Source organism: Bidens hawaiensis, unplaced genomic scaffold (assembly GCF_021521415.1).
Source record: "Bidens hawaiensis isolate Kalapana, Puna unplaced genomic scaffold, B.hawaiensis_p1.1 tig00024652_1, whole genome shotgun sequence".
NCBI classification, from domain to species: Eukaryota; Viridiplantae; Streptophyta; class Magnoliopsida; order Asterales; family Asteraceae; genus Bidens; species Bidens hawaiensis.
Window position 1 is genome coordinate 10,538 of NW_027493902.1, and position 117,444 is coordinate 127,981.

The 117,444-nt window shown below is 36.1% G+C and overlaps 13 protein-coding genes, 1 non-coding gene and 5 pseudogenes across 15 annotated transcripts; 8 read left to right on the plus strand and 11 right to left on the minus strand.

Annotated features, from left to right (window-relative positions):
• The first annotated feature begins 3,738 nt into the window (after positions 1-3,738).
• Positions 3,739-14,670, plus strand: LOC143569799 (uncharacterized). Its single transcript, XM_077055623.1, has 18 exons — positions 3,739-4,062; positions 5,923-6,028; positions 6,605-6,655; positions 6,873-7,385; positions 7,709-7,966; positions 8,075-8,140; positions 8,507-8,683; positions 8,799-8,850; positions 8,926-9,186; positions 9,285-9,395; positions 9,597-9,779; positions 9,877-10,152; positions 10,898-11,509; positions 12,457-12,589; positions 12,873-13,197; positions 14,231-14,291; positions 14,376-14,444; positions 14,546-14,670. The coding sequence occupies exons 1-18, from the start codon at positions 3,840-3,842 to the stop codon at positions 14,627-14,629; spliced, it is 3,561 nt and encodes a 1,186-aa protein (XP_076911738.1). The 5' UTR covers positions 3,739-3,839; the 3' UTR covers positions 14,630-14,670.
• A 1,908-nt stretch (positions 14,671-16,578) lies between these two features.
• Positions 16,579-16,650, plus strand: TRNAC-GCA (transfer RNA cysteine (anticodon GCA)). The gene has a single exon. It is a non-coding gene; the product is annotated as a tRNA-Cys (tRNA).
• Positions 16,651-23,497: 6,847 nt separating this feature from the next.
• Positions 23,498-24,067, minus strand: LOC143569779 (zinc finger protein ZAT11 pseudogene; annotated as a pseudogene).
• Positions 24,068-27,786: 3,719 nt separating this feature from the next.
• LOC143569808 (pentatricopeptide repeat-containing protein At4g20740 pseudogene) lies at positions 27,787-30,002 on the plus strand (annotated as a pseudogene).
• A 2,164-nt stretch (positions 30,003-32,166) lies between these two features.
• Positions 32,167-34,836, minus strand: LOC143569780 (receptor-like protein EIX1). Its single transcript, XM_077055608.1, has one exon. It carries the CDS (start codon positions 34,807-34,809, stop codon positions 32,167-32,169), a length of 2,643 nt encoding a protein of 880 aa, XP_076911723.1. The 5' UTR covers positions 34,810-34,836.
• Positions 34,837-38,317: 3,481 nt separating this feature from the next.
• On the minus strand, positions 38,318-40,993 carry LOC143569781 (receptor-like protein EIX2; annotated as a pseudogene).
• A 1,645-nt stretch (positions 40,994-42,638) lies between these two features.
• LOC143569782 (receptor-like protein EIX2) lies at positions 42,639-45,146 on the minus strand. The gene has a single exon (XM_077055609.1). It carries the CDS (start codon positions 45,144-45,146, stop codon positions 42,639-42,641), a length of 2,508 nt encoding a protein of 835 aa, XP_076911724.1.
• An 8,390-nt stretch (positions 45,147-53,536) lies between these two features.
• On the plus strand, positions 53,537-55,671 carry LOC143569783 (uncharacterized). The gene is made up of 2 exons (XM_077055610.1): positions 53,537-53,592; positions 55,132-55,671. Exon 2 carries the CDS (start codon positions 55,132-55,134, stop codon positions 55,669-55,671), a length of 540 nt encoding a protein of 179 aa, XP_076911725.1. The 5' UTR covers positions 53,537-53,592.
• A 956-nt stretch (positions 55,672-56,627) lies between these two features.
• Positions 56,628-60,480, minus strand: LOC143569784 (ACT domain-containing protein ACR9-like). Its single transcript, XM_077055611.1, has 6 exons — positions 60,325-60,480; positions 58,950-59,168; positions 58,758-58,863; positions 58,176-58,497; positions 57,413-57,697; positions 56,628-56,908 (listed from the first exon to the last, which is right to left on the minus strand). The coding sequence occupies exons 1-6, from the start codon at positions 60,476-60,478 to the stop codon at positions 56,762-56,764; spliced, it is 1,233 nt and encodes a 410-aa protein (XP_076911726.1). The 5' UTR covers positions 60,479-60,480; the 3' UTR covers positions 56,628-56,761.
• Positions 60,481-64,656: 4,176 nt separating this feature from the next.
• On the plus strand, positions 64,657-67,458 carry LOC143569785 (uncharacterized). Its single transcript, XM_077055612.1, has 8 exons — positions 64,657-64,872; positions 65,724-65,826; positions 66,080-66,187; positions 66,272-66,381; positions 66,476-66,583; positions 66,660-66,705; positions 66,786-66,917; positions 67,234-67,458. Exons 1-8 carry the CDS (start codon positions 64,664-64,666, stop codon positions 67,315-67,317), a joined length of 900 nt encoding a protein of 299 aa, XP_076911727.1. The 5' UTR covers positions 64,657-64,663; the 3' UTR covers positions 67,318-67,458.
• A 345-nt stretch (positions 67,459-67,803) lies between these two features.
• LOC143569809 (histidinol dehydrogenase, chloroplastic-like) lies at positions 67,804-74,830 on the minus strand. The gene is made up of 14 exons (XM_077055629.1): positions 74,717-74,830; positions 72,409-72,446; positions 72,168-72,289; positions 71,575-71,627; positions 71,385-71,457; positions 71,185-71,286; positions 70,996-71,097; positions 70,094-70,165; positions 69,950-70,012; positions 69,818-69,859; positions 69,671-69,730; positions 69,469-69,579; positions 68,950-69,120; positions 67,804-68,342 (listed from the first exon to the last, which is right to left on the minus strand). The coding sequence occupies exons 1-14, from the start codon at positions 74,824-74,826 to the stop codon at positions 67,977-67,979; spliced, it is 1,485 nt and encodes a 494-aa protein (XP_076911744.1). The 5' UTR covers positions 74,827-74,830; the 3' UTR covers positions 67,804-67,976.
• Positions 74,831-76,986: 2,156 nt separating this feature from the next.
• On the plus strand, positions 76,987-78,205 carry LOC143569786 (dolichyl-diphosphooligosaccharide--protein glycosyltransferase subunit 4A pseudogene; annotated as a pseudogene). Its single transcript, XR_013141797.1, has 2 exons — positions 76,987-77,028; positions 77,965-78,205. The product of XR_013141797.1 is annotated as a dolichyl-diphosphooligosaccharide--protein glycosyltransferase subunit 4A pseudogene (transcript).
• A 2,000-nt stretch (positions 78,206-80,205) lies between these two features.
• Positions 80,206-82,709, plus strand: LOC143569787 (heat shock cognate 70 kDa protein 2-like). The gene is made up of 2 exons (XM_077055613.1): positions 80,206-80,444; positions 80,977-82,709. The coding sequence occupies exons 1-2, from the start codon at positions 80,231-80,233 to the stop codon at positions 82,707-82,709; spliced, it is 1,947 nt and encodes a 648-aa protein (XP_076911728.1). The 5' UTR covers positions 80,206-80,230.
• Positions 82,710-84,208: 1,499 nt separating this feature from the next.
• LOC143569800 (receptor-like protein EIX2) lies at positions 84,209-86,800 on the minus strand. Its single transcript, XM_077055624.1, has one exon. It carries the CDS (start codon positions 86,744-86,746, stop codon positions 84,209-84,211), a length of 2,538 nt encoding a protein of 845 aa, XP_076911739.1. The 5' UTR covers positions 86,747-86,800.
• A 344-nt stretch (positions 86,801-87,144) lies between these two features.
• On the minus strand, positions 87,145-93,563 carry LOC143569801 (receptor-like protein EIX1; annotated as a pseudogene).
• Positions 93,564-98,680: 5,117 nt separating this feature from the next.
• LOC143569811 (photosynthetic NDH subunit of lumenal location 1, chloroplastic-like) lies at positions 98,681-100,818 on the plus strand. The gene is made up of 7 exons (XM_077055631.1): positions 98,681-98,802; positions 98,928-99,015; positions 99,709-99,792; positions 99,948-100,021; positions 100,106-100,300; positions 100,378-100,474; positions 100,579-100,818. Exons 1-7 carry the CDS (start codon positions 98,755-98,757, stop codon positions 100,680-100,682), a joined length of 690 nt encoding a protein of 229 aa, XP_076911746.1. The 5' UTR covers positions 98,681-98,754; the 3' UTR covers positions 100,683-100,818.
• A 9-nt stretch (positions 100,819-100,827) lies between these two features.
• LOC143569810 (ABC transporter B family member 6-like) lies at positions 100,828-108,979 on the minus strand. Its single transcript, XM_077055630.1, has 11 exons — positions 108,527-108,979; positions 107,440-107,494; positions 107,159-107,334; positions 106,857-107,057; positions 106,517-106,776; positions 106,136-106,446; positions 105,824-106,044; positions 104,856-105,196; positions 103,970-104,769; positions 102,924-103,165; positions 100,828-102,260 (listed from the first exon to the last, which is right to left on the minus strand). The coding sequence occupies exons 1-11, from the start codon at positions 108,896-108,898 to the stop codon at positions 101,031-101,033; spliced, it is 4,209 nt and encodes a 1,402-aa protein (XP_076911745.1). The 5' UTR covers positions 108,899-108,979; the 3' UTR covers positions 100,828-101,030.
• A 2,038-nt stretch (positions 108,980-111,017) lies between these two features.
• Positions 111,018-112,896, minus strand: LOC143569788 (large ribosomal subunit protein uL23-like). The gene is made up of 3 exons (XM_077055614.1): positions 112,801-112,896; positions 111,287-111,650; positions 111,018-111,186 (listed from the first exon to the last, which is right to left on the minus strand). The coding sequence occupies exons 1-3, from the start codon at positions 112,811-112,813 to the stop codon at positions 111,102-111,104; spliced, it is 462 nt and encodes a 153-aa protein (XP_076911729.1). The 5' UTR covers positions 112,814-112,896; the 3' UTR covers positions 111,018-111,101.
• A 1,568-nt stretch (positions 112,897-114,464) lies between these two features.
• LOC143569789 (uncharacterized) lies at positions 114,465-116,049 on the minus strand. The gene is made up of 4 exons (XM_077055615.1): positions 115,848-116,049; positions 115,158-115,246; positions 114,950-115,054; positions 114,465-114,867 (listed from the first exon to the last, which is right to left on the minus strand). The coding sequence occupies exons 1-4, from the start codon at positions 116,029-116,031 to the stop codon at positions 114,670-114,672; spliced, it is 576 nt and encodes a 191-aa protein (XP_076911730.1). The 5' UTR covers positions 116,032-116,049; the 3' UTR covers positions 114,465-114,669.
• Positions 116,050-117,444: the final 1,395 nt, after the last annotated feature.

Consider the following 117,444-nt stretch of genomic DNA (forward strand, 5'->3'; position numbering starts at 1 on the left):
ATCTCCTACCTACTCACAAAACACCACTCCCATTCTCTCTTCAGCCCACTCGCCACCCAACACACCCCTCCCCTCTCTAGCCCACTCGACCCAATCATCAGAAGCCCAATTCCATCAATCACCACCCCACGAATCCTCACCTGCTTCTCCACAATCATCAAGTATTCACACTTTGCCATCCTCGCCGACTCCTCCCCTACCACCTCCCACCCGTACAATGCGCACCCGCGCCATGGACGGGATAACCAAACCCAAAAATATATTTAATCTTTCTGCTACATCTCCTATACCTATACCAAAAAATCCCGCCCTTGCCTTGTCCATTCCGGAGTGGCACAACGCCATGACTAACGAGTACACTGCTCTTATTAAAAATGACACTTGGGAGCTTGTACCTCGCTATCTGCAAATGAATGTCATTCGTAGCATGTGGTTGTTTAAACATAAATTTAGTGCGGATGACACACTTGAGCGATATAAGGCCCGCTTGGTTTGTGACGGGCGCTCACAACAAGTTGGCATTGATTGTGGTGAAACCTTTAGTCCGGTTGTCAAACCGGCTACGATTCAAACTGTACTTTCAATCGCTTTGTCGCGGTCTTGGCCTGTGCAGCAATTGGATGTTACCAATGCTTTCCTACACGGCACCTTAAATGAAACAGTTTATATGTACCAACCAATGGGATTTTGTAATAGAACCTACCCAAATCATGTATGTCGTTTGAAACGATCATTATACGGGCTGAAACAAGCACCTCGGGCGTGGTATCAACGGTTTACAGATTATGTCTTGAAGTTGGGTTTTCAACAAAGCAGATGTGATACCTCATTATTTATTCCTCACAAAGGCAACAATTCTGCATATCTTCTTTTATATGTTGTTGATATCCTTCTCACCACCTCGTCAGATACTCTTTGACGCGAGTTACTATCTCACTTGGCTACCAAGTTAGCAATGAAAGATCTTGGCCAACTTAATTATTTTCTTGGTATTTCAGTTACACGAACAGGTGACACAATGTTCTTGAATCAAAGTTCATATGCTCAAGACATTATTAGACGGGCCGACATGCAAACATGTAAACCAATTGCTACTCCAGTTGACACCAACGGGAAATTAAGCTCCAATTCTGGCACACCTTTTGATGATCTTACTCTTTACCGGAGCATGGCCGGAGCTCTATAATATCTCACATTTACACGTCCGGACATCAGTTATGCGGTACAGCAGATTTGCATGCACATGCATGCCCCCATGACTACGCATTGGGATGCTCTTAAACGCATCATCCGTTATATTAAAGGTACCGTTTATCTTGGTCTCACCCTCGGGAAAGCTTTGAACCCGTCTCTTCTTGCATACACTGATGCCGACTGGGCTGGTTGTCTAGATACTCACCGTTCCACATCAGGGTATTGTGTCTACTATGGCTCTAACCTCATTTCTTGGTATTCCAAACGGCAACCAACAATTTCTAGATCGAGTGTAGAAGCAGAATACCGGGGAGTAGCCAACGTGGTAGCATAAATATGTTGGCTTCGTAATCTACTTTCGGAGCTTCACCGACCGTTATCTCAAGCCACCATTGTATATTGTGATAATGTTAGTGCTATTTATCTCTCCGGTAATCCAGTGCAACATCAGCGGACGAAACACATTGAACTTGACATTCGCGAGCAGGTTCAACGAGGTCAGGTTCGTATACTTCATGTCCCCTCTCCATATCAGATTGCAGATATTTTTATTAAAGGTCTTCCACGAGTATTATTCGAAGATTTTCGCTTCAGTCTCAGCATCCGTTCACCTCCCGCTTCGACTGCGAGGGTGTAATACACTTATAGTTGGCATGGATATTTACTTGTAATTATATTTATTATATTGATCTCTATCCTAATATAGAGAATTGTAAATTGCTATTTATTGGAGAGATTAATGAGAAGGAAGGCAAGGAAAACCAATTACAAAATCATTGTATTATAACACTTTGAAACCCGAAGAACCCGACCCGAAAAACCCGAAATCCGAAAAACGTACCCGAAGAACACCCTTGGTTACAAGTCTGTTCATGGTTTAATTGGGAATTAGGGCTATATCAGGGCTTGTATCCAATTGTATTGATTACTAACTTTCATTTCAATTCATTATGTAAACACTTTTCACTTTCAGTCGTTAATAATAATCTTTTGTGTAATCGTTCAATTTCGTGTTGTTGTTCGTTAATTCATAACTTAAAAAGAAGAAACAGTTGAAAGTGCAATTTAATGTCTCGAGACAAGTGAACTTTATCCTAAAAACAATATTGCTTTCGAGGTTCATTGTAACAATGTGTTTTTGGGTTTATGGTAAGCAGCTTACCAATATAGATGATACATACATTATCAAAGTTGCATGAGTGGCGACAAGCTTGTAGCTATCTTTTTTCTAATAAGGATTGGTAATTTTTCTAAATTGTGTATTAATTCATTACCATAATATAGTATTTAGAAGGTTCTACGAAAACGAGAAATTATTTTATCTGAAAATTAAGTTCTTATGTAATGTATTAAACACATACCATATATTTAATATTTCCTTTAAGCAAATAGGGAACCATCACAAAGATCAAGTTTAAACATTGCAGCTCTTCACAAAATTGTATAATAGCTGGCGATTGTAAATGTGGTAGTTTGATAGCCACATCAATGGAAGCCTTACATGAAAATCCTAAGTGGGAGCTATGTTACCTCATGATCACTATTGTTAACAATCACTACCACCTGGAGTCAATGCTGCTTGAATTCGCTGTCGCTCGTAGTTATTACTGTCGAAGTTTACTATTTCTCAATTGTGACTTATTACTAATTATCATGTTACCACTAAGTAGTAGTAACTTACTATCGATACTACCTGCCACTTTTGGACCCAACTTCCACTTATATCAGTTGCATCAAAAGCAACTTACTACTAATAATAATTCCCACTGAACATCAGTTACGCTCAACATTTATATTAGTAAGGAAAATATGAAAAAACCTTCACTGTTATTTAAATAAGGCAAAATATATATATTTTCCATTGTAATCAAGCGATGTGACCATTAGGGGGTTGAGCCCTGAAGTCTAGACGTTATTTTGGATATGCCAAGGCAAAAGAGTATCACCCCCTTGGAATCTCATGGTCATGAGGTTTCAGTCCATAAATCACTATTAAAAATTAGAAATCTTGAACGAACGTGCATTTCACGCAATTTAACTCATATCAATGTTATTATGAATTTTCCTTATCTTTTAATTAAATTCAACTACTATACTAAAATCGCATTGATTACGCTAAAGTCGCGAACAAAACCAATTGAACCTAATCATATTACCATAATTGCAGTAATCTGTAACAACTATTAAACATAACCCACGTGCAGATAGTGACAAATTCGTTTATGAAAAGTCACTATGGTTTATCGGAAACCATCAACCAGAATGTCATAATCCATTAATCGTCAACAACCACAATCAGTTATAACTAACTTGACTACGTGTACTATACGAAACCAACCGACACGCACGCCAAAACCAACGCAACTCTTGAATCAGACCACACGTTCCAACCCTTTAAACCAACCACACCATTACCATTGTATACTTAATAATAAATATAATCCACGTGTCAACAACTCACATTATAATCTCTCTCTCTTAATCATAGACAAAATAATAAGAAGAAAGCAAGCAAATTAGTTTCCCATTGGTGAAAGAAAATGCAAGTGAGAAACAACTGTTTTCTCTTCTTCACATCGTTAGATACATTCACACACACACTGACGCTATATCTATACACCCACACACACTGACGCACGCACACGATGTCGTCGAGCTTCAACAGTGGCCCACGGAGCCCTGCCACCAGCTCCCGGCTACAACTCGGTGGCGTCGGTGGTGTCTCACGCGCCATGAGATCTTCCTTCTCCAAAAAACCGCCGGAGCCACTCCGCCGTGCAATCACCGATTGTTTGTCTTCGTCTCTTCTTTCCGTACACGCCAGCTCATCCTTCGAAGCTTCCAGGACTCTTAGGGTAAGGACGTCACGTTAATTGATGATTTGTGTATCCAGATCCCGTGGATTTTTAAGTTGTTGAATCTAGGGTTAGATATTGACTGTGTGTGGTTTGGTGTTAATTTGATTATTATAGAGGATTTGTATATCAATTTGTGCATTATTATGCATAAACAAGGATTGCATCTTCAGTTAGGTTTTTATGGTTAGGGTTGGGGATTTGTGTTAGTTGAGCTGGTAGAGTAAATTGTAGTTGTTATATTGCACATACGACACTTAATTGTGGAAATCGGCTGGCTTAGATAGTGACTGCGTGTGATTTGGTATTAATTTGATTATAGAGGGCTTATACATTCGTTTGTGCATTGTTGTGCATTATTGTGTTTAAGCAGGGATTGCAACTTCAGTTAGGTTTTTAGGGTTATGGCTGGGGATTTTTGTTGTTTGAGTAGGCAGAGTAAATTGTAGCTGTTATATTACACATGTGACGCTTAATTGGCTGGTTAAGGTAGTGCCTCTGTGTGAGTTGGTATTAATTTGATTATCGAGGATTTGTACGATCGTTTGTGCATTATTGTGTATTATTGTGCGTAAACAAGGATTGCAAGTTTAGTTAGGTTTTTATTGTTAGGGTTGGGGATTTTGTTTGTTTGAGTAGGTAGAGTAAATTGTAGTTGCTATATTACACATACGAAGCAAAATTGTGGAAATCGCCTGGTTTAGATAGTGACTGTGTGTGATTTGGTGTTAATTTGGATTGTAGAGGATTTATACATTCATTTGTGTATCGTTGTGTATTATTGTGTATAAGCAGGGATTGGAACTTGAGTTAGGTTTATATGGTTAGGTTTAGCAAATTGTAGTTGTTATGTTACGCGTATGTTGCTTAATTGTGGAAATCAAATGGTTTAGTTATGGAATTGGGATGAATTTGCTTGATTGGGGATAATGTTTGGGTTTAAAGTTAAGAGAAGTTTACTTGCTGGTTTGATTATAAATGTATGTAATTAGTGTTTTAGGTTATGTGATGTTGAGTAGACGGAGTTTCTGTGTCAGATCATTCGATGCACTAATCTCGATTATCTGATGGTTTTGAGATGAACGTATGAATACATTGTTTTGAATGCTCAGCAAGCTATGGATTCAGGGATGCACTTCCGTGCCAGTGTTGTACTTTGCTTTTTAGGGTTTCATTATAAGTCTTTACTCTTATTTTTTTTCCTCACTATTGCAAAACTAGTGCCTTGAAGGAAAGTGTGACCTTTAGGTTTTAAATGTCTACGGGCTTGATTGTAAACACATATTCAGTCCCCAACACACATTTAAACATGTTTTCACTGCTTAGTTCACATCCTTGTGCCCAGGCTTTTTCTGGCTGCATTGATGATATGTTGCCCATTGTTACATGAACCTTATATCCTTAGCTGAGATCCTTAAAGACAGTTTATAATGATATACATTTGTAGCCAAATTTATATATGGAGAAAAGGCAGTGCGGTATGGTGTAAGATTTGAAGTTTAGACTTTAGACCTAATTAAATGAAAGATTTCAGTTTCTTTTTTTTATCTAGATTAAAATCTTGAATCTTTAGAACTGTAGAAGTGAAGATTCTAGTTCTTGTATCGGGTAGTTAAGTTCAGTACATGGTGATGAAATCTGACAGAATTGTAGAAGTGAAAATTTAAGTTTGCTTGATTCAGTTCAGTGATGGAAGTTTCATAACTGTTAGTTGGCAGTTGTTGGAAAGTGAAAACTATTCATAGCATTACTTCTGTTTGTAAGAAATGATATTGAACACTTACCAGGGTTATAACTATAACATTAGCTGGTTTCCTGGTCCATATAAAGAGTAATTCATCTGTTAACATTATGAACACCTATTCTGACAAGTGATCCAATTTGCTTTCTTCTTGGCAGGATTATTTAGCGTCGAATGGAACTACTGACCTGGCCTATGGTGTGATAATAGAGCACACACTTGCGGAGAGAGAGCGCAGGTTTTCAGCACATATTTGCTAATCACCATATACATTCCCTCATGCTTCCATTAATCCTTGGCATACACATATTTTATATATTATTATTTCTATACTGGCAGCTTTGCATGAATTGCTATCAACCTTTTGGCTTCTAAAGTCTTACCTCTAATACAATGATAATGTACAGGGTACAATAGTTTATAATAACTTATCAAGGGCTTAACCTTCATTATGTTAAGAACAATGGGGGTCTGTGAGTCGTGATCAATAAATTTATGATAGATATAACCTCAATTCATATGGTTTTAATTTTGAAGACTGCTAAATACGTCTATAAGCATATGCTATTGTCTTATTAATGTGAGTAGGGTTTTTTATTTTGGCTTGATTTGTCTTATACTCGGCCTGAAGCAGCTATCATTGTTAGCTTTATCGTATCATAAGCAATAAGAAAGATGAACCAGTGTTTATAATCATAGTCATTGTTCAGCCAGATGCAATGTAAACAATAAATCTTGCATTTGTCAAAAGCATGCCGAGAGGAACTTATACGCTCATTTTGTTTTCTGATACATATTTATATATTTTTAACAGCCCCGCGGTGATTGCAAGGTGTGTGGCGCTTCTGAAACATTATCTTCTGCGGTTAGTGTTTCTTTTGGCAGCTTATATCTGTTTTATTAAGAATGACTGTATTCTTCAAAGGAGATAAGATCATAAGATTAGTTTGGTTTTTCTGTATCATATTGATGTTTTTGGGATGAAAACATCCACATGGGCTATTATTGTATATAATATTATTTTAGTTGTATGTGCAAGGCATCATGAAGAAAACTGATGTAATATCTTCTATATGTTACAGATATAAACCAAGTGAAGAGACCCTGCTAGAAATTGATCGGTTTTGTTTAAGTATAATTATGGAGTGTGACGTTAGCCCAAGCAGAAGACTAACATCTCAATCTTTGACCCCACACACTGGTGGTTCATCAACTACTTTAAATGGATCACCTTTGCCTGTTGCAAGTTTTGCTTCAGGAGGACTAGTGAAATCCTTAAACTATATTCGTTCTTTAGTGGCTCAGCATGTTCCAAGGAGGTCATTCCAACCTGCAGCTTTTGCTGGAGCTACTTCTGCTTCAAGACAATCACTTCCATCATTGTCTTCACTAATGAGCAAATCTTTTAATTCCCAAATTAGTCCTGGAATCGTTAAAGAAGCTTCTGAGATTAAAGAAGGCTCTGCTGTATCTGTTTTGGATTCACCAATTGCTGAAGATGTTAATAGAGCCGAGGGCGATGAATTCATCGCCAGTGATGTGTTTAAATGGAGATGGCATGGGGACCCACAATCATCTTTACTTTCATCCGATAGGTATTCCCATCTTTCTGCTATAGCATGCAATTTTTTTTATTTTGCTTTTATAGTTTATCCAGGTGTCAAAATTGTGGGTCTGGGGAGTTAGGTAACGGGGTAATTGATTTATAAATAACTAATACAAGTTGTGTGACTTTTAACTCGTTTGATCCATTTTTTACAATAAACTTATTTCCTTGCCCCATTTGGACCTGTTAGAGATAGAATAACCTAAGTGATCTTATTTTCAAGTAAATGAGTTATAATAGGCACCTCTAATAAATTTAATGGTCTTCCATCTGTTATGGCTTTTTGTAATCCTTGGAAATCCAACTGTGCAGCGATCGTCCTTTGAGTCATAAAGATATGAGTAAGCATAATTTCCTTGAAGTAGGTGCTGCGGCACTTCTTTTAGGGGATATGGAAGCTAAAACAAAAGGTGAATTTTGGAAAAATTTTGGTAGCATTGATATGCCTTACCTTGATCAACTGTTACAGCCTTCATTACTCACTACTGTAACCAATTCCACCTCTGCTCGTGCTCACTTGAGAGCAATAACTGCTTCCAAGCGCTCCAAGACAGACCCTCATCAGATTTGGTATGCTTGTATATTGAACTTGATTGTATTGTTCTATGACGCTTTACCATCATCGATGCTGTGAATTTGTTTTTGGAATTAGTTTTACATTTACACTTGTTTTTTCAGGGAAGATTCTCCTATGACAACCTTTCGTCCTCGTTCTAGACCACTTTTTCAATATCGACATTACAGGTACAACTGCATGATAGACCTTTTTCTGTAAATTCATTTTTCAGTATCCCTGTTTGTAACATTAGAGGTGGACGGGTTGACCCATTGACTTATGACTAACGGGTCAAAGGGTCAATCTAAAAGTCAGCTAGAAAGGAAATGAAACTAAAGTATATTTTTAATGCAAAAACACAGTCTATCTGTAGTGTTTAGGAGTACTTTGAAAAAGTTTTGTTGGTAATAACATTTTACAATGGATGACCAAAAAGGAAAATCTGAGTCAGTGGCTTCTAATGTGACACATTTATGTTTGTATACGCTAATATGACATTTTGTGAATGCGATTTAATAATCTTGCTCTCAGTCTCAGTGTGTTTGTTTTTTCAGTGAACAACAACCCTTGAAACTAAATCCTGTTGAGGTGGGAGAAGTTATAGCTGCAGTATGCTCAGAAAAACCTCCAATTCCTAATGTGATGACAGTCTCATCTAAACTAAGTAGCAGCAGTGGGAAGCCATCAATGGATGTGGCTGTGAGCGTTCTAATCAAACTTGTAATTGACATGTATGCCCCCTATTTGAATATTAGTCACTCTAATGATTTTAGCAATTATGTCGTGACTCATGACATAAAATTAATGTTGTTATACTAAGTAAATAATTGAACTTTTATTTTGTAGGTATGTGTTGGACTCTGGGGTAGCTGCTCCTCTTATGATATCAATGCTTGAGGTTCTGCTTCTTTACATGTTTGTTTGATATTTTTTATTATTAGATACATCGTCTAATTACTTTTTCAATTTTCAGGAAATGCTTAGTTCTTCACAGTTAACTTCAAAAGTTCGCGTGTTTGATGTGATTCTTAACCTTGGGGTTCATGGTCATTTATTGGAGCCGATTCTAGCTGACGATGCTTCCACCATTGAGGAAGAATACACTCAAGAACCACTGTCAATCCACAGTACAAGAAAGCCAGATTATCTCAAGGCCCAAAGTTTATCAGCAATAAATAACTTTGAATCCTGGATATTGTGCATTTTGTATGAAGTTCTGCTTCTTCTTGTGCAGGTAATGTTTTATATCTTTTACTTTCTTGAGTTTCTTCTGTTCTTTTAGTATTTTATATTTATACAGAGTGTTTATTTAAGAGGATGTGTAACTTGCAGCGAGAGGAAAAGGAAGAGTTTGTGTGGGCTTCTGCCCTCAGCTGTCTACTGTATTTTGTTTGTGATAGAGGCAAAATTCGGAGAAGCAGATTAAAAGGTCTTGACATAAGAGTGAGTTATTTTGTCCCAACTTTTTTGCATTATTATATATTTGAATGAAAGCGTATTAACAAGAGTATAAGATTGGGAAGAATTATAAATGTTTGGTCTCATAAACAATTGTAGATATAATCTTATATCTTTGCATCTTGTAAAAAGCACAGCTATTGTATCATTTGACTTGAGGGGGATATAAATTATTACTATTTGCAGGTTATTAAAGTGCTTATACAAATTAGCAGGAGAAACTCATGGGCCGAGTTGGTTCACTGCAAGTTAATTAACATGTTAACAAACATGTTTTATGAAGTCCCTGAAGGCTCTACAACATCTACCCTAACTTTCCTTGTGGACCAGGTTGATCTGATTGGTGGAATTGAGTTTGTGTTCATTGAGGTATTTTACAATATATATTTAGGAATGTCGTTTAATCTTGTGTAGTGTTATTTTTACAGAATATTTAGAGCTGGTGTGTTTTTCTTTGCATATACAGCTAGTGATATCAAACTCTAGAGAAGGAAGGAGAAATCTATACCTGGTACTATTCGATTATGTTGTGCATGAAATAAATGAAAGTTGCGTAGCTAGTGGAATTTCTGAGTATAGCAATGATGAGATTCAACCAATAGCTTCTTTACTAACCCTTGCCGATGCACCTGAAGCTTTACATATTTCTGTCAAACTTGGCATAGAAGGCATTGGTGATATTTTAAAGAGGTCCATTTCGGTTGCATTACCCCGATACTCCAACAGTGATAGACTCAACACGGTAGTCACAAAGCTTTCTGTTGTGATTTATTAATTCTCAATGTTTATTATAAAATTAGGGCAAATACCAAAATCAACCAACATGCTTTCTGTTTTTTCTCGTTAAAGTCCCTTAACGATCTTTTGCACATTAAAAATCAACATACTTTTTGTTTCTTATTATAAAAATCCCTTAAACATGTTAAATTTGAAAAGAAAATCTCTCTCAGTTATGGTTGGATGAAGGCAAGTCATGAAAACATTATTTGACAAATTACATTATAATAGCGATAGAATTCATTTGTTTATAACTTTAACGATTTTAAATTTATACAAACCATTTATGTTTTTGGCTTTCATTTTATTTTGATTTACATCATTGACGCCATGTATATTTAATATATTGTTTTACAAAGATTATATGTTATTATCAACTTATTGAATCAAAAAATAAAAAAGAAATGACGAACATTAAACGGGCTTTCCCTTGCCACATGCCCAATTCAAAAACATTAATTCATCTTAATTCTTTTCTCACATGGTATAATAAGTCAAAAATTCACAACTTTGTTCAACTTTAACATGTGAAGGGACTTCAATGTGTAAAAAAATGTTTAGGGTTTTCTATGAGAAGAAATTGAATGCACGTTGGTTTTTTATGTGAAAAAAGTTAAAAGAGACATATATAAGAAAATATAGAAAGTATATTACCGATTCACATGCTTGTTTTTTTGATTCATTGTGCATGTCTATGTTCTTTTTTGCAGCTATTGGAGAAGATAATGGAGAAATTTGATGCACTTTTAAGATCACTGACTCACTTGGACAAAGAATTTAGTCATATGACAGAACTAACAAAATCCTACAAGTATTTAGAGAGCTTTGAAGATGGAGTTTTGAGAAACAGTTATGGTTTGAAGGTGAAACTTGCTTGGGCCACTTTGCATTCTCTTCTTCATTCGGAACGAGCCGCGATTCGTGAAAACGGGTATGTGTGGTTGGGTGATCTGCTTATAGCAGAAATAAATGATGATGGGGATTCCATATGGTCAAACATAAAAAATTTACAGAAAAGAATTACACAAGCTTCAGTTAAAGATTACTCTCCTGAGTTAGATATTCCACTTCCCATTTGGCTTATGTGCGGGCTTCTCAAATCTAAAAATAATCTTATACGATGGGGCTTTCTTTTTGTTCTCGAGAGGCTTCTCATGCGCTGCAAATTTTTGTTGGACGAGAATGAATTACAGCATTCAGTTAGCAGTGAAACTCACGGGAAGACCCGTCTTGATAAGGCAAATGCTGTTATAGACATTATGAGCAGTGCTTTATCCTTGGTGGCTCAGATAAACGTGACAGATCGCATGAATATTTTGAAGGTAGTTTTTTTTGGTGGTGGCATGTTTCTTTTTTATTTGATGGTTTTGCCAAAAGCATGCATTTTTTTTTAATTATCTGATGGTTTTATCTAGTGGCATATTTCCATTTAAGACAGCTGCAAATGGGACGGTTAGTTTTGGACGACTAAGCAACACTTTTTTGTTGATTTCATTTTGAAATTTGCAAATAATTAATGTAGTAAATACGGTTATTAACGATAGGGGTGTACATGGGTTGGTTTTTGGCTCAAACCGAATCAAAAACCGAAAAACCAGTTTTTGAGTTTTAGAAAGTCGTTTGGGTTGGGTTCGGTTTTTCCGGTTTTACTATTTGGGCATGAAATTTTTGAGGCCAAAAAAAGTTGGTCACCGTAATGAATCTGGGCCTGAAACTTTGGGACTAATCCTTTTTGTTAATTAATAATTAATTTATTATTAAACATTTGGGCTAAATTATTTTATTAACACTATTTATTAAATTTTGATAAATTGCTTGAAATTCAAAATGATAAGAAAAACCGTAAATTCGGTTTGGTTAGGTTTTTTTTGGTTTTTATTACATGCAAAACTGAAACTGAACCGAAAGTTCGCTTCTTACGAAATCATAAAACCAAACTGCTGTTTTTCTTTGAGCTTGGTCATTTCGGTTTCATGCACATCCCTATATAATTTTTAGCTGTTTGACCCATACAAGTGTTTCATTTTATAATATGATTTAATAACATGATTTATGAAACTTTAAGCATTCGAAATTTGAAAACGAAGTGTTTTTTAGCTGTTTGACCCATACAAGTGTTTTGTTTTACTTACTAGCTAAGTTTTGAACCGTTTGACTTGCTGGATACAAAACACTAGCCAACTCCATCCAAACGATTGTCAATTTCCACCTCAATGACTAGTTTCTCTTCCTATGTCTTACTGTATCTTTATACTTGTGTTTTAAACAGATGTGCGACATATTATTTTCTCAATTATGTCTAAAAGTTATACCTGGAAACAAGTCATCATCAACAGACACGCTACGCAATTCTAAGAGTTTTAATTATTCAGTTTGGAATAAAAAGACAAGTGTGATGGAAGATATCCCTGTAAAAGACAACTTAAGCTGGGACCCTGGAGTGGAAACTTCTAAGGCCGGATTTGGAATTAACACAAACTTCTAAGACGAGGGTACATGCACCAATCAGCCGGTATCCCGATGATTGAGTGCTATGTGCTTTATGTCCAAGGCTTGATGCAAAACTACTATCGAGCCGGGGGTCTCACCGGAAGCAGCCTCTCTATCCCTATGGGGTAGAGGTAAGGCTGTCTACATCTTACCCTCCTCAGACCCTAACATAGCTTTGCTATTGGTGGGATATACTGAGTACGATGATGATGATGATGATGACAAATAATCCTACCAGTGAGACAGCGTCAATGGCAGCTTTACTTCTTCAAGGGCAAGCTATTGTTCCTATGCAATTGGTTGCACGTGTGCCTGCAATTTTGTTTTACTGGCCTTTGATTCAACTAGCAGCTGCAGCTACTGACAACATCGCACTTGGTGTTTCTGTTGGTAGTAAAGGGGGAGGGAATCTACCTGGCGCCACATCAGATATTAGATCCACACTTCTTTTATTGCTGATTGGTAAATGCACTGCTGATCCTGCTGCTTTCAAAGAAGTTGGTGGAGAAGATTTCTTCAGGTAAATTGATAGATATGATAAAACAAAGTTATATTTTTGTTTTAAGCAAAATGATTTACAAATTAGAACTGTTTATATTTAAGTTACACTTTTTGGTGATTTTCGGTTCATTTGAGGATTTTCGTTTAAGCATTTTTTCTTTATTTCACCCTTTTTTAATCTAGAGGACACTTTGTTGTTAAAAGTTCTAATTTTTTAAAAATACAATTCTAAGATAGCCAAAAACTTCATTTTTAAAATCATAGTGTATTTATTATATTAAAGTTTATTACAGAAATGGTCCACGTGATTTGTTACAAGTAACACATTTTGGGTACTAAGAGCATTCACAATGGGCTCTCCATATTATGTGAGTGTGTTCTCCATTTTTTAGGGTGTGGTTGGAGTGGTTGTGAGTGGAGTGAGAAAATGTTCATGGTTAAATTTGGAGAAACACTGTTCACCCTCCAGATTTTTCTAATATTTTTTGAAAATGGTTGTGAGTGAAGGAGAGAGAAAATGTAATGATAAAGATATATTAAAAAGTAGTGATTTTTAGTGTATATGGAGAACCGATTGGGAATGCTCTAAGTTCTACAAGATACAAATCTGATTCCTTTGGTTTAATTTTCTAACAATATTGGATTTTAAGGCTAACTTCCGTTAACTTTGTTGTTACAATTAGTTAATTGGGGTTTTGTTTTCTCCTTTTTGTTTTATTTATTATATGTTTTGCTAAATGGCATAAATAGTCCTTTTGAAATAGTCTTTTGAGTTTATTACACAAATAGTTAATCCAAACCACAGGATTCTTTATGTAATTAAATCATTATTTTATTTACATAAAATGATTTAGAAATTAGAACTTTTAATGCTTTAAGACACACTTTGGCCAACTTTCAACCCATTTAATCAGTTTTCTTTTAAGCTACTTTTATGTTTTACCCATTTGACATGTTGGATAAACTATAACCGAAATCAACCCATTTAAGTAAACGGGTTGAAATAGCAGTCTTCTTCTGCACAGATTAATTTGCATTATGGTGTTTGGCAGGGAGCTACTAGATGATACCGACTCCAGGGTGGCTTATTTCTCATCAACATTTCTTTTAAAGGTTAATTTATTTTTATCTTGATCAATAAATAAAGTAAACAAGCATCATTAGCATTCTTGTTAATGCAAAATGTAATTTTTACAGAGGATGATGACTGAAGAAGCAGATAATTACCAGCGTGGACTTTCATCTCTTGTTTCCAGAGCTCAGCAGGTCGCATCCTTATATGAGCTAAGCTGACAATTATATATTTACCATTATGCTTGCATAAAAATAATATATATAAAATATACATTTTGTTGTGTGATGTGCAGAGTAACAATGAGAAGTTACTGGAAAATCCTTATCTTCAAATGCGTGGCCTACTTCAATTATCAAGTGAAGGATTATGGAATTAACTTGCACTAATTTTTTGTCCTTTTAAGAGTCCTTTTTAGTGGCACAAAGCTGCGTAAACCGGTTATTGCAAAGTCAAAGATGCTTATTAATTCGGTCAAATATTCGGGCCGGGAACACATGGACTACATGCCAACTTGCTTGAATTCAATCCTTATTCTTGTTGCTTTTTGGGATGAAATTTTGAAAGAGCTGTTGTGGAAATAAATAAGCAGTTTACATATGTCAACTTGTACACATTCATTTCAAGTATCAAGTAATACATTCTCTTCACGTAAGCTTCTCTCTCTCTCTTAATACTTTATATTCATCAAAGAATCTTGCTAACACGCCCTGCTTGCGGTGCGCACATATAATGTATATATGTGTGAACCCTTGGGTGGGCAAAAGTAAAATTGCACTAATTTTGACGTTATTTTACTAATCACGTGAAAATAACGTTAAAAGTGGCGGAAGGTTAATCAGGCATCATGTGGTGGCGTTGATAGCCGAAAGACAAGGGCACATGCACCAATCAGCCGGTGTCCCGATGATTGAGTGTTATGTGTCTTATGTCCAAGGCTTGATTCAAAACTACTATCGAGCCGGGGGTCTCACCGGAAGCAGCCTCTCTATCCCTATGGGATAGAGGTAAGGCTGTCTACATCTTACCCTCCTCAGACCCTACCATAGCATTGCTATTGGTGGGATATACTGAGTACGATGATGATGATATATGATGATGAAAGAATCTTGCTAACACATTGATTGCCCTTTGCAAACAGTTGGACTTGTGCTCTGTTGATCAGCGGAGGATTTGTGTTTATTCCTGTAGAAGGCGAGTTGAGAGTTGACTTTTTGTATTTAGGTTTGACTTGTTCAGAGGTTGTAAATTCAAGCATAATCACCGTGAAAAGATTGATTTGTGGATGCTGCAGTCAGAGTATATAGACATTGGAGCTAAATTTTGTGTGTTGGTAATGGCATGGTACATATCTAGTTATTTATGGAACTTTAGATGTGTAAAATGTATGCCTTTTTGCAGTTCATTTTGTTTTGGGAAGTTATTTATTCCCCTCCTCATTTTTGTAACATAGTTTTTACTCATCAAATGTATATACAGGCAGTCCTTTATTTGTGCTTGGTTTAGTTGCATATTTTTACCATTATGACTTGTTAAATAAATGATTCAGTTTCTATGCATCGCTTGAATATGACATGACCCCTTCGAGTCGACATCCAGGTCGTCAGCTGATATTTTCTGTGGACGATTTCAACATCTACCTTGAAACCCTTCAAATTGGTAAAAGTTGTCATTAATCCGTCTGTGAGTAGCCATGACGATCCAGCGATTGCCTCTGCTGGTAATCATTGTGATCTCTCGACATAGTTGTTGGCAGTTGGTAATCATTATGATCTCTCGACATAGTTGTTTGCAATCCGTGAGTGAAGTCTATACTCTTGCCCCTTTTTCTAACTGATCTTTAAACACAAGCACATAAGAAAAGATAATAACAATCAAACTTAGCAAGCATCTCACATGATATTTTAAAGGATACCCTCTCTGGCTCTGTTTCTCGTCCTAGCTCTCACATATTCACAATGGGACGTCTTTTGACAAGGGCATTTATCGCTCTCTCCTACGTGTAGGAATCAATGAATCATTGGGATCAAGAATGCTTCCCCTTTGAGAAAACTACAACCACCTAGGACAATGAGTAAATGTTTTACTTAAATACTGACTATCGTTGTAGTCATACATTATTTTAACCAAATTAATTACATTAAGGATTTATAAAACTTAGGTGATGTATATTATATAAGAAAACGAGTTATTAAAATCATGCAGTTATAATAACGTCACTGTAAAATCGAGAAAACTTGCAAATAATTAACAAAACTAAAATTTAGGTTGAGATGGTGACTTCTTGATCAAATATCAGACGCTAAACTTACGATATCGATCAGATAAGGGTCCATAGCTCAGTGGTAGAGCATTTGACTGCAGATCAAGAGGTCACCGGTTCGAACCCGGTTGGGCCCTTTTCATTTTTTATTTGTGATAATTTCGAACCCGGTTTGCTACCATTTTTTAAAATTTAATGCATTTCTTTTGTAACAAAGTTTCATTCTACTCGACGTAAAATATAAAAAATTTAGTTAACACGAATATATGTATTTTGTTTACAAATTAGTATTGTAATCTTTTTAAATAAATCCAAATTAGAAACATTTATTTACTAACTTTTATGCCAAAAATAATATTGTCCATTCAAATAATAGATTGAAACACATGATTTTGCAGTTATATACCGGTTCCCAGCTCAAATCATCTTCAACCTCAAGCTTCTTGCATTGGCCAGATCGTGCATATATATACTGGATAAAATTACATAATTAGCTCGATCTTTTGCCTCTGAATTAACAAGATTAACTAATGCTAACTCTTCTAACTTCACGTTACAATGCATTTGACATCTCCCAACAAATCGGTAACTCTATTGGTTATTTTAATATTATCATTGTCATTTTAGTATAAATGAATTTTATTACAAAGTGAAATTATAATATACATCGATAGTTCTATACAAATTAAGAGGTGTAGAGAGTATGTCAAATATTTTCAAGAATCTTTATTAAAACGCTATCGATGTATTTTATAGATATGTATTCAAAATATTTGATATATCTATAAAACATTAAAGCCATTCTGTATTATGTTTAAAGCTTAGAGATCATAATTTATCAATTTTGGCTATTAATTATTAATGGATCTTGACGTGTTGGGAACAATAATAAAAAAAGACCCAGCATGACACGGCTCTTTGCCCATGCAATGGTTGGGGTACGAAAGTGTCTTTGTACACGAGATATAATATCATAAAACCATATTTGCATATGACATGAAGAACGTTGATGCCTTGATAGACAAGTTTCTAGTATTCTTTAAAAGAGCCTCTAAAAATAGTCATTCACTATTCATATACATTATATATTATTACACTGGCCTCTTATAAACCCCCTTTCTAGAGTACAGCCAAATTATTATATTCACATATATATATATTATATATACACAATGTTCGTGGCAAGACAAGATGATCGACGGAGAAAGAAAAAGAAAAAACGAGCGTCACACAAGGGGACGAGGAGTGGGGAAGAGGCTGACGACCAATCAATATTCGGTGGAAACGGGAGGTGCAAAGCGAGAGATATAAGAGAAGAAAGCAAGAAGTTTAAGACTTTGATATATAATAAGAGAGAAACATTATTGATAGAGTTATATTTCCTATACATAGAATAACTAATTAATGAATTTTTTTTATATAGAGAGATTACATGACCAATATATATATGATAAAAGTAAATATATAAAATAATAAAGAAATCATATCCAATTATCCAAATATGTATTCAATATGTTTACTGCTTTGATTATTACATGGAACTACTATGACGCAACAAATGTTAATAGCTATTTATAGATACAAACAAAGGTTACATCACATAGCAAACAGAAGCTTTATTTAAACAAAACGATATAAACATATATATCCCCACATATTAAACAAGTGACAGTGAGGAAAACATAATAAGCAAGATATATATAATAAGAGAGATTTAACACATTTCTTCTACAAATGTTGCATGATCTTATATGGAAATCTCTTTATTAATCAGGTATTTAATTAGTATTAACACACTTTGCCAAAGGTCTTAGTTGCCCTAATGGTGTCTACTCACCATTAATGACCATCATTAGCATGAACTAAATCATCTCATCTTCACTCTTTTCTTCATCATTACCGCCACCTCCTTCCGCTCCACCGCCTTCTTCTGCCACTTTCATGCCCATTTTAGACAGAGAGGGAGGATGGAAAGTGTAAAGATGGATTTTAATTAGGTTTAATTTGTTGATGGCTTTTGAAATGAGGTGGTAGTGGGTAAAGGTAATAATTAAGAGGATCTTCCCAAGCATATACCTTTGAACTTTACACTTTTTGAATAATTGTTTTTATTAGGACACACCAATTGGTGGAGTCTACCTGTTCGTGCCCTTATTTGCATGCTTGTCTCCTTAGCTTATATCAAATAGACATGGAAGAAATTAATGAAGATGCTCAACCAACCACTAAACCATGCTAACGAGCCGAGTTACTCACGAGCTATATGAGATGAGATCGATAAAGAGCTTGAAATGAGCAGAGCCCTAACTCAAGCTTTGTACGGGAATTAAGATCATTTATATCCACGAGCCTAGTGTATTTTTAAGATCCAACTATTTTTGGACTTCTACGTATTAATTTCACAGTGCATAGCCTCCGGCAGCTGGTCATAAAGTACGCAAACCAAATGTAAATGACTTTTATTACTGCTTTTAGCAACTTATTTAGTTTCGACCGTTTTTGAAGGGTGCTTTGCCTTTTAATTAGCAACACAAATTTAATACACACTTAAATAAGTCATGACAAGATCAAGTGCCATAGGATATATATAGCTTCACTCAATAGCCATTAGTCATTAGTCAATACGCATGATAATGTGTGGCTCTACATAACTATCACGTGATGTAAGAATATATGGCACGTGTCTTAACTACAGTTACTCTCTCTAGTTTAATAAAACTATGAAAGTTTTGATAACTTCATTTTCATAAGAACCACTTCTTATAATAGGTTACTACTTTTGTTATTTGAATCAAGCTTGCTTTTTTTTTTTTGTGTGTGTAAACCTTAAAAAAAAGCAAATAAAAATAACTTTTATGGCATGTGAAAATGCAATAAACCTAACCGTTTATTGCGTACGCATATATGATTTTGTTTAAGAAATAATCGTATTAAACTGTTGATGTGAAACATATTGAGAAGAAGAAGACACTTAGATGACAACATCCCGAAAGGCTTCTGATAGCTTATTTAGCTATGCATGTTTTTAACCATCTAACGTCTAATTAATGTTTCAGTGAAGACCATTCCGAAATCTCTATGCTGCACGTCTCAACATTTTCCCACTCAATCATCTATAACCACAGATTGTTCCTATCATCTACAGACAATACGCTTAAAACGTTTTGATTGTTTAAAACGTTTTGATTGTTTAAAACGTTTTTCGTATCTAATCTAATATGTATATTTATATTTAAATAGATTGAAAGAGAAAGAGGTACGGAAAATGAGCAGAAAAAGAAATTATCTAAAGAAAAAGAATTACTAGGCATATGGGCTTGGGCCATGCTTAATGGGCCAGAAAAAGAAAGTGGGCGGGGTCCGGGGGGTGGACCAGGCTTCTGTTTCTTGCTGGGCGGGTCAGGGTCCTAAACCGCGTTTGTTGCAATCACGGTATTATTTATTTACTAGTATAGAGCCCGTGTGATACACGGGTGATAAAATAAAATGCAAGGTTGTGAAACTATAACAATTAAAAAAAAGAGAAGGCTAACATCAATTTATTTTAATTGAGTTGGTAAACCACAAACATTTTAAATGCAAGGTAGTGAGTTTGATTCCCACCAACATATTTTTTATTTTGTGGAGGGTCTAATTAAATGACATGTGGAAAGTTGTGTTGCTTTAATATATAGGTAGATTTATTATTATTATTATTATTATTATTATTATTGTAAAATTACAGTTTGGCTATGCTGCGTATGCATATTGGATACACACTTCTATTTGTAATAGATAACGTATGCTTGATTATTATTGATGTGAATTATGAAATATCTTCTTCGTCCCCATAAAAATAGTGTAGAATTTTTTCAAACCAAAAAAACAATTTTCAGTGGTATGGTGTCGGCTCTCACAAATGTAAGGTTGTGAATTCAAATCCTTACAAATATAACGTAAATGTGGCATTCGGGTGTTAAAAAAATCGTGGTTGAAAAAAGAAATAATAATAGACTCTAAAGACAGTATAAAATATATGCGTGGCCGTGTGGGACCTAAAACTAAAAGATAAGGCTACGTGATGTGGTTAAAATCACCATCAAGATTCATCATATCATATTACATCATATGGACGCTGGCTGGATAATGGGTAAAGTCCCTACTGGATCACTTGACCCTGTTGTAATGGGTGAGCCAATAGCGCCTGCCAAAGCATTTCCTCCATTCCCACAATTAGGGGTGCAAACGAGCAGAGCCGAGCCCGAGCTCGACTAGGCACGAGCTCGGCTCGTTTACGTTACACAGAGCTCGAGCTCGGCTCGTTTTGATTTTTATTTCTAAAGCTCGAGCTCGGCTCGGCTCGATTTATTAATTAATTTTTATATATTTTAATTATTTTTTATATTTTTTTCAATTAAAACTTAATATATAACATAATATATATTATTTTGTTATTTTGTTAATTTATTAATTATTATACCCGGCTCGTTTTGATCTTTATTTCTAAAGCTTGAGCTTGGCTCGTTTACTATCTATTAATAAATTTTTATATATTTTAATTATTTTTATATTTTTTTCAATTAAAATTTAATATATGTTATTTAGTTTTTTGTTTAATTTATTAATTATTATATACATACATATACATGTAAATATATATATATATATATTAAAAATTATATAAAAGACAAGCTCGTTTAGGCTCGCGAGCCAGCTCGAGCTCGATAAGTGAAGCTCGGGCTCGGGCTCGGGCTCGTTTATTAAACGAGCTTGCTTTTAGGCTCGAGCTCGGGCTCGAGCTTGCTTAAGATCAATTTGATCGAGCTTTTCACGAGCCGATCTTGAGCAGCTCGTCTCGATTGCACCCCTACCACAATTGTCCATTAGTGCCCGTGAGCCGGCTGAAGCGTCATCAATAGTGCCCCCGCTAGCTTGAACATGTTGTGATGTGTGTGAGTGGCATGACAACGAGCATGGGAGCTGGCGCCCCTAATAACCTACCACAGCACACAGCCTATTAATACATATCAAGAATATATTTAACGTTTAAGTTTTCTTCTTTGCGTCGGTCTCCATCTAGAGCAAGAAACAGACTGGATTCAGTTGGCCATAGTTGTCAAATCACCCCTAATCTCGTCACAAAACGTTCACACTCTTTTTTGCTTTTCTTAAAGATTTTATTTTCCCAAATTTGTTAAGTTTTTAAGACTCATTCTTTACATAAAAATATTTATTTTATATTGTTGACATTATTATTTACTAATACAGACATATTGTATTTGTATGCTTTTAACACATCTTAGTTAAATTAGTCTCCATCTTAATTTTAATCCAATTCTCTTTATTATTTTAATCATTTTTATATAATTTAATACGCAAACGCTATTTTCATCACAATTCATTTAGGCACAAATTTAAACACGATATGAAAATAATAAGGATTTAGGTTGTCATTTATAATCATCATCATAATCGTACTCAGTATATCCCACCAATAGCAAAGTTATGGTAGGGTCTGAGGAGGGTAAGATGTATGATTAACAAATAAGTTGTGTTCAAATTGACATGTTTAACCATTTTAGTTAAACTGGACGTGTTTGAATCAAGTTGCTTAACCCTTTTAACTTAACAAGTCGACCAATTAACTTGTCTAGAACAAAAATAAAATAGAAAGTATTTGTATATAGCCAAGTCAACCTGTTTTTGAGGTTTCATCCAATTAATTCAAATTACCAATTCATTTATGTCCATTTACAACTTGAATACAACTCATTAGTCATTTATAGCTTTTAATATGTCAACCACGGGCCATTTTAAAGTTACATAATTTTAACTTGTTCCGGTTAAAGTTGATATTTTTAACACGCGTTGATATATAGCTTGTTTTTAGGTTTATTAAGGTAGCATGTCAACCTATCAACCCGATACTAAATTTCAAGTGAAGAAAATAGAAATATTTCGGTCATTTTTCAAAACTGATTACGTGTATGCCATTCTTTTTTTATTTTCAAATCCCAAATCTCCTACTTTTGTTTGATCTTTGTTTATTTGTTTTTTTTTTCGGTTTTGTTTTTACTATTATTCAAAAAAAAGGGTTATAATACCCTTAATTAAAAGTTTGGGATTATTAGTGATAGGGTCTGGATCAAATACAAATGAAATTAACGTGCTAAACGTGAGAATCAAGTAGAGTAATATATATACATGTAGAGTAATTACATAATTACTCTATGTTGTAATTACATAATTACTCTACTTGTATATATAATTACTCTACTTGATTTTCATGTTTAACACGTTAATTTCATTTGTACGTTAACCCTTCCCATTAGTGATAATCGTTGAGTCAATAAAGATGTTGTCAATTTTGTATTAACTTAGGGATATCAACTGTCCAAAGAGTTTAAAGTTGAATGCAAACAAAAGTTGACCCTAATAAGTTATGTTTATATTTGGCTACTTGGTAAAGCAATATATACGAGGTTATTTATAATTTATATTTCTTTTAAAGCTTTTTCGTAAACCATAATATTATTACCATGAATTCGTCCAATACAATGAACGTGTAACACCCTGATTTAGTGTAGAAGAAAACGAAGGTTACTTTTATGACTTATGAGTATATTCAAACATAGAAAAACCAATTCATTAAAAGTTTCTGATTAAGACATAATAAATCATGCTTGACCCAAATTAAGTCCACCACGAAATTTTACTTGAACATATTTAATATATATATTTTTTAAAATATTCAATATTTTAAATAAAAAATATACATACTTCCATCATACGTTCAACCATCTTTTTTTTTAAAACCAGTGAATTTTTTAATACAGCCATTAAACAATGACAGTTGTTTAAGATTTATGCAATAAAAAAATATAAAGAATGGACTATAAGTCTTGTATAAAATAATATTATTAATACTTACAATCAAAACATACACTCTTAACTCACAAAGTTTTGATCTACTCTAAAATCCCAAATGAATTAAAAAAAAAAATCTCAACGGTAATGCATCCAACTCCAATCATAAGAAAAAGTCAACCGTGACTGGTGTCACCTTCTCATCATCAACTCTAAATCCGAAATCATTCTCTATCGGTGTTAAGTTCAAATCCAAACTGAAAACCTGTCTACTATTCACCTTCTTCACCACCGGTGATGACAAATCAATCAACGGATGGCCGCGGTCCTCATTGGTTATAACCATCCTATGCCGCCTCATATGGCCACCCAACGCCTGCCCTATGGCAAACTCAAGCCCACAAATAGAGCACTTGTGTGGTTTGGGCTTAGACGGTAACGTCTCATCATGATGACCTTCCATGTCACCAGTCCTCGTCTTTTTATGACTCGCCCTATGGCCCCCGAGTGCTTGAAAAGACGTGAACTGACGGTTACATGTCTTGCACTCGAAAACTCTGTGACCTGAATCATGACATGAATCAACCAGATAAGATTCAGGGCTTGTCGTGCCTCTCAGAAAGAAGCATTAGAAAATTTGCCGTGCTAGTAATGGTCGTGTCAAGTTCATATTCTCGTGATCGCTTCATCGGTAAACACACCATGTTTAACAATGTATTTGATACAATCACAATTCACAAACCCTTAAATAATAAAGGAAGTGGGACTAGAATTTAGAAAGTGGTTTTTAAGCAAATGAAACTTGGAATGAATATTTGAATGTGGAGTGAAGAGTTGATTGAGGTGGTGGTATTTATAGGTTGCAAATTATTTTAGTTTGACCAAAGTGTGTGAATGACGAAAGTGACCTTGGACACGGCACTGGTGAGTTGAAGTTTGGACTTTGGAGACAAGTGGGTGGGAAAATGTCAAAAGAATACAAATCAAGGGGGTGAAAGTGAAAATATAAAGCAACATGTCATTAACAACGTAAGGCTGACCGAGTGAGTGAGTGAGTCGTGTGTGGCGAGCAGCGAGTGAGACGTTTCGACACTTCCGAGAATGTTCAAGTTCAAATGTTTCTGGAAAAATTCAACTTAAAATGACATCCACTCTAGGTATGAAACATATGACTTGTCCCAAAAAGGTAACACACACTACTTTGAATTTTTATTTTCTTTACACACTTCAAAATTGAATTTTTAAAATAACCAAAATTTAATGTTGCTTCTTTAAAATTGAATACATAAATAATATGATTGATAATATAATCTATTGAACTACTTTAAAATGAAAGAAAATTAAATTTTAATAATCCTAAATGTGATTTATTGACAGATAATAATTCATATATATAAATTTAAATTGTGTGTAAAATATATGATAATTTTACTATCGATATTGCTCTAGGTTACAAAAATGAGAGTCTGAATAATCATTGGTTAAACTCTAATTAAAGGATATTATTGATTAATAGTTTATAATTTGAATTGTTAAAATCCAATATTTCTAAAATTAAAAGGAAATGAACGAATTTTCTTTGAACGGCGCATAGATATTTTGTATATTTAAAAACTTATAGAAAATAGATAGAATACATTACAATCATACACGTTACATGATGAAACTCCTGATATTAAATATACATAAAATATACCAATCTAAACATAATAATCTAGTATTATGTTACCCCACTAGTAAAAAGATAATTTGTTATAAAACATACATGTAAAAAAAATAATGATGTGAAATGTAAAGGTGTTTAATGGAAAGATGTAGCATTGATGTTAACATGTGTTAAATATGATATGCATATGCCAATATATACATTTTAGTGTATATATTTTAACAGCTAGCTAACTGATTGTATAGAGGGAGGGTAGCAAAGCTACCCACGGATCTCTTATCCGAGCCACGAATCGTCAAAAGACATCCGTCACTCACGGATCCATTACCCAACCCGCGGATCGTCAAAAGGCATCCACGCAAGAAACACGTGGACTGGTAAAGCCATTCACAATCCAAGATACGCTTTGTGGATCTCCATTATAACCCGCGGACGAGCATCCGCGGAAGGAATCCACAAAACAACTCAAGGGATTCATCACACATATGATCCCCACGTGATATGGAAGAGCAGTTGTAACAAACTATTTCTAGAAGATTCCCTCAAAACCTCCTGATGGCGACATCGGCCAGTGGAAAGAGGACACCTGGACACGTAATGGCCATCCCACGACGTGCACAGATAATGGATATACCATAAACGGGTTCAGGTTGTCACATCCAATAAAGGCTCGACACGTGTCCATCCAGGCAGAAAGGGAATAACTTGACAATGACAACTCCACCAATCACCTTCCCTCCACCTTCGACTATAAATACGAAGATCATCTCTTCAAGGTATTCATTCACACTCTCAAGCCTTACGCAATATACCGGTACTCGTATTATTTCCGATTAAGATACAGTACTGATTCTCACGCCGGAGGGTGGTTACGGGAAGACCCCTCACTCTGTCCTTCCCGTAACGAGACTCAACGGTGTTCTGTTTTGCAGGCATCAGTTTGGATCTGTTCCCATAATACTTCAGAATACTCACATCTGGGGAACCCGATCGGACTATCCAGTTCGATTTAGTGTTTCTTCAGATCGTATATGCTGAATTGGATTATTAATTATTATTATTTTGAAAAATAGCAAATGCATTTTAGATAACTTTTATCCTTCAACCAACTCAAATAGCATTAACACATCATTTTGATGTTCAGTTTAACCGTAGCATACCATTATTATTATTATTATTATTATTATTATTATTATTATTATTATTATTATTATTATTATTATTATTATTATATAAATTTCTGACGTTAATTACTAGAACGGTTTTCAAAAGATTAATCCAATCAATCACTCTCTTATCCATTGCATTCTATCATTGAAATTGAAAACAACGACACTTGAATTTAAACCCCTTCTTTTATTATTAAGCCGACACTAATTGCGGCAGATATAGGTAAATTAAAAAATCACACATATTGCGGCAGATATAGGTAAATTTCAATTATTTAAGAAAATTAAAAAATCACATATAACAGGTTTAACAGGTATGCAGCGGCGCGCTGAACACAAGTATCAAACATGAATATGACTCGTTTAACGACTTTATATGTCATGACTATAAGACAGTTTTAAGTTTCATGTACCAATAAAGGAATACATTGGAGTCTACCCTACTAATTTCAATTATTTAAGAAAATTAAAAAATCACATATAACAGGCTTAACAGGTATGCAGCGGCGCGCTGAACACAAGTATCAAACATGAATATGGCTCGTTTAACGACTTTATATGTCATGACTATAAGACAGTTTTAAGTTTCATGTACCAATAAAGGAATACATTGGAGTCTAGCCTACTAATTTCAATTATTTAAGAAAATTAAAATATCACATACCGCACTTTTTTGCTTAACAGGTCTTATCGTGTATTTAACAGGTACCCAATTGCCAGCCCTACATGTAATAATTCAATAGGGGTGAGTAGAAAACCGAACCGAAACTGAATTAATCGGAAAAACCAAACAGAAGCATTAACCAACGGTTAATTTAATGTATTTTTGAAAAATCGAATTTTCGGTTCGGTTTTCCATTTTTATAAAACCGAAAAAAACCAAACCGAACCGATTGATGGTGATGAAGATTATGAAGATGATGAAGTTTGAGAGTAAACTTTGAAGATGAACACGATGATGAATGAAGATTATGACTAAATTTTTAGTATTTTTTTTATTAAGAACTTTGTTTAATTGTAAACTTTACTACTCTAACTACTTTTTATTTGTATGATTCCACGTAACATGTGTATTTTTGTTTTTCATACTAAATATATTTGTGGTCTCAAATACATTCTTACCGGCTTAAAGTCATAATCTTTATTTTTAAAATTTTTTGTAATGTCTACACATAATTGAAAAAAAAACCCTGATTATAACCGAACCGAACCGAACCCGAAAAACTAAAACCGAACGATTTGTATATTAAAAAAACCGAGGACTTCAGTTTCGGTTTTACTTAAAAATCGAACCAAACCGAACCATGCTCGGCCCAATAATTTAATAACACGAATAACACAATTTAAGTAAACACCATTGACAAATAATAAAACACAATCAATACTGATAATATAAAGCTACAGTATTAAACTATAGCTTTGTTTAACGGCGTTCATCTCTGCGTGCGTCTTCTTCATCTTCGTTTAGGGCTCAGGTACTTTCCCCAATCACAAAAAAACCCTAATTTTGTTTTAATTTCATCCCCAAATGCTATTATAATACATTTATCTGAAATTGTATATACAGATTTGTGAATTTGCATTGCCATGATACAAACTTCAAATTAATCAATGCCTCCACAACCACCACCGGCCACCCTACCTAAAAACTTCAACTTTATCTCCGGCCACCGTAAACCCACCCACAACCGCCCCATCGTCCGCGGCGGTTTGTTCTCCAATCGCCAAACCCTAAACCCTAATCAAAATCATCAAATACCCACCACCAATTTCAACCTCCAAAACTGGATTCCACAAGATTCTGTCTCTGCCACGTCACCATCAAGAAAACCCTCTTCATCACAGCATTTCTTTACTGTCGGTCAAACCGTATCGCCCATTGCCCGTTACATCATCGACTCCTTCCGTAAACACAAGCACTGGGGCCTGCTGGTGGTGGCTGACCTCAACAAGCTTCGTCGGGTCACCCCGAAGCTCGTTGCGGAAGTGCTTAAAGTCCAGTCTGATCCGGTTATCTGTTCCAAGTTTTTTCATTGGGCGGGTAAGCAGAAAGGGTATAGACATGATTTTGGTAGTTATAATGCGTTTGCGTATTGCTTGAACCGGAACAATCAGTTTCGGGCGGCTGATCAGGTGCCTGAGCTGATGAGTATGCAGGGTAAGCCACCGACCGAGAAGCAGTTTGAAATTTTGATTAGGATGCACGCGGATTCGAATAGAGGGCTTAGGGTTTATTATGTGTATGAGAAGATGTTGAAGTTTGGGGTGAAGCCTCGGGTTTTTTTGTATAATAGAATCATGGACGCTCTTGTGAAAACGGGTCATGTTGATTTGTGTATGTCGGTTTATAATAATTTCAAGAAAGATGGATTGGTGGAGGAGGGTGTCACTTTTATGATTTTGATAAAGGGGTTATGTAAGGCGGGTCGGGTCGATGAGGCTATCGGGCTTTTGGGCCAAATGAGGAAGTTGTGTAAACCGGATGTGTTTGCATATACTGCACTGGTAAGAATCTTGGTTTCAGAGGGAGATTTAGATGGTTGTTTGAAGGTATGGAAGGAAATGGAGAGTGATAAAGTTCAGCCCGATGTTATGGCGTATGCAACTCTGGTTACGGGTCTGTGTCAAGGAAACCGAGCTGATGAAGGTTTCAAGTTCTTTAAAGAGATGAAAGAGAAACGTTATTTGATAGACCGGGCTATATATGGATCTTTGATTGAAGGGTTTGTAAATAATGGCAAAGTTGGAATGGCGTTTGAATTGCTAAAAGATTTAATAAATTCGGGTTACAGGGCGGATTTGGGGATATATAACGATCTTATAAAAGGGTTATGCAATGTGAAACATGTCAGTAAGGCGCATAAACTTTTCAAGGTTACAGTCGAAGAAGATCTCAAACCGGATTTTGAGACGGTTAATCCGATGTTGGTTTGTTATGCTGAGTTGAGAAAGTTTGATGAATTTTTTAAATTGCTTGCACAGATGGAGAATTTGGGGTTCAATTTGATTGATGATCTCGTGAAGTTTTTCTCATTAATGGTAGGAGAGAAAGATCGGGTTGTTATAGCTTTAGAAGTGTTTGATAACTTAAAACCAAAAGGTTATTGCAGTGTTTCTATTTATAATATTTTTATTAGGGCACTTTATGAAAGTGGAGAGGTGAAAAAGGCGTTAACCCTCTTCCAAGAATTGGAGGAGTCGAAAATGGAACCTGATTTATATACTTATAGCAATGCGGTTTTATGTTTTGTTAAAGTTGGAGACATTCACGAGGCGTGTTCGTGCTACAATAAAATAAAAGAGATGTCGTTGATTATGTCTGTTGACGCGTACGTGTCTCTAGTGAAAGGTCTTTGTAAAATTGGAGAAATTGATTCCGCTTTCGTGCTTGTTCGTGAATGTTTAGCTAATGTGGCAAGTGGGCCCAGGGAGTTTAAGTATTTTCTTAGAATTGTGCATACGTGTAGATCTAATGATGCCGATAAGGTTATGGTTGTTATAAATGAGATGGTGGAAGATGGGTGTCAGCCTGATGATGTTATATATTGTGCGGTTATCTCTGGTATGTGCCAGCATGGAACCATTGAGGGTAGAAAAGTCTTTTCAAGTTTGAGAGAGTGCAAGATGCTTACTGAGTCAGATTTGGTTGTTTATGATGACTTGTTGATTGACCACATGAAGAAGAAAACAGCTGACCTGGTGCTATCTGGCTTGAAGTTTTTTAGACTTGAGTCAAAGTTGAAAGCCAAGGGCTCTAATCTCTTGCCAAGTTAAGAACATGAAATGGGGCATGTTAACATATATGTTTTATTTATAGATAGCCACCCAAGTACAGGTAATATAGTTGTAATACTAACAGCATATAGATTGCTAGCTTTCGTTATTGAAAGGCTTTTTTATGTCAAGTTAGATCTTATTTATGAGCAATCCCCTCCCCTGCTAGAGAATGAGTCTCTAGAATTTTTTTTCTTTGGGAGTTTTCTAACTTTCTATGCGTGATCTGTTTGTTTTATATAGTCCACATGTATTCTGTATCCATGGATTTTCTTTTGTTTTTCGGTTTACTGTCTTTGTTCAGATCTGCTACTGTTTTGGCCATATTTAGAGAGATCTAGCAATCAAGCCTTCATTCTGCTTCGTTTGCTCTGTGAGTCGTGTGGTGCAGATTTTCAGTGTAGATCTTGAGGACCCATCAACGGGTGTTCTCTTGTATTATGTTGTTAACAGCTAGTATGGTTGTAACGAGTAATCAAACCTTCATTTTGCTTGTATGGTTATTGCTTGTATCTTTCCTTATCTCTAATATATTTTACAATGATACTAGCTGTTGCTCAGTTACCTCATGTAGCATAGAAATAGTAACTATTCAACTTGTATTTTATCTTTTCTCTATATGTAATATATCTCTCCCCTCAGGCTCGAGCATAGATGTTAGTCATCCCCAGCTTGTTTGTTGTTACAAATATTATTAATTCTGACTTCCTGGTAGTGCTTTAGTGAATTCATCAGATAGCTGATCACAAACAATAATGCATCCAGCAGCAGGTAAGGTAAAGAATACCGAGCGAAAATAATTCTCTCTCCACAGTATTAAATTGTCCAAACAAAGCATGAGGAGATTGCTTGAGACTTGCACACTTTGCCCAACTCCCTCTAAGCAACAAACCAGACGCTTGCACAACCCAAAATTGCTAACTGAACTTGCTAAACACAAAAAGCCAAGGTGCAGTTGATACCAAAACAAAAGGTTCACCAAAATAATACTTAATCGATCTCACAAAGATCGAACCAGATGGCTGTCAAAGACCGCAAATCAAAAACAATCTCATGAAGATTGAACCAGATGGTAGTCGAAGCCACAATTCAAACTCGATCTTCATGAGGATTGAACCAAAATCGATCTCACAATAAATTTGTTTTTTTGTTTTTTTTTTCTGTTTTTTGTTTTTTGTTTCTTTCACTTGGAATTTGTTGAACAATCAGTCAACTTATCTTATCTTTAATATATATATTATTTTTGAAAATTATCTTATATATCTAACATATTCCATGCTTCATTTTGTTAGACTAACTTTAGCATAGAATACATACTTTTCGACGAGGTTTTTGGCTATTAGTTAACTACTTTTATCTGGTCTAGTAATTTTGAGATGACAAATTTTCCTATTTTGATAAACTGCACTTTGATTTGAAAATTTTTGTTCATACACACATCAACACTTAGATACACGATTTTGGATTTATATATGATTGACCAAATTATTTGAGCAAGGCAGTGATTACATCGAAAGAGAAGGCAAGCGGGCAACAATACTGTCGAAGCACGAAATGAATCTGACCTGATCCATGACGATGTTTCCACGGATTTTCGAGATGAACGAACCACGTCTTGATCCTCTTCTGCGGCTGTGCTTGAGACCTGCGATGTTGAGACCTGCGATGGCTTTTTGGGGGTGTGGAGGTGACTGCTAAGATATCCTGAGGATTTCTTGTTTACAGACACAAAAAAGTGGTGGTGGCTCTTATTGAGCATGACCCCTAATAAGGAGGTGGAGACCTCCTTATATAGAGAGTCTCATGGCCACCATCATGGTACCCTAATGGGCCTAGCCCAATTAGGGTTACCTCCACAAAACCCCCTCAGCCCAATAACATTGTATTAGTCCATGTAATAAAATAAGCCAAACATAATAGATTTAGGGTCGTAGAACCGGGTTTTAGTACCATACCCCTACAAATACTAACCCCTAGACTTTATACAAATACATATATGATGAAAACTATACTTTCTAAAATAACGTACGCTTGATATCATGCAAACCTGATGTTTAGGCTAATTAACTAACAATTGTAAACTTTTTTTTACAACAGAAAAAACTACTTATTGGCCACGGATAAGAGTTTTACAAACACAATGACAACGCCTATGGCCATATGCGATTTCCACATATACCTAAAGATACATTTAAGATTTACCTTCTAAATTTCCTATGAAGGCTCCGAAAGTGCACAACTGTAGTTACGCATATCCAATCCTTCATGTTATTTAGGGAGGCAAAAAACAAATATCTACACCGGCGGCTGAGAAATAAGACACCACAAATTCCCAAAAATCCAACACCCATACCTGTATAATATGATGTCCAAAACTCATCTCCATCTTCTTTGACATTCTTCTTTCCATCAACAGTAGCAAGTGCAGGCGGAGGACCACATCTTTGTTTAAGTGGAGGTCCACAAAGTTGAGGGTTACCGGCGTATGAAGAACTGAAGAGTTGAAGTTGTGGTCCAAGTGGTATTCTTCCTAACAAGTTATTGTAAGAGAGGTCAAGATAACTTAAAGGTGTTATCTGTGACAAACTCAATGGAATATTCCCAGAAAACTTGTTTCTTGACAAGTCAAGAGATTCAAGAGATCTCAACCGACCTATATGCTTTGGAACCTCCCTGTGCAGCTTGTTGTTGGAAAAGTTTAAGGAGACTAACTCTCGAAGATTGGTGATCTCATTGGGAAGTTTCCCATATAACTTGTTGCTTGAAAGGTCAATGCTCTTCAGTAGGTAAAGACCTCTTCCAAATTCACGCCGTGTTCCCTTCCATGCAACCCGTGCGTTGTCAATGAAAAGGGCATTTCCATTAGAGCAATAACTTAAATAATGTGAAGCTCGTTTCCAACAAGGCATGAGAACACCATAATATATAAGCCTATGTGTACTTTGTTTGGACCCTGGGTGAGTTGATACATAAGTGGAATAAGAATGGCTCATAATATCATCTTGAAATCCTCTACTAGCCATAGAAGTGAAGTTACCAAAACACCGAGGAATGTTTCCTGATAATGCATTATTAGACAGGTCAAGGAACTGAAGATTATTTAGAAAACATATTTGTGACAGTAAACTGCCATAGAATCTATTAGACCGTAAAGCAAGAACACGCAAATCTGAAAGTGTTTCTCCTATCCATGGTAGTATCTTACCAGACAACTTGTTTTCACCTAGATCCACAAATCTAAGTCTTGTGCAGTTGCTCAAGGACATTGGTACTTCACCAACAAAAAAGTTCCTTCGTAAATTTAATGCCTGAAGTTGAGACAAGAATCCCAATGAAGAAGGAACGTCTCCGGATAGTCTGTTATTCGACAAATTAAGAACCACAAGCATTTTTTCAAACTTTTTCAAACAATCAGGTAGACCCCCCGATAAAAAGTTGTTGGAGAGGTCAAGGAAAGTCAAACCCATGTCAATATGACACAAGAAAGAAAGTGTCCCTAAGAACCTGTTTCCAGAGAGGTTTAATGCTGCCAGTTTAGAAGGTAATACCGGTATCGTACCTTCCAGTTGATTGTTACTCAAATCCATGCCAGGAAAGTTTCCAAAGACTAATGTGATATTTGGCAGTGTACCTTTTATCTCGTTTAAAGAAAGGTTAAGAAATCTCAAGCCACGTGGTAGGTCCCAAAACCACCCAGGAACGCGATCTGATATTCCGGCATTGGAAATATCAAGATATGCAAAATCTATTTGAGTTTGAATCCACATGGGGAATCTAGGCCCCAACTTGCATGATTGCATCTTTATCATGTATGACCGGAAACTCACTTGGGAGCTTAAGTTTAGTGTAAAAGAATTGAAAGACAGGTCTAGATAGGTTAGTTGGGTGAGGTTTAGAAAATGAACATCACATATTACACCTTCGAGGGAGTTGGATGAAACATCAAGATATTCTAGATTTGAGAGTTTGCCCACACTGCTGGGTAAATTTCCGCTTAACCTATTTCTAGAGAGGTCTAACATATGTAGGGATGCACACTTGGTGAATTTAGGAACATACATGGAATTGCTGTTTGAGATTACCTTTTTCATGGATGAACAACTAGCAAAGTTGGGTACCGACCCGTTAAGGAGGTTTTTTGACAAATCCAATTGAACTAGAGAAGATCGATTTTCAAAAGATTTTGGAATTACACCTTCTAATCGATTTCCTGAGAGTTCTAAATGTATAAGAGAAGTCAAATCTCCAAAGGAAACATGAATCGACCCGCTCAAAAAGTTATTACTAAGATCAAGATACATCAAGTTGGCAAGTTGATGAGGAATCGACCCGCTCAAAAGGTTATTACCAAGATCAAGAACATCCAAGTTGGAAAGATTAGCAAGTTCATGAGGTATAGACCCACTGAGATTTGCGGCATAAATTGCCAAATGACGTAAGTTGGAAAGGGAACTCAAAGAATTTGGTATGGGATTGTACTGGAAATCTATTGCACTTAAATCAAGGTAATCTAATTGAGGTAACATTGCTAGTAAAGGACTAATATTACCTGACAAGCCATAACTAGATGAAGAAGGGAGATAAAGTAGATTCACATGACCAGTGTGTTCGTCACAGCTAACACCCACCCATCGACAACAATCCTTCTTTTCTTTGTCCCCCCAATCACTTAGAGTGTCATTGATGTCCACCTGGTTTGCTTTCAAACCCAATAGTGCCTGCCTCTCCTTATCATGACAGGACCTCGTGACCGTCATGTTACCATCTTCTTTGAACCCTGATGTAAGACCGCCATTGATAAACGTTCCCATGCAAAGCATCAACAACACAAAGACGAACATTATGTGATGTTTGCTTGTGTGTAATTAAAACCAATTAAAATTAATCAAGTTTAATAACACTAGCTTGTTTGATTCCAATCCAACACAAAAGGCGCTCTATATATATTTATCTGCTAAGTGTTTGGTATTGACTTTGAATATGGAAGATAACAAGTGTCTTAGTCACTCCAATCCAATAATTGGTATTGACTTCTAAATGAAGGAAGTATTTTCAAGGTGTTTAATTAGTTGACTTGGAAATTAGAGGCAACAAAACTTATTGAGTTATTGGGTACAGAAACCTCGGTTTTCTTTTCTTGTGAAACAGACTTAAAAATATATATATAGTACATACTAGCGCCATCATGAACATACCAACCTTTGAAAATCCGACAACACCTGATTAAGGCTCGGGAAGAAATATAATCACTTCATATACCATTTATGATTAAAACATTTAGTTAAATATATTTAGACATAACCTATCTGACGTGATATCTAATTTTGAATCTAGAAAGCAGATTTAATCACAAAAACCAAACTTCTTGTGATAAGTGATAAGCTGATACAGAAACCGAAACAGAATTTATGTATGGCATAGTAGAAAACCTTAAATATACGGTTCCAGGTCCTGAACATGAAAAACTATTTGGAACCCTGATTGCTAGCTTTACTAGCCAACGATTCAATTAAATCAATTTCAGGAAACTGAAAAGGTCAGCAAACAACTAACCACTCTTTTGAAAATAACAGGTTCATTTAATTGGGTTACCATAGATTGATAGATGTAGATGGATATCTTGTCATTCGTCAAATAAAATGTTAAGTTTGGTAAAAATAAATTCGATATGATTCATTCAGATCACTTTAAATAGTTGGCGGGTAATTTTGTTTTCTAAACAACTCACTATAACTGATTTCATTTTGGCCAACCCGTTTTGACCACAACCAAATTTATACTTTTTTAAGTGGCCCGTATTGACATTGACCCGAACTCAATTTACTTGGAATCTATTCTGGCCCATAACCTGAACCCACCCAATTTGCCCAGTTTGCCAAGTCTACATGTATGCAATATGCTAGATGATTCATTTATGTTTAAACATAAGTTTATTCGTAGAGATTGGTATCGTACCAGTATCAAACCAGTACCATACTGAAAAATACCGAAACCAAAAACAAAAGTATACATCAGATACCGTACCAATTTGTCGATTTGGTACCGGTGGGAACTGGTACCCGGAAAAAAAAGTAGATGGTATGAACATGATTTTGGTGGTTAACTGGTTATAATTTCTTTGCGTGGCAAATGGGCCCAGAGAGTTTTAAGTATTTTATTAGAATTGTGCATACGTGTAGGTCTAATGATGCTGATAAGGTTATGGTTGTTATAAATGAGATGGTGGAAGATGGGTGCCAGCCCGATGATGTTATATATTGTGCGGTTATCTCTGGTATGTGCCAGTATGGAACCATTGAGGAGGGTAGAAAAGTCTTTTCAAGTTTGAGAGAGTGCAAGATGCTTACTGAGTCGGATTTGGTTGTTTATGATGACTTGTTGATTGACCACATGAAGAAGAAGACGGCTGACCTGGTGCTATCTGGCTTGAAGTTTTTTAGACTTGAGTCAAAGTTGAAAGCCAAGGGCTCTAATCTCTTGCCGAGTTAAGAACGTGAAATCAGGTATGTAACTACTAATAGTCTAATATGTTATAGGTAGCTGAGTAACAGCTAATATGGTTGAAATCTTAACATCATATACAGGAAATAAAGTTGTTTATGATTACATCGTTCTCCCAATTTCGATTTTTAGATTTTGTTATTGATAGGTTTTTATTTTAAAATTACATCTTAGTGAGTTCATCTTCAGGTGAAGAAAATATTAGATGGTAAAAAACATATTCAGACGAAGATGATCATGCTGATCGAGAGCCATTACTGTATTGTATGAGATCTAGTTATGTCTATGCTTTTTTTTTGGCTATTGGTGTATTGATACTCCACAACTTGGTAGCATGTGTTCCTGTTGGTATCTAATTGTATTTTCTATTGACTCGTTTATTTGCTTTTAAGATATGCATGATAAAAATTTTGTGGTCCTTGCAAAGATCATTTTTAATTGTAACATGCTTTTTTTATAATCAGGTGAAACGAGCACACAAGCAGTTAATAGGCGAGACAATACTTCATGTGTATGGCAAGGTGCACGCGTCTTCCTTTTTCTCTGATCACAAACTCCCCAGATGTGTATGGAAGCATATTTGATGGGAAATGCCATACTACCCCACATGTATCAAAATGCCATAGGATTGATATTGTGTTTTTTTTTTACGTCAAACGAGTACAGTTCTTTAATAATCTTTCTTTTATCATTTCTAAGCCCTAACGCTACATGTCTTATACTACAGTAGAATACTTAAGGACCTGCCACCCTAAACAATGATCATAATCCTTATATTCACTTCATAACCATGGCATCATACAACAAGTGGGACATGTATATTGGACAATATTTCAAAAGTTATAACTACCGTTTGGTCTTTGAGAATCTTTTAAGCCTTGTTTGCCTCCTACACATCATAAAATTCTTCTAAAACAGTTCAAAGTGTACTAGCATCTATAAACATTGAGCTGAGTGTTTCATAGTTGTTAAATGCAATTGCCTCTTGCGCCTAGGCGAGGCAAGGCAAGGCAAGGCAATTGTGCTATAATTGCGATGATTCAGGGCGCAGATTCCGGTGAGTTTCCCAAATTGTGAAGAGTTTTCGGCCAAATTCTCTAAATACCCTCAATATTTCAGCCAGAGTTCTACTTTTATCTAAGGAAAGCTACTTTTCTACCTAATACACTAATATTTTAGAACTCTTGGTACATTAGATGAAATTATATTTTATATAGTAGCTTTTGTTTATTTTATTTGAAAAATATTATATTTTACAAATACATAATATATATTTTCAACTTTTTTTCTTTGTGCACTTTTTTTTCTTTTTCCTCATGCCCGCTTATTTTGCGCCTAGGTTCCAGGTGGGGCCTATGCGACATTGAGTGCACCTAGCATCTTTGATAACTATGAAGTGTTTAGTACATTATAATTATAATATACTTTAAACACAGAACTTACAAAAGCTAAACTCATCTCTGCAAATGAAGGCACACCATTATGGTAACATGCTAGAGCATGGCACACCATCACAGGGTATGGGTAGGCCTTCTATGTAAACAGACTCCGTAATTTGGTCAATTCGTTTTCTTTTTATCATTGGACCATGCATGTTGATAAAGACATTGGCATGAATAGATGAAAAGGTTTTGATTTCATGCAAACCCAACATTTAAGTTCACGAATAGACAATAAATGTCATGAATAGACAATTGCAAACTTAAAAAACAGCAAATAACCTACTATAATGGACTACCGACCAGAAGTTCTACAAACACAATGACAATAATCATCCATGGCCACATGGGACTAGAATTATCTGCTAAACCAATTAGGAAACAATTTTGCAATGAATAAAACATACATTTACCGTCTAAATTTGGTATGAAGCTTTCGAAAATGCACCACTGTTGTTACATATATCCAATCATTCATGCTATTTAAGGATGCAAAAAAGAAGTATCTGAACCTATGGCTGAGAAATAAAGCACCGCAAAGTCCCAAAAATCCAACAGCAAATCCAACACCCATACCAGCATAATACGATTTCCACAACTCGTCTCCCTCATCTTGAACATCTTCCTTTCCATCATCAGTAGCAGTTGGAGGTGGAGGCCCACATCTTTGTGTAAGTGGAAGTCCACAAAGTTGAGGGTTACCAGCCTAGGAGGCATTATCGAAGCCTAGGAGTTGAGTCCCTGCTGGTATTCTTCCTGACAAGTTGTTGTAAGAGAGATTAAGATAACTTAAACGGTTTTTATTTGACAAGCTCAACGGAATATTCCCAGAGAACTCATTTCTTGACAAGTCAAGAGCATCAAGAGAATTCAGTTGACCGATATCTCTCGGGATTTCCCCATGCAATTTGTTGAAGGAAAATTTTAAGGAGACTAACTCTCGAAGATTAGTGATTTCAGAGGGAAGTTCTCCATATAACTCATTGCTTGAAATATCGATGCTTTTAAATAGGTGAAGAACCCCTCTTCCAAATTCACGCTGTGTTCCCTTCCATGCTGCCCGTGCATTGTCAATGAAAATAGCTTCTTCATTCGGACCACAAATGGAATATAGTCCATCCAGTAATCCCGGACACATAAATACAGTGCTTCCATTCAGTTGATCATAGATAACAATGCCGAGCTGTCCAGGGAGAAGTGATACATAAGAGGAGTAAGAATGGCTGGTAATATTGTCTTGAAACTGTCTGGTAGCCATAGCCGTGAAGTTACCAAAACACCTAGGAATGTTTCCTAATAACATGTTCTTGGACATATCAAGGAATTGAAGATTATTTAACCAACATATTTGGGTTGGTAAACTGCCAGTGAATCTATTGGACCGTAAAACAAGAACATACAACTCTGAAAGTTTTTCTCCTATCCATGCTAGTATTCTACCAGACAACTTATTTTCCCCAATATCGAGAAACCTTAGTTTTGTGCAGTTGCTCAAGGACATTGATATTTCACCAAAAAAATCGTTCCCTCGCAAATACAATGCCTGCAGTTGAGAGAAGTCTCCCAAAGAAGAAATTGCTCCAGACAGACTGTTATTTGATAAATTAAGAACCACAAGCATTTCTTGGAATTTCTTCAAACAATTAGGCAGACTCCCAGATAATAAATTGTTGGAGAGGTCAAGGAAAGTCAAAACCACGCCAATACGACACAAGAAAGAAAGTGTTCCTGAGAACCTGTTTCCAGAGAGGTTTAATGCTGCAAGTTTGGAAGGTAATATCGATATCTTACCTTCCAGTTGGTTGTTACTCAAATCCATTCCAGGATACTGCTCAAAGACTAGTTTCATATCTGGTAGCGTACCTTTTATTTCATTTGAAGAAAGGTTTAGGAATCTCAACCCACGTGGTAGGTCCCAGAACCACCCAGGGACGCGATCCGATATTCCAGCATTTGAAATATCAAGATTATCAAAATGTCTTTGAGTTTGAATCCACATGGGGAAGCTAGGCCCAAGCTTGCAAGACCGCATCTTTATAGACTTTAACTGGAGACTCCCTAGGGCCAGGGAACTTAAGTTTATTGCAAAAGAATTGGAAGACAAGTCGAGATAGGTTAGTTGGGTGAGGTTAAGAAAATGAACATCAGAGATTAAACCTACAAGGGAGTTGGATGAAACATCAAGAAATTCAAGATTTAACAGTTTACCCACGCTGTTGGGTAAATTTCCAGTTAACCTATTTGTTGATAGGTCTAACGTATGCAAGGATAGACATCCGGAAAAATTTGTATCTCGTGGCCTGTAACTGCTATTTGAGATTAACTTTTTCGTGGATGAACATCCAGCAAAGTTGGGAACCATCCCGTTAAGGAGGTTTCTTGACAAATCCAGTTGAACTAGAGATGACCAGTTCCCAAAAGAATTTGGAATGACGCCTACTAACAAATTTCCTGAGAGGTCTAAATGTGTAAGAGAAGTCAAATCTCCCAAGGATACAGGGATCGGTCCGCTCAAATTGTTATTACTAAGATGAAGGCCACCTAAGTTTGAAAGATTAGCAAGTTGATGAGGAAGCGGTCCACTCAAAGAGTTATCGCTAAGATCAAGATATTCCAAGTTGGAAAGATTAGCAAGTTGATGAGGAATGGACCCACTGAGATTAGCGCCAGAAATTCTCAAATTTTGTAGGTTAGTAAGGGAACTCAAAGAATTTGGTATATGATTGAGCTGAAAATCAATTCCGCTTAAATCAAGATATTGTAAGTGAGATAATAATGATAATAATGGACTAATGTTACCAGACAAGCCATTGGCAATGTAAGAAAAATAAACCTCAGTCACATGACCATTGTTGTCACAACCTACACCCGCCCATTGACAATAATCCTTGTTTTCTTTATTCCCCCAGTCACTTAGATTGTTGTTGATGTCTACTAGGTTTGATTTAAAATCTAGTAGTGCCTCCCTCTCTATATCATTAAAGGACTTTGCATTTTTCGTGTTGGCATCTTCTTTGAAACTCGATGAAAAACCACCATTGATAAATGACCCCATGCAAAGCAGTAACGACATGAAAACAAACATTATGTGATGTTCGTTGGTGTGCAATTAATACCAAAATTAATAAAGGTTTTTAAACTACTTGTAAACTTTAGAAGGAGAACAGCTTGTTTCTAATCCAACACGAAGGGATCTATATATATTGTTAAATGTTTGGAGTTCACTTTGAACACGTATCGAAGATAGCAAGTCTCCAAATCACTCCCGTCCATTAATTGGTATCGTATAAAAATCTAATACAAAGATTTCTAAATGAAGTATTTTCTAGGTATTTTACGTTGACTTGGAAAATAAAAGTGGACAAGTCTTCATTGAGTTCACTTTGAACACGGAAAATAGAAGTGAACAAGTCCAGTAATTATTGGAATTGCAAATATATTATATGGATTAAAACGCATTATGTTATGAACGGGAACCAATCCCAAATTAGCCCAATAAATGTGGCTCAACAAATTAAAAGGTCAAGTGATAAAAAGAATCGCACAAGAGCGAAAAGGGAATTAACGAATATGATATGAGCATGTGGTCGTCTTCTTCTTCCCATCAACCTGTTCTATATTATTTGATTTGCTTTAGTGCGCAATCGTTCCATTAAATCAATAGAATCACAGTTTCTTACTTCTCAATTTCATTATCACCATTGTGTCAAAATGAGGTCACAACACATTAACGTACTGGCCGGATATGCAAACGGTGAAAATCCTACAGCTTGAATAAAAGTTGGATGAAGTGGTAAGAATCACAAAAATACATTTGACTAGAAAAATATTACTCACTTTATCTCCACAACTTGGTTGATCCACCGACCCTAGGTGGCTCCATATATAGTTTTTGACACTGGTATAATGTCATAGGCTGTTGATTTAATTTTCTACTTAAACAATTAATTTCTTATAAAATATGATTTTTTATTTAATAACTTATATTATTTAACTTTTTAATAAAATCTAAAATCACAGCCTTGTCTATTTTATTATTTTGAACATTTCGATATAAATGTTAGTAAAAAAAGAATTATTTAAAAAAATGTATATTTTAATATGGATATGATATAATATCTTTGGTTCGTAAACTTAACTAGTATCATATAAAAAATCTAACTCTAGTTAGTGGAAAGGACGTAAAGGATGATTCATATGATGAATCATCCTTTACGTCCTTTCCACTAACTAGAGTTAGATTTTCATTTAATCTTTTTTAAAATAACCAAATTACCCTTATTATATTTTACAAAATCAAACCCCCTTTTAAATACCATCATCATTCCTCTTGATTCATTTCTTTGATTTAATCATGCATCTCCACTTGATTCAAGCACCAATAACGCATGAATTCAAAGGGTTTGATCTCAGAGTTTTTCAATTATCAAGCCCTAAAAAAAGAAAAGAAACTTGTGCTGCTGGCCTTTATGATTTGCTGATAAGCAGAAACATTGTGAGAAAATGAAACCTCATTTTTGTAATTTAACATCTAGGTTTCCATACAATAAGCATAAAATAGTGCCTAATAGATGTGCTAAACAAAAGAAATTCAAGAAAAAAATAAGAAACAGATTGTGAATTCATGTTTAGCAAACTAAAAGGATAAAATCAAATCAATCCAAAATTACTCAACAAAAAACTTTTCAGATATATTAGAAGAAAGTTCGACAACATTTGCAGATGATGCATTACCGTCTAAATTTCATGCGAAGGCTTTGAAAGTGCACAACTGTTACATGTATCCAATCCTTCATGTTATTTGAGGAAGCAAAAACGAAATATCTAAACCGGCAGTTGAGAAATAAAGCACCACAGATTCCACAAAACCCAAAAACAAATCCGGAGCTCATACCTATGTAATATGATTTCCATAACTCGTCTTCCTCATCTTGAACATCTTCCTCTCCAACAACAGTAGCAGGTGGGGGTGAAGGCTCACATATTTGTATAAGTGGAGGTCCACAAAGTTGAGGGTTACCGCTGTAGGAGGTATAACTGAAGCTTTGGAGTTGAGTCCCTGTTGGTATTCTTCCCGACAAGTTATTGTAAGAGAGGTTAAGATAACTTAAGCGGTCTATATTTGACAAGCTCAACGGAATATTCCCAGAGAACTCATTTCTTGACAAGTCAAAAGTATCAAGATATCTCAACTGGCCAACATGCTTGGGGATTTCCCCATAGAGTTTGTTGTTGGAAATATTGAAGGATACTAACTCTCGAAGATTAGTGATCTCAGAGGGAAGTTTTCCGTATAACTTGTTGCTTGAAATATCAATGCTCTTTAGTAGGTAAAGACCTCTTTCAAACTGACGCTGTGTTCCTTTCCACGCAACCAGTGCATTGTCAATGAAAAGGGCATCTTCATTCGTAAAACAACTTAAAAAACCTCCATCTAGTCCTGGACAATATTCGGTGGCACCAACTGACGTAGCATTAGGGAGAGTAGCCACATAAGAGGAGTAAGAATGGCTCGTAATATCATCTTGAAACCGTCTAGTAGCCATAGCTGTGAAGTTACCAAAGCATCGAGGAATGTTTCCTACTAGCAAATTATTAGACAGGTCAAGCAACTGAAGGTTGTTTAGAAAGCATATTTGGGATGGTAAACTACCATTGAATCTATTTGACCGTAAAACAAGAACATACAACTCCGAAAGTGTTTCCCCTATCCATGCTGGTATGTTGCCCGAAAAATTATTTTCCCCTAGATCCACAAACCTTAGTTTTGTGCAGTTGTTCAAAGACGTTGGTACTTCACCAACAAAGGCATTCCTCCGCAAATACAATGCCTGAAGCTCAGACAAAAATCCTAAAGAAGAAGGAATTTCTCCAGATAGACTATTATTTGATAGATTAAGAACCACAAGCTTTTCATAGAATTTCTTCAAGCAATCAGGCAAAGTCCCTGATAACAAATTGGAGGAGAGGTCACGAAAAGTCAAAGCCGCGTCAATTCGACACAAGAAAGAAAGTGTTCCTGAGAATCTGTTTCTAGAGAGATTCAATGCTGCCAGTTTAGAAGGTAACAATGGTATCATACCTTCCAGTTGGTTGTTACTGAAATCCATTCCAGGATAATCTTCAAAGACTAATGCCATATCAGGAAGCGTACCTTTTATATCATTTGAAGAAATGTTAAGAAACCTCAATCTTGGCGGAAGGTCCCAGAACCAGGCAGGGACAAAATCTGATATTCCAGCATTGGAAATATCAAGATATGCAAAATATCTTTGAGTTTGAATCCACATGGGAAAACTAGGCCCTAGCTTGCAAGACTGCAACTTTATAGTTAGTAATTCGAAACCGATATTGGAACTTAAGTTTAGTTCAAAAGAATTGAAAGACAAGTCCAGATAGATTAGTACGTCGAGGGTTTGAAAATGAACATCGTAGATTACACCTGTAAGTGAGTTGGATGAAACATCAAGATATCTAAGATTTGAGAGTTTGCCCATGCTGTTGGGTAAATTTCCAGTTAACCTATTTCTAGAGAGGTCTAACTGCCGCAGGAATGTACTTCTAACAAAGTCAGGCACCGAACCGTTAAGGAGGTTTCTTGACAAATCCAGTTCAATCAGGCGCGGCAAATTGCCAATAGATGTTGGAATGACACCTTCTAGTCGATTTCTAGAGAGATGTATTTCCGTAAGAGAAGTCAAATCTCCCAACGAATCGGGAATCGGTCCGCTTAAAAAGTTATTACTAAGATCAAGAAAATCCAATTTGGAAAGATTAGCAATGTGATGATGAATAGGCCCACTGAGATTTGCACCAGAAATGGTCAAACCCTTTAGGCTGGTAAGGGAAGTCAAAGAATTTGGTATAGGATTGAACTGAAAATCAATTCCACTTAAATCAAGGTACTCTAATTGAGGTAATAATGATAAAAAAGGACTAATATTACCAGACAATACATAACTGTAAGAGGAAGAAAGATCAAGTTCAGTCACATGACCGGTGTGTTTGTCACAACTGACACCCGCCCATTGACAACAATCGTTCTTTTCTTTGCTCCGCCAATTGTTTAGAGTGTTGTTGATGTCCACTAGGTTTGCTTTCAAACCGAGTAGTGCATGCCTCTCCTTATCATGACAGGACCTCATAACCATCATGCTGGCATCTTCTTTGTACCTCGATGTAAGACCGCCATTGATAAACGATCCCATGCATAGCAGCAACGACACAAAAACAAGCATTACATAAGGTTCGTTCATGTGTATGAAAACAAAATCAATCTAAGAATACTTGTTTGTTTCCAATCCAACACAAAGGCAGGCTCCATGTTTACTTGCTAAATGTTCTAAACTTGTAAGTACCTTGGCGTCCTTTGGTGTTTGTATTTTGTGGTCTCTACGTGTACTTCCTATGTTCTCTTTTATTAGTTGCTAGATTCTCTTTTTTTTATATATATTTGTAATGAATTTATGTGATATAACAATAAAATTTTATTTATTTCTACTGATGAAACATAGATATTACATCAATATAGCAGGTAGGCGGGCAACAAGCTGCGCCGCCACCCCTTTCTGAATTGCAAACCCTAACCTGCTAAAGACATACCCCTGCCCCTTTGGAGTCGACACATTGCTATGCACAACCTGTTGGACCCTGGTTAGAAAACGGATAGCTTCCGGTGCCAAGGAGCCAAATGTATCAAAAGCCAGAGGGACAAAAACATGTTGGTTCTCTTCGCAGGCTTTATATATATGCATTTTTATTTTTGCCGTTCAAATTTGGTTTATTTGCTATATGTTTCTCGTTGAGTTAGAATATGTAAGAGGACAAGTCTTCTAATCATTCCAATCCATAGGGATTATATAATTTAAGTGTGAAGGGTATAGGAGCTACGAAAGGAGGTTGAAGCGGGTGACATGGAGGGGTTAGCATGGAAGAAGATTAGAGGTTTGCTGGTGTTTGCAGTAGCGGATCAAAGAGTTTTTTACAGTGGGTTTACTGTTTAGGTTGATTTGACAGTTTGGATCAATTCAAAGGTTCTTGTCATTCAACGGTTTAGGTCAGTTAACGTATCACATAATAAAAATACGATTCAATAACATAAAATAAACATTGTCGTTATAAATTATAAAACACATAGTCTATCTTAATATTCATAGTGCTTACAAATAAAATCTAAACATTACAAATTGTCTAACTCAGTTAAAAATTTTCAACATAACCATTCATTCTAATTCTAATTTCAACAAATAACAAAAATGATTGAATCAAAACATGAAATATAAGCTGTAATTTAACTAGTTAAATAAATAAATAAATAAGTTAACAAGTTAAAAAATAAAAACTAAATTAAAAAATACGAGAGAAAAACCCGTTGAGAGTGAGGATTGAATAAACCCATGTTCTTACCCTAGGAGGAAGTATGTTTACCGCTAAACCAAAGTTCCACTTTATGTATGGAGTCACTCACAAAATATATGTGGCGTCAGTCTCATATTTTATATAGGCGTTCTTTATAAAATACGAAACTCAGTGGGTTCCCGTGAACCTAGTCTCGTATACATAGATCCACCCCTGAGGGTTTGCCAATTAAGGGAGGATCCATAGACAAAAAAGGGGAGATTGAGAGTGAATAGCAACAAGGGTTAAGGCCGGAGCACTGGAATACCGTCACTTTTGCGATCCTAGTTTAATGGATGAATATTTCTTTTGCCCCTTCACTTTAATTTATTCAGTTTCAGAAAAACTTAAAACATTGTGACTGAGATTAAAATCAGTAAATTGTTTATTAGTGGCGAATAGAGTTATTATTTTCATAAGAGTGAGATTGTTCTTAATTACGAAAATAAAAGTTAAAAGTGACATTGATGGCATTATTGCCAATGGATCATATTTAATCCAGTTTGTCGCTATTAGTTATCCCATGTGCCGTCTGATTTCTAATAATATATAGTAACTAGTTTTAGATTTCGTGTCACACACAGGATAATTCAAATATAAAATTATAAGTAAAACAAATAATTACATAGCGTATAAAAAAATGTATTGCATACAATGTGCACATAAATTGATTTTATTATATCATAAAACGATTTTTTTAAATAAACTTAATAAAAAAAAATGTTCATGCAAAATCGTACCCGAGAATGCTTCTTTCTATTGAAAAATTCATTCTCGGTGTCATATATGTATAATTGAAAGAATTTTAGTTATGAACCAATTTCGAAAATAAGACTTCTCATACGATAGTAGTTCTAACCACTCAGCCTAAATACAAAAGATGTGTTACCTTTATTGATATATTTATCAATTTACCACCCACCAAAGGAAAGTAGGATATTAAATTGTAGCAATGGATGCTCTTCAAGAACTATGTTTTTTTGAGCTACACCATAAAAAAAATTTTGATAAGTTTTAGAGGGCTTCTCGACTTTATCATAATGACAACATAAAAAATAACATGTTAACCCATTCAATTTTGTGAATATTTTGTTTCATTTGAGCATAGTTTTGCATGGCATACTTCCCATATAACGTTCTGATCACCATTGAAAGAAAAATTAATGTTGACATAAATTTTTCAAATTTGATAAAAGTTATAAGCATTGATAGGCATGGGGTGGCATGTCGAAAGTGTTCGCAATCTTTTCTTAAATTTTAATAGTTGAGGGAAAAATAGTCAATTTGCCAAATCCCGAACCTTTTGATTATTTCAAAAACGCCCTTAAAAATAAACTTGAAACCCGAATCATGTTTAAAATTCTAGCTTTCATACTTTTGACATTTTAAAGTCAACATTTTGAATCCATATCAAATTTGACGATAAATCTATTTTGCATTCTCAAACTTTTAAAAATACTCAAAATTTTCATTTTTGATCCGTAACAAATTTTGACATAAATGTAGTTAACTTGTACCAAACAATCTATTTACCAACTTTTGACCCATAAAATCAAATTTAACTTCCACAAAAAACCCGAAATAATTTTCATTTGAGAAACACGATTTGTTGTTGATTTTTGGAATTCACCAAATATTTTGAAATATATAGTAAAATAATATGTTAATATTTATATTTATAAAAATATATAGATATTATATAAATATAGTGTAAAAGGAAAGTGAATAATTATTGATTTATTACTTATATTAAGATATATTAGTTTTGGAGGGAAAAAATTGTAAGAATTAACCAAAACATGACAAGTGTTCTCATTTATTTTACTTTATTAGAATAGGTAGATAGATAGATATAGTTTATTTAGAATACCCAAACATATTAAAATGGTAACCTTAGTAATAGAAATATATATTAAAGTAAATTTGTCACGCGTATCTTGAAGTATCTTTAGTTATCACTGAAATGTTTGTATTGTGGTTAAGGTTATTTGTGTGTTGTACTCCGTAGACACTTGTTTTTGAGATATGAAGTTAAAGTGTAACTCATTAAAGATGATGAAAATAAGATTTACTTGTAAAATACATAAAACAAAATGTAGTTATACGTGATTTTGTAAATTCATACAACATTTTCGTTAATTAAGAAAAATAAAAGAACCTAAATGTGTGGTTGCGATTATTTTTTTTAAATAATTGTTTTTATAAAATTTTTATTAAAAATGGAGTTGTATTCGAAATCATGCAGTTTTTTAGTATCGTAAACCATACGTTACCGTACCGGTACCTTGACGAATCGAACCGATACCAACTGAACATCATAGGTACCGATGTTAGTATTATCGGGACCGGTATCGATATTCATCTATATGGTTTTCGATCAATGTAGTAATGTATAACACATGCCGATGCCCTTTGCAATGTAAATGCATGTGCTGGTGTTATTAGGATCAGTATTCGTTTTTGTTATTTACGATAATTGTAATACTCCGCTACAATACGCCGAAACATTTACAAGTTAATCACAATTCACAACTCTTAAAAGTGTGGCATAGATTTTGAATAAAAGCTTTGAAAACAATACATTCAACTAACCAAAAGAAAATCCCATTAATCTCATATCATCTAAAGTATTTATTTATAATAAATAAATTTTAATGTTCTACACGGATTGCGTTAAACTCTAGGCACACTCGTTACATGTAATAGTTTATGGGAAGAAACTGTACTTCATATAAGTAAAAAGGGATAAAATGGAAAGTAGAGATCCACTAGAAAAAGAAGACGTGTCCAAAAACTTAAGCAACAAACAAGAATCGTCGAGAAGGAGCGAGAAGGATATAAAATAAAATCTTCGTCAAAGTGGTCAAGATCTTGATCAGCCGTTGGATTCCAAATTTAACCGATAATCGGACGGTCAGGAATCAAAGTAATGAAAATTCTGGAATATCTTCCACGCCATATAACCTCCTCCTCACATCAAATCACTTAACAAAAAGCGTTACAATAATATTTTCTTACACATAACAAACACACACGCTCATTTTCTTCTTCTTCAAGAAATATGGCGGGAAAAGGTGAAGGACCTGCAATCGGAATAGATCTAGGGACGACGTACTCGTGCGTGGGAGTCTGAAGACTCAAGATGTTTTAATGTAATTGACGTTTATTTTGAAAGACAAGAATGTTTAATTAAGGCAAGTTTTGGATTGCTGTAACGTTTCATGAAAGTTTTTATATTCCGCGAAAGTTTTAATGAACTCTGATTTGTAAGAACTGTGTTTATGAGTAAATCTGACGTTAAAGTAGGGCTACCGGGTTCGGGGCCCTACAAGTTGGTATCAGAGCATAAGTTCGAGAGATTTAAGCATCCTACATGCTTAAACTCGAACAGAGAATGAGATTTAAAAAGAGAAAGAAAGAAGATGCCAGTTCAAGATAGCCATGTGTCACTCAAGCAAGCTCAGTAAAGGTAAAGTGTATGGTAAATGGTGTATGTTAATGTTGGCTTATTCGCTAAATGAAGAATGAGTGCAGGTTAGGGATAGGATTAAATGATCTTAATTGATTAACTGTTTAAGAGTATAAACAAGCACAAGTGAAATCATGAAGAGAAGTATGTAGAACCTGAGGAGTAACGCAAATAGTTAATTACACTTGATCAACGTCATTAACTACTTACTTTACAAATCATGTGCTAAATAATTCCTAGAGTGATGACGTTTGTGTTTTCCCTTTTAGAATACTAATGGCTGGAGCTGGAGAAATTGTTGGAACTGGAGGTCGCACTGGACGTCGTGGCAGGCTTCGTCTTGTCCGGCAACCCTCGGTAGAAGAAGCTTCCAACACCGGAGATGAAGGAGGCGCAGCTGGAGGAAACTCGAGCAACAACGAAGGACATCAACTTGACCCTGCTGTTCTAGCTGCCATTGCCCAAGCTGTGGCAACTGCCATGAAGACTGGGAATCCCGAAGGATCTGCTGGAAGAATTGCTGAAGGATCAGGAGAGAATGGTAGGAAGGATGGTGAGGGAGGGAAGGGTGACTCGAGTGAAGCTGGATCTGTCGAGGTTGGTGATGGAAAGAGAGGTCGAGGTGGGTGTAACTACAAGTCCTTCAAAGGATGCGACCCGCCGAAGCTGACTGGTTTGGGAGACGCAATCGCTACTCTCCAATGGATAACCACTATGGACAAGATTATCCGCATTAGCGAATGCCGTCCCGACCAAGCTGTGGGTTATGCTACTCAGTCATTTGAGGAAGAAGCTATGTATTGGTGGGAAAGTGTGGAGCAGAGAAAGACTAGTGATGAGATCAAGGCGTTGAGATGGGACAATCTGAAAGAGTTGGTGATGAAGAAGTTCTGTGCAGATGCCGAGGTTGAAAGGACGGAGATGAAGTTCCTGAATTTAAAGGCCGGTATGATGACGCATCGTGAGTATACTACCGAATTCAACCGACTATCTAGGTTGGTGCCTGATATGGTTGACACTGAGGTCAAGAGAATCAAATGTTATGTGAGGGGATTGCCACAAAAAGTCCGCATGTTAGTCAGGACAAATAAACCTGCTACTTTTGACTCTGCTGTTGAACTTGCAGAAGTGGTTTATGTTGACCTGGCTGAGGACGATGTGGTGGTGGAGGAAAAGAAGGAGAAGAAATGGGCTACCTCTGCTAAGCGGTCTGGCGAGATGGTGACAACAACTGATGAGAGGAAGGCCAAGGTTGGGAACAAGGATGCATGTAAGACGTGTGGGCAAGTGCACCGGGGAGAATGCAGGACTGGAACAGACAGGTGCTATCGGTGTGGAAAGAGTGGGCATTACTCTCGAGAATGCCCTGATCGTCCAAAGTGCTTCAAATGCGGAAAAGCTGACCACATGGCTAGGGATTGCAAGGAATCAGGGGGCGGGAGGTGCGAAAGGATAAAGACTTGGGGGAAACTGCAGAGAGGAACACTTGATGAAGGAATAATTGCTCATGCAATGGTTTATTTAAATTACATTTGCCTAAGAACTTGTTTTGTGTTAAGGTTTAAAACTTATGTTTATCAGTGACGTGTAATATATTGAGTTTGGTTATGAATGATTATTATGTTATGATGAAATGTTGTTTTAGACAATAGTGTTAAAAGTACTAATCGAAGCCCTTGGAAGGATGAGATGAGTCTTGGTACATCGAGGGTCTCATGGACAAGCTACCTTAAATAGCTAAAACACATGACCACCATTCGATGGCTGCAAAGTCGGGAGTAAGAAGGATAACTCAGAAAGCAAAGTTGATTCAATAAAGTGTGCGATTATAAAGAAAAAGGTATTCCTTTTACAAGAAATAAGCTAGGTTTCGGGGACGAAACCTCTTTAAGGAGGGAAGACTTGTAACATCCCGAAATTTCTAAAGTAATATTTAATATATTATTTTGTCGGGTGAAATAAACGAGTTAGTGGAACGATAATAATAATAGCAAAATATGAAAACTTAGTAGGATAATTAGATGGGATTAGATATGGACTAAAAGGAAATATGGGCTTTCGGTCCATGGGCTTAAGGGAGTATAAATACCCCCTTAAACCCCAATCCTTTCCATTCCATCCATTTATCCATCCTAATCTCTACACACTCCAAAACACACACACAACCCGAACCAAGATCCAAAGGCGAGGACCCGAGCTTGTTGGTGCTAGATCGTCGTGACGAACCAAAGCAACATCAAATACCAGCTCGTGTTCGTAGTTCGACTCGTTTACGGTACGTTTATATCGATAACTTGTTCGTTTAGGTGTGGATTAGTATAGAAATGATAGATCGGTGTTTGTATGGTAAAAACGAATCCAACAAAACTAAACTTACTGAAAATGGTTAAGATTTGATGGGTTAATCGATTGATAAAAGAACCCGTAACCTATATGCCTAAATCGCACCCCTTAAACATCGATGTTAGGCCGATCTGATGGTTGGGGTTTGAAGGCGCTGGTCAGACGATTCCGTTGATACCTAAATTGAGTTATTTGGTTAAGAAACGAAGATGATCACGGGGGTTAAGGACGAACATGCCGATGATGGGCAACTTCGCCTGCGAATTGGGCAACTTCGCCTGCAAAAGCTTAACTTCGCCTTCAAAGCTTAACTTCGCCTTCAAAGCATAACTTCGCCTACGGCCAAGTTCGCCTAACTGGTAACTTCGCCTACGGCCAAGTTCGCCTAACTGGTAACTTCGCCTAAGGCCAAGTTCGCCTAACTGTTAACTTCGCCTAAGGCCAAGTTCGCCTAACTGATAACTTCGCCTAAGGCCAAGTTCGCCTAACTGATAACTTCGCCTAAAGCTAAGTTCGCATAAGGTTTAACTTCGCCTAAAGCTAAGTTCGCCTAAGGTTTGACTTCGCCTAAAGTCAAGTTCGATTAGTGTGCCATCCGTCACAAACCAAGCGGGCCTTATATCGCTCAAGTGTGCCATCCGCACTAAATTTATGTTTAAACAACCACATGCTACGAATGACATTCATTTGCAGATGGCGAGGTACAAGCTCCCAAGTGTCATTTTTAATAAGAGCAGTGTACTCGTTAGTCATGGCGTTGTGCCACTCCGGAATGGACAAGGCAAGGGCGGGATTTTTTGGTATAGGTATAGGAGATGTAGCAGAAAGATTAAATATATTTTTGGGTTTGGTTATCCCGTCCATGGCGCGGGTGCGCATTGTACGGGTGGGAGGTGGTAGGGGAGGAGTCGGCGAGGATGGCAAAGTTTGAATGCTTGATGATTGTGGAGAAGCAGGTGAGGATTCGTGGGGTGGTGATTGATGGAATTGGGCTTCTAATGATTGGGTCGAGTGGGCTAGAGAGGGGAGGGGTGTGTTGGGTGGCGAGTGGGCTGAAGAGATAATGGGAGTGGTGTTTTGTGAGTAGGTAGGAGATGTGTTTTGGGTCGGTTGAGCTGGAGCCGAAGATGTGGAAGTTTCAGTAGTGGACTCAAAATTTATATGGTACCAAAGGTGTGGGTGAGGTGGTCGGATAAGAAATCATATGAGGTAGGGGCGGAAGTGGATGCAAATGATGGATAAGAAAACGGAAAAAATTTTATAATTATTCACTTTCCTTGTATACTCTATTTATATTATATCTATACATTTTTATAAAAATAAATACTAACATACTATTTACTATGCATTTCAGAATACTTGGTATTTTGAAGGGAGTCAGATTAATCGAACTAGAATAGATCTCGACCTCTTCGTCCTCGTCTTCTAAACCGATCGTATATCTTTCTCTCTCTCTCTCTCTCCAATTATTGAAGGTACGCCTCTTTGTCTCTCGATTAATCTCAATCTCGCTTTATAATACATCTGATTAACTGTAATTCAGAACTGATTTGGATTCCATTGGTTTTAATCGTCAATTGAAATCAGTTTATTGCTGTATTGAGTACTGAATTGCCGATCTTATACGCAGTAGAGGATCGTATTGTTTTATCCGATTTACGGTTTAGATTTCTAGATCTAATTCTCTGAATTGAGACGAGTATGTTTGTTTATTGAGAATTATGGATTTATTTAAGTGTGATTTAGAGTGTTTGAATTGAATTAGATAGATTTGTGAAGCACTTGATTGACAGTTTAAGATATGATATCTGCTACGGGAATTGGGATCGGAATCGAAATTTAATTAGTTCAGTTTCAAGATGGTACTCAAATTGATTGGAACATAACCTTATTTAGGGCACCAATTTGGCTTCACTTTTGAAGAAGCATGATTCTGTTGTTAGTTGATGTGTGTCTATGTAAGTTAGTAAATCAGTTTATTTTAGTTATTTCAATTAAGTCAAATTTTGAGGTATAGATAGAAGATTGGTGTGCTGAGTGTATGTGATTAGCAAGCCATAAGAACCATTCTCTGGTTCCTTGCTTTTCAAGCCGCTTAATCAGGTGATTGATTACTGATTCTACAGTTAGAGCACCGATTTTATCTTTACTGTTAACCTCAAGAATTGCAGGCCGCATCAGTTGACTTATAGTAGTGCCATGTTCTATTTTATTTATTCTGCTACCATCTGAAATTTAATTGCTAATAGCATGAATGGAGTATTTTACAAGCTAAGTGTTCAGCCTGTTTTTCCGTGTTCTGTTATCGTATTTAGAGAGAGTTTATGGCTGGGATGGGACTTGGGAGGTCGGGTCAAAATGGGTTGGTTCAGGTTGTGTCAATCCCTAATCACTATTATGTCCATTTCTTGCGTTTTATAAATAATTTATATGTTAAATGTTGTTACAGAAAGTCTAAAACTAGATTATTACAGTAAGGATAATTTGATGTATGTTTAAATAATGCAATGTTGGGCATATTGGATACACTTCAGATGAGTTGCTGTCCATTCAACCCTTTTGGTCAGTATTTTTTTAGTTAGAGCATCGCCAACGGCTTGGTTTTAGTCCCAAATACACCACTTAATATGTTTTTATTATTGTGGTGGTTGGTTTTGATGGCCGGTTTTAGCATCTAGGTCTTCGCCAAGAACTACCAGAAGCGAGTTGGTGGTGGACTCTATTTCCTATTAGTATAAAGGTGGTGATGATGCGGCAATGCTTTTAGGTTTTCTTATTGGGTGGGCTTTCGGTGTTTTTAGAATTGAGTGTTTTTATAATGGGGCAGATAACTAGGCATGGTTTTGGCCTTTTGGGTACTTTTAGAATTTTAGACCTACTTATTGTGGATGGTCAGTCTGCATAAGCCTTTTGACCTGCTATACATAAAATATAACCTGCATCTTTATATGTGTGTTGTAATGGAGGTGATAAAACAATGACTCACATGCTAGTCTCATTTCAACTTTCTATAGATGGACAAGGGGAAAGGAGTAATGGGTAGCCGAAAATGGGCCGTTGATTTCACTGACAACTCAACCGCCCCGTCTACCCGTGACATTCCCGACCCACCCGGCTTCACTCGTGCATCACTTGATCAAGATGACTCCTCTCTAGCCCGCCAAAAGAAAGACGCAGAGGCAAACTGGAAGTCTCAGAAAGCATGGGAAGTAGCACAAGCCCCATTCAAGAATCTAATGATGATGGGGTTCATGATGTGGATGGCTGGCAGCACTGTCCATTTGTTCAGCATTGGCATTACATTTTCAGCTCTTTGGCAGCCATTAAGTGCCCTTCAAGGTGTTGGTAAGGTTTTTGAGCCTTACAAAGACAATAAAGTGGACCTTCTTGCACCTAAATTATTATATATTGCTCTAAATTTGGGGGGTATGTTGCTTGGCGTTTGGAAGTTGAACACACTTGGTCTTCTTCCAACTCATGCATCTGATTGGGTCTCGTCTTTATCTCCTGCACCCGAGGTTGAGTTTTCGGGTGGATGCGCTCCTCTTTACTGAAACCTTTGCTGGTTTTTAGCTTATGATCTGAACTGTTTAGCATTTCTATTATGGAAACCAGAACTCATTCGTGTACTACTTTGTCAAATTATTTAATATTTAGCATTTGAAACACCTGAATTTTGAGAGATGCTTGAATTTATCGAACCGTTAGTTTTCTTTTTTGAGGTTTTTTATTGAAGTAGATTGTATTCCTCAGTTTATGGGCACATGCTTTCGGCCAAAACTGTGGTTGTGGTGGTTGTGCTAAAAAGTAAAAACCACCATCATCTCTTCTTTCATCTTAAATTTTAAGGTTTGATTAACGGCTGATTTTCTAGTTTTAGCAACTTTTAATTTATTAAAGAGTACTTAATTTTGTTATAAACAGTTAACAACCTAGTTGCAATCAACAAAAATTCAGTTGTATCCTGTGTCAAATCAAATTAGCAATTCTTCAAATTTATAAGAGAATAAAGGACTATAAGTAAAGAAACATTTTTCTTTTGGGTAGAGTTCAGCTAATTTAATTAATTATATACATCTATAACCAATTGATCTAACCAAAATTTAAAAGTCAGCAATAAAACCCAGTTTTTCAATCACTTCAGGTATTTTCGGCTATTTGATTTTAGGGGGTGTTTGGGATTGCTTGTTTTCACCAACTTATAACTAACTTTTTGAAAAGTAATAAGGTGTTTGGGATTGCTTATATTGTGAGAGAAAAAGTTTCATAAGTTACACTTTTGTAACTTATTAACTTAATGAAAAGTTATAAGGAGGTAAAAATAAAGAATCCCAAACACCCCCTTAATGTCCCATTTTAACACTTGCATAACTTATTTCAGTTTGGCTCCTCAAAACTTAAACTTGTGCTCTTTCAGTGGAGGTTAATCCGTCGGTTGTCGTTCCTAATCAGAATATACACTACTTTTACAAAACATAACATGTACCAGAATTGCAATCACACAACTTACAAGTACATTTCAACAACTATTTTTTCATTTTTACACCATAAATCCGCACTGGTCTTGACAGCTTCTTCAGAATCTCATTCATGTGTTTGATGACCTTTATGGACAATGGATGTGATGATGTATGAAACCTTTGCTCACCAGCCCATCAGTGTTCGACTCACTTCGTAAACAATATCGCGTTTAGCTGTATTGCTGGTTGCTAGGAGTCCTCCAGTTTCATCCAAAAGGAACCTGTACACCTCCCATTCGTGATTTGATGCCGAGTGTCTTCCTATCTCCGCCTACAAAATTCAAACGACTCGTTTTCAGTTTCTGTATGAGCGTTCAATATTTGGTTTCAAACCAATTAGAACAAAAAGTAAACTGAAAGTGTATTAAACCAAACTGGATTTTATATTTGGTTTAGACCGAACCGAATTAGATAACCGGTTTTCAGTTCTAGAAAACTCAATTTGGTTAAACTAATAATGTACCCACCCAAATTACATATCTAGAGCCGCCCACTATAGATTTTCCTTTCTGTAAAGCCCATTAAACATTTAATCAATTACAAAACCAAACCAAGAAACCTGAAATCCAAACAGATGAGCGCCTGATGCTAATTTTTTTTTTGTTTTTTTTTTTTGGGTTTGAAATTGAAGACCAAGGCTGGGTTTGAAAACTTTGAACTCAGTTATGTTTAGACCGAAAAAAATATTCAGACTGAGAAAACCAAATCTATGAGCAAGTGTAACTTTTCGTTTATGAAATATTGAAGGGTTCACTTTATTGTTGAAACTACTCACCGAAAAGACACATATCCTGAGCTTCTTTAACGCAAGTGTGATGTCATAAAAAACACGAGGCCTTCCCTTCCCAGATAGCTCAACACGATTAGCAACCAGGAGTTCTGTATCGGGGCCTCGATTGGTAATAATGACTCTCAATGGATGCAACATCTCTTCCTTTAGTCGGGAGCATAAGGCAGCTTGTGCATGCTTGTCTGCAATCCCTTTTCCATCTTCCTTTTGGATAAACAGGTCCAAATTGCGGTATCCATTAACACTAACATAAAATCTTCCATGCAGAACCTGAAAGTAAGCAGACAATTCTATGACAATGACCATCAGCAGACCTTAAAAATGGGGTGATGCCATACATACACCACCCCAACATACAAAAGCATGTTTGCCACATCATACGAACCATATGAGGTTATGCAACTCATATGACTTTTGCAGACAACAGAGCTGTTACATTTGTCACATTGTACAAGCCACACATAAAACAAACTTGGGCCCGCACGAACATTTTCGCGACATCATACATGCATACAGGGTCACAACGACACAATCTGTATGATTTGGCAACAAAAATGAATATGACCCATATGAATGCCCCAAAAAAAAATTGTTTTTCTTTTTAAATTTATTTCATTTTATCCCTAAAAAGTTTGTTATAAATGATAATAATGTTTGGCCATGGTTTTATTATAACATAAAAAGTAAGGCCACAACTTTTAGAACTATAAATGTATAATATACAAAATAAGATGGTCATATAATATACCCGAATATCACAGTCCTTGAAAATCTTTAAAGCGTCATAAATGAGACCCTTTTGATCAAGACATTTTATCTGAAGCAAGGTATGCGTTGGACTCAGTTGATTATCAACTGTTATACTAGCCTCGTTCGACTGATCGTCCTTGCCGACAATTACACTGCTGAACAATTCTTCTGCAACTTCTTCAGAAATACATGAATGCCCTTGTTGAGTGTCGTATTCGGGGCCCGCTAACTGAAGTTCACAGCTGATACAACACTCTCCTAACATGACCCTAAGGTGCTTACATGTTTCCTCACATCTAATCTTTGTGTGAAGCTGGTCCCTGTTATTAAACGAGCAACGTTTCACATTAGTCAGTAGTTCATATCATGGAGTCAAAAAAAATATTGCAAAACTTTAGTGAAAATTATTTTTCACTAACTTTAGACTCGAATAATTATATTCATTTATGTTTTTATAAGTAACAATTTCTGGGTCTGCTTCTACCGTGTGATAGTTCTGCAGCGACCTAAATTGCGTCCAAAACAAAGCTAAGATCAATAAGATATCGATGCTTGAAGTTGTGTGGTTAGAAAGACTTACATGGCATCTGCAATAAAGAACAAGTCCAAAACCTTTCCATCTGGAGTTGTTGTCACTTTAACTCTTTGAATTGATAGATCTCGCTCACAAAGAACTTCGGTCACATCTATAAAATGAGTTATTGTCATGCATCAGAACATAATAACACTTTAAATATATATAATCCAAAACCAAAAGGTGGTTATTATATACCATGTAACAACCCTTTTCGATCCAGGGATAAGACTGTCAGTAGGTACAGTGAAGGTGGTTTAGAACCATTGGTAAGCTGATTAAAATAAAACGTAGGCAAAAATGAAGGACAACAAGATAAAAGTCGCTTGTTCAAGTTCTCCCAATCAACCCTGAGTGAAATTGGACACGGGACTACCCACAACACTATGTAACACCATTTTCCATCGGTTGAGAAGTCTGATGACAACGACGACACTAATCAATAATCATCGAACGAGTACTTGTTTATAGATGTGGATATATTAAGGGAAAATTATCAAATATTTTGACAAATCATGACTAACTAAGAACCATTCTACTTAGAAATATGTGGCACCATGTTAAAATAATCTGATCTGTTGCACCAGATTGAAATCTTGCGCAATGCTTGGCTGCTTGGTTGATCGGTAATTTTGAAAGTTAGAAGGATGTATGTAACATTGACTGGTTACACAAATAAATATATTGATTTAGTCTTGTTCTTTTAAATTGGTTGGTCTGTTGTGTCAGATTAAAATCTTACGCGTTGAATAACATGCAGCGCTGCATGGTTGATCAGTAATTTAAAACGTTACAAGATATTTTTAAATTATTAACCGAGTATATATGGATGATTTTCCATGAATAAATTTGAAATTTGGTTTGATTCTCCTTTAAAACTGTTGGTCTGTTGCGCCAAATTAAAATCTACATCAAATGGCATGCATCGCATGGGTGATTGGTAATTTAAAAATTAAAGGATATTTTAAAATTCTGTATATGGATGATTTTTCATATATAATTTTGAATTTTAGTCTTGTTCGTCGTTTAAACTGGTAGATCGAAATCTAACGCACCAAATGACATGAACCGTTAGTAATTTTAACTTTTTTAAAAAGTTAAAAAGGATGTTTTAAACATTGACATATCAAAATCTGGCGCACCAAATGACATGCACAAAATGACTGATAAGTAATTTTAACTTTTTAAAAAAATTAAAAGGATGCTTTAAATATTGACAGGCTATATGGATGTAAATGGATGTTTTCCCATAAATATATTTGAAATTTAGCCTAATCGGTCTGCTGCGCCAAATAGAAATCTGCTGCACCAAATGACATGCAACGCATGGTCAATTCGTTGCATGGTCAATTCTTAATCTTAAAAAGTAAAAAGAAAATTTTAAATATTAATAACTACTTATATGCATGCTTTCCCATAAATAAAGTTAAAATTTAGTCATGGTTCTTCCGTTCGACTCGTTCTGATTATGAAAACATTGTTAACAAAACTAACTTTCAATAAAACAAGTTAAAAAATCCAATTACATTACAGAGACAGATATTTTAAATGGCAAAACCGAGAAAAACCTGACCTCCACGGGTAACATAGAGTCCGAATTCGAGTACAATCCTTAACAAGTCACAACCAAGCCCGGCCTTATCGGGGCAGTTGACCGTCACCACGGTCGGGTCACCGGAAGTCTTACCTTCCTCAATCAACACCACGTCTTCCCACGACATCCTCATCCTCCTCCTCCGGCGAATATGACCGGAAACAATACAACTCCGGTGAGGTTAATGAATATATTTGTTAGTTTATGCAAATGAATTATTCACTTCATTGGGTCTCATTTATCGGTGAGAATCGAGAAAAAAACGAATGGGTTCCGTGTACATTTGTAGTGTGGCGTCAGCTCTCCGACATGTGACACGTGTCGGGGCTCTGTAAACGATAAGTGGTGTAGAGCTGAAAAGCTGTGTGTAGCTGTGTCGTTAAGGAAGCCTACGTTGGATTCTTTTGCAATTACGTTAAAATTAAATTAAAATATGTTAAGTTACAATTTACGATATGGGATATTATATAATATTGTTTTTATAGATTCTATGAATAATTTAAACTTTAAAGTATGTTATTATTCGTTATTCCGTGCAATTATCAGTTTAACTGAATTGTCATAAATAGTCAAACATTAGTTTAGTATAAAATTCATTTTATTAGTGTACTATAGGATGAACTGGTATTAACACCCTTGTGTTGCGACGGGGTGTAAAACTGTGTATATGCACATTCACTTTCCTCAAAAGTATGAAGTTATCGTCACTAGCTTCTGTCATCATCCCTTCACCCACGGCCAGTAACTTTCATTAACCATTAAGAAAACCGAACAAAAGTAGTCGTAAAATAATTGAGCCACACACGCTTGTACTGTTGTGTTAACATATAAAAATTAGACGAAACATAAAATATAGAAAAAATAATCAAGTCAACTTAACTTCTATGGGTTGCAGCCGGACCGTTAAACGGAAAAAATTAGACATAAAAGCGTTGAACCACACACAGTTGCAATGTGTTAACTCGTTAAATTTAGACCGAAACGTTAAATAAAAAAATTGTAAAAGATGAAAAGTATAGGAGACAAAGTTGAAAGTGAAAAAATATTAGGGGTTAAAACAAAGTTATTCTGTGACATGTTTGTAAACTATGAAAAGTGTTAGAACTAAAAGTAAAAAACAAAAAAACATAGATAAAATAAAGAATATCACTAAAACATAAAGTACAAATGATGATGCACACAATCTTCTCACAATTGTATATATATAAATTTTATGTAAAATTAAATCTATATTTTTAATCTAGTGTCGTTAATAACAAATTGTAGCATCTACGTGTTTTACTAATATTATATTTTTTTAAACGGTTATTCACGCACCATAAATTATACTCCTAAAGCTAGTCTACGTTATGTGTTGTTGACTTTTTGACTTGAACCATATAACTCAAACTAAGAGAAGGGATACTTCTTTATAGTTTATATCATCTTGATATTACTAGACTAGAAATCATTTGATATAGTTACCTGTATGCTATTTCTTTATCTTCATCTATAAATTTAGAGTTTGCCAATGTTTCTTCTAAATCCCAATCTATATTCATCTCCATTTCCAAAATCAAAGATTGAGGAATTTTTGGTTTGTACCTTAAGTAAAGAGGAAGTAAGAGAAAGAAATAATGAAAACAATTTAGATATAGAGATAAATATGAAGATGAAGAATGAGATATGGGTCATTCACATCCCCTTCTCTACTATTAATTTATCTCTAAATTATATTGAAAATTCAAACAAAAGCACATAATTTACCGACATCGATCTCCATTTTCTAAAGTAGATATAGGGTCGAAGTTAAACTTTTCTCTATTTAAGATTTTTTTTTCATTATGTTACTTGGGCTCATAGCTACTGGTTAAGAGATTCCCATTTTAGTTTAATATATTTGATCTTTCAAAAAAAGACACAAAAACAAAGGCTTATGTAACTATGACAAAGATAGAGGTAGAAAACGAGACGTGACAGCATATGCTAATTGGTCTAATGATAGCACCATGGCTTCCCTTAGGAGATGTCACGGGTTCGAGTCTCGTTTGTGACAGAATTTCATGCGTGAGCCAAGAGTTTTATCACAATGGGGCTTCAAGGTGGGTTTCCCTATAATTGGTGGCAGGTCAGGTCACTAACACGAAGAAGTAACAAATAACAAGCTATTGGTAGGAATTGAGAATGACGGAATGTATGGGAACCATACTCTATCACAAAGGATGAAAATGTTGCGTATAGAAAGAGCTTCAACTCCAATAACCATATATGGATCTCTAAGATTGATACACCTCTTACATAAGTTTATAGTGACACATAATCCTATATAGTCACAGATTGAGCAAGACTATTATCTAACATGTTTAAATAATATGTTATTATTTAGTTGATGCTATTCTAGGTAATTACGTTACTTATATGCATAGTTGCATACACCTACATACATGACATTAAACCACTATACACTATTACTAGGTTTAGATTCATCTGAGATCAATAAGCTGTGAGAGCTCGAAAGAATTTCATTTAACAAATATATTTTTTTGTCATATGTATTATATATAAGTTACACGTACTATAGTTATTTTTACACGAATCGACTATTAAAATAGGTGAAACAAGTTGTTACAATACATCATGAACGCGTAATGAAACTACTTGTCACACGTGTTTCAATATTCGAATCGTGTAAAAAATTATAAAAAATTCTAATATATGTAACTTTCATAAATACATATGAAAAAAATGTTAAATAAAGTTTATTTTGAGTTGTCACAACTTATTGGAGTTTTCAAAGTACTATCCATCCCCTATAGTAGTATACACGTGTTTTATTTTACTATGTAGACATAATAAATATGCAAAATGTGAATGCATACCCATTTATATAAATGATTTCATACTAGTAAAACAAAGCATGCACTTGCATATGTTTGCATTTATTGGGCGGGTTTCTGCCTTAAGAAAGAATCATCACCACTTCCTTAAAAGATCATTCACGAACCTATCACTATAATGTCTTTTCGTATTATCATATCAAATAATACATAAACGTCCTAAGTCGTAAATCTATATTAGTATGAAATAAACATACCAAGATACCACAGCGAATAGCAATTTATTGTGAATTTAAGGCCAACTCATTTGGTAAAGGCATGTGCCTTTTACTTCCGAGTTTTAATTGTTTGAATCAAGCTTAGAACCCGAAATTTAATTTAAACTGAATCCTTATTTAACCTAAATTTCGGACGAAACCTACAGTTTTTCGAATTCAAATAATACATACATAAACATATATAGATATAGATATAGGTATAGATATAGAGACCTAGTTCTCTAATAGCATTCTCATCCAACCCCTTATATTATGTGAGTTGTGTTTTTGTAATTTAGAGAGTGATTCAGAGTGTTGTGAGTGAAGAGTTTTTATATTTTAGAAAAAGTAGTGATTTTTCTGTATATTTGAAAAGTTATTGTTCATCCCCTATAATTTTTTTATATATTTTGAAAGTGGTTGTGAGTGAAGGAAAGAGTTTAGGTAATGATAAAATGTATAAAAAGTATTATTTAATTGAAATCGATAGAGAAAATAAAGTGAGTTTTAATATAATTTTTGATTTGGAAATAAGTGGTGGGATGAGAATGCTCTAAAATCAACTAATAATCTAGTTCTCTAAAATAAAATTCTAAGCATATAACCCAAACGAGCAAAGCTCAAACACTCTTGTATAACGTATTCGGTTCTACGCTTCTAAATATGAATAAAACTTTAAAATGAGGAAGTCAAACCCAGATAACATGATTCGTATAATTCCAAACCGATCCAATGAACAACCCTGGTTCCAACTTCCAGTTCCAACTATTTTAAGTGTTCCACCAAAGCTAGAGATGAGGAAAAAACCCGGTTTTGGCCTAGTAAATCAGCTCCTAACTCGACCCGATAAATTACAACAACAGCGGTTTTGGCCCAAACCAATTCCAAACTCGACCCTACCCGAAAGTATAGATACTGCTTCCCCCTCTCGTGACCCATACCGGTTAACCCAACCCGATTCTCCTTTCAAACCACCATTTTGGGCTAATGAATGAGAGTCAATCAAAGAGATAGACGAGCTGAATGCTCACCTACCTTTGCACGATTTATGACGTCGACTTGGCCCAGGCCTAAGTGTGGGCCTACCCATCCCTATATCCGAACCGGCTTCAAACCAAATCAGACCGAAATGCAAAGTATTTTCCACCAAACCCGAGACAGATTTGACCGAACCGATTCGGTTTATGTCCAAACCCGCTTAATACATTCGACGGAAGCTTAGCAGGCAGGTCGTGACGGAGGACGATGAGCACTGAGGATTTACCGAGCAAGGAGGCGAACGTGTTGAAGGGGCACGAAGGAGCAGTTTTAACGGCGAGGTTTAACAGAGACGGTAATTACTGTCTCTCCGGCGGTAAAGATCGGACCATTCGTCTTTGGAATCCTCACCGTGGAGTCCATATCAAAACCTACAAATCTCACGGCCGTGAAGTTCGTGACGTCCACGTTACACCGTAACCTCTACTTATTATTATTATTATTATATGCTAAATTATAATAATTACTAATTAGGTTAGGTTGTTTGTAATTTGTGTTAACTGTTAACCCTAGCTGTAACTAGTATCGGTTTACTGCTGCATTTTGATTTTTTTCATATATTATATATATGCTATATGATAATTAGGTTAGGTTTAGCTGTGTAAATGAGCTCGAGCTCGGCTCGTGAGTTGTTATTTCAAGCTTGCTTCGGGTTTGACTCATGTATTATTTAATAATTAATAAATTTATATAAGTTTTTAGTTAATTTTATATATTTCGAGGAAAATCTTAAACGAGCCTAAGCTCCGCTCGAGCTTGTGTAATGTGTAATACCTTAAATGAGCCAAAGCTCGGGTCGAGCTTGACTATGCAGTGTTAAATTAATGCAATGAAGTCCAAAAGAGGTAAAACATAGAAATACACAAGGCTTGACCAGCCTAAATGACAAGGCTCGAGCTCGGGCTTGAAAATAAACGAGTTTTGTGTGAGTCTTGGGCTCAGCTTGTTTGCACCAGAGGCTTAAATTTGTGTTGTAAGTAGACTCGGTTTGCTGCTGCTTTGATTTTGTATCCATTTGTAACGCAATATATGCTATATGATCATCTGGTTATGCTAACCTGGGGCTCAAACTTCTGAGTTCTGATGAATTGAAATGATTTTAGATTAGTTGATACGTGATGTTCAATGGAATGCAATCGTTTACAAACATTAAGTTTGAAAACCTCTCTTATTGATATGCGGGAGGAAGAATTTATCTTCTCTTATCCATTTGTCGTATTATAACCTGACTAGTTCTTGCTCTGAAATATGCTTAACTATATTGTAGAGATAATTCTAAAATATGCTCATGTGGTGGTGATCGACAAGTCTTCTATTGGGATGTGTCAACTGGTCGTGTGATCCGAAAGTTTCGAGGCCATGACAGTGAGGTACCTAGTTATATCATCACATGTGTATAATCACAAAATCATATATAAGTTATAACAAGCATATAATTATATAAGCATATAAGCATGCTATTGATTTATCTTTTTGAGAAATGCAATTGAGAAATTATGAATCCTCTCTTTGTCATTTTTTTTTCACCAAAATTAAAGGCAATAAACTTCAAGCCTTATGAATACTAAATATTTTATTTTAATGTCTTGTTGATGTTATGCCAACATTTAATTATTTGATCAGGTGAATGCTGTAAAGTTCAATGAATATGCATCTGTAGTTGTATCAGCAGGGTATGACCGTTCTTTGCGTGCCTGGGACTGTAGATCTCAAAGCACTGAGCCTATCCAGGTTTCTTATTTTTTTGCTCTTATACGCATACTTATAAAGATAAGTTTATATGCACATATGCTGAAAGTTTTTTTTTTTTTGCAGATTATTGACACCTTTCTAGACAGTGTCATGTCGGTTTGTTTAACAAAAACTGAAATCATTGCGGGAAGTGTTGATGGAACTGTGCGCACATTTGACATTCGAATGGGTAGGTATGTCATAATGCAGTATTTGAAACAGTTTTCATAGATTTATTGTTGAAAGAGGTTTGAAATAATCTTATATTTTTATTTGTTCTTTCATCAGAGAATTATCTGATGACTTGGGCCAACCTGTCAACTGTATCTCTTTGTCAAATGATGGTAACTGTGTATTAGCTAGCTGTCTTGATTCTACTCTGCGGCTTTTGGACCGGTAAATTTGTATTCCTTTTTACATATTGAGTTAACTAAAAGGATGTATAGGTACTGACTATCCTTATTATATTCAGAACTACTGGTGAATTACTACAAGAATATAAAGGTCATACATGTAAGGTAATATCAGGGTATTTAGAAAGTTAATAATTTGGGTTATATGTTCTAGTTAATAATATGATTTTGAATTTGTTGACCAGTCATTCAAAATGGATTGCTGCCTTACAAACAGTGATGCTCATGTGATTGGAGGATCAGAAGACGGGCGACTTTTTTTCTGGGATCTGGTGGACGCGTCGGTGGTTACAAGTTTCCGTGCTCACTCTTCAGTGGTAAGATTCTCTTACTATCTTTACATTTAAAATTTATCTCCAACGGGTCATATATGGAATGAGCGGGTCAAACATGCAAAAAGTCACCCCGAAGTTTTCTCATATTCATAAAACCTTCTAAGTTTCTCATCATAAAAGCTTAATTATTTTCTAACAATATAGTTTTTATCAAAATTTAAAGAATGGACAAAAAAGGTGTTGTTGGATAGGCCCAAATGTTTGACTCGTATTAAAAGTTTATCCATTTAGTAGTCAAATTTGAAACCGATAACCGGCAGACTCGTTACCCAAAATAAACCTTACATTGTTTTGGCAGGTAACGAGCGTTAGTTATCATCCAAAAGATAACTGTATGATAACTGCATCGGTGGATGGCTCAGTACGCGTTTGGAAAACATGAGCATCATAAGCCTGCCATTGAAGTGACTGCTTTATATGCTTCTATTGCAAAACTTGGACATCTTAAGCCTCACATTGAAGTCTGCTTTGAATGTATGCATCAGGGATCGATCAGTAATATTTTGTATTCTGAGGGATTAGGCAACCAACTTTTTTGGTCAAAAAGACCATCTTGACACTGAGCTTCATTGTTGTATAATATTACTTTTTCTTGAAGAGTATTCTTTATAAATGCTCTCAAAACATTCATGCTCTTAAATCGTCCATGAATAGTTAGACTATGCGTCGTGATTTAACTAAAAAGTGCGTAACAACTTCCCATGTTGACAGCGAGTTTTAACTAACCCACCGTTTAACAAGCTTGTGGTGGTTCAACCCAAAATCTAAGCTACCCAACTTTTTTCTTTTTACATTGTATATGCATAAATAATCTTTTTTGTTATGAATTAACAAAGTGCAAAACTATCAATAAAAAGACGATATGAATTTATTGAATACTGACATCAAAGTTAGCCAGATCAACAGCCTGATGCTGACAGCTTCATACTCAAAACCGAACATTCTTTCATAACAACAAACAAGACAACCTAAATAACTAGTTTTCCAACCTCAAAAACCAATATCCTTAAAACACCCAATTCAATAGGCACAAAAAAAGACTCATACAGCCTGTCTCGCTTTAATGTCTTGAAGCCGAAGGGTTACTGCTCTCTTGTGAGCATCTAACCCCTCGACCTCAGCCATGGTTGCCACATGTGGGCCCAACTTTGCAAGCCCTTCTTCTGTCAAAGACTGGATGGTTATGTACTTCAAGAAAGAGTCTAGTGACACCCCACTATACATGCGTGCATACCCGTAAGTAGGAAGAACATGGTTAGTCCCACTAGCATAATCTCCAACACTCTCCGGGGTCCACGGCCCTACAAACACGGACCCCGCGTTTTCAATAAAGCTCTCCCACTTCTCTGCATCTTCAACATTAATGATCAGATGTTCGGGTGCGTACAAGTTGGAAAACGTAACTGCCTGAAAGTTGCAACAGTTTACAAACTTAGTAAATATCATATAAACCCATGCAAAAAAAAAAATCATATATGCCCTTACAAAGTAGTTAGAATATCAAATATAACCAATTCATTAAATACAACTTAATTAATGGCCATTTTACCCTTATTTTTCAAGAAACTTTAAAATTTCATATTTTAACTTCAAATTTTTAACTACCCATTTTTAGCTTAAACGCCCTTTTAAACCTATTTTAACTTATTTTTTTTACCCATAAACAAAGTTTATTAAAATATAAGATTGCCTATTAATTATCATGCGATTATACCTAGTACGATTATCTGAGTCGAACATATTGATTCAAGAGGAGAGACAATAGTTCTTTTCACTTTCTAATCGTCGTTGTTGATCAAAATCCAAATAAAAAGAATAAGATTTGAACATATATAATGGAAAAGAGTAGAATGGTCATCAAGTAAAGGTTCATTAAGATAGGGTATGCATAATATTTTTAGTTTTGGTTGGGTATACATAAAAATTTTCAAGTTTGTAAGGGTAAATATGAAACTAATCCTATAAGCTTTAAAAGTTGCATGATGCATATAGAACACTAAAAAAAGAAACTAACCTCAATCATATCGCGTGCAAAAACAGTGAAGCTGTGACTAAGAGCTTTTGAAGCAAACTCTCCTCTAGGGAGATTGTTGCATTGCTTGGTGATTTCTTCATCAATGGCTTTTATGTCTACCCCTTCACCAACAATTACCAGAACCACCTGGCTATCTGGTCCATGCTCAGCCTGAACATGGAAAAGTTGGGACTTGAGGATAATGCCACGTCATCATCAGTTCATAAAAAAGTAACCAAGTTTGGTCTGCTTTCAATTTTTGAGTCGATATCTTTGTTTTCATCCATAACAAGGTAACCGACTTTCAAAAAATTTAAAACTAGGGGAAAATCACCCAAACAGTCATTGACTAATCGTCAAAACTGAAATTTTTTTAAAAAAAAGTCAACCAGGTCAGAAGGTAACCGGTTTTCAGGTGCCATGTCATAGAAAAGCCAACTCATAAAAACCCTAAAAGTTTTACTGAAACTCAGTAAAACTTTTAGGGTTTTTATGAGTGAAAACAAAAATGAAGGTAACCTGCGAAAGCAAATCTGCAGCTATGTGAACAGGACTAGCATATTTGTCTGCAATCACAAGCACTTCTGATGGTCCTGCTGGCATGTCTATAGAAACCATAGCTTCACTGTTCTGTAAAAATAAAGAAAGAGAAACAAATATTAGATTTAACTTTTATAAAAAACAAGAATAGTTAACAAGAAATCATGTTGGAGGTATATACTTGAAGAATCATTTTTGCAGCTGTTACATACTGATTTCCAGGACCGTATATCTTCTCAACCTAAAACAAAATGTAGCATATAACATAAATTAATTAATATACTAACTATTACAACAAAAAATTTACAACTCTGATATAAAGTGGTACCTTCGGACACGATGATGTTCCCCATGCCATGGCAGCAATGGCCTACCAATACCAAGATAACTAAATTGATTATAGAACGATTTTCTAAAATAAAAAAATGTAAAAAGGGGAATAATATCATTTTTTAAAAACCTGAGCTCCTCCAGCTTTGAGAATGTGGGTCACACCAGCTTTCTTTGCGCAATATAGTACCTCCTACATGATGTCATGCCACACTTTATATAATTAAGTAAACAATCTTTAATTATTTTATCTTATTAAGATTAAAGCAAATACCTTGCAGATGCTGCCATCACTAGAAGGAGGAGTTGCAAGCACTACTGTTTTACACCCAGCAATCTGCGCGGGCTGGCGTACACAGCAAACTAAAGTCAGCTTACACCACTTTGTTTGGATATAATGGCGTGGCAAAATGGGTGGGTTGGTTACAGGTTGGCTTGGGTTTGGGTTGAAACATGTCACTTTTTGTCTAGTAGTGTTGACCCGCAATTAGGAGTGTAAATGAACCAAGCAGCTCGTGGGCTAATCAAATTCGCTCGCTAAAAGCTTCAAATCAAGCTGAGCTTAAATGAGCTCAAGCCCAAGCTCGAGCCTAAAAATAAGCCAGTTTAATAAAGGAGCCCAAGCCCGAGCTTCACTTATTGAGCTCCAGCTGGCTCGCGAGCCTAAACGAGCCCATTGTTTATAACTTTATCTAACATATCAAATATATATTTATATAACAATTACCATTCTATATAAAGCTATAATAAAACTAACTAAGTAATTCATATTATGTTATATATATATATATAAATTGTAATTATGGCAATGGCACAAATTATGGTGCGTGTCGCACCAATTATGACCGCTGCCATTGTGTTGTTGGTTGCGATCTAATTAGCACAAAAGTAGTAGACTTTTACATCATTTCCTAATAGACTCATTTACACCCCTACGCGCAAACATGTTTTGTTCGTTTCTTTAGATTTTTACAATTTATACCAAAACAAGTCGATAAAGTGATAAAACTTGTAAGCATCAAAGATAAACTTTACTTCAACATTTTTGACCTGTTTCTCTTTTTTAGCAAGCTTGCTTGAGTTAATGAAACACAACTCAACTCAACCCATTCATTAGTAAATGGGTTGAAATTGCCACATTTAAATATGATGATCAAGACATGTATTTTTACATACAACAGCAAGCATAAGAGCTGTTGATGGTAGAACTGCAGTGCCTCCGGGAACATAAAGACCAACAGAACCAATGCTCCTTGCCACTCGTTTGCATCTCACACCCTGAAAAACTCAATATACTAATATTAACTCAAAAGTTTAAGAACAACAGAGCTGGTATAATCTATTAGATACAACTTAGTAACTTACTTTCATATTCTCCACAACTTTCTCAACTGGCTTTTGTGCAGCATGAAATGCATAGATGTTGCTGTAAGCCACATCAAATGATTCACGAACAGCTTCATCAAGCTGAAATAGGGTAGAGATAAGTTTTTATGTTTAAAATTTTAAACTGTTTTCGATAAACCTAATCATTGTATTAAATGCTGATGCATCTATACAAGTACCTCTGGATCTGGAAGTTCATTCACATTTTCAATAATATTTTTTAGTTCCACTTTGTCAAAGCGTGAAGTATACCTACAAAAGGATATCTAAATATCACTCGGGTGTAAACTAGTGAACATTGATGGTTTCATCAATATCAATTTTGGTTCTTTATTAATCAAGATGGAAACGTAAATAAAATGTACATACTCTTTAACAGCATCATCGCCTCTGATGCGAACATCATCAACAATGGGCTGGACCTGAGATAAAGCAATTGTCAGTTTTAACCAAGTAACTATCAATCTGATAATTCAGCCCGATATAAGCATATTATGGGGGATGATTGGATTTGTGTTTTAGAACTGATTATCTGGTAAATGAGAATTAAAAATGCAGCGATAAAACTTTATTGTATGAATACACAAATTATGCTTTTGTTATTTAATTACCTAAGGGTTAAATAATATGTTTGATATATCAGTGACAATAAAACTGATTATCTGGGGATAAAATAAAACTAATCATTTAGCCCTTTCTTAACCTACTTTGATAGACTTTAATTTTCATTCCAGATACCAACTCTGTTTCTGTCTCAATAATGTCATTTTTAAAAATTTTATCCATTCATTTCTTACAAGTTTTGCCAAACATTCAGCATATGATCATCTGATTATTATAACCTCAAAACAGTTGAAGTATACCCAAACAAATCAAATTCTGATTATTCAATATCTCATAAACACCCCCTCAAATTTATTAATATAATAAATTCCTTCCGAAAAAGAAGTAAAGCAACTCACCGTACTGAAAATAGAAGAAAAATTTATTCGGGGTCGAGCTTTAAGATCCTCAACCTCTTTCTGTGAGAGATCAGATAACTTATACGATTTCATTGCACACGTAACAGTTTTAGAAAGGGGTCCTGCAACAGAACCGATGTAGGAACACTTTTAGGGAAAAAAAACAATCCACATTAGCTCTTAGCAAATAATGGAAAATACAGAAATACAGAATCATTGTAGTAACATGCATTAGTTATACCTGATAAAAGTCCTCTGTGATTGTTGAATGATAACTTCCTGTAAATTAAAAAAAGCAAAAGTAATTAGGATTCAGATTAAATATATCATGTATGTAAAATTATAACTTATAACACATACACTCATATACTGATAGAACCCCGAAATTTGATTGATTAAAATAAACAAGAACTAGGATAGTTGACCCGATTCGAGATGGGCTAGTCTCTGATTAGAGATGGCAATTCTCCAAATACAATGTTAACAAACCCAAATATTTTTAATATATAAAACATGGATGATCAATAAACTAAAATATCAGCATATAAATAGACCTAACTATATTAATAATGATGGGGTTACTTAGACCCTTCAGCATCCTCACCCATTTATTTCCCTTGGACCCTTCTACTTCTTTGGATCTGGCTCTAATACCCACCCGTAGAGAAAACGGGTTCGCATCAATGCATCCCGCCGGGCAAAACGACTTGTCCTCAAGTCGAGAAGGAAGTTGACCAGTTAGTTGCTTGTAGTTTTCCCAAGCGATAAGCAGCTCCAAAACCGGGTAACCAGCTGCTGAAACTCACTGATGAGCAGCAGCCACCAATCCTGTAGTATGATCAGGACCATTTAAACACCTCTTTTCACACGGAAGCTTCCCAGAAAGTGAGCCTTCGAAATACCCACCAGTTTGAATTTGATCTTTATACTGACCCCTGATTGCATCTCTCTCCTCAGAAACCCAAGACAACATAAACTTCTCTTCACTGATCTCACCTTCAAGTATGCTCAACCTGCTGCTCAAAATACCAATCTCCAACCTTTTTTGATTAAACCCCGCCAAGCGATGCTCGATGGTCTCTTGGAGCTGAATCACGTTGAGGGATTGCAAATTGTGAAGCTTCTCAGAAACAACATCATCCATGGTTTCATGTTGATCTTTAGAGGGGTTGATGTTTTGGCTTGCTATCATTTTCACCACCGTACTATCCTCCGCCTCCGTGTCCTTTTCATCATCATCTACTTCTTTACAGTTATAGTCATCTCCCATCACCTCATCAACCGTCAGACGAATCCTGTCAACCTCCATATCCAAATTGGATCTGATATGGTCCCCCTTGTGAAACTCATGGTTACCAGTAGTTGGCACTTCTGACTTTATGAGAATGGCTTCATATTTGTGGCACCTGGAGGGTGTTCCATACATCCGAGCCTTGATTGCTTCAAGGTCGTCCTTCAAGGTTCCAAAAATAACATCCAATCTTGCTGCAATTTCTGCTAATTGAACAGCAATCAGATCAACTTTTGAACCTCCCATTTTGATTTGACTATTCCGGGTATGAGCCATCTTTGCTTCGTTTCCCGGCAATGGAACCAAATGATAGAACCCCGAAATTTGATTGATTAAAATAAACAATAACAAGGATAGTTGACCCGATTCGAGATGGGCTAGTCTCCGGTTAGCTGATTAGGGTTGACAATTCTCCAAATACAAGGTTAACAAACCCCAATATTTTTAATATATAAAACATGGATGATCAATAAACTAAAATACTAGCATATAAATAGACCTAACTATATTAATAATGATGGGGTTACTTAGACCCTTCAGCATCCTCACCCATTTATTTCCCTTGGACCCTTCTACTTCTTTGGATCTGGCTCTAATACCCACACATAGAGAAAACGGGTTCGCATCATATACCAACACATAAGCCATCACCAGAAAAAAAATTGCTAAGAAATCATCCACGTGGTGCCTTAGCATTCTCAACCGATCCCCTATCCCCATCTCTATAATTACACTAAAAAACACTACATTTCTCTCTTCTGTTTAATTAAATATATATTTTTTTTGTACTTTAATTATTACAGTTTTCTCTCTCTACCCTATAATTTACAAAAAATCAATACATTTTCCCCAAATTTACAAAAAATCACTACCTTTTCTCTCCCCACCCTATAATTTACACTCACAACCACTCAAAACCCCACCCTATAATTTACAAACTCCCCACACAAAATTTTGGGGGATTAGATGAGAATGCTCTATTTTCGAGAATACAGATCAAACTTATGTACTGGTTGTTAAATTTTTCAAAATCCTAGTAATATTTCCCAAAGATGATCCACTAGTAATAAAAAAAATTAAAATGATGAAATTGTGAGAGGAAAATGACATTAACTAATATAACTAATAGTAGCTAAACAACTTTGCTGACGTGGTGGTAACTAATTTGACTACGCTACCGTGGCGTCTAATATCTCACAATTGATGCATGAAGGATAAGTAATTGACACGAAAAATGAAACCACAGAGAGAAATAGACCTGGATGATACAGCTCTGAAGCAGCCAATCGTTGACCAGCGTAAAGAACAAAAACGAGGGCAAGCAGAGCTCTGACTGAAAATCAGTTGATTGTATGCAACAATTGACATTACCACAAACAACTAGAGAGTATGCTGGTGGCTGTGGTTGATGGTGAGAGTCCTGATAATCAACCGAAAAAAAAAAAACCTCAAAATCACAAAGCATTGGTTCAATAGTACTTACAAAAAAACATAAAATCATCAAATCAATAACAAAACATACATTTCGTTGAATTCGATTGGACAGCTATCGCATTCGAGTGATAATTAATAAGACGATTCAGAGCAAAAATCACGAATTCGATTAATATGACCTAAATTATGAATTCAACAACGAAACACTCATACATTTTGTAGACTTCGATTGGACAAATACTACGCATATGAATAATAATAATAATAATGATAGACGGATTAATAACAGAAATCATCAATTGAATTATATAACCTAAATTATCGATTCAGCAAATACTAATAATTCATAAATACAATTGACATCTGTAAGGAATTGCTTACGATTAGTTACTGGAGCGTTGAAGAGTGGAAGAAACAGATTAGGAACGATCGGCGGTGGCAGGCAGATGGATTGATGCCGATGACCGGCGGCCGGTGACGACGGAAGACGGCGGCGAGAGTGGTACGAGCTTGTGGTTTGATTCGTTTGTAATATCAGAGTATCAGGTATTGGCATTGGCGTTTTCCATATGATTTCAAAACACCCCCTCTACTTTTAATGTTGGCATGCATAGAGACATTAGTTGCATGGTTTACGTTCGTGTCATGTTATTCAAGTGTGTGATGTCTTTATTACTACAGATAACTATAACTATTTGAGTCTTGTATGGATCATTGGACTGCATATAGTTAACACGACAACCCTTATAAGCTTCCGTACCGAGGTTTAAAGTATCATTTTTGACTATCAAATTGGTTATAGCTCTTTGCTTGTTGTAAGTCAGTCCACTTATGAACATAATTAGATATTTGTTTGACCATAAGATACATTAGGTATGTCTTCAAAATAACCACTACTTTCAAATCCTAAAAACTAACCAGTACACAAAACGCACTCCACGTGTCCATCTTTGTGTGAAAAACTCATTCCAGGGGTACACGTAATGTGCGTAAACACATGTACTCTTTGTAGAACGACCTTACAGAAAAGTCTTTGTGTGAAAGTGCACTCCATGTAGCGCATATTGTTTGGTCAATTCCACACTTCTGTAAAAACACACGTAAAATTTAAAATTATTTTTTAAAATGTTGTTAAAGTAAGTGAGAGAAAGCCTATAAAATCACGAAAGATGAAAAAGCAAACAAAGGGTAGGGAATATATGAATGTGTGATTATGAAAGTTGTCAATTTAGTCATTTTAAAGTAAACCATTTTACCAATCTCTACCTCGATTATGAAGCAAGAAACAGAGACAAGTTTAAATGACAACTCTTTTTTAAAACATAGGAATTTAATCACACATTAAGAAAGAAGAGAAAAAGATAATATTAGTGAAAATCTCTTGAATACAAAAATACTCTAGTTAAAAATTTATTTCTATACATATTTATGTACGCAGGCCTGGCCCAAGGGGAGGGCGAGGAGGGCAACGGACCCGGGCCCGCTCTCCCAAGAGGCTCATAATTGTTAAAGAAATAAAATTTATATTTTATATATAGTTGGTTTTGACATAAAAGTATACAAAATGACTTTTTGATTGAATGAAAAATTTCCTAGACTATGGAAACATATGTCATAGTTCAGTTTCTACTATTAGTATTCTTTTTTGAATATAAAAAAAACATTCATTTGTTTCATATGAATACTTTTAGTAACATGTTTATTATTATTTTTTTTGTTTATTACATATTGAAAAGTCCATTATAGAGGCTTATTTTTTACTCGTCCCGGACCCCAAATTTTAAAGGGTTACCGGAAACGGCCCTGTATATACGTATATCGTTCATGTCGTAGTAATGTTTTATCCTTCACGTGCTATAAACTTTATTGTTTTGAAATAATGAATCTTTATTCTTACACAGACTTCTTCATGTGCTAGTAATTTGTTAGACTTAGAAGACTTGTTGCTTCACTATTAGCTCATAACTCGTAAGTAATAACAACAAAATACAAAAACTTCACCGACTAAAACTGTAGATTAACCATAAGTATAAGGACAGTATTTGTAACTTACTCGCCTATTTACCGTAGCTAGGACTCTCTCCAGTCGATCGTTTGACCATTTCTGCAATCGTCTTCTTCAGCAATCGATCAAAGGTATGCGATCTCTTACTATTTATCTTAATAGATATTAAATTGATGCATAAATTGATAGTATTGTGTTGGCATTTGCACGTCTAATTTCTAGATCTAGCAGTATCATCTGTATGTGTAAATCTCACTGCAATTGAACCCTAATTTGGAGTAGACTCCGGATCTCAAATCTCACTGCGATCGCATCCAATTCTTATGTGTTTGCCCTTGTTTTTGTCCTTTTTTGGTTTTCATCAGATAGGAGGTCCTAGGGTTTTGAATTAAGGCGTGAAAAGCTGCTACCGAGCTACTTGAGTTTGGTATAACGAAAAGCTCGAAACAGGCCGAGTTTTTTCATGCTCAAAAACAAAGCTTGTTTAGGCTCGTCGAGCCTTGTGTATTTTTAAGTTTTATGTTGACTTTTGGAATTCTATGTATTAATTTCAAACAGCAGAGTTGAACTTGAGCCATGCTTAGGCTCGTTTAAGTTTTTTCGCAAAATGTATTAAAAAACGTATATGATTTAATTAATAAATAAAAAACGAACCAGAAGGTGAAAAAACAACTCACAAGCTAAGCTCGAGCTTTAAAAAAAGAGCTGGAAACGAGCCAAGATTGAGCTCTTGTAAGTCAAAACGAGCTGACCCGAGCTTGGCTCGTTTACACTCAAATGCTTTTTTTCAGTTCTAAATTACTTAAAAGACTTGCAAACATTTTTTTATTTTTATATTTTTAACTCATTGCAACTTTGACAATTGTGGAAAATGCAGGTTCTTTAAAATTGCATATAGTTTCAAAACTAGTTCTAATTTTGAAGATATTTTATCAGTTCAAATACGATTTTTCAAATTGAACACCTAGATGTATACACACTATGATCATTTGATTTTTGAACAACTTGGAATTACTTGTATGCTTGATCTAATATATTGGATTTTTCTTGTGGTTTTCTTCTTGCAGATGATTACCGATAACGACTTGGGATTCATTGCCAACTTCCTTGGCATATTCATATTTGCTCTGGTAATTGCATATCACTGTGTGCTTGCTGACCCGAAATATGAAGGGAACTGAAGGGGCCTTTTGGTGGGTGAGATGAATGGTGAAATGCAGTTGTAGAGGTGTTATGAGATGATTAAGAATTACACATTTGACATTAAGAAGGCACTATTATGATATTAAAACTTTGGTAATTTTGTTTATCAGTTGGTGGATATTGTGTTTTGTGTTTCCGAGATATATGGTAGGATGTTAAGGACTAGATATCTGTCCAATTTGCGAGTTTTAGATAAATACAGGGGTGCCATTGTGTGAGGTTGAAATTCAATCTGAACATGACCGAAATTTTATTTTCGTTTAAAAAACATCCACCTTGACCTGCACACAATTAAAGTCGTTTCGAATGTGACCCGTTTAACTTATTTTTCTACAGTGTTGAATAATGAAGTTGTAAGCGTGACAATCAGGTTGATCAGTTAAAAAATGGTTAAATAGGTTAAAACATGTCGGCCTCCGTAATTTAGTAAATTAAACTTGCCAACCTGGACTTGAACCCCTTTTTAGAAAGGTGGATCAATTAAAAAAATGGTTAAATAGGTTAAAACACGTCGACCTCTGTAATTTAGTAAATTAAACCTGTCAACCTGAACATGACCCTATTTTAGAAGTGTTAAATGTGACAACCCAAAAGTTTATTATACAGATCTAGTAATCATGTTGTGTTCAAAAATTTTCATAGTATAGCTTGTTTTCTTTCTGTTAGTTAGCGATGGATATGAAGTTATATTCATCAAATTCAATCTCAACAAATATGTTTATAAATGGATTGATTTTGAATGTTTTATCTTCCGGAATGAATCGCCATAATAAAACCAGTTCTACTGATATACTGCTAAAAGTGAAAATGTTCTGATTTGTTTCTAAGAAAATTGTGAAAAATGGGTAGGTCAAGGTAGATCGATTGGGGTTGGGACAACCCTTTAAGCATCTCTTTTTTTATCCATTTTTTATGTTTAACAAATTGGGTGAAAATATAATTATTGCAATAGAGAACTCACCATAGCACTATAAGATTGCATCGATACGTAGAGAGATAAGGTAACACGCATACACTTGAAAGAGTTCGAAAGAGCCAGCTGTAACTTTTTTTGACGACTTGTGTACCAAGAACTTGCTAAAGTTATACAAAACGGACGACTAAAACCATCATAACAATAACAATAGACCCCTCAAAATGATGAACACCGCAAGAATATTCTAAAATTTATAACATTGAATAATATTCTAAAAATTATGACATTGGATAGAGATTGGTTTGTGATTAATCAAGAAACCATGGAGCTTACGTTGGTGAGACTAGCGTTCAAACATTGTGGAAACCATTCGTCTATTTACAAAAACATCGTGGAAAGATTCGATTTACGAAAACACATATGTCTCATTGTGTTTTGTTTCAAGTACTATTATTTTATGCCTAAACCCTTTTATTACATCTGAGGTTGCCTGAAGGTCCTAGGTAACAACATTCAAGGCTATCTAAAGGTCCTTCATGTTCATTGGAACATTTTAGTATATTAGCGTGTTATGTGGTACACCAGTTCTTTCTTAGCGTGGCTAGACCCGGGTTCGAAACCCATGGTGGTCGGTTTTGTTATTATTTTTTGAGGGAAATCGTTAAACAAAACGAGGGTTCAAATTGCATTTATTTAAAATTGCAAGGGTATTGATATCTTTTCATAGAAAAACTAAAGTTGTGACTTGACACCATATGGACCTTATACGTGAAATGATCACCACATAATTGAAAGTTACGCTTTTAAGTCATCATAGGGATATAAATGCAATTAAATCATCATTTAATTAATTTTGAGCAATGGTTTCAAAATTGTAAAATGGAAAGTAGAGATCCATTAGAAAAAAGAAGACGTGTCCAAAAACTTAAGCAACAAACAAGAATCGTCGAGAAGGAGCGAGAAGTAAGGATATAAAATAAAATCTTCGTCAAAGTGGTCAAGATCTTGATCAGCCGTTGGATTCCAAATTTAACCGATAATCGGACGGTCAGGAATCAAAGTAATGAAAATTCTGGAATATCTTCCACGCCATATAACCTCCTCCTCACTCACATCAAATCACTTAACAAAAAGCGTTACAATAATATTTTCTTACACATAATAACAAACACACACGCTCATTTTCTTCTTCTTCTTCTTCTTCTTCAAGAAATATGGCGGGAAAAGGTGAAGGACCTGCAATCGGAATAGATCTAGGGACGACGTACTCGTGCGTGGGAGTCTGGCAGCACGACCGTGTTGAGATCATCGCTAATGACCAGGGGAATAGAACGACGCCGTCTTATGTGGCCTTTACGGACACCGAACGCCTCATCGGCGATGCTGCCAAGAATCAGGTGGCCATGAATCCTATCAACACCGTCTTTGGTAAGATTTTATTTCTCTACTCTGTTTCGCTTAATTAATTTACCAACTGCATTGACTAATTTGACGTTGTTATAAATAATATTAGTAACCTAGGGCTTATTTATGAAATTGTTATAAATTCTATTTTCTGCATTCCTTTTATGCTCATTATTTTATGTATTACTCGTCGAATTACTTTTTATGAAAGCCTAATTATGACGATTCTGTTGAAGAATTGGGGTTTAATCTGGACTGTTGTATGGATCTCCGGTTATAACCCTGTACTGTTCATTACAACTCTGTTCTGTTGTTTCCTGCTTTGCCTGTAAACGAGCTGAGCAGGTCGTTTTCTCTAGCTCGGTCTCGGCTTCTTATTATTTTTTGACTAAATTTTTATTATTTTTTTAAACTAAATTTACATACGTTTTTTTTATTATTTTTATGTTTTTTTAGGAAAACTATTAATTGCCTACTTGCCTGCTTAGAAATTACTGTATTTACATTTGTTAAATCCTAGATTGTATACTAAACAGAAGTTTTGCTTGAATGACAGATGCGAAACGGTTGATTGGCAGAAAGTTTAGTGATGCTTCTGTCCAGAGTGACATGAAGTTATGGCCATTCAAGGTTATACCCGGTCCTTCTGACAAACCGGTGATTGTTGTTACTTACAAAGGCGAAGAGAAGCAGTTCTCAGCAGAAGAGATTTCTTCAATGGTTCTCATAAAGATGAGGGAGATTGCAGAGGCATATCTTGGCACCTCAATCAAGAACGCTGTTGTAACCGTTCCTGCTTACTTCAATGACTCTCAAAGGCAAGCTACAAAAGATGCAGGTGTGATTGCGGGCCTCAATGTGATGCGTATTATTAATGAGCCTACAGCTGCTGCTATTGCATACGGTCTTGACAAGAAGGCAACTTCTTCTGGAGAGAAAAACGTTCTTATTTTCGATCTTGGTGGTGGTACTTTTGATGTTTCTCTTCTTACCATTGAAGAGGGTATCTTTGAAGTGAAAGCCACTGCTGGTGACACGCATTTGGGCGGTGAGGATTTTGACAACCGGATGGTGAATCACTTTGTTCAAGAATTCAAGAGGAAGAACAAGAAAGACATAAGTGGAAACCCGAGAGCTCTTAGACGGCTGAGAACCGCGTGTGAGAGAGCCAAGAGAACCCTCTCTTCTACCGCCCAAACAACCATCGAGATTGACTCTTTGTTTGAGGGTATTGATTTCTACTCAACCATCACACGAGCAAGGTTCGAGGAGCTCAACATGGATCTGTTCAGAAAATGTATGGAGCCTGTGGAGAAGTGTTTGAGAGATGCTAAAATGGACAAAAGCTCGGTTCACGATGTTGTTCTTGTAGGAGGTTCTACCAGAATCCCAAAGGTGCAACAGCTGTTACAAGATTTCTTCAACGGGAAGGAGCTTTGCAAGAGCATTAACCCTGATGAAGCTGTTGCATACGGTGCCGCGGTCCAGGCTGCTATATTGAGTGGTGAAGGTAACCAGAAAGTGCAGGACCTCTTGCTTTTGGATGTTACTCCATTGTCTCTCGGTTTGGAGACCGCAGGTGGAGTGATGACTGTTTTGATCCCGAGAAACACCACAATTCCCACCAAAAAGGAGCAAGTTTTCTCGACCTACTCTGACAACCAACCCGGGGTTTTGATCCAAGTTTATGAAGGGGAGAGAGCAAGAACAAAGGACAATAACTTGTTGGGCAAGTTTGAGTTGTCGGGAATTCCCCCTGCGCCACGTGGCGTGCCTCAAATCAACGTGTGCTTTGATATTGACGCCAACGGTATCTTGAACGTGTTGGCTGAAGATAAAGTTGGTGGTCAGAAGAATAAGATTACCATTACTAATGATAAGGGAAGGTTGTCAAAGGAGGACATTGAGAAGATGGTGCAGGAGGCTGAGAAATACAAGGCGGAAGATGAAGAGCACAAGAAGAAAGTGGAGGCAAAGAATGCTCTTGAGAATTATGCTTACAACATGAGGAATACAATTAAAGATGATAAGATCGGTTCAAAGCTTCCTGCTGATGACAAGAAGAAGGTGGAGGATGCGGTTGAGCAGGCTATGCAGTGGCTGGACTCGAATCAGCTTGCAGAGGCTGAGGAATTTGAAGACAAGATGAAGGAGTTGGAGGGTCTTTGTAACCCTATAATTGCTAAGATGTATCAAGGTTCTGGTGGTGTGCCTGATATGGATGCTGATGGTCCAAGTCAAACTGCTGATGGGAATGGTGCAGGCCCCAAGATTGAAGAAGTTGATTAAGTCTAGTTTTGGGAATATTGTTCTTGGTTGATAATGCCTTTTCAGTAATCTTTTTCGCTTTTATAAATGTATGGAATGTTATGTTTTTAATGATATAGCATTTTGAAATTACAACCAACCCAATATTTTCCTTCCATAATGCTGTGCAACCTAGGACAATAAATATTTCCACAATGCCGAGGGCTAATGTTTGATCCGTCTTCCCAATTTGGCTGGTTTTAACGAATTTTGTATCTGAATCACTAATACTAATTACGGTTTCAGAAAACGACAAATCAAACTAGTCTGATTGAGTAGGTCAAACCAAACCAGTAATTTTTAAATCATTAGCTGCATTGAAATTTCGAAAAATATGATATGCGATGGTTGTTAATTCCAAAAATGAAAACAAATTTTGTTTTAGTGGGATCGAACAACTAAATTCCAAACTGCAAAATCCTAGATGTTTGCACCTCAAAGCGTCGACTTGCTTCATTCCAAAGTTTAAACAGTTTAGTCGGTTTTAACCCAAAAATGGAAAAACAGTTGATTTCCAAAGGATAATAACCTGAATGTCTGGGTCTCAAAAAACTGACTTGACTCAATTTAAAGTTTAATCATTCAATCGGTTTAATCCAAAAGTTAAGTTATCAGTGTGATTGATCAGACAAGTGCCAAGGCTTTTGGTACACTTCTGAAGAAAAAAAATATTTCATAATATGGCCAAACGGTCATGTTGGCGTCTTCTTTGAAACCTGAGGTAAGACCACCATTGATAACGATCCCATGCATAGCAGCAACAACACGAAAACAAACATTTTATGATGTTCGTTTGTTCGTGTCTTATCAGAACCAAAATAAATCAACTTTTTAGTTAGAACCTGTTGTAGAGGCTAAGAATAGTACTTGTTTCTAATCCTAACACAAAGGCTCTACATTTATATGCTAAATGTAATTAGGAACTGAGTTTGAACATGTAGTATCCTAATCACTTTAACACTTTAATTGGTATTATAAATTCCACCATATATAGACTTCATGATTAAGTTTCTTGAAAAATAGAAGTAAATAAGTCTTACAACACCTCATTGGGTCTAAAAAATCTTGGTTTCCTTTTCTTTTGAAACAGTCAATAAGTATATTTTATTAATCAAAAAAACATTAATTGGGCGACCTGTTTAATTGATGTTTACTAGCACCACGACAAACATACCAACAAGTGAAAATCCAACAACATGACCTGATTAAAACTTGTGAAAAATTTAGCCACTTTATTTTCATTTATTATCAAAACATTTAATTCAACATAATTCATTTGCTTTTAAGACACGTGTGATAAAAATTCGGTGATTCTTGCAAAGATCATTTTAACAAACAGAAAATAACCTGCTCACAAACTACCGAACAGAAGTTCTACAAGGTAACACAATGGCAATAATCATCCATGGCCGTATGCAACTTAAATTATCTACTTACCTAATAGAAAACACTAACAACGTCACTATGAATAGAACGTGCACTTACCATCTAAATTTGGTATGAAGATTCCGAAAATACACAACCGCTGTTACATATATCCAATCCTTCATCTTTTCTAAGGAAGCAAATAAGAAATATCTGCACCTTCGGTTGAGGAGTAAAGCACAACAAATTCCCCACCCAACAACGAATCCAACACCCATACCTGTGTAATATGATCTCCAAAACTCACCTCCTTCTTCTTTAACGTCTTCCTTTCCATCAACTGTAGCAGTTGGAGGTGGAAGGTCACATCTTTGTGTAAGTGGAAGTCCACAAAGTTGAGGGTTACCAGCGTAGGAGGCATTATCGAAGCCTTGGAGTTGAGTCCCTGTTGGTATTCTTCCTGACAAGTTATTGTAAGAGAGGTTAAGATAACTTAAACGGTCTATATTTGACAAGCTCAACGGAATATTCCCAGAGAACTCATTTCTTGACAAGTCAAGAGCATCAAGAGAATTCAGTTGACCGATATCTCTCGGGATTTCCCCATGCAATTTGTTGAAGGAAAAATTCAAGGAGACTAACTCTCGAAGATTAGTGATTTCAGAAGGAAGCTCTCCATATAACTTGTTGCTTGAAATATCGATATTCTTCAGTAGGTGAAGAGTACTTCCAAATTCATGTTGTGTTCCCTTCCATGCAACCAGCGCATTGTCAATGAAAATGGCCTCTTCACCCAAACCGCAAGTTAAAGAAACTACACCACCTCGTTCCAAAGGTTCCGAACACAGAGATACAACGCCCTTGTCTGGTGCATTATTTGTACTAGAGTTGTGTTGTCCAATGGTTACAGTGATAGTTGGGTTATAAGTGGAGTAATAATGGCTCATAATATCATCTTGAAACTGTCTAGTAGCCATAGCCGTAAAGTTACCAAAGCACCTAGGAATGTTTCCTGATAATCCATTCTCAGACAGATCAAGGAATTGGAGATTATTTAACAAACATAATTGGGATGGTAAGCTACCACTGAATCTATTTGACTGTAAAACAAGAACATGCAACTCCGAAAGTGTTTCTCCTATCCATGCTGGTATGTTACCAGACAACTTATTTTCCCCTAGATCCAAAAACGTTAGTCTTGTGCACTTACTCAAGGACATTGGTACTTCACCAGAAAAATCATTCTGACGCAGATACAATGCCTGAAGCTTAAACAGACCCAAAGAAGGGATTTCCCCGGACAAGCTGTTATTTGATAAATTAAGAACGACAAGCATTACTTTGAATTTCAAACAATCAGGCACACTCCCAGATAGGAAATTGTTGGAGAGGTCAAGGAAAGCCAAACCGACGTCGTCAATCTGACACAAGAAAGAAAGTGTCCCTGAGAACCTGTTTCCAGAGAGGTTTATTGCTGCCAGTTTAGAAGGTAACACCGGTATCGTACCTTCTAGTTGGTTGTTACTCAAATCCATTCCAGGATAGCGTGCAAAGACTGATGTGATATCTGGCAATGTTCCTTTTATTTCATTTGAAGAAAGATTCAGAAATCTCAACCCAGGTGGTATGTCCCAGAACCACGCAGGGATGCGACCAGATATTCCATTATCGGAAATATCAAGATATGCAAAAGATCTTTGAGTTTGAATCCACATCGGGAAACTAGGCCCCATCTTGCAGGATTGCATCTTTATTGTCTCTAAGGAGAATGGGATTCTTGCATTGGAGCTTAATTTTACCGTAAAAGAATTGGAAGACAAGTCGAGATAGGTTAGTTTGGTGAGGCTTAGAAAATGAACATCAGATATTACACCTTCAAGGGAGTTGGATGAAACGTCAAGATATTCAAGATTTGATAGTTTGCCCACACTGTGGGGTAAATTTCCAGTTAACATATTATTAGAGAGGTCTAACTTGTGCAGGGATGGACATCTAACAAAGTTAGGCAATGCCCCGTTAAGGAGGTTTTTTGACAAATCCAGTTGAACTAGAGATGCCAAGTTCCCAAAGGAATTTGGAACGACACCAACTAATTGATTTTCCGAGAGGTCTAAATGTGTAAGAGAAGTCAACTCCCCAAAGGAAACCGGAATCTCCCCGGTCAGAAAGTTATTACTAAGATCGATTTGAAGCAAGTTGGAAAGATAACCTAGTTCAACTGGAATAGTCCCGCTGAGATTCGAAGAGGATATTTTCAAATACCGTAAGTTGGAAAGGGAACTCAAAGAAATTGGTATAGGATTCAACTGAAAATCATTTCCATTTAAACCAAGATATTGTAATTTCGGTAATAATGATAACAAAGGACTAAAATTACCAGACAAGCCAGCAAGGTGAAGTTCGGTCACATGACCAGTGTTCTTGTCACAACGGACACCCGCCCATTGACAACAATCCTTGTTTTCTTTGTTCCCCCAATCATTTAGAGTGTTGTTGATGTCTACTAGGTTTGCTTTAAAATTTAGTAGTGTCTCCCTCTCTTTGTCATTACAATAACCTGCAGTCGTCGTGTTGGCACCTTCTTTGAAACCCGATGTAAGACCACCATTGATTAATGACCCCATGCAAAGTAGTAACGACACGAAAACAAACATTATGTGATGTTCGTTGGCGTGTAATTAAAACCAAAATCAATATGGTTTTTTAAAACTTGTTTTAAACTTTAGAAGGAGAACACTTGTTTGTTTCCAATCCAACACGAAGGCTCTATATATATTGTTGAATGTTTGGAGTTTTGAACACGGAAGATAAGATCGAAGTCTCCTAACAAGTCTTGTCAATTAGTTGGTATTATAAAATTTAATACGGAGAATTTAATTGAAGTAATTTCCAAGTACTTTTTAGTCTTTAAGTTGACTTTGAAAACAGAAGTGAACAACTCCTTCTTGGTTTCTTTTTCTTTTGAACCAGTCTTATAAATATATTTTATTAACTCAAAAACAGTAATTGAGCTTCTTACAGTTTGACTAAAAGTTTGATGAAATAACAGGAATCACAAAACAATAGCAGTTGGAGGTGGAATTGGAGGCTCACATCTTTGTGTAAGTGGAGGCCCACAAAGTTGAGAGTTCCCGGTGTAGGAAGAGGAACTGAAGAGTTGAAGTTGTGGTCCGAGTGGTATTTGTAGAAACGTGAAAATGAATCTGACCTGACCCATGACGATGTTTCCACGGACTTCGAGATGAACGAACCACGACTTGCTTGCTTCTGCTCCGACCGCTGCTGTGATCTGCTGTGACTTTTGGGGGTGTGGAGGTGACCGCTAAGAAATCCAGAGGATCTCTTGTTCACAGACACAAAAATATGGTGGTGGCTCTTATTGAGCTATTTGCCAACCCTTGATAAGGAGGTGGAGACCTCCTTATATAGGGAGCCTCATGGCCACCATCATGGTACCCTAATGGGCCTAGCCCAGTTAGGGTTACCTCCACAAAACCCCCTCAGCCCAATAACAAATGTATTAGCCCATATAATAAAATAAGCCCAAAACATAATAAATTAGGGTTCTTAGTACCATAACCCGACAAGCCCCCCAAGTCCAGTGTTGCTCCTAGGCGTGCAAGCGTTTAGGTGGAGCACTGGACTTTATAAGGTGTGCTAGATCGTGAGGCGGTTTCTTCACTTTCCTTCGGCCTTGTCTTTGAGTTTTGGGAGGTTTTCTCCATGATGGTGACATGTTGTGATCCTTATGATGATGATGGTGCACTAGTATGAATAAGATATAGCACGCATCATAATAATAGTGGCGCGGGGCCTGATAATAAAGCTTGCGCGCGAGGCGACTTATGAGCTATAATAATAACAAAAGCCTGCGCGCGAAGCGACTTACGAGCTGAGAATAATAAAAGCCTGCGCTCGAGGCGACTTACGAGCTGAGTAATAAAGCTGGCGCGTGCGGCGACGTACGAGCTAAGAATAATAAAGCTGGCGCGCGCGGCGACTTACGAGCTGAAGAATAATGAAGCTTGCGCGCGAGGCGGCTTACGAGCTGTAAAATAATAAAGCTTGGCGCGTGAGGCGACTTACGAGCTGTAGAATAATAAAGCTGGCGCGTGAGGCGACTTACGAGCTTGTAGAATAATGAGAGCCTGCGCGCATGGCGACTTACGAGCTGTAATAATAAAGAAGCTGGCGCGCGAGGCGACTTACGAGCTTGTAGAATAATGAAGCTGGCGCGCAAGGCGACTTACGAGCTTGTAGAATAATGAAGCTGGCGCGCAAGGCGGCTTACGAGCTGTAAAATAATAAAACTGGCGCGTGAGGCGACTTACGAGCTTGTAGAATAATGAGAGCCTGCGCGTATTGCGACTTACGAGCTGTAATAATAAAGAAGCTGGCGCACGAGGCGACTTACGGGCTTGTAGAATAATGAAGCTGGCGCGCAAGGCGACTTACGAGCTTGTAGAATAATTAAGCTGGCGCGCAAGGCGGCTTACGAGCTTGTAGAATAATTAAGCTGGCGCGCAAGGCGGCTTACGAGCTGTAATATGATGATAATGACTGGCCAAGGGCCTCTTCTGCGCAGGATGACTATCCCGGCTTGTCTTCAAAATAATAATGGAGGCACAAACGGCCAGATAATAATAATGATGTCACAGGTGCTTGCGCGGCTCGTGGCCGAACCTTTTAGTATGGCGCGTAGCCATATGGGTTTATGAGTATTCCACCCTTGGCGCGAGGCCTGTGGGTTTATGAGCATTCCACCCTTGGCGCGAGGCCTGTGGGTCTATGAGCATTCCACCCTTGGCGCGAGGCCTGTGGGTCTATGAGCATTCCACCCTTGGCGGGAGGCCTGTGGGTCTATGAGCATTCCACCCTTGGCGCGAGGCATGTGGGTCTATGAGCATTCCACCCTTGGCGCGAGGCCTGTGGGTCTATGAGCATTCCACCCTTGGCGCGAGGCCTGTGGGTCTATGAGCATTCCACCCTTGGCGCGAGGCCTGTGGGTCTATGAGCATTCCACCCTTGGCGCGAGGCCTGTGGGTCTCTGAGCATTCCACCCTTGGCGCGAGGCCTGTGGGTCTGAGTATTCCACCCTTGGCGCGAGGCCTGTGGGTCTGAGTATTTCACCCTTGGCGCGAGGCCTGTGGGTCTATGGGTATTCCCAACTTTTAAGTTTGAGCTAAGGCTCATATTTTTGGGCTAAGGCCCTGACGTTTTAGAGTTAAGACTCGTCAACGCGTTTGAGCTTGAAGCTCGCGCATGTATGTTTTACTTCGTTTTATTTTTAGTTTGATGTCAATATAATGTTGTCATATTGCTCAAATTAATAAAAGGAAGTGTGAAACATGTATGCAAAAACATGTATGCGGTGGCGCGAATGCAAACCGCTGTGGCGAAGAGTGATCGCCGGGAGCGCGCATGCGGAATCCGAAGTTGATCCGCGGTGGCGCGCATGATCTAGAGATTTTGAATGCGTGAGCATCTGTGATGTGTGAGCATGCGTGATGCGTGAGCATGCTTGATGTTTGAGCATGCTTGATGCTTGAGCATGCTTGATGTCTGAGCATGCTTGATGTCTGAGCATGCTTGATGCTTGAGCCTGCTTGAGCATGTGCTATGCGCCATGAGCATAGGTTTTGGCTGTGTCTTCATGACATCTTGATTTTAAGCCTTGGTCTGTATCTTGTGGGTTGACTTTTCGCGCGCTCGGTGCCTGCGCGCATGTTTGAGCGTGCTTGATGTTTGAGCATCGATGCGTGAGCATGCTTGATGCTTGAGCATCGATGCGTGAGCATACTTGATGTTTGAGCATGCTTGATGCTTGAGCATGCTTGATGCTTGAGCATGCTTGATGTTTGAGCATGCTTGATGCTTGAGCATGCTTGATGCTTGAGCATCGATGCGTGAGCATACTTGATGTTTGAGCATGCTTGATGTTTGAGCATGCTTGATGCTTGAGCATGCTTGTCGCGCGCTCGGTGCCTGCGCGCATGTTTGAGCATGCTTGATGTTTGAGCATCGATGCGTGAGCATGCTTGATGTTTGAGCATGCTTGATGCTTGAGCATGCTTGATGTTTGAGCATGCTTGATGCTTGAGCATGCTTGATGCTTGAGCATGCTTGATGCGTGAGCATGCTTGTCGCGCGCTCGATGCCTGCGCGCATGTTTGAGCATGCTTGATGCGTGAGCATGCTTGATGCGTGAGCATCGATGCGTGAGCATACTTAGATGTTTGAGCATGCTTGATGTTTGAGCATGCTTGACGCGTGAGCGAACCCAGATCTGATTCAGCATAGATATGAGGGTTTTCCCCAAAATATCGGGTATTTCTTCCTGTGTATTTCCAGATCATTGTTCAGATCCGATAGTATTTCTTCTTGTGTTTTTCTTCCAACAGATCTGATAGTATTTCCAGATCTGGAAATATTTTTTAGATCTACGGAAGAACATATCTGAGAGAAGAAATCGTAGATCTGAGATATCGATGAACAGATCTGGAATATTGATGAACAGATCTGAGATATTGATGAACAGATCTGGAATATTGATGAACAGATCTGGAATATTGATCCGTATATCTGAGATCTTGATGAACAGATCTGTAGATCTTGATGAACAGATCTGTAGATCTTGATGAACAGATCCGTAGATCTGATGAACAGATCCGTAGATCTGAGATGCTGATGGACAGATCGGAGGGCCGAAACGAGAAGCGAAGTGTGGATCATTGCCGTCCCACGGATGGCGCCAACTGTAGAAACGTGAAATGAATCTGACCTGACCCATGACGATGTTTCCACGGACTTCGAGATGAACGAACCACGACTTGCTTGCTTCTGCTCCGACCGCTGCTGTGATCTGCTGTGACTTTTGGGGGTGTGGAGGTGACCGCTAAGAAATCCAGAGGATCTCTTGTTCACAGACACAAAAATATGGTGGTGGCTCTTATTGAGCTATTTGCCAACCCTTGATAAGGAGGTGGAGACCTCCTTATATAGGGAGCCTCATGGCCACCATCATGGTACCCTAATGGGCCTAGCCCAGTTAGGGTTACCTCCACAAAACCCCCTCAGCCCAATAACAAATGTATTAGCCCATATAATAAAATAAGCCCAAAACATAATAAATTAGGGTTCTTAGTACCATACCCCGACAGTATTCTTCCTGACAAGTTATTGTAAGAGAGGTCAAGATAACTTGAAGGCGTTATCTGTGACAAACTCAATGGAATACTCCCAGAAAACTCATTTCTTGACAAGTCAAGAGATTCAAGAGATCTCAACCGACCCATATACTTTGGAATTTCCCCGTAAAATTTGTTGCTGGAAAAATTTAAGGAGACTAACCCTTGAAGATTAGTGATTTCGTAGGGATGTTTTCCATTTAACTTGTTGCTTGAAATATCAATGCTCTTAAGTAGGTAAAGGCCTCTTCCAAATTCACGTTGTGCTCCCTTCCACGCAACCAGTGCATTGTCAATGAAAAGGGCCCCTTCATCCGAATAATAACTTGAATGTCCGTATTTGGTTCCATAGAAAGTTGCAGTGTAAGAGTAGTAAGAATGGCTCATAATATCATCTTGAAAGCCTCTCCTAGCCATAGCCGTGAAGTTACCAAAGCACCGACGGATATTTCCAGATAACGAATTATTAGATAGGTCAAGGAACTGAAGGTTATTCAGAAAACATAGTTGGGATGGTAAACTACCATTAAATCTATTAGACCGTAAAACAAGAACACGCAACTCTGAAAGTGTTTCTCCTATCCATGCTAGTATGTTACCAGACAACTTATTTTCCCCGAGATCTACAAACCTTAGTTTTGTGCAGTTGCTTAAAGACTTTGGTATTTCACCAACAAAGGCGTTCCCTCGCAAATACAATGCCTGAAGTTTAGACAAGAATCCCAAAGAAGATTGGATCTCTCCAGAGAGACTGTTATTAGATAAATTAAGAACCACAAACATTTCTTGGAATTTTTTCAAACAATCAGGCAGACTCCCTGATAATAAATTGCTGGAGAGGTCAAGGAAAGTCAAAGTCGTTTCAATTTGACACAAGAAAGAAAGTGTCCCTGAGAACCTGTTTCCAGAGAGGTTTAATGCTGCCAGTTTAGAAGGTACCAACGGTATTGTACCTTCCAGTTGGTTGTTACTCAAATCTATTCCAGGATGGTTTTCAAAGACTAATGTGATATCTGGTAGCATACCTTTTATTTCATTTGAAGAAAGATTAAGAAACTTCAACCCAAGTGGCAGGTCCCAGAACCACGCAGGAACGTGATCTGATATTTCAGCATTGGAGATATCAAGATATTGAAAATGTCTTTGAGTTTGAATCCACATGGGGAAACTAGGCCCCAATTTGCATGACTGAATTTTTATGGTGTTTAACTGGAAACGGATTCTTGTATTGGAGCTTAATTTTAGTGCGACGGAATTGAAAGACAGGTCCAGATAGGATAGTTTGGTGAGGTTTAGAAGATGTTCATCAGAGATTACACCGTTAAGGGAGTTGGATGAAACATCAAGATATTCAAGATTTAATAGTTTTTGCACGGTCTTGGGTAACTTTCCAGTTAATCCATTTCTAGAGAGGTCTAACTTATGCAGGGATGGGCATCCAGGAAAATTAGGAACTAGTGAATAGGCATACATATAAAATTGTTCATCATACATGTAACTGCTATTTGATATTGCCTCTTTCATGGGTGAACATCCAACAAAGTCGGGTACAGACCCGCTAAGGAGATTTTTTGACATATCCAATCCAATAAGATATGACCAATTTCTGAATGATTTAGGAATGGCACCTTCTAATCGATTTTCTGAGAGGTTTAAACGCATAAGAGAAGGCAAATATCCCAAGGAAACAGGAATCAGTCCGCTCAATAAGTTATTACTCAAATCAAGATGCATCAAGTTGGAAAGGCTAGCAAGTAGGTGAGGAATTAGTCCACTCAAAGAGTTATAACTAAGATCAAGATTAAACAAGTTGGAAAGATTAGCAAGTTGACGAGGAATAGAACCGCTGAGATTAGAGGCAGATATTGTCAAATAGTGTAAGTTGGAAAGGTAACTCAAAGAATTTGGTATGGGATTGAACTGAAAATCAATTCCACTAAAATCAAGGTACTCTAAGTGAGGTAATAATGATAAAAAAAGGACTAATATTACCAGACAAGGCATAATTAGAAGAGCCATACAAATGAAGTTCAGTCACATGACCAGTGTGTTCGTCACAACCGACACCCATCCATTGACAACAATTCTTGTTTTCTTTGCCTCCCCAATCATTTAGAGTGTTGTTGGTACCTACTAGGTTTGCTTTCAAATCAAGTAGCGCCTGCCTCTCCTTATCATGACAGGTGCTCGCAAACGTCATGTTGGCGTCTACTTTGAGCCTCAATGTATAAGCGCCATTGATAAACGATCCCATGCATAGCAGCAATGACACAAAAACAAACATTATATGATGTAAATTTTAAAAGACTAATTAAGAATACTGGTTTGTTTCCAATCCTATTTATTTTGCAAAATGCATGAAGTTGACTTAGAACACGGAAGATAGCAAGTCTCCTAATCGCTCCTGTCCATTAATTGGCACTACAAAATCTATCACAAAGACTTCCAAAGTGAAGGAAATATTTTAAGTTGACTGGGAAAATAGAGACAATCTGTCCATTACTTAATTTGACTAAAACTCGAGAAACCAATTAGTCCTGAATATGTTGACAAAAACCAATTTAATCGCCAAATGTTAACTGGAAAGTAGTCCTGAATATGTTGACGTTCCGCAGGGCCGTCTCCGAGAAGCATGAAATCTTTTTGGGTCGAAAGCGAAAAAAAAAAATTAGGCCTGAAATTAGTTGAGTAATTGCAGTGGCGGATCTAGATCAAAATTCCAGGGGTAACCTAAATTTTTTTTATAGTAGATTTCTGTAAATAATAAAAGAAAAAGACGATAACAAATAAAGTTAAACAACTACCTAATATATGATTTCTCCTCTTTGGCATTTGAAAGCTGGAAATCGAAGCATTACACTGTCTTCCATTATTTTATCAAGTGCTTCTCTTTCGATTGCACAAACTAGAGCATTGTTCAAATAATCCTCGCCCATTCAATCGCATAATTCCGTTTTAATAAGCTTCAATTTAGAACATCTTTCAACGGTTGCAGTTGCAACAGGTAAAATCAACGCTAGCTTCAATATCCGATAAACCAATGGAAAAAGAAAGATTTTTTCCTGTTTCCACCATTAGATGAGCAAGGTCGCGTATTCCGTCAAATTTTGCAAATATTTCATCTTCCTTTACAGAGTGGTAAAAGTCCTTAAGATCACCCAAAAGACGCCCCTTTATTTTGTACTAAAATCATTTAGATACATCTAAGAAAATGTCACTATCTTAAATGTGTAAAACTTAGAAAACCGTCACAAGGATTTAAACCCGACATATTTTCTAGCAAAGTAGTTGTTACCTTATTGAATCGATTTTCAAATTCTTGAATTTGCATATCCCAAACCATATTAAAAATCTCAACTTCAAAATGATGTTGATTAGTAATGAACATAAGAGGCAAATGGTGAAGTTGATAATGATAGTGGTTGTATGGAGCATTTGGAGAGCTCGGAAAGAACTTATATTCGAGAACGAGCCAATGAAGATCAAAACCATCATGAGCGAGATAAAGGTGTTAAGTTTTTTGTGGATAAAAAATAGAGCGAAGTGATTGGAAATAGATTGGTCTAGTTGGAATAGTTTAACTTTGTAATCTTGTGTTTTGGTTGTATCTCAGCCCTTGCTAGCTTCTCTGTAGAAAGGACTCGAGTTTGTTTGTTTTTAATGAAAGTTGATGTTCGAAAAAAATAGTAATGACATTTTTTAGATTTCTAGGCTTACCATAAGTTTCCATCATATCTAATGTCTTAATATTGTTTTTTACACAAAAAGAAGTCACTTTTTTCCAGCAGTGCAGCAAACCCGTTTTGTCTTAAATCATTCAAAATATGTTGTTTTGTTCCGTTTGTCAACTTAGCCGCTTCTAATAGGTCTTGACTTATTTTAAGATGTTTTGTGAGAGCCTTTGTGTGGCCTATCAACTTAGGCGCTGAAGGCTGAAGCGTGATGAACTGATGCTGGATTGCTGGTGTTTTAATTTTATATGATTGTAATTTATGTTTTCAGAGTTTTTTTATTTTAAATTGTGTGGCTTTTAACTAATTGATGGGCTTTAAAATTTGGGTTTGTAAATGAATTTTTGAGATGAGGTGTTGGGCTTCCTAAAATATTTGAGGGGTAACCTAATTTTCGTTTTGGGGTAACCTAATATATAAAACGATGTTTTTAAAAAAATTTGCACCACGGAATGGAAGTTGAGGGGTAACCCAGGCTACCCCTGCCCCTTATGTATGTCCGCCACTGAGTAATTAGGTTTAAATATTAAGAATCCATATTTTTTTTTCAAAAAAAATATATAGTTTAAAAATATTTTGGCCTATAGGAGTGTGGGGCCGGGGTCCGTCGACCACCGGGCCCGGCCCGGCCTGGACTGTTGTATAAATTTGCGTACCTGGATAATGAATTCGGTCAATGATGCAAACATGTAATCTTGATTTCAATCTTGGTTTCTTGAACAATTGCCTGGATTAATCTCTGAATCGTGAATCACTTTCAGATAAACCTATTTGCGAGTTAAATGCAATGATTTATCAGATAAGACAGAGATTTCTGTTGATGGAGTTGGATTTTGATTGTTCTTGATGAAGATCCAGAGAGAACCAACTAACCGTCGTCCTCTCTTCTGTATGTGTGTCGATGAAGTTATAATCATCGGTTTATTAAAACCAATTACATGAGCCCAAGTAATAATCCATTACAAGCCCATTTAACTTTACATTTAAGTCCAAGTAAATAATTACTTAAGCCCAAATAACATTAGTATTAAATTGAGCCCGTACTCTCGCATCACCTAACTCGTTTAATCTCTAATGTTATTTCTTCAATCAACAAGTTAATCCAATAGCACTAAAATAACCAACATGGACGCATAGCCGGCCTTCACGTTCCTTTTTGACACACAAAACGTACCAAAGTCCGATAAGCTAAGCTAATGCATGAAAGCGAAATAGAATTCACGTAGAAACCCCTAACTAAATATGAAACTGAATCATACCAATATTGCTAGCGGTAGTGTACGACTCAATCAAGGTCGAATTCAGAAAACTCGTCGAAGATGATGAAAATAAGGCTCACTTTTAAGGTCTAAATGGAATTTTCACATCCAAGTGTTATTTATTATTTACTTAACCTACTAACACCTTTTAATAGTTGGACTATTTGTGTTTTTTCTATTAAAATAATAAATAAATTAATTAAAAGGCATACAACAAACAAAAGAAATTTTCTGAAATTCTCCTTTCAATTAAAGACCCAATACAAAGATGGCGATTAAAGGTGGAAAAAAAAAACAAAACCCTACTTGGAACCGAACCCAGTATAAAATCCTGAAATCGGTTTTATTAATACCCGAATATTCTATACCAGAAACCAAAACCGACCCTACCTGTAAGGTATATGTAAAATAGGCATTATGATCTCAATATTCGGAACCAAAACCATACCCGTTTACTATTTGGAACAGGTCATACCATGTACCCGTACCTAGTTATACCCTATGCCGATTTTCTTAATATCATATAGAGTACACGAACTTTTTTAAGAATATTTATATGTTCACTTCACAACTTTTCTATTTAATTTTTTTAAATGCGTAATATAAAGTAAATAATTCATACTTAACTGAATTTTGTGGTTATTGTATTAATATTAATTATTTTAAATGCGTATTATAAATTAAATAATTCATACTTAACTGAATTTGTGGTTATTGTATTAATATTTAATTATTTTAATAATTACAAAGCAAATTTGGTTTTAAACGAATTTATTTGTGTAGAATAATTACAAGTTCAAAATCAGGCATGGCCGGTCATACCGGAACCCATACCGGTTCCAATACCTGATTATACCCGAGCCCGATCATACCCTACCCGGGTACATAGGGTTGGGTTGTTCTCCTCAATACTGGTACCCGAACACACCCCCTTTCTCTCCCGATCATACCCCAAAAAACCCCATTTGTGCACCTGTAAATCTGTAATGACAATGCTAAATTTTATCTAGCTTGTTGCTATAAGACTTATTGCCTAGAGGCTAAAGTCTTGGAGCAGTGCAAAAGGATGACTTCTTCGGTTCAGATTTGTCTCATTGGTGAAAAGTGACTTCATTTCTCTTCTTCTCTAGCCCATGTGTTGCAACCATAGGAAACTCGTTAGCCTAGAGCTTGAGCTTCAAAGGTACTACGATATGTGGGTGAAATAGCATGCTTTAAGTGTTTGATATTGTGTGTTTTAATTGTTTATATCTATAGAACACGATTACTTTAATTGGTTTTATGATTATAGGTATTTGAAGCTTAAAGAAGCTAATTTGGAACATTCAAGATGGTTGAAAGTTAAAACACGAATATTGGACGTTATTCGGAGGATACAATTGATTAGAAATGAAGGTAATGGAATATGATATGATTGAGAGTTGAAATACGAAGACGTGACCGTAAAAGGGGAGGAAAATGGAGTTAAGATTTATCAGAGTAGCTTACGGTGGCCTCACCATAGCTTACGACAGACTAGTAGGCTACAGGCTTGAGACTTTGCCTTACGGTCTCTGCTTCTTCACACCCACCGTAGCTTACGGCAGCCTGACCATAGCTTACGACGGACTTGACGCAAAAATCCGTTTTTGGGTTTTTCTTCTATATATATAAAAGCCCGATTAAACCCTAGGTCGATTATTATTCATATTTTATCATACTCGGGCGATTTCGAAGCCATCTTTCACCATCATAACACCTTTCAATCATCATAATCATCCATGCTTTCATCGTTCCACTCCATTACCAAGCTACTCAAGATGAAGATGCAAGGCTAAGGCTTCCGTGACCATCTCCATGCGTAGGGTTATGTGTAGGGTTGTGTTGTATTTTGGATTTTTGGTGTTTTAAACCTTAACTTTGTATTTGGATTTGGTTAATCATTCGGTTAGTCGAATCTTTAGAATTGTTTGTGTTGATTAAACAGTTTTTCGTAATTGAATGTTTAAGATTTTGTCAATTAATTGATTTGAGGTCATCAACATTTAAGCTTGAGTTCTTATTGTCAATGACTTTTCTATCGTTAACCATAGAATTGATTTCATTTATCAAAATCTAAAACCTGTAATGAATTAGATTATTATTCAGTTGTGCTAAGTGTTCAGATTAAGTTCCGATAATCAACATAGAATTGTTTACTTTTCTACTTTTGAAAAGGTATGATATAACATGAATAATTAACCAGAATTTTATAAATTTAAATATCAAACTTTTGTTTTTAGACTTTCACTCCATATATGAAAAAAAAAGTATATTAAATGAACAAATTTGAGATAGAAAAAGGTAATATAAGACAAGTCCAATCCAACCTGCAATCAGTATCCACACATGTTATATCCCTTCATCAAATCACATAAAATTCAAAATAAATAAATAAATAGTAACTGTCACGGAGATATATATATCAACCAATTCAAGCAATTAGCTTCTTCCAGAAAACACAAAAATGGCAGTTTCATCCTTCTCATTCTCATCTGCAACCTTATCCAGAAGGGTCAGTCATAAATTTAACTTTTTTTTATTTATTTCTTTTATAAACTGTTGGTTGATACAGTGTTGACAATCTGGTTTTTACAATTTTATTTTTGTTTAAAGAGGCATTTGCTTGAGCATTTACAGGTGTATCTGTCATTAAAGCCTTCTTGTTCTACATGTTCTGGGCCAACCATCATTGCATCTTCAAGGGATGCATCTACTGATGAAGAAAGTAAGCTACTTTTTTTTTATTATAGAGTATTTCATAATATTATTATTCCTACATGTCCATTGATGTAATCTGTTGAGTAAAACATCCAAGTTTATGATTTACCATCAACTACATAAATGAGTAAAGGTGCCTATTGATATATGTGTTGAATGGGTTAAAAAAAAAATAAAGGTGTGTATCGCTAGACATGCCAAACAGGTAAGACGCGAAATTGGTGCTTATAGATAGACAACATGTCAAATGGGTAAGACAGAAAATTGGTTCTGATTGATAGACGTGTCAAATGGGTAAGACGGAAGATCAGTAGTTATTGACGCACATGACAAATGGGTAAAAAGAAAATTTGTGTTCATTGATGAAGGGCAAGACACTTAAAAACAGGTGAGACAAAAATTAGCAGTAAGAAAACAGGTCTAGTGAGTTGAAAATCGTTCAGTCTATCTCTGATCACTATAAACTCGTATCCTTTATGAAACTCTTAATATCCAACACATTAGTTATTTATAACACTCAAACAAGTGTTGACATGTTAACATGCTCCTTTTGACCCGTGCTTGCGCATTACCCATGTCAACATTACCCGGCTCGTCCATGAGTTTCACACAAAACTCATTGCAGCATGGTCAATCAAGTTTTGGATCATTCATAACTCCATATATAATAATCCAAACATGAAAATTTTGTTTGGAACAGGATCAGGAAATTGCAAGAGAAGATCACTTCTGATAGGAGTTGGAGCTTCAAGCTTACTGCCTACAAAATTGCTATTGGCTCAAGGTATGCTAGTTGTAAACACCACCCAAAATAAAATTATTTTCATGTTAATTTTTTCGACCCTAACATATCCAGCTTTATAAAAAAAATCGACATATTTGCTCATGCTGATCTTGTCTTATTAATTTCTAAACCTCTTGCATTGTTGATGCACACAGAAAAACCACCAAACTATCAAGAATTTGTTGACTTACAAGATGGTTATTCATACTTTTATCCCTCAGATTGGAGAGTAAGTTGCAACACAAAACTGCAAATTTAATGTTTTTCCTTTTAACAGAATATAACCTTTTACTCAAAACATAATCTGTTGCAGGAATTCGATTTCAGAGGACATGACTCTGCATTCAAGGACCGGTATTTGCAGTTACAAAATGTAAGACTTAGCTTCATACCAACCACCAAAACAGACATCCATGAGATGGGTCCCATAGAGAAGGTTGTAGCCAACTTGGTGAGACATGTGTACTCGACGCCAACTCAAGTCCCAGATGTGTTCGATATGCAAGAGGTACGAACCACCCTATAAAAACATCATTTGCAGTTGTTTGTTCATATATCTTGAAAAAAGTGTTTATGGGCTTGCAGAGGACCACGGACGGTAAAAACTACTACACGTTTGAGTACACGCTAACATCACCAAACTTCTCGCGAGCAGCCTTTGCAACCATAGCAGTTGGAAATGGTAAAACACAAACTTCAACCATGGATAACGAGTCAAAACATGTTTAAATTAAACAATTATTAAGGTCGTGTGCATTATAAATTAACATTGAATTTGTGTAACAGGGAGATACTACACTCTAATTGTCGGAGCAAATGAAAGGAGATGGAGAAGGGTAAGAAATCAGCTTAAAGTGGCCGCGGATTCGTTCAAGGTGCTTGATATCTGATGTTTGTATATTCGGTTTTCATAAAATGTACAAAGCATAAATTACACTCTTGAAGCTGCATGATTTATCCATCCTGCGACATTTACAAATGTACAAAACAGTCTAATAATCGAAATACACACAAAGAAGGAAAACAAGCAACTCAACACTAAATTCTATGAAGCAAATCAATATATCATGAAAACTCAGCAAGATTCTAACCTGTAAATGCTGTGCCTCCAAAAGAATAATATGCAATCTAAAACCCTAAAAGCCCCAAGCCACCATCATCACCGATTCTCCGCCACCTGCCGCCATCCATATGTTACAACTGAAGTTAACAAACCATGTGCATTATATCCATTTGTTCTACATAAGTCTATGCTGACGTATACCCTTTCCAAAATGAGGTTGCATTAACCGAACATACAAACCATTTTTCGCCATTAAAGAATCGTGGGACCCGTTTTCAACAATCCGACCACCATTAAGAACAACAATGTTGTCAACATGTCTCATCATAGCAGCCCTATGAGCTATAAGAATAGTTGTTTTATTTCCCATAACTAAGGTATCAAGGGCTTCTTGAACCACCCGACTCGATTCTGACTCGATTGATGAGCTGGCTTCATCCAATAACAAAATGGGTGCGTTTTTCAAAACAACACGAGCGATTGCAATCCTCTGTTTCTGACCTAGGGTTAAGTCCACACCCCTCATTCCCACATGGGTGTCGTACCCATGAGGTAAGTTGCTGATGAAATGATGAGCATTTGCTATTCTTGCAGCTTCTTTAACTTCTGCCTCACTGGCGTTATGTCTCGCGTATATAATATTTTCACGAATTGTTGTCGAAAAGATTATAGGTTCTTGTTGAACAACACCAAGGTGGTTTCTTAACCACCTCAAATTAAACTTCTTTAAATCCCGACCGTCTAACATCACCTGACCAGCAACCGGATCATAGAATCTTTCTATCAACGATAATATTGTGCTTTTCCCAGATCCCGAGACTCCAACAACAGCCACTGTTTGGCCTCCGTTGACTTTGAGACTGAAGTTGCTCAGTACAAGGATCTCGGGTCGAGTCGGGTAAGAAAAGTCAACGTTTTTCAACTCAATGCTTCCATAAACATTTGGAGGCTTTACAGCAGAGGGATCATCCGGCTCGATTTTCGGTACTCGATCGATTATTTCGAAAACGGATATTAAAGATTTTCTTCTTTTTAGAATATATGGAGCCAGACCGAACGGTTCCACAAGGGCAAAAGTAGCAAAAGAAAACACCGCATACTCTTTAAGAGCAGTTGGGAGATCCGTATAACTGTTTTTAAAGCAGAGTGCGGTATACCATAACAGAACAGCATTGCATGCAAAAAGAAGAAACTGTGAAAACCCAAATGCAAAACCGATAGCTATTCCATGAAAGAAACTTTTATAAAATATCTTGGTTAACTGCAATCTGTAAAGCTCCCTAACTTTATTACCAGCACAAAATGCAACAACCGTGTAGATATTTCTAACCGCATCCTCAAGAACCAATGATGCTTTCCTGTGCATTTCCTGTATTCCCTTTGAAAATCCAGCTAGCCATAATTTCTGTAAGTTTTCAAATTTTATAAAACATGTTTTATACAGGATTTAATGGTTCGTTTATAGGATTTATTTCATATATACCGTTACAAACTTGAAAAAACTTCATATATATCCTTGCAAACTTGAAAAAGATTCATATATACCTAACCAAAACCAAAAAGATGATATATACCTGACTTTAAAGATTTTTTACTTAATGACCATTCTACTCCTTTTTTACTTAATGACATTGATGATAAGCAAACGAACCAAACTGTAGTGACTCCCCTTTTGTTCTATGGACGGTAGAAAAATCGAACAATCGAATCTGTATGTTCGAATCAGATAATGGAACTCGAATATTCTGAGAAAATAATTGTTTATTGGTAAAAATAAATACACAAAATCAAGTCAAAAATGGATTTTTAAAAAAAAACATTTAAGCTAAAAATGGGCAAATGAAAAAAATTGAAGTTAAAGATGGCATATATAAAACCTTAAACTTTAGAAAAATAAAGGTAAACAGGTATTTGTTAGATTGTTTATAATGAATTGGGTATATAAGATATTTTAACAACTTTGTAAGGGCATGAATGATAATTTTAGTCTTGCATGTGTATATATGATATTTTCCAAGTTTGTAGGGGTATGTATGAAACTGCCTCTAATTTAAATAAAAAGCATTACCTGAGCAATGGCAGAAAGAGTAAGAACTGGTAGTGTGGCTAAAGCCACGAGAGCCAAACGCCAATGTAGAAGCATTCCTATTATTATTGCAACGATAACTGCTGAGCAGTCTTGAATTAATATAGAAAGCCGGTTACTGAAAGCTGCTCTCACAAATGTTGCATCATTTGCTAATCGCATTGACAATGTGTCCGCACTGTTTTCTTCTTCATCAAACCATCCAACTTCATTCCTTAGCATTGCTAATAAAAAAATAGTTATGTTACACTTCGGTTCGGTGAACTCCATAAAGGGTCAAAACAGGTCACTTTGGGCTGACCCACAACAGTTTTTGTCCAAAGGTATTACTTTTTACAAAATAGCTTGTGTGTATGCCTATAAACGAACTGTACGTTCAGTGAACCGTTCGTGAAACGTTCAGCATAAACTTAAATAAACAAACAAACAACAATTTATGTTCAGTTAATTAAACATGCGAACATGAACACACGTCGCATTCGTTCATAGTTCGTGAACTTTCGTTTATGTTCATTCATTTATGTCCCTTTAAGTTTGTTCGTTAATTAAAAAAAGTAGGTCTACTATCTAATGTTAAGATTAAAAAATATAACCAACTACAATTTAGTCTAGTTTGGTAAATTTTTTAGCCCTTTCACATTTACTTTTAATCGGTGTTTGCTCAAATATGTTCATTCATCTATCTTCAGTACTTAGGTTATGTTCATTCGCTGGTGTTCATTTACGTTCGCAAACCGTTCGTTTATACTGTAACGAACGAACATAAACAACATGAACACGCTCATTTTCTAACGTACAAACACAAAGAAGAAAACTGTTCGGGTTAAAAATCGATCATGTGTTCGGTTAAAGTTGAGCGAACATGAACTGGCTTGTTTGTGATGTTCAATTCATTTACACGCCAGCTGGACTGCTGGTGTGTATTAAATGTTTACAAAAACTATACTAACCATACTTCTTTGCATTTGGCAACTTTCAACCTGTTTGACCCATTACAGTTAAAGTATTAAATCAAATAAATTACTAACCAGAAAACATCATTCTCCTAACACGTTCAGTCATCTTCTCCCCCATAATACCAAAGTAAAAGTGCTGCAAAAAGTTTGCAATTACAGTCACAATACCCATGCAGGCGATGAATAAGCACCACTTGTCCACATCATCGCTAATGTTAATAAGCCTGTTAACTTCATTTCTATAATATTCTGCCACTATTAAAGCAATCACATAAGCAAGAAGAGGGTTAAAAGCACCAAATATTGCAGCACCGGTGCTTCCTAAAACAGCATAAAGCCATTCAGCTAAACTCAGCTCTATAAGTCTCCAAATTGGTGGTTCTTTTTTATGTTGTTTTTCCTTCACGGGTTGAACTTGAACTTGAACCCTAGTTGGTTTATCAGTAAGTTGAGAGTTATGTCGACTATAAGTTTGTGAATGTGAACGTTCGCTTTGGGGATCAGACGTTAAAAGTGGTGAAATTGGTGATTCGGGATTTGATCCATGCGATGTTTGTCTGCGGATAGCGTGAATATCAAGTTTCGGTAATTCTGGTAATTTTTTTTCAAAACTATCTTGTCTATTTATTGATGGTTCTTTGTCTGTTCCATTTAGTGGCAAATCGTTCTCTTTTTCAGGGCTTGAAACTCTTGGTGACTCATGGGACCCGTATGCAGAATCTTGAACCCTTGATGCATGCAGGTTTAAAGCTCGTTGGAGTGATGGTGATTTGGCAAATTTTGGAGATGTTGGTTCTTTGAGGCTTCGGTTTTGTGAAGAATCTTTATCAAGTTGGGAAGCTGTAGTGTTGCTGTAGTTTCTCACTGGCATCCTACAATAACAAGCATGTATTCAAATCCATTACATATGATTGTAGATTATTTTTGTAATAAAACAACGGTTGTTATTTGAATGTACCTTCTTGGGAGTTTAGCAGCTTCTTCACATCTTAGAAGCTCTGCATAAAGCCCATCAGAGGCGACTAACTCATCATGTGTTCCAATCTCCATTAATTGACCGTCTTCCATAACAGCAATAAAATCAGCGTTTTTTATTAAAGAAAGCCTGCGAGCAATTATGACCGTTGATCTGCCTAACATCAACAGATCCAACGCCTCCTGAACAGATCTTTCAGCTTCAAAGTCTAGTCCACCTGTCACCTCATCAAGAAGAAGAATAGATGGGTTTGAAAGCACTGCCCTTGCAACCGACAGCCTTATTTTCTGCTCTTCTGTTAATGACAAACCAGCCCTACCTACCTGGAAGTAAAAAAAAATTCATTGTTCTTAGGATTAGGATTTTTATAGTTAAACACACACACACACACACAGCCCTCATTAGAATCCCATCTAGGGATGTAAACAAACCGAACAGAACAAAACCTTGTTCATGTCCGATCGTTAAGCATGTATTACAGAAACGGACGGTTAACGAACACATAACCAAATGGAACTTCTTGTTTGTGTTTGCTCATTAAGGAAATGATTTTGCTCATGTTCGTTTGTTAACTTCATAAACGAACATATATTAATTTAAAATATAAAATTCAACATTCTGAAACTCAAGAACTAGACATGATCACCCAAAAGAAATATAAAGTAAGTAATTGACATAAGTATATGAAAATATTTGAAAAAAGAAATACAAAATTTAAAAAAGGAAAAAACAAAAGAAAGAAAGAAACCTTAAATAACCAAACATAAACAAACGAACAATAATGAACGTAAGCGAACACATTACCAAATGCTCGCAAACAGGATCTCAGTTCATGTCCGTTCATTTAATTAATCGAACAGAATTCCTTGTTCATGTTCGTTCATTTATTAAAAGAACGGTTCACGAATGATTCGTGAACGTTCAGTTAGTTTACAGCCCTAAATTCCCACCTGTGTATCATATCCTTTTTCGAGTGAGGTGATAAACGTATGCGCATGAGCAATTTTAGCAGCATCTTCAATTTGAAGTAACGTGGCATCTCTACCATAAGCAATATTATCCCTAATGCTCAAGCTTAATAAAGCAGGCTCCTGAGTAACCAACCCAATTTGGCTTCTTAACCATTCTAGTTTCAGATTTTTAATATTCTCACCATCCAAAAGCACTTCGCCTGAATTATTAAAAAAGAAAAAAGAAGATTAATATAACGGATGGTTTTAACTTTTAAGAAAGAATTATGAAAAGACGAAGCAGTTTAATACCTAAAGTAGGATCATAGAACCGTTCCATAAGTGGTATAATACTACTTTTACCTGAGCCATTTCTACCTACAAGTGCCACTGTTTTCTTGGACGGGACAGTTAGGTAAAAACCACTTAATATAGGAATCTCAGGGCGAGACAAGTAACTGAAATAAACGTTTCTAAACTCGATGTTCCCTTGGACAGCAGCAAGAGTGTTTCCATTATGATCAACGGTGGAGGATGAACGACTAATCATTTCAAAAAGTCGATACGCTGCGATTCTTCCTTGCTCAAATGAATAAAAGTTCGTTGCGGCTTGATTGAGCCCGCTATGGAAAACAAATGGCATTACTGTAAAAGTGAGTATGAAAAAAGAAAGAACAAAAAAAGGATGCTTACAGGCCACTTAAGATGATAGCAAACATAGCGGTTACAATTTCTCCACCGTGAGCTTTACTATGTGTAACCAAAAACCTTCCAACATAAAGTTGCAAGGCACAAGAGCAAATTGCAAGGCCGTATGTGAATCCAAGCCCGAGTCCTTGCACGAGACTTATTAATATACCGTATCTTAATGTAGCTTGTAATGAAGCTGCATAAGAATACTTTGCTAATGTTTCATTTGTAAAAGCATATAAGGTCCTGACATATGAAACTGCCTGCAAAATGAAGAGTAATATTAAAGTATTACCACTGGTGTTACCAAAGGGCAAAAGGGTAAAAAGGGAAATGGAGTAACCTGTTCAGCAACACCTGCTGCTTCCGCATATGCATCTTGAATATGCTCAGCAAGCCTGTGAAGAAATATATTTGATATTCCACCTGCCGCCACAATAAAGGGACCGGTGGCTAAAGTGAGGAGTGCAATTTGCCAACAGTTTATGAATCCAATTGCAAGACCACTGAAGAATGTAGCCATGTTATGAATATAATTTCCAATCTGCAGAAATAGAACTAATAAGGTATATCTCACCGCACTACATGCTAACTCGCATAAGTGAATATTGATTTAAGAACATGAAGTTACATCTGATAACCTACTTTTTCACTAAGGGCAGACTGGATTAGCAATACATCACTCAACACTTGGCTCACAATATCTCCATTGTTCCCATAAGTGTCAAAGAAACTCATATCTTGATTAAGTAGTACTTGAACATATTTTGACCTGATTACAGCAGTCTGCCTTTCTCCGGTAAGAATCCAGCATGAAACCTCTGAATGCCATAAAAGAATATTATTTTAATACAACAGTAAAATGATAAAAGAGCATCATTCAAGTGAATGTGAGAGAAATGAAAGTAGTTAATTAGACTATTTACCTATCCAACCAGCTACAAAAACACCGCCAGCAATATAAACAAGGGTAAGAGCAAGCTGCAAAAAATTGTGAAACATTCACTTGATGGAAAAGAAAAACCAATGCATCAATGTTATTTAAAAAATGAAGTTATAAAACGTCATTATAATTTATAGTTGAAGTATCATCTAAGAATCAAACTAAATAATCCAACATGAAACCTATGAATGCGAACGGAAAATTATAATACGAATACTTATTCACCTTCCAAAAAAAAATAACTTCTAAGTATTTTAAAGAAACTCTAAAATAAAAAAGTCAACTTCAGCCTTGATATCTCTAAACAAATCATGCATCTCCTTAATAATAAATAATGAAAACTAAGAAGCATAGATTCAAAAAGATAGTGAAGGGTGAACATAAAATAACTAATGTAAGCCGAGCATGAAAGAATTTCAGTGTCTGATGCTTTGATTGAACAAAAATTGAAACCTATACATAGTATAAAACTATAAGGAAGGGTGGTTTACAAGATTGACAAGTGTTTAATGTCCAAACGTGATAAGAATCATCAAGACCCAAAAGGCAATCAGCTGCACAATAGCGTTCAATGCAAGTGCTATGCTGCATAATGAATTCATTGTTTTGTTGAGAACTTGAGCTTCAGCAAACAACTAGAACTATATTTCATTTAATTAGTTAAACACATCATTATGCAGTATGCTCTAAAGTCTAAACTGACCAATGACCATATTCTTCCTAAGTACCATTAATGTTCTGTTGTAACTCCAGATTACAGATAACGCCAGCAAAGAAAAATCAGTGTGATATCTTAAACGAAGAGTTATTCAAACCCGACTTCAAGTCTTCAACACAGGGACTAATATGGAACAGATGTACTTGAAACAACTAGGTAGCCAAAAGTACATGAACTTTAGCAATACACTTTAATCACCCCAAATTAAACCTAAACCCTAAGTTGTTGCTATAAACACTAAAGTAACATAAGATCATGCTAACTTATCATCACCAGTTTACAATAGCAAGTCCTAACTATAACTTATAATCAATTAATCATTACATCTATATTAACTTGCTAAATAACTTGCCTCTTTAAACCTATCGAAAACCACATCCACGCCTTCGCCTTCCCGAACCAGCACCTGCACAATTTTCGCAAAGTAATGCAAGTAAATCACCAATGCCGTGCCATGCGCCGCGGCTGCAACCGATCCAACTACCATAAGCACCCAATCAAACCTATCAGCATACACAAACAGTTTCGAAAACGGCACCGCAGCCGGCGGCGGCTCGATCTCCTCCACCTCCTCCATATCCTCCTCAGCTTCTACAGGTACAGCATCCGGACCGGCTTCCATGTACGGCGACGGCGACTCCGGCGGCTCTGATACCTCTGATACCGGCGTTAGAGGTTGTAAGTGCGGCGGCGATAAGCCGAACAAGCCTCTGGATACCATCATATTGAGGAATTTTGACGTTGAATTGAAAATTAAAGTCACGGAACCCTAGAAATGAGATAATAAGTATACAGTGAGTGAATTTGAGTTGAAGGTTTGCAGTTTGTGTGTCTAATTTGGCACACAATTGGGGGAAGACTGAGTTGATGACTCGGTCAACAAAGGTGTGACGAGAGAGTTGACTCAGAAAGCAAGTCTGGTATTTTTGTATAGTTTAATTAATTTTCTACGCCGCCGTTGGTCTTTGACGGAAATGACCCTTTAACTTCTGCATGCTGGCTCTTAAATGGCCCCTTAACTTTCTTTGTGGTAGGTAAAGTAAAGGTTAAAATAAGAAGGTTATGTAAATGAAAAGGGTAAAAAGGATTTGTGGTATTTGGACGGTTGAAATTAAAAGCCAATTAAATAAATTATAATAACTCAAAATATAAATCAAAAAATAAAAATATATATAAATAAAAACTAAAATGTCATCGTTTCAAACAAACCCAATAAACCAATAAAATATGCAACCGGTGGTTTTCTAGCGGCATTTCATGAAGTAGAAAACGCCTTATCAATGAGAGTGAGAAACTTGGTAGAAATTGTTAATGATTTTGGAGTTTTCCAAATTCTAATCTTAGATCTTCCTATTTTATCCCTAATTTCTATGTGACTTCAATTTAAAGTTTAAGAAAATAGACAAAAATATCATAAAAAGTTAATATTTAGGTTAACTTAAATCTCTGAATTATCATTTGAATCATTTTGAACATTATTCATTATATGTATATGAACATGAAATCCTAAACAAACTTTGACATAAATCTCTAGCCCATGATTACGGCTGACGGATTGATTGTAGATACCATCATTATCTTGCCAGGTTCCCGTTTAAAGAGTACGTTATGGTTTGTGTGTGTGAGAGAGAGAGAGCCGTGAGATATAGGAGACTGCTAGGTCTAAGGTGTTACTATCTTTGTGTTGTTTTTCTAGTTACAAATATTAACCGTGTTTTGAATCTAAGACTGTGTTTGGTTGGATGCAATGAAATGAAGGGGGAATGGAATGGACAGGAGAATGAAATGGATCATTATCATTCTTCTGTCTTCTTTGGTTAACCTATGGAATGAAATGAATTATTACTTTATTTTGTTTGGTATCCAAGATAAATTGTAGGAATGAAATAGAAATAATATAAAAACTCTTATCTCAAAATATTTTTTTTTACCAAAAAAAAAATGCATTGACGACGGTGGTTGTAGCTCCAGTGACGAAAAATGGTGGTGGTGGTCAGGCGGCAGCGGCGATGGTTGTGGTGGTGGGGGTGGCGGTGATCATGCAGTGGTAGCATTAGTAGATATGACAATGGTAGGGTGGCTGCGACGGTGGTGGTGGTGAGGCATCAACAGTGGTGGTGGCGGTGATGGTCATGCAGTAGTGGTGACAATGGTTGCGGTAGTTACAGCAATGATGGTGGCAGCAATGGTGGCACTGGTAGCGTTGCTGGTGGTGTTGTTGATAAAATAGAGTGGAAGGGGAATGCAATGAAAAAAAAGAAGGGGGGTGGGAAGCAATGGTTTGATGGAATGGGATTCCATGTGTAATAGATGATTCCATTCCATTGAGCAATCAAACATTACTTTTTTCATTCTCACGCAATGAGTTATTGCATTCCTCCCGTCATTGATGCATACCAAACGCTACCTAAAAGTGATTATATTTGGCATGCAATGGTTTAAATCTTAATGGTTGATATAAATAACTATATTAGTGAACTAATACAAAACATGAACATGTTTACAAATGAAGAAAAAAAACAAAAAAAAAAAAGAATAAAACAGTAAGCAAGATTTGAATACCAAGACAATGAAACCACATGTCCTACATATGCCTCACGTTTTAACTTTTTAGCTAATTTTGACTCCACACAACACTTGATCCATACTTTAGGTTTAATTACAGCAATTTGCATTTATTAACTACAATTTACACTGTATTTTAGTTGGTAATCAAGCCACTTAGTTAGACCATACAATATTACTTAACACCCGCGCCTCCGGCAAAGAATTAAAAACAAAAACACCCAATAGTTGAGACATGATTCATTAGCACATTTGAATCCATAATAAAAACCAAACACAGCAAATTTAAAACTCTATTCAAGTCAACAAAACTAACAATAATGTTGAAAATAACAGCCAAAGCAACAACTTAAATTCAAATTTTAGATGATTCCAATCTTGTTTGCAACATCCAATGCATCATAATCTGGAGTCAACCGCACATAAGCCTTTTTCGTCCCATCAGGTCTGCAATACATTCAAACAAAACATGAATAAATTGCTCATTGAGCCATTTAATACAATTAATCAATTATAGAATAACTCAACATTGAATTGAAACAAATACCTGATCAAAGTGTTGACTTTCTTGGTCTGGATGTCATACATCTTCTTGACTGCAGCTTTGATTTTCTTCTTGTCGGCACGAATGTCAACAATGAAAACAAGGGTGTTGTTGTCTTCAATCTTCTTCATTGCAGATTCAGTGGTCAACGGATACTTAAGAATCTGATAATGATCCAACTTGTTTCGTGGTGGGGCACTGATGCGGGGGTACTTGGGGTTTCTGTCTGTCTTCAATGTCCTCGGGCGGTGAAAAGTGACCTTGGTTCTGATCTTCTTAGCCTTCTTCTTGAATGTTGAACCGGTTTTCACAGCCTTGGCTGTCTTCAAAGCCTGAGCCTTTGCATCAGCTTTCTTGGTGGTGTCGGCTGTAACAAAAAGAAAACCAATAGTTTTAGAACCAATGGCATGAATATGCTATATTTTGAAACAAAAATAAGGGAATATATAATATATTGCAAAGAACTAAAGAGTAAACAAGTTTCTTCAATGTTCTAGTGAGTCTACAAACACATTTTTAAACTAAAAAACTACCGAAGGTTCTAATATTGAAACAATGTCGTTAAGATTATTATAAATGTCATAACTTTCTGAAGTTCAGTGAGCTCAATAAAACAAATATAAAACTCGGTTACAATTTAGAAGTCATGTTTAACCTTAATTACTAGGTAATTGTAAAGAATAAAAGTCTCTAAATAACAATCAAGTTCAATAATTGTTTCATATATGTCACTCAATAATCCAACTACAACAATCATCAGCATTTTTCACAGAACAATTAGAAAACTTAACTGGCTTATACTGTTAAAAGAAAGATGCGAGTGTTTTCATTGAAAGCGTCGAAACTTGATAGTGATTTCATGATTCAAATCAATACACAGAAACAACTGATAATAACATCTCAATTGTGTTTGTAATTTAAAATCTAGAAAAATTTCTACAGCTTTAATTCACACTTGAACACTGAACCTTAAGGGATCAGAATTAACAAAAAAAGTGGTAACACAAAGTCCAAGACTAGTTGATACTGGTACCTTAGATTGTTATGTAAGAGTTTCTATGCATTATCCAAAAAATGTAAGACAAAAAAAATAAAACCTTAGCACTACTGCATTTAAAAGAAACCATCATAATCCAAAGCAATCTACCCGTTAAGCAAACAAACTTGAAAATAACACATTTAACAAAACGGACGCATTCTGTCAACTTTCAAACATTCTAATAACACTTAATGACACAAATAATACATCAATTTTCCTCATTTTGCAAAAAAAAATGTTGACAAGTAAACTTAGAAGCCAAAATATTTCAGAAGTCAACAAGAGCATTGGAATGCAGCCAATTCTTATAAATAAATGTTATATACATAATATGAGTTACAGTCAGATTACAGTTTGTAACAAACCCTAAATTCATCAGTTCATATATTCACCAATATACACTCTCCAAACACACCTACTGAAACATCAACTAAACACACAAACAGAAAGTGGCTGATTCATTAAACGGAAATCAAACCTTTAGGCGCCATTGTTGACCGAAGCTACTCCTGAAAATAACAAAATTTGATCAATTAGAAGTAATATTATGACAGATTAAGAGATAGATCTGCAGTTAAAAGGCATAAATTTGGTTTGATTAAACCATGGAAATTGAAATGAAAGCTGAACCAGAGAGAGTGAATGCGTACCCTGTGAATTGGTGATGAAGATGAGTCGGCGGCGGCAGCAGCTAGGGTTTTGTTGTAAGGTGTGATAACATTTATAGTGGATGTAACGAAATAGTTTAATGGGTTGAACTTTGAAGGGTTATAAGCCCATTTACTAAACCCAAAATGTTTATATCTGTCACAAGCCCACCACAACTTGTTACTGGCACACAAGGTTTTACTATCTTTGCGTAGGGTTTTAAAAGAGTCTAGGGAAATTTTGAAGTCATGAGCCGTTTCCCGGGCCTGAGCAGTTGGCCTTTTGAATTCAATTGTATGAGGTGATGGTTAAGGTCTTGAGATCTTTATCGTCTCAAGTTTGAAACCTAACTCAAAAAGTTGCCGTCTTATAAAACCAACAATAGAAATTGAACACCTCTGTTTTTATAAAGAAAACGAAGAAAAAAACTAAAAACCGGCTCTCGCAAGGTTCAAGCCCCGCAATAAACATAGTGCAACACAACTTTACCACCGTACCAACTTGCACTTAAGTTGCTTCTTTTAGTTTCAAAACAATAAATACATAAACTAATTTCAGAATATTTAAAAAAAAGAATTCAGTGGATGCTTGCAGCCCTGATTTTACCTCCCTACATTTACTGTAGCAATTACTTTTCCTATTATAAATATAAATATAGTATAATGAAATCATCTTATAGCAAACAAATAACCTGTAATCTATAGATATTTACAAATTTATGTATTTAAAATAGTTGTGTTGACGTGTATAGTTAGCATATAGTTATCTTTCGGTTATGTTTTATATTTGTAGTTGTAAAACAGTTTATCTAATGGAGAAAATGTTGATAGTTTAGTGGCATTATTTATTGGATTAGAATTAGCTTAAGACCAAGGTAGATAGATGGTGTAGTGTGAACATTTGTTCGAGTGGGCGAGAAAAAGATCGATATCCATTATTGAAAGCGTTTTGAACTAGTTTTGGATTTGCATGATTGACAGAAAGTTGCATGAGAATTGATAATTGGCAGTATTTGATTAATTAACTTAAATTGTGATCGACAACAACTATGGTATGTAACAACTTGGCAGTCAACTTCATGATCAAAAGTTACCCACTTGCAATTGACATAGCCAATCATTAGCATTAACCAAGTTAAAACTGGAGTTCCTGCTAACAGAGTTACTACTAATAGTAACTAAATTAACTGTCAACCTTTTGATGTCTTCTGAGTTCTGACCGCTATGCATAATTAGTATTACGGATGAGCAAATGATACCAGGTACCGGTACCGAAACGATTTCGGTACCGGCATCAAGTTTTTAAGAAAATCAAGATCTGGAAATTCAGTAATTACTGAATTTTTACCTATAGTACCAGTACCAAATTTTTAAGAAAATAGGGATCGGGAAATTCTGGGTCGGTACCAGAATCTTACTGAGCTCATCCCTTGTTAGTATAACACATTATCATGAGTATGACACTCAGAAATTAAATCAACAATACACTAAGCCATTAAATACTGACATCAATCAAAGCACATAAAATTAACTGCAGTCAAGACAAAACCTCTTACCGGAATACTGAAACACAAGCAGCAAAAGCTTTATGTCTGAATAACACATCAAAACAAGAACATGAGAATACTACATACTTGTATATAAATATCTGTCTTTCCAAAACTCAGCTTGTATAAATATACCAAAGAAAACAAACAAACTTAGTTTCTGCCGCTTCTGTTTCTTCTAGAAGAAACAACGGTCCAACCATCTTCATCAGCGGGTGGTGGTGCCTTTGATTCAGCAGGTGGTGGTGCCTTTGAAGACAGGTCTATCTTATCATCCACCTCCATCGATTCTTCCCCTGAACTCGATTGGACCGATTCGGTATCAGAATCAGAATCATCGCCATTTACAACCTATAAAGGTTACATGGAAATTATTACCTTGATTATTAGCAATGATAATAAGAGGATGTTAAAATATATTTGGCATAGTTACCTGCATGCGATGATTAGCAGCGGGAATCGATTGCCTTAATCGTTCAATCGAGGCAAAGTTACCTTCCAAGCATTCTTCATGCATGATCATTAAATTATCTGATACCTAATAACAAGAAAATGAAAAATATGACAAGAGGAAACAATACAATCCAACATTACATTACTACTAAAAATTTACTACAAACGGTGATATGGATAAGTTTTACCTCCTCGATGCTACCGTCATCGATCTCAGTATTAAGTGAGAGCATAAAATCATCAAGTAAATTCTCCAACTCATCAACATATAAAGCCTCTGAGAAATTAACAACTAATCATCAGTAAATACAATGAAAAATCATAATCACTCTACATGCACATAAAGACTAATTTGTATAACGAATAGGGGAATGGATGAAACCGAGAAAACCAAACACAAACAAAAACTAGTGATTTGGCTTTATGTTTTTGTTAAAACCAAACTTGCGGTTCGGTTATGGCTTTGCAATAGATAAAAACCAAACCGAACCAAATTTATAGCTTTTCATTTTTTATTCCTTATTTTAAATAACTTATACGAATTTAATAAATATGTAACTCAAATATTTAGCCCAAATGCATAATAATCAATTAATTATTAGTTAACAAAATGATTTTGGCACATCTTTTTTTACTTTGACCCAAAATTTTCAACCTCAAATTGAAAAACCAAAAAAACCGAAACCGAACGGTTCTCAAAAACCAAAGTTTCGGTTTTTGATTCAGTTATAGCCCAAAAGTGACCCAAATAGAACCGTGTACACCCTTACAACAAATCATCATTCATCAGCAAATTACTAACGGTGAAAAAATCAGACAATGCCAATAAAATACAATTATACATCCTTATAAAACTTAATTGTTAAAACTATAAATACCAGTAGGTCTGATTAGCCAGTGATAAACATCAACAGCAAGCTGCTGAGCTTTTTGACGAGTATCGCGTCCACCCCATTCGTTCTGAATAGCCATCTGAAGCGCACTCCATCGACCAAGAAGAAGATTGATACCTTCTCTAAGTTGATTAACAGCCTCAGCCGTCAGTTGCGTAGGCACCACCATAGCAAACTCCCTGCAAAACCCTAACTTTTGTATTTGTTAAATTAACAATCGGATTGCTATGGAAGTAAGTCCATTTGATTGTATCGCAAAATCACTTAAACGCACATAAAATTATAACCGTGTAACATTCCACGAACATTTCTTCTTCTTTTATCATTATAATCATTGTATACTTATAACAAGCTAACAACTATTGCAAATTAAAATATGATACATTACATACATATAAACATTATCATAAATTAATAAAATCATTCGCAACATATAATAATTTTTCATATAATGAACCAACAAAAAATCATAAATTTAAAACAAAATTTTCAGGTATTAAATTAGGGTATATAGTTTCGGGTAATCCCGTAGGTGGATCAATAGCCGTAGGGTTTGAGTAGTATTTGTTAAATTAAGAATCGGATATTGATGGAGGTAAATGCAATTGAATTATTATTTATGAAAGCATGTAAAATGAAGAGAAATCGACGAATTGGTATAAATAAAGAAATTAAATTGGAAGCAAATGGATGATGTGAAAGAGAGTGATTTGATTTACCGAATACAGCTGAAGAAGAGCAAGGGTGGAACCAGCGGCTGCACTGCAATGGCCTAATCCAGTCTTATTTTCATATGTATGTATACATGAGGGCGCAGGGAATATGGAGGGCTATTGGGCCCTTTGGGCCTGTCCCAACTTAGTTACGCATAGAGAGCGGTAGAGGTGAAAAAAGAAAAAACCGGAACCCATTTTTTTATACCCGGATTTTAATATCCGAATCCGTACCCGACCCTACCCGTAGGATACGGATAGAGTATGCATTTCAATACTAAAAATTGTACCTTAACCAAACCCGATTTGTACTCGGTAATACCCGAAAACCGGAACCGGTACCGGGTTTTATGGCCACCTACACGCCAGTGAGCTTTAGCTCGCACCTGAGGGATATTGAATATTTTGGTTAAAGGCCTTAAGGTTTCAAGTTCGAATCCGAATCCACTTGGTTTTACCAATTGGCCATCAGGCGGCGGGTTTTCCCCACAACATGAGATTGATGTGCTACCTAACGTTATTAGTGATCGCGAGCATATGGACTCACCTTTTACTATTGGGCTACCCCAGATATCTAGACTTTGACTCCTTGGTCACTAAAAAGACTTTATTCGGACTATTATATTTTAACTATTCATTTTTATCCAGATATTTAAATAAATTATATATGCATGCCAAAGCATAAAAGTATATTTATGTTTTCTTTTGTATTGTACGCTTTCTTTTTTTTTTTATGACGCCATTTGGTTCCTGATAACGCAATTGATTCGTTGTCTTGTCCGAATTCGAAATTATTACTTGTCTATGAAAATAAAAGTCGTAATCTCTAATCAACAATGATTTTATACATGTCGCTACTGCTCTTGAAA

Coding starts and splice junctions, on each gene's coding strand:
- LOC143569799 (XM_077055623.1), top strand. CDS start 3,840: ATGTCGTCGAGCTTCAACAGTGGCCCACGGAGCCCTGCCACCAGCTCC. Junction 13,198..14,230: donor GGTGGAGAAGATTTCTTCAG/GTAAATTGATAG, acceptor GGTGTTTGGCAG/GGAGCTACTAGATGATACCG. Junction 14,445..14,545: donor TTGTTTCCAGAGCTCAGCAG/GTCGCATCCTTA, acceptor TGTGATGTGCAG/AGTAACAATGAGAAGTTACT.
- LOC143569780 (XM_077055608.1), bottom strand. CDS start 34,809: ATGTTCGTCTTTGTGTTGTTGATGCTTTGCATGGGAACGTTTATCAAT.
- LOC143569782 (XM_077055609.1), bottom strand. CDS start 45,146: ATGCTTGTTTTTGTGTCGTTGCTGCTATGCATGGGATCGTTTATCAAT.
- LOC143569783 (XM_077055610.1), top strand. CDS start 55,132: ATGGACAAGGGGAAAGGAGTAATGGGTAGCCGAAAATGGGCCGTTGAT.
- LOC143569784 (XM_077055611.1), bottom strand. CDS start 60,478: ATGAGGATGTCGTGGGAAGACGTGGTGTTGATTGAGGAAGGTAAGACT. Junction 59,169..60,324: donor ACTCTATGTTACCCGTGGAG/GTCAGGTTTTTC, acceptor CGTTGTCATCAG/ACTTCTCAACCGATGGAAAA. Junction 57,698..58,175: donor TCAAGGACTGTGATATTCGG/GTATATTATATG, acceptor GCTTACTTTCAG/GTTCTGCATGGAAGATTTTA.
- LOC143569785 (XM_077055612.1), top strand. CDS start 64,664: ATGAGCACTGAGGATTTACCGAGCAAGGAGGCGAACGTGTTGAAGGGG. Junction 66,188..66,271: donor AAAGCACTGAGCCTATCCAG/GTTTCTTATTTT, acceptor TTTTTTTTGCAG/ATTATTGACACCTTTCTAGA. Junction 66,918..67,233: donor TCCGTGCTCACTCTTCAGTG/GTAAGATTCTCT, acceptor TTGTTTTGGCAG/GTAACGAGCGTTAGTTATCA.
- LOC143569809 (XM_077055629.1), bottom strand. CDS start 74,826: ATGTCAATTGTTGCATACAATCAACTGATTTTCAGTCAGAGCTCTGCT. Junction 72,447..74,716: donor TTCAGAGCTGTATCATCCAG/GTCTATTTCTCT, acceptor TTTAATTTACAG/GAAGTTATCATTCAACAATC. Junction 71,458..71,574: donor GGCGATGATGCTGTTAAAGA/GTATGTACATTT, acceptor ATCCTTTTGTAG/GTATACTTCACGCTTTGACA.
- LOC143569787 (XM_077055613.1), top strand. CDS start 80,231: ATGGCGGGAAAAGGTGAAGGACCTGCAATCGGAATAGATCTAGGGACG. Junction 80,445..80,976: donor TCCTATCAACACCGTCTTTG/GTAAGATTTTAT, acceptor CTTGAATGACAG/ATGCGAAACGGTTGATTGGC.
- LOC143569800 (XM_077055624.1), bottom strand. CDS start 86,746: ATGTTTGTTTTCGTGTCGTTACTACTTTGCATGGGGTCATTAATCAAT.
- LOC143569811 (XM_077055631.1), top strand. CDS start 98,755: ATGGCAGTTTCATCCTTCTCATTCTCATCTGCAACCTTATCCAGAAGG. Junction 98,803..98,927: donor CTGCAACCTTATCCAGAAGG/GTCAGTCATAAA, acceptor GAGCATTTACAG/GTGTATCTGTCATTAAAGCC. Junction 99,793..99,947: donor AAAATTGCTATTGGCTCAAG/GTATGCTAGTTG, acceptor TGATGCACACAG/AAAAACCACCAAACTATCAA.
- LOC143569810 (XM_077055630.1), bottom strand. CDS start 108,898: ATGATGGTATCCAGAGGCTTGTTCGGCTTATCGCCGCCGCACTTACAA. Junction 107,058..107,158: donor AGTCTGCCCTTAGTGAAAAA/GTAGGTTATCAG, acceptor CTATTTCTGCAG/ATTGGAAATTATATTCATAA. Junction 104,770..104,855: donor GCTGCTAAACTCCCAAGAAG/GTACATTCAAAT, acceptor TTGTTATTGTAG/GATGCCAGTGAGAAACTACA.
- LOC143569788 (XM_077055614.1), bottom strand. Junction 111,187..111,286: donor AAAGTCAACACTTTGATCAG/GTATTTGTTTCA, acceptor AATGTATTGCAG/ACCTGATGGGACGAAAAAGG.
- LOC143569789 (XM_077055615.1), bottom strand. CDS start 116,031: ATGGTGGTGCCTACGCAACTGACGGCTGAGGCTGTTAATCAACTTAGA. Junction 115,247..115,847: donor CTGGCTAATCAGACCTACTG/GTATTTATAGTT, acceptor TTAATTTCTCAG/AGGCTTTATATGTTGATGAG. Junction 114,868..114,949: donor CTGCTAATCATCGCATGCAG/GTAACTATGCCA, acceptor TAACCTTTATAG/GTTGTAAATGGCGATGATTC.